Below are 134,999 nucleotides of genomic sequence, written 5' to 3'. Positions count from 1 at the left end.
TACAAAACTAAACTATCACATCTCATATAATCATTACAATTTTATTAAACTCTCACACAAAATATAATAAACAATTTAACTTTTTCAAATTTCAAAACAAAAATTATATTAAAAATTATATTTTAACAATATTTTATTCAACTTTCAACAAAATATCTCATCTCATCTCATTTGAATTGAATAACCAGATGAGGCTTTAGGGCTCGTTTGGATACAGAAACCTTCTCATCTCATCACGCCACGTCTCGTCTCATCTCATCTCATATTGTCTCATCATTATAATGTTTTTAGATTTTTTCACAAAATATAATAAACAATTCAACTTGTTCAAATCCTAAAACAATAATATTAAAAATAATATTCTAACAATATTTTATTTAATTTATCTAAAAAAATTGTATTATTTTTTATTAATTTATAAAATTAATCATTATAGCTTAAAAAAAAAAGAAAAATATATTCATCATTGTTTTTTAAGCATCATCTTTACCTTATATTTTTATATAATATCAAATTATTATTATTTATCAACCAATTATAAAAAAAAAATTAAATCATAATAATTGAAAAATATAACGGACATTTTTTATTAAAAAAATCTATCTAATTTTAAGAAATGGAATAGAAAATGAAGTGAAATGTGAAATCATCAAGTATCCCAAAAGTTTAAACCGATAAAAAAAGATATTTAAATACTTGTACTATATTATTAACATGAGATTAATTTTGTGATATCTAATAACTAATATTGTTTGATAAATTCATTCTAATCACTATAAATTTGATTGCACAATTTTATAATGAAAAATGCTTGGGTGCCCCGTGCCCTTTAAATGTGCTCTCAAAAGTGTCCCTACTCCAGTGTATTTTATTTTATTTTTTAAATATTTAAAAAAGTTATCATTAATGAATTTGTGTTGTGTTTTTTTATTTGACATAAAAAAAAAATCAAAATACATTAGGGACACTTTTAGGAGGCATATTTGAAGGGTATCCTAGCATCACCCTTTGTCTATGTCTCATGTCATATTAATATATTTTTAATTAATTATTAAATGAATTAAAATAAGTAATACATGGCGCGATCCCTTATCTAAATAGGTTATATTAGGGTTTAAAAATTTGACCAAATTGTTTGTATTCAAAACTCACATTAACTCATCTCAATTGATTATTACAATTTTTTTAAATTTTCACACAAAATATAATAAACAATTCAATTTTTTAAAATCTTAAAACAATTTTTCTAAATTTTTACATAAAATATAATAAAAAATTCAATTTTAATTCTATATTTATAAATTATTTTAATTCATCTCAATCTATTTTAATTTATGTCTAAATTTAAATTATTTTTTAATTTATTAATTAAATTTACATTAATTTATATAATCAAATATTTATGAATCGACACCGACCGACCGACCGAAAAAGTCTATATGTAACCCCTAAAGTCTCAACATACGTCCTTGTCAGCTATAGGTCCCATAGCGGCATAGCCAGCCATATTAATTAGCCGTACGTACTCGCTCGCATCATCATGTGTAAAATGTGCAAGTTTCTTAACGAACAATGCTACGCAATTTTTGTAATCTTTATATATCATATTTTTTTTAATTTTTTTCAATTTTAATTTTTTTAATTTTGTTTAAATTTATTATTTTTAAATTAATTCAATTTATTATTTATTATTTATATATTAAATATTTGGTAAAATAAAAAAATTAAAAATTAAAAAATTAAAAAAATTATAATATGTAAAAATTATATAAATAATAAAAAATTGTGTAAATTTTTTCTTTCTCAATTAGTCTAATAATGCCACGGTGCAAATAAATACATACCAGATAGAAGAAGTAGAACGCGTAAGATCATTATAAGAAAAATGAATTTTTGTGACCATTTAATTATAATGAAAAAATTATTTATGATCAAAACAGATTAATTTTAACTGTAAATAATTATTTTATTAAAATTAATTAATCACAAATAAATAATTTTTTTGTAATAAAGGGATGCAGCAAAGTTTTTGTGATGGGAGTTAGATGATGACGACGATGATCAGTACTTAGGGCAGGCAGATAACGTTATAATTGGCTCGATCTCCATGCAGCTTACGTATTGGTCACGATTACATATCTTCCTTAATCTTAAAAGCGTGTATAAGATGAAGAGCAGTGAATAGTAACATAAACAGCGTTTTCTTTTTCTCGTTGCTTCTTCCGATTCTATTCTGATATTCAGTTCAGATTTTACTCATCTTCCTCGTTCAGTTAGCATGCAAAATATCTTATACATGTAAAATATCTAATCTTCTTTACATATATAACAGATGAAATATCAGATCTACACTTAGGGCTCGTTTGTTTTCAGAGATGAGATGAGATGAGATGAGTTGAGATTAAAGTTAAAAAGTTAAATAAAATATTGTTAGAATATATTTTTTAATATTATTGTTGTTTTGGGATTTGAAAAAGTTGAATTGTTTATTTTATTTTGTGTGTGGATTTGGGAAAATTGTAATGATGAGGTGAGATGAGATGAGATGAGATGAGATGAGATGTTTTTGAAAAACAAACAAGGCCAGATCTCAAATTTACAGAACAATTCAAATTTACAGAACATTTCTCAAACTCAACTCAACGAAGAAAAAATTTTCCCGTACTCTTCAGATTTCTACCACCCGTTGGTATGCATTTCTCATCTAATCTCACCTCTAACTTCTCCATTTTGTTTTTTTTTTTCCTGTTTCTCGCATATTTTTTTCTTCTTTCTCCGTGTGCGTTTCTGTGGGGGAGACGGAGAGCTGCGCGTGGGGGACTCCGAAGGTGGGTGTGATGGTCGCCGCCTTGAAGGGGACTCGTCGGTGGTGGTCGTGAGGTTCGGTGGCCACGTACGGCGGCGTAACGTGAAACAAATGGGTGAAACCCATTTCCGTTCGGTCTCCGTGGGGGAGACCGAGGGCTGCGCGTGGCCCACTGCGAAGGCGGCTGGGATGGTCGCCGCCTTGAGAGGGACTCCTCCATCGTGGTCTTGACCGTCGGTGTCGGCGTACGGCGGCGGAAACTCAAAAAAATCAAAGAAACCCATTTCGGTTCTCCTTCCACGGAGGAGATCCATGGCTGCGCGTGGGGAAGATTGAAACTGCCAGGGATGCTCGCCGGCGTGAGGAGAACACGCCGATGTTGGCCGTGACGATAGCCGGGACTCGGCAGCGCCGGGCAGCGCTGAAGGAGAACCAGCCGTGCTCCGGACTCGCCTACGAGAGAGAGAGAGTTTAAGAAAAAATAATTGTGTCAAATACATTGAATAAGTATTTATATGTCCTACAATTTGCCATCTGAAAATGTTCAATAATAATTTTTTTTTTCTTTTTTTTACAACTATACTTTTGTTTTTACTATAATATTACATTGTTGAATTTTTTACATAGGTTGAACTCCGTGAAGTTGAAAGTGGAAACAAGATATCCCAACAACAAGCTACTCATAAAAGTATCAAAAGTATGGATCCTTTAACTTCTTAATTTCATACTGTAAATTAATAACTGAAATAATTTATTTTGCTTCATTGATTTTAGAATTTTTTAAGTCAATTATTTAATGTCATTTATTCAATATTTATTCTGCATGAACTTTGAACTGTTTCAAATTATAATTTCGAATTAGTTTAAAAATTATTTGAAGGTTTTTACATTATATATTATTTATATGACATAATTTAATTTAAAAAATAAATTTTTAAAATTTAAATCTTATGTATTCAAGATAATATAACTAGCAACAAAAATTATATTTAAAATTGTAACACAGTCAATTACATTAATAAAATGTACAAATAAAACATAAAAGTGGCTACATATAGAATTTTTATATAGGAAAACTTTATCAACAAATCTATTTCTATATGTAAATACTTATATCAATATTTATAGTTTTACCTATATAATTATACAGAATCAATTATTGAAATATTAAAAATTTTAAAAATTTAAATTTAAATTAAAGATTTTGATAAAATAGAGTACGTACTTATTAAAAATAATATTGTATATAAACTTATACTCTAAAAGATGCTTGAAAAATAAAATAAAATAATAATTTTGTGAATATTCAATGATAAATTATTTCGGCTATATACAACAATAATAAACAGTACCACAATAATAAATGAATTTTACTACACAACTTCTATCACATTTTACATTTTATATTTTTTTAAATTTTTTAAATTTTTAATATTTTTTTTAAAATTTTTTTGTGAGTTTATTCTTTTTAAATTATTTCAAATTTTCTATTTATTATACATATAATAAATATTTGATAAAAAAATAATAAAAATTAAAAATAATATGGAGTGTAGAGTGTTAGAAAGTAGTGAATATTTTTTTATAATAAATACTACTAACCAATACAAATAGTAATTAACAGTGCTATAATATGTGATACAATAATAAACAGTACCGAACATTACTCGTGAACAATAATAAACAATTACAGTAATAAACAGTTCTAAACAGTAAAATAAATGATAAAATTTTATTAAATATTTTAAAAAATTAAAATCATGTAAATAATTAGAGTTTTTAATATAATTTAAATCTCATAATATTTTTAATTAACTAAAATCATTTTATCTAAATGATTTTCTATCATTATAATATCTTTAGAATTTTCAAAATAAAAGAGATTTACTTTAATAATGAAAAATGTGAGAATAATATAAAAATAAAATATTCTGGATTTTTTCAATGCTCCTTGGGTCATTGAATATTATGGTTGAATTTTACAACTTGTATTTTAAAATATGCTTCAAGAACAAAATGAAATAAAAATTTTATGAATATTAATAATAAAGTTTGTAAATAATAGAGATGTACTTTCCAATTAAATAATTATTAGATTTTAAAAAATAAAAGTTTAGTAGTGGTATTAATGAAAGTTTTTATATATATAAACTTGAGACAAGAAATTCTACCGACAAATTTAGTTCTATATGTAAATACTTACATCAATATTTACAGTTTTACCCATATAATTATACATAATCAATTAGTAAAATATTGAAATTTTTAAAAATCAAAAATTTAATTAAATAATTTGATAAAATAGAGTACACATTCAATAAAATTAATATTGTGCATAAACTTGTATTTTAAAATATGCTTCAAGAACATAATGAAATACAAATTTTATGAATATTAATAATAAAGTTTGTTAAAATATTTTTAAATTATAATTATGTAATTATACTTCTTTTACTATTATTTTACTACTAAGCAAATTTTTTTTGTTATTTATATCTAAATTAAAAACCTCATAATTTATTCTGATTACATATTATATAATAAAACTAATTGAATTAATCAATATAATCATATAATTTAATTACATTTCGACATAATCAAATGTTATATCTTATTAGTTATATATGCATGTTTATAGAAACAATTATGTAATATTTAGTCGTTTTAAACTCTACTTTCAATAACCAAAAAAATAATTATGTAATATTTACTTTCCTGACTTGCTTAAACATATAGTCTGTCTAAATCTATTATCAGAGACTTTAAACAATTATAGTTTACTTAAACAATTAATTATGTTATCTTCATAGATCTTATCATTAAATTCTCTTATTCTACATTAGATGTTTATATTTTAGAATAACCTAATACAGGGCAAACGTGCATCGCACGTAAATACACTGCTAGTACTACTTATATATGAGTTAGGCTACGTAAGAAGCTTCCAAGATCAGTAGTAGTACTACGTGTTCGAACCTCAATTAATTAATTTACGTTTCTAGCTAATTTAGACTACTGTATAATGTCGAAATGGGAAATAATTACACGGTCTGGATTGGATATTGCTGCAATCCGGTGGAGATCTGATCAATCAAAGTCGACGTCATGAATATATGCTAATTATAATTAATTAATTGGAAAAGATAACTTTTTAAAAATAAAAATCTTTAATTTACATTATGATCACCAGTACACACCATTTACATAATTTAATTTAATTTAAAAAATAAATTAAAAATCACATTTTCTTTAAAAAAAATAAAACTTAAGAACATTCCCAATGGATTATATAAAATCTATATTTTTATAAAATTTGAAAAAAATAGTTCAATATAGCTCATCCAATAGATTATGCATTTTATAACTAATATCGAATTTGCTATAATATCATCTCTACATCTATGGAACATTATTCACTCTTGTATAAATATTTAATTATTTTTTTCTCTAATGTTTACTCTTTATTCATTTCTTTATCTACTTTTTTACTTTATTTGAAATGAATAAAATATATTAAAAAGTATAATATTTAAATAACATAAAGAAAAAATAGATAAACTGGTGTATAGTATATTGTAAAAGTTAATATGTAAAATAAAAAAAAAAAGATTTTGACGATGTATTTTAAATGATAGGATGAAGAATTCCATTAGGACTGCTTTAGATCATTAGTATTGGTTTATGCATATGCATATGCAAAATCACCTCTTTTGCATATTCATTTTGTCATTTAAGCAAAACTTTCATATTAGCTTATGTATATTTGAGACAAAATAATAAAAATAAAAATAAAAATATTTTATTATTTTATTATTATTATTATTTTTGCCTAAATACAATTTCATAGCATCTAGTACATATATTAATACAATTTCATGAATCTAAATTTAACAATTCCATATATAATAAAATACATCAAATTCTTATAAAAAAATTATCAAATTTATATACACAAAAAATGAATCCCATGTGCTCATAAACAACACATATTAACATGGAAATACAATACAAATACATTACAATATAAATTTCTCTAAGATCATTACAATACAATACAAATTTGTAAGAAAGGAAGGAGAGAGAAAAATTAATAAAATATATTTTAGAAAGTGAATAGTTGATCTCTAAATTTACATAGATCGTGATCATAATTAACTAAATATTTGGATGCATAAGTTAATATAGAAAAATTTTAACTCATATTATGTAAATATAATTTTACATATAGATACGCATAGATAAATGTGAATACTATAAGAATTCTAGTCAGCTAAGGAATACTACACGCGTAAATGATGCCATCCATGCATCGTGCGATTGCATATTCAACGCGTGGATATCGTTCGCACGTACACGTAGTCTAAATTATTTTTCATCATGTACGTGTACTTTTTCGTTTCTTCTTCCCATAGCCTACCTGCTATTATATATATATATGTAGAAACCCAGCTTGCACTATCTATTATCTTCATCATATATATAATTTCATAAATTTCATAGCTGATCTGACGTGTTTTTGTTATAAACTGCTGCTACGTGCGTACCCTTCAGATATCTACAAATACAGGTACAGAAATTGAAAATGTGTACGCTAGCTAAATGCTATTAGTTCTTCTCCAAAATTTTGTGTGTTCGGATTCTCGAGGTTGCTCCAAAATCAGAAAAAATAGTTGTAGCAGCCATTGAATTATCTTTTTTCAGTTAAATATATTCTCTCTTCATTCAAATATTAATAGCCATGCGCCCTGCTTTATTTTTTATAACCTAGCTTATTTGATCAAGTAGTACTGCAGAAAACTATGGAGTTTGACTTGGCATCCAAGTCTGCCCAGAAGATATTCGAGGGAGATGGTGGATCATACTATAGTTGGTCGAGTTCTGAATTTCCTGTGCTTCGTGAGAGCAAGGTTGGTGCTGGGAAGCTTGTTCTACAGCCTCGCGGCTTTGCTCTTCCCCACCATGCAGATTCTTCCAAAGTCGGTTATGTCCTCCAAGGTTAGTGCGCCGGCGTCGCTAGCTACATTTTCCTGGATCGAGGTTCTATAGATGGCCGGGAAGTCAAGTGGCAGTCTAAATTTGAACAAGATTAATCGATCTCTGATTTTAAGTTTATTTAGTACTCTAATTTTCTTTTGAAAAAAAAAAAAAAAAGGTTCATTTAGTACAAAATTTGAAGTATTTTAATTAGTCGTTATTATATTTCTGAAATATTTGAGTTGACCAAGTGAAATGATCCAAAACATCAAATACCTCATTTTTTACAAAATTAGTAAATAATTATATATTATATATCCATTATCTACCGGTACTCGAAGTTCACCAATCTCGTTCCATAATTCGTGGGTTTCTATTAATTTAGCTCTTATTATTATGAACAGCCAGATTTATTTGTGACCAAATTTTCTCACAAAGTTGTAACTTTGCAGGTAGTGATGGAGTGGTTGGGTTTGTATTCCCAAATACAGAAGAGGAGGTAGTCCTGAAACTAAAGAAAGGAGATGTCATCCCTGTCCCAGCGGGAGCACTCTCATGGTGGTTCAACGATGGCGATTCCGAGCTAGATATTGTATTCATTGGCGAAACTTTTGAGGCTCACATTCCTGGCGAATTCACCTACTTCTTTTTGAGCGGTGCCCAAGGAATCATGGGAGGTTTCTCGCAGGATTTTATAAGTAGAGCTTATATTACCAGTGCAGAAGATGCAAACAAGCTCGCGAAAAGCCAAACCGGGGTGCTGATAATTAAGCTGGAGGAAGGAAAAACCATGCCTAAGCCACACGAAGACACCAATACCAGAAAACTGGTGTATAACATCGATGCTGCTTTGCCTGACATTGTCGTCGAAAATGGTGGACGAGTTACGACATTGACAGAGGCCAAGTTTCCTTTCCTCGGAAAGGTTAAGGAGCTGAGTTGCAGTCGCGTTAAACTCGATCCTGAAGCAATGTATGCGCCGACATATACGGCTGATTCTGCAGTACAAGTAATCTATGTAGTTAAGGGTTGTGGGAAGATTCAAGTTGTGGGCATTAATGGGAAGCGAATCTTGGACACGGAAGTAAAGCCTGGTTACTTGCTTGTCGTGCCCAGATTCTTCGCTGCTGCCAAACTCGCAGGCGAAGATGGATTGGAGTTTTTCTCCTTGGTCACAGCTAAGAGGTAATATTCAAGCGCTCTCTCTCTCTCTCTCTCTCTCAAGTACTCTTACATCTGACATTTTTGTTTTTTGCAAAATTGCTGTTGTTCATTAACGTAATGATGTTTTGTTTTTGGTTAGGCCCGTTTTGGAAGAGTTGGCTGGTAAGACATCTGTGTGGGATGCTTTGTCTCCTGCGGTCATAGAAGCCTCCCTCAATGTTTCTGCAGAATTTGGGCAAATTTTCAGGTCGAAATTGGGAAAGACAGCAATCATCGTACCTCCACCACGGAATTAGATCATCGATCATAGCCAGTATTTAAAGACAAATACGTTTATTATATATTTACGTAGATCGATCGACCATATATAATATTGTTGTATTGAAATTGAATAAATGTATGCATGCCACGGATCAATAAATTGAGAAGTTATAGATCTTAAGATAAGATCATTTTATGTATAAATTCATGATGTTAAGTTTTAGTGTGATGTAAACTCATTTCAATTCATTATTACAGATTTTTTAATTTTTAATATAAAATATAATAAATAATTTAATTTTTTTAAATTTTAAAATAATAATAATATTAAAAAATTATATTTTAATTATATTTTATAATTTCAATTCAATTCATTTTAAAGTATTTTTTATTTATTTTACCAAGATATATACTGCTACACGCAAACGTTGCTACTGGCTAGCCAGAAGTTGCGCGAGGAACAGGCAAACGTTGCTACTGGCTAGCCAGGACTTGCGCAGTCTGCATGGAGTACGACCCATTAATTTGCATTGAAAAAATGCTAGTCCGGCCTCAAAGTTATCGCTTACCGCTGGCTGGTCGGCACTCACTGACTTTTGATTGACGATTTTTAGATTTTGTATTATATAATAAATAATTTAATTTTTTTAAATTTTAAAATAATAATAATATTAAAAAACAATATTTTAATTATATTTTATAATTTCAATTCAACTCATTTTACCGTATTTTTTATTTATTTTACCAAGATATATACTGCTACACGCAAACGTTGCTACTGGCTAGCCAGGAGTTGCGTGAGGAACAGGCAAACGTTGCTACTGGCTAGCCAGGACTTGCGCAGTCTGCATGGAGTACGACCCATTCTTTTGCATTGAAAAAAGGAAAATACTTTGGATTTGGATTCCGAATTGTGTATCCCGAATGTTTGTTTTTTTTTTTTTTTGAATGATTAAAAAAATATTTTTAATGATATTATAATTTTTTTATTTCTTTTAAAAATATTTATGATGATTAAAAAAATACATAAAATAAACAAAAACATAAACAATAAAATACCTATTCAAAATATAAAATGGATCCCGCATTCGGGACCCATAGCAGTGCCCTTAAAAAAATGCTAATCCGGCCATCAAAGTTATCGCTTACAGCTGGCCGATCGGCACGCACTGTCCTTTTGATCGACGATTTTTAAATTTTTTTTTTTTTTACGAAAAGTTCGACATATAAACCTTATCCTACATATTTTCGCCTAATTATTATATAGTTTATCATTTTTATGCTTCTATTTTAATGTTTAAATGTGTGTTTAAATATAAAAATGAAAATAATAAATTAGTGTTGATTAGGTAAATCTATATCATATATAGTTTCTTATAGCATTTTTTTTATATATCATTATCGTTCTATCGTCTTAAACGTGATATTATAAAAAAGTCTTCATTTTTGTAATTTAATATTTCAATGTCCGCTGTGGTTGCCATTGCCCATAACTATTTTTTTTTATTTTTTTATATATCATTGTCGTTCTATCGTCTTTAATGTGATATTATAAAAAAGTCGTCATTTTTGCAATTCAATATTCCAATGTCCGCTGTGGTTGCCATTGCCCACAACGAATTATAACATATTTATTAAAAAAAATAAAAGAATATTCACCGTCCCCTTAATTCCCTTTATGAATAGCTATTCATCATCTTTTTACTTGGTTTATAATGACTGGATAACAAATAACGGAAAATTATTCTATTTTTAAGTTAATGTGTATATTCTACGTATTTTTTTTAAACGAATAAATTTAAGATTTAAATAAAAAATTAATTTTTTAATGATATATCTCTATTTTTTTAAAAGAAGTTTATGAGTTTGAATATCTTATAATTATATCTAACATTATCATTTAAAACTAAATTTTTTTACCAATCAAGTCTTATAATGATGTACTGCACACGCCGACTTAATAACTCTTCCGAGAATTATGAATGATCGAGACAACTCTTTATTATTTTTCTCTGTCCTTTTGTGAGTAAGAAACGTCCGTTCGTTCGAGGTTGCGATTTTATATCTTACTAGGTCAAGAACAGCGTGCAAGGCACGTTGCCTAGTTGAATGAAACAGTTTTTTTACAAAAATAATATGGGTTTAAAAAAAATAATTTAATGAATGAAAATAAAAAGTAAATTTACGCAAATATTGTCCTTTTGGTCATGTTTAGTACAGCAGAGGACAGGCCTCAGCCACGAGCGTTGGAGATGAGTTAACAATGACTGTTTAGATTCTTCATTTTCTAAGAAAGTATGAGCTCTCTAAAAAACACAATTTAAACCATTATTGGGTACATTAATATGAAATGCACAACCCAGTTGCTGACAAATAGAGGTGTATGAAAAATCAAAATGAACTTTGGTCAAAAAACCAAAGCATCTTTGAATTGGAATCCTAGAACAATTCAATGTTCAATACAAACTGCAAAATCTTAATTTTTTCCTTCACTCAGCCACCAAAGCATTTAAGTTTGGCAATTATTCTTTAAAAAGAAAGAAATCTAATGAATGTTATTAACTCCCAATTTCTCTCTTAGTAATACTGAGTATGTTATTTGAAAACGATTTTCAATTCAATTCAAGAATAAGTAATAAATTACTCCACCACAAGCACTTACTTTCCCTGATCTTCTAACACAGCCATTGAGAGGACAGTAAAATGTCGACATCCTCACCAGTATAATGTAGACATCCTCAACAATGGAGAAGGTAAATAGATGCCAAGAGGCTAGTAAAGTATTAATTGTCTAGAATTTTGGTTTATATCTTCCTAAGGTAAGGCCATTAAGAAATTCCCAAAATGACAAAAAATAAGTGTTTACGTACACAAAAACTCCATTCTCCAGTTACTAAAAAAACTCTTAAAGTTCAAAATAAATTGGTAGTATGGCAGTGTTACTTACAGAACATAGACATCAAGTTTATGATCTTATTTGGGTATCACTTCGTTCTACAATTATGACTTTGATGAAAAATAATAATATTTTTTTTATAATACACAAGAATTTTATTATCACGAATAGGCATAGCCCATGTATAAAGGAAATTCATACTACAGAAAATAGGAAAACTAAAACAGAAACAGATTCAGTACATTCTCATCATTCCTTACAAAGATCTTAGCCTACAAATTCAAAGTAGAAAAGAAATAGTTTTAAAGATCTTCAAAAGAGCGCTTATTGTCTTCGAAACATCTCACATTTCTTTCCAGCCATAGACACCACGTTAAACACAAATAAATCATTCTCCACCCGGCAGCAACATCTTTCCTCACTTCACAACCACGCCAACATGCAAGAAGCTCCACAAGAATATTTAATTATGAGTATGCAATGTGGATTTAGTGTTCGATGACATCCATCTCATATGGGATCTTACAAAGCGCATTTCATGGCACTCCAACTCAAGGTTGCACAAAAAATACCCAAGTAGTGACATTTTTATGGCTTTGTGCCAAGAAATATGGGAACAGCTTAGTGTAGCCATCTCTCTTTTTTTTTCTTTTTAATTCTCGATTAACCTATTTGGGGTATTTTTTAGGGTCCCCCACCTCCACCGTTTGCACTACCCTCTAATTTAATGTTTCTCTTGCTCATAGAAAAAGAATTGAATATGCAAGACCCAAAACAATCATACTTGTATTTTATCTGATTTTCCAAATGATTTTCATGGAAATTTGTCAACATCAATCGCAACTCAATGCACCTAAAGCACGTCATTGTTGGAGTAGTTTTGCTATTTTCTTGATGAAGATAGTTTCTCTGTCTTGACAATGAGATAAGAAATTATACCAAATCAAATCAAATGTGGCCAAATAAAACCAAACTAAATAAGATGCAATCAACAATTGACGATACTTCTTTCAATAATAAATAGAAAGATGGGAAAGAAAATTTCGGTCACCTCCCAAACCAAGTACCTCTAAGTCAGCTTTGATGGAGTTTAGCCATGCTGCTTCCGTTTCTAAAATAGAAGCCTGAGGCATAACAGCTGAGATAGAATACTGGAATACCAATAAAGAAATGAAAGAATTTGTAAGATTTCAAAGAAGGCATACACATATCCAAGTATCTATCTTTACAAAGGGCAATCATGCATATGGACAAGGTCAATATTCAATAAAAATAATTTTAAACAATAAGTTACAGTAACCTATTCAGTAACATTTTTTTTTTGTAACTTATTCAATAACATTGATACAATAACTGCTCAAGCCAAAGCTATAGACAACATGGTCATTATGAACTCGGGAGGGAATGCTATTTGTATACCTTTTCCAAGGAGGCAAGACGATCCACTGTCAATGCATCTGCCCGAATTGCTCCACAGTAAAATAATAGAACCTGTTATGTTTGATAGAAATTACTGAGAAACATTCTTTTTTTTTCTTAAATGAAGTCTTGCACATGGAACTTTTGGCATTTGGAATATTAAAAATGATGGCAAACAAAAGCATCTTTCAAAAAACATTAGACAAAGATAAGTAAAGCCATCAAGGCCAAACATCAAAGCAAGCTTCAAAGACCCTACCTCCATAGATTGTTTACAGTTTTCTTCAAACTTCTTAGTTGTAGAAGGGTCTGCTCAACCTTTTCTTCCTCTAGGTTCCCCATTACTGAAAACAAAATCATCACAAACATAATATTTACTATCATTGTCAAATTCATAAAAGATAGGAATTTAAAAATACTGCTTATCAAAGAACAATCATAATCATAATCATGACAATAATAAAAAATCATGCAAGCCGTAAAAATCAATACTTTCATAAATCAATCCCAAGAGCAAAAATTCATTTTCCAGAGAAAGAAAAAAGCGAGGCCCAATCCCTACAGACTAAAATTCCTTTCCTCTTTTTTCAAGTATGCACTTACATGTGGTAAGTGCATGTGCACAAGATTCCCAACAATGGGCAATTGCAAAAGATTTCCCAACAACAGTAAGAAGCTCAAATGAAAAAGCAATGAACCAGAGGTTGGATCTGTTGTAGACGGTGGTTGGCAGCTTGATGGATCATCCTTACGGTGATTGCATGGCGACTGCGCATAAATCGACAGAGAGTTCCTTCAAGAAGAACTGCAAGGAAAAACAAACGGAACCCACAACGAACGAAAGAACAAAAAGCAAAAAAATTCCCAACTTGGCTTTCGGATTCACATCGTCTTGACGAGACAAATAATAATAGAATGCAAGGAAAAAATACAACAAACAAAAGAAGTGAAAACAAATTTCAAAATAGATCTTCAAATCAAGAAGCAACAAAAATTAAAAAATTTTCTCAAAAACGTTTCTTTCTCTCCCATATGTTACTCACCACCATTTCTCTACCTAACATGATTCATAGAATCATGCAAATACAAATTAAAAAATATATAATTTCTGATCTATAATAACATGCAAATAAGAAACAAAAAACTCAAAATCAGATCTTGGATCATCTTCAAGAACATGCAAAAAAAAAAAAAAAAAAGATTAGATACCACGGAAATAACAGGAAAATGCCCAAAGTTTATGGAAATTGCCAATAGATTAGATAGCACAGAACTACAAAAGGTGTCCTGCGTTCAACCAAATGAAAGGAAAAAAAACCCCAACACTAAAAAAAAACTTGAAGAGCCAAAAGAAGAGAGAAGATGCACAGAAGAGAGATGACAAATAGACAGAAAAGAGAGGATCTCAGTTGAAGGAGAACTCGAGAGGGAGAGAGAGAGAAAAAGAAGAGAGAAAAAACTTACTTTTGGTGAGAAGAAGAAACAGAAAATGAAGAGGGAAGAGAAACATGAAAGTACGAAGACAGAGAGAAAAGAAGGTAAAGCTGTCGACACGCAAAAGACATTTATATCCTCACAAAAAGGGACACAAAGAAATAAAGAAGAATGACAAAAAAGACACAATATAACACACAAAAGCATACACTGATTCAACCTACATACAAGACAAAAAGCGACCAACGAAAAAAGAAAAAGCACGACACAAAAGCATCAGCTGTAGAAGAGATAAAAAGCTGCAGAAGAGAAAAAGTAGACAGTGAAAAAGTATAAAAGTGATAGAATGATGACGACAAAAGATAAAGAAAAATAATAATAAACTCAAAACGTTTTAATACACAACAGATAAAGATGTAAAACAAAAATTTACCCACTGTCTTCAAAACTATAATGACTTAACATTGATTTAACGAAAATTTAACAAAAAACAAAAATTTTCGTTTACTGATCGTTCCATAGCCACTTATATAATAGTAAAGATGCATATGGTTTTATTGATTTTAGTGGGCCAAGCTTTAGATGGGCCGTCCCACCGACACGCGCACACATACGTACCTTATTAGAAAGTTAAAACCTGTACCCAACAAAGTTTACCTCGTATTCTATCCTATATATGCACCCATTTCCAGTTCTTGACTGCCCGATGAATCCATTCCTACACGGGCCTTGCCGTGGGCTCGGACCCAACGCCTTTCTTGCTGCCCATTCGGTCGCGTTGTATGCGGACCGACTTTACTAATTAGCTAAATGATATTTGTAATTTTAAAATACGTAAGTTTTACATTTTATTTAAAAAAAATTAAATAAATTTAAAATTCACGTAAAAAATTATATTTTAATGATGAACTCTATTATTTTTTAAAGAAAATGCATTGAATTTATACATCTTAAAACAGTATATAACATTATTTAGGTTGTGTTTGGATGTTGAAGTGAGTTGAGTTGAGATGATAAAATATTGTTAGAATATTATTTTTTAATATTATTATTATTTTAAGATTTGAAAAAATTGAATTGTTTATTATATTTTATATTGGAATTTAAAAAAATTGTAATGATGAGTTGAGATGATTTTTGAAACCAAACGAAGCCTTAATTGACTATGATTGTGAGAGTGATTTCATCTGCTTTTGAGTGCAAGGTAATATCACTTTTTTTACCCTATATTGAAATAGGCAAAGGCAAATGAAAATAATTTTTATCTACAGTTAATAGGCTTGTTTGTATGAAGCAACAGAAATAGGCAATTAATTAAAAAACATTAATTTCCCTCCATAAAAAAATATTACTTAAAAGAAATTATTTTTCCCATAAGAATTTTACAGGAAACGATGCTTTGTTGCTTTGTGTTTTCATGTAAGTTGATGTATTTTTTATGTTTTGTGTAATTTACAATTTGATTTGATGTAATTTGATGACGTTGATCTTATGCAATTCGATGTATTTTGATATTTTGAATTTTTCTGATGTATTTTGATTGTATAGGTTGCTGTTTTCTGAAAATTATAAAAAAGAAAATAGATATGATTGGATGAATTTAAATACATATTTGAAAAATAGATAAAATAAAAACAAAATACTAATAAAAATAAAAATTTATTACTATACAGAGAATTATGGCCAATATTTCAATGTATTATTGACTTCGAATAAATTAGCCAAAATATAAAAAAGTAGTATGTTTAACTATCAAATGGCTCAACCGATGCCTAAATCAATGTCAGTGCCATTATAAAACAAAAACTTTTCATCAGCCATTGTTTTGCATCAGCCACACACCATGGCAGCATTTTTGTTTTGTTTTTTGTTTCCCCTCATTCTCCCCATCGCATGTTTCTCTCTCACCCATTTGAAATTTTTTGAGCCCCATCGCCCATCCTGTCCCCCACCCTCCGCGTTGCCCATCCTTTGCAAAGTTATCTCATCGCCATCAACCCTCCCTCTGCCCAGCACCCCTGTCGCCATCGACCCTCCTCCCCTTTGTCAATTCTTCTCTTCAACTTCGTGTTTCATCCTTCCTCAGTTGGAAATCTTCATCTTTTCATTCCTCTTCTCTTCATCTGACTTCGTGCTTCATCATGTATTCGAAACCTAAGTTGTATTAACAAAAAAAGAAATAATTTAGATGCTAATTAATTAACATGTGATATGAGATTTTAAGATTGTACCCTTATAATTATGTCTGTCACCAAAGAATAATGTTTTTCTCTATGCCCTAAGCTACAATACCCCCATCTCACAAAACCCTAAAAATCATCTCTCTCAGTATACAAGAAGAACGTAATAGTATGGAATGAAAAATGATACAACATTTACCTACGAAGCTGAGCAAAGGTGGCGGCGAAATAGAGCTCCACCGGAGCAGTGTTGCTGATTTGGTCCATTCAATCAACTCGTAGGGAGTGACAGTGCTAAGTAGACGAAGGAATATGGTGAGGTGGTGCTGAACAGAGAGACGCCATTGCAAGATGACGTTAGAAAGAGAAAGACGAATTGGGTTCCTGGCGAGGGAGGAGGGTGGGTTTTGCAGGATGTATACAAAATTCAAATGGGAAGAAAAGTAAAACCAATTATGCAAAACACATGTTTTGCTTTTAAATAAAAAAAATCCACGTAAGGTGTGCAATGTCTGATGATGAACAATGATTGATCTGTAGCTAAACTCATTATAAAAATCAATTAACCATTGAGGAGTTCACTAACAAACTTCCATGAACTTTGGCCAAAGAACGTCTATATGAATACTTACAACCTAGGGGGTTAGGAGAGAAGAAAAATAAGAAATAATGTTTGCAGTCGTGAAATTGTAACGCATTTTTATAAAAAATTAGATAAATCTAAATTCCATATGAGAAATTAGTTTTTTAATGGTGATCTCAACTTTTTTTTCAAATGGAATATGCAAGAAACTGTATACTCCAAAATTGTATATAAGATTATCCAAGAAAAATAAAGAAATAAATTATAAATTTTATAGACTAACTGATAATTTTATAAGAAAAAGGAGAGTTTTTTTTAATAGAAAAAGAAAGGAGAATAGGTAAAAAAAATTATACTAATCGATCTCATACCACACATAATACATGATTTTTTATAATTTTTTTTTTTTTTTTAGTAAATAATGAGTAGAAGAATTAATTTTGCAGGAAAAAAAAAAATGATATATAGGATGTGAAATGGTGAGTAAAATAAGCCGGGGGCAAAACATCACGCGTGGACCCAACAATCGTGCAGTGTGTTGGACGACATTTTACTAAAATCCCAACAAAATCTGTTCTGTGCGCTGTAAAACCCCAAAACACACTCCCACTTCTGCTTCCTTAAATACAAAGCAAAGCAAAACTCAAAAACCCTCAAAAGCCTCGACTCGCGGCACCAGCCTCCATCGTAGGGAAAAGAAGCCAGCCAGGGCCTTTAAGAAAATTCAGAGAGAGAGAGAGAGAGAGAGAGAGAGAGAGAGAGTTGGACAGAGAAACAGAGCAATGGCGCAGTCGTTGGAGCTCTTGCTGATACAATTCTTGATGCCGGACAACGACGCGAGGCGGCAGGCGGAGGAGCAGATAAAGCGCTTGGCCAAGGACCCGCAGGTGGTGCCCGCGTTGGTGCAGCATCTCCGCACGGCCAAGACCCCCAACGTCCGCCAGCTAGCCGCCGTGCTGCTCCGCAAGAAGATCACCGGCCACTGGGCCAAGCTCTCCCCGCAGCTCAAGCAGCTTGTCAAACAGTCCCTCATTGAGAGTATTACCATGGAACACAGGTCCAAATTAACTATACAGATAAATAATAAATACTTTTTTTTCCACCTGTTAAAAGTTATGACTCAGTTATTTTTATATACGTGTTGCTTTTAATTCACGGATTATCAATTTTGTGCTGAATTTGGATATGGGTATTATTGATTTCAATTATGATTTTTGGTATATTATGAAGCTTAATCGGTTTTGTTGCTTTATCGAACTGCGGCTGAATAAGATGCATTGATCTGATGTTGATGATTCTAAAGAATTGAACTTTGAATTTTTGCGATAATTGTTTTAAGAAATTTGTTTGATTAGAAAAGTTAGGGATGTGAGAAACATTAAACTTGGAATTCTTTTTCCCTTTTTAACTGTGTAAGATACTAGTTTGGTTTGGTCGAGGTTGTGTTTGTTGTGATTGAGGTATTGATCTCATGGTTGTTGATGACTCCTACCCAGTAGGAGCTTATTTCTTTTGCCTCTGTATTGATGCACTGAAATTGAGCGTTTGAATTGCCAATATTTCTCAGTAATCCGTAAACCTGCTTTCATGTATACTGGTTCAGTTGCTGCTATATGAGATTTTATCATGATGACCCTTGCATATAATATGTTCAATTTTTATCATTTAGCCTTCTTGCATGCCTGATATTTTGCTAAATGAATTTTTGAGGCTTTGAAACTTCATGTTTGGGTGCCGTTAAGAGTTAGGAAATGTAAGTTAAAGTAATGTATCCTAGAGTGGAACTTTTTCTAGCTTCTGGAGACAAAGCAACTACTCTATAGTTCAGGCCCGCTATCCTTTTCATTGAACATTCTCACATGAGGCCTATTCTCTAAAACCAGTCCCGCCTATTCTTTTACTTAGTGGTTTGTTAAATTTGAGTTTCTCTTTCTCTACCAGCTAGTCAACTGCCCCCGATGTCAAATTAATTGTATTTGTAATTGCTTTGCTTTGGGATTTTGAAAATGATCTTATTGATTGTACTACTGCAGCCCACCAGTGAGGCGAGCAAGTGCAAATGTGGTGAGTGTCATTGCAAAGCATGCCATTCCAGCAGGAGAGTGGCCTGATTTGTTGCCCTTTTTGTTCCAATGTAGCCAGAGTGCACAAGAAGACCATAGAGAAGTAAGCTCACAACTCTTCGAAGCCATCTGGTTACCCTATTTGTGTTATTATAATGTCTTGTGCTGCCCCTCATTGATATCTTGTTGCCATATTAGATCTCTTTCAACATGCATCCACATTAACAGTTTCTTGATTCTGTAAGTGTGATCGAATTTGTTAATCTTGATGTGTTTTTCTTGTGTACACAAAATTTCAAAATTCATGGTATGTATTCCACCCTATGTTTACTGACGTTATAAGCTTACAGCTTTGGTAGGCAGTTTCAAGTATAACTATGACCTTAGAGAAGATTGTTCTGTCCAATTGGTACTATGTAGCTACTTGTATAAGAGCATGAATATGTATCAGTGATAATTGTATCACTTGTAATTTGCTTACTTCTTTAGGAACATAATTTTCATGGAATCCAAGATGTTCCGCATTTTGCCTTAGTATTATTACACTAAAACCTATCTATATCACATTTAAGGGGATGAACCATGTTCAAATCTATTTTTCTTTGTTCTTATATTACAATGAATATGTTTGCTCATCAATCTCTGATGATTCTTATTATCTATTATGTATCTTCATTAGCTCAGACAAATACTATTATCCTGATCTTTTCAGCATATGAGTTTTTCATATGGATGCTTGCTCAGGCTGGTGCTTATCTACAATGTCAAATAGGCTAACTCATACGATTTTTCTTCTTTGTGGTACAAGGTGGCCCTGATCCTTTTCAGCTCCTTAACTGAAACCATCGGGAGTAGTTTTCGACCACATTTCACGGATTTGCAAGCTCTTCTTTTGAAGTGCCTACAGGATGAGACTAGCAATCGTGTTAGAGTTGCTGCTCTCAAGTAATTTAAAATTCATTTTTTACAATTTTTTGTTCCTTTTGTAGTGAACAAGCAATATCATATGGTTGCTTACTAGATTTTTTTCCATGTGCTACCAGAGCAGTGGGGTCTTTTCTAGAGTTCACTAATGATGGGGATGAAGTGGTGAGTTTGTAATATGTTATCCAATTGTAGTTTTGCGGTGGCCATCATTTTCTAATCTGTTTTTATTAATATAGAAAAGTAAAAATTATACTTTGGAAGGAATCTCACTGTCCTGAAATATTTGAACATGTATTTGTGTTTATCTTGTATTGTAAATGATATTGAGAAACAACTATAGTTATTTTGATGACTTCGTGTGTGCATCTTTTTTATGCAGTTCATGAAATTTCTAAGATTAGATTTTCCTATTGTGATTATGCTCAACTATTCAGTGTACTTCTTGACGGGACTAATCAAGAGCGAAAAACATTGTCCTAGAAGTGACTCATGATATTTATTGATGCTAAGAGATTCATTGCATTTTAGAAATGTGATTCCTTTTACTAAATATTAAACATTAATTCCCTTGGGCTCTATCATTATATTTTAGTTCTTTCTGGCCTTGACTCATATTGATTCCATTTTTTTGTTGCATGATTATTTCATACTGATGCAGGTCAAGTTTCGTGAATTCATTCCCAGCATTTTGCATGTTTCCAGGCAGTGTCTTGCCTCTGGTGAGGAAGATGTAGCTGTAATTGCTTTTGAAATCTTTGATGAGTTGATTGAATCTCCCGCACCTCTTCTTGGGGAATCTGTTAAATCCATTGTGCAGTTCTCCCTTGAAGTGTGCTCAAGTCAAAATCTGGAATCCAACACACGTCATCAGGTAGGAAGGAGCTGCAAATATATTTTCCTGTCTTCCATACTCTAATCAGCCTAGGCGGTTGGTATAAAGCTTTGTTGGATTTTGATTTGATCCATTTAATTGCGTTTACTCCCTTCTGGGTGTTCTAGATAATTTGCTTACTTCTTATGCTTTGTTCAATTTATCAGGCTATTCAGATAATTTCATGGCTAGCAAAGTACAAGTCCAATTCCCTTAAAAAGTATAAGTTGGTTATCCCTATCCTGCAAGTTATGTGCCCTTTGCTTGCAGAATCAACTGATGGAGATGAAGATGATGATCTTGCACCAGATAGAGCCGCTGCTGAAGTTATTGACACTATGGCTTTAAACCTCCCCAAGCACGTGTTTCCCCCTGTGTTTGAATTTGCATCTCTGAGTAGTCAGAATGCAAACCCAAAGTATCGGGAAGCTTCTGTTACTGCTTTAGGTGTCATTTCAGAGGGTTGTTTGGAGTTGATGAAAAATAAGTTGGAACCTGTTCTTCATATTGTCTTGGGGGCTTTGAGGGATCCTGAACAAATGGTTAGAGGGGCTGCATCATTTGCATTGGGTCAATTTGCTGAGCATTTGCAACCTGAGATTGTATCACATTATGAAAGTGTTCTTCCCAGCATCTTAAATGCCCTTGATGATGCATCTGATGAAGTAAAGGTAAATGTGGATAGAATGTTGAGTTCTGCCATTTATTGTTATAATTATTTTCTGAGCTCAACTCAGACTTATTCTACAGGAGAAGTCATACTATGCTTTGGCTGCATTTTGTGAGGACATGGGGGAGGAAATCCTTCCTTTTCTAGATCCATTGATGGGGAGACTATTGGCAGCCCTCCACAGCAGCCCTCGGAATTTGCAGGAGACGTGCATGGTACAAAGATGTATCTTGTGTGCTTTAAAGACTTGCATCATTGGTTTAAATTTGGTGATCATTATCTGCAAAATTCATTTTCCTCTGTTTGACCATAACTTTAGGATTTCTGTTAATTTCCTTGCAGTCTGCAATTGGTTCAGTTGCAGCTGCTGCAGAGCAAGCCTTCCTTCCATATGCTGAAAGGGTTCTAGAGTTGATGAAAAATTTTATGGTACTTGCTAATGATGAGGATCTCCGTTCACGAGCAAGGGCTACTGAACTAGTTGGAATCGTTGCAATGTCTGTGGGGAGAATGAGGATGGAATCAATATTACCTCCTTTCATAGAGGCCGCAATTACAGTACTTGCTTTGGCACTTCTCTTTTACCGGATTATTATTGGTCCTTTTTAGTAATTGATTAATAATTCCATTCTCAGGGTTTTGGACTGGAGTTCAGTGAGCTTCGGGAGTATACACATGGATTCTTCAGCAATATAGCAGAAATTTTGGGTGAAGGATTTGCACAGGTGTGCATGTATTTGTATATTGTGACTTTTGCGGATTTTTCTTATCACCTATATTTATGAGTAGATATTTGTCTTGGTAAACAGTATCTTCCTCATGTTGTACCTCTGGCATTTGCTTCATGCAATCTGGATGATGGCTCTGCGGTGGACATTGTTGAGTCTGATGATGAAATTTTTAATGGATTTGGAGGAGTTTCATCTGATGATGAAGCTCGTGATGAACCAAGGGTACGGAATATTAGTATAAGAACTGGAGTTTTGGATGAAAAGGCTGCTGCAACTCAAGCTCTTGGATTATTTGCTCAACACACAAAGAGTTCTTATGCACCGTATCCTTTAACTCTATTTCTTCTAGTTTTTCCTTTTTAGTTTTTCATCTCACCTTTGCAAGAGTAAAGCACTAATTGAAGGAGAGAAGATTTTTTGGTTTCTTAATATTTTTAAGCTATTTGGAGGAGTCATTGAAAATTTTGGTAAGACACTCAGGTTATTTTCATGAAGATGTTCGGCTTCAGGCAACAATAGCTCTAAAACGTTAGTATCTATCTGCTATCTGCTTGTGTCAAAGTTGTTTTGCACCATGCATCTAACCTATTTTGTCTCCTTTTTTACTTGGTGCATCTAAACCTTAAAATAAACTCTCTGAACTTGGTTAATGGTCTCGCAATTGATGAAAAAAATGTCTGTCTTGTCATTGTCAAGACAACCTTATCTCCAACTCATTTGTTTTCACAGCTTCCAGCATTAGCTCTTTTGTTCTTTTCCATTCTTTCTTTAGCATCCCCCTCCTTCCAAAAATAGGAAAAACAGAATAGATATTTATATCAGAAACCAAGAAAAAATATATAGGCTTGGTCAAGCTCAATGAACCTGTACAAGACAAGTGAAGGTTTATTTCAGATGTGCTAACAGGTTTATATGGAGTGGTGATTGTATACATGTATAATCTTGTAAGTTGACGTGCAGTTATTTTCCGGGTTATTGTTTTCTTTAACTTGTCTCAATATTACATTCAACTGTTTGGATTTGAATTTTTATGATTAATAGTGGAAGCACTGTTAAAATTTGCAAGCAAGATAATATTCACTTCATACTGTGTTTAAAATTCACGAATGAATCTATAGAATTTTCATAGTTAATTTATTTTAATTTAATTGCAGATATCTTACTAGCAGCGCTGACAATCTTCCAGAGTCAAAATGTTAGTCTGCATCAGAACCCTCTCTCTCTCTCTCTCAAGTACTATTTTCTTGAAAGCCCTTGTTTACTTTGGGTCCAATCAAAAGCTTTAGAATAGTATTAGCATAAGTAGTTCCTTTTGTGGTTCTCATACTTGGCAATTTGAGCCTGTCTATTATTTGTACTTTGGATTTCGTGGATCTTTTTATCTGCCAATATTGGTTCCATTTTTATCTTAGTCAATAAAGAACTACCTCACTCGTCAATGTTTCTAGAAGCGACGCCTTTAGCTTTAGTTTGAAAGCTAGCTTAGTCTCGGTACTCTTATGTTGTGAAAGCACCATAGATGGCTGGATATACTAAAAAGTACTAACATTTTCACAATCCTTCTCGTTTTGTAGGAAGGAACAGCAAAAACAAAAGTAATTTTAGGTCAGAACTTTTGAGTTGGGAATAGCAAATATCTTAGCTCTGAAATTGCCTGGTCTAGCTCTTATGATTCCTTTTAATTACAGACACCGTGATGAATATCTATATCAAGACTCTGGCTGAAGATGATGACAAAGAAGTTGTTGCTCAAGCTTGTCTGAGTGTAGCTGACATCATCAAGGAATATGGATACATGGCTATTGAGCCATGTAAGTAAAAGTTTAGTTGCCTCCATTTTGCCTATTATTCAAGGAGATCTTCCGGATTTAAGCCAAACATCTTATTTTGAACTTGCTTCTATATGTGATCTGATTTCAGACATGCCTCGGCTTGTTGATGCTACTTTATTATTGCTCCGAGAGGAATCAGCTTGTCAGCAAACAGAACCTGACAGTGATATTGATGATGATGATACCCAGCATGATGAAGAGCTTATGGATGCAATTTCTGATCTTCTTCCTGCATTTGCCAAGTCCATGGGTTCTCATTTTGCACCCATATTTGCGAAGCTATATGATCCTTTAATGAAATTCGCGGTGGGTTAGCAATGATCTTGTGATGTATGTAGTTGCAATTCTATGCTATCATTTATTTTGTTGTTGTATGTCACTGTTGTAGTTGTTGACTACTGCAGAGAGCTTCACGCCCTTCGCAAGATCGAACCATGGTGGTCGCTTGCCTCGCAGAAGTAGCTCAGGATATGGGTTCTCCAATTGCAGGCTATGTTGATGTAATGCTATTGCTCTTAAATATATCATCTTATTTTTGGATAACTAATGATGTCTTCGAGAATATGCGACTTATTTGTGGAACTCACTCCATACAAATCAGAGAGTAATGCCCTTGGTACTGAAAGAGTTAACTTCATCCGAGGCCACTAATAGAAGGAATGCTGCTTTTTGTGTTGGAGAGCTGTGCAAAAATGGGGGCGAGTCCGCTTTGAAGTATCCTTCTCTATAGTAATCTGCTTCATGGTCTCCTCTTTTCCTCCCCCTTTTTCTATATCCTCTTGCCCTCTTTAATAGTTGTAAATTTTGGTTTTCCTTCCTGTTTGATTTGATGTTGTTGGGTTTTAATCGGGAGTGGGCAACATACATGCTAAGTATTCTATTGTGGGCTTGAACTTGTCTTCTCTGGAACTTGCATTTACCTTGCTGTAGCCTTTTCCTTTCATCAATGCCAGATACTATGGTGATACATTGCGTGGACTTTACCCCCTATTTGGGGAATCTGAGCCAGACAATGCCGTCAGGGATAATGCAGCTGGTGCAGTGGCAAGGATGATAATGGTGCACCCTGAGTCTGTCCCACTAAATCAGGTTTTCTTCTGGTGTCTTCTTATGTTTTTTTTAAAAAGAATTAGCATCATTACTCGTTATAGCTAATTCTTCTTTTTGGCTCTGTCTATCCTATGGTTACTCTTGGCAGGTCCTTCCTGTTTTCTTGAAAGTTCTTCCTTTGAAAGAAGATCATGAGGAGTCCATCACAGTCTATAGTTGTGTATCTACTCTTGTTTTATCGTCAAATCCACAGGTATTTGTTTCATTTCCTAACTGCAATGTAAAATTGGCCGATTAGTTGTCTAAATTCTTGCTTTTTCCAAGAAGTGATGTCTTTGCTGTTTTATTTTCCCCGTTTAATGCGAGCAGATCCTCTCTCTAGTTCCGGAGTTGGTTAATCTTTTTGCTCAAGTAGTGGTTTCCCCTGAAGAAACTTCTGAAGCTAAGGCCGAAGTAGGCAGAGCTTTCTCTCACTTGATTTCACTGTATGGTCAGCAAATGCAACCCCTTTTGAGCAACCTCTCTCCCGCACATGCTAATGCACTAGCTGCATTTGCCCCAAGAAGCTGAAATGTAGTTATCGAGTTACCATTCTTTCCCATAAGTTGTGGGCCCTGAAAGAAGATCATCATCCCTATACCAGGTATGCATCTGACTTTGGGGGAAAATAATAATGAGTAGCATTAAATAAGGAAAATAGATGTCCACAAAATTCCTGTTAGGTTGACATTTTTATACTTCCCCAATGCTTACCTTTGGATTCTGTCTGTGATTGTAAAGTTTTAGTGCTGGCATTGTACACTTGATTTGATATGTTAAACATTGAAAGCCTCCACGAAAACGTCCACCAAATTATGGCATTATTGGTTGTTGGTGACTCCCAAATGATTCTTCTGTCTCAATGCTGGAAAAATTATTAGATCTTTGCTTCGGTGAATAGGAGGTTTGAAAACAAGACCCATCACTGGGTTTCTGTCGGCAAGTCCACATCAGAGTCCATGAAATTATGCCTTGCTCTACCTTTTCCTTTAGCAATATTAAGTTTTATTCTGTTTTTTTTTTTTTTATTGGCACCGAGTGTCTGGGAATAGTGTCCCGACTAATATTCTGTCGAATTTCATCACTACATTAAAAAATAACTTATATATTCTTGCTCTATCCTGCAGGTTGTTGGTCCTGCTGCTTCCAGTGACCACCTCCATTTTTCCTCTGTGGAGACACTGCTTTTTCGTTCAAATTCACACATTGCAAAAATATATTTATTTTTTCAATACCTATGTTTTATTTGGTTTTGGCTCCCGTACGTGGTATGCTCTCTAATTTATTTGTTTGTTGACGTTTTGCTTTGAGAGTTTCTACACGTTACCAGATGGTCCCATTTTACTAGAAGATTGTGTATATTTTCCCGTTTGCTGTTGCATTTTTTTTTTACATTAATTTATAAATGGAGATGGTTTACATTGTCATTAATGAGTTTGTTATTATTAGTTCAATGAATCTTGAATTATTATTATTATTTTTTTTTTAAAATTTTATTATTACGATTTTTTAATTCCAATTCTCAAACCAAATGTAAACTACAAGAACCACGTAGTAGAGATAATGGTTTCTTTTTTTATTTATCAATTTTGGTATATCTTCAATGAATTGGACCTCAACACGTTCTAGTGATGTGAGCTTATATAGTCGTACTGCTTGCAGGTGCTTGTAAATTATTGAGAGACTTTCCGATGAAACATAGATCATTTATGCTGGCCTTATATATAATCGATGAGAAGTGATCAAGTCACGAAAATAAGCTTATAAATTAACGTGACTTAATATAGTATGTTAGATTATAAAATTATTTTTAAATTTAAAATATTATATTAAATTACGTGAGTTTATTTTTATAAATTTTTTTTGTAAATATAGTATTCTCATAATCTATCATTTGCTTTTTTAAGTTTAACTTGATTCTTAACTTTCTTAATTCTTTGTAAACAAGCTCAAATCTTTTTACTCCTTATTTTAGAACTCTTTGATTAATCACCATATTTGATTTTTCCCTTGTGACTAAATGAATATTTTTCTTAAAATGCTAGGCATCTTGCATCTCTGAACTAGTAACTTGAGTCTAGTATATTTTGGGGCCTAAGGTCTTGTTTGGATAATGAGATATTATCATATATTTTAAAAATTTCTCATAAATTGTTTTTCAAATATTAATCAAATATAAAACACTTTTTAATTTTAGATCTTCAATGTTTTTATCTAATCATTACCTAATCATTATCTAAATACAAAATTGCAATATAATTTTTTCAAACTTCCAAATAAAATATAAAAAATAATAGAATTTTTTTAAATTTCAAAACAAAAACAATATTCAAAAATTATATTCAAAATTTTTTTTAACTTAATAATATTTAACTACCCTTCATTTTAAAACATGATTATGTAATGTGTTGTGAAAAGTGACGTATGTTTATCATTTTTGATTCACAAATCATTCACTACTAGTCACAAAATTATGAGATATTTTAAGTTTACAAACGAGCCCTAAGTTTTCATTAGTAAAGAAGATGAAAATTTATTCAAAATCAAAGATTTGATAATCAAACACACTCTTGTAGTATTCTATAAGCTGCGGCTCGTTGTTCATCACCCAGATCTATAGGAAACTCGACCAAAAACTTGATTCGAAGATCGCCTCTCCTTCCTTGATCCTGAAGATGTGGCATGCCTTGGCCTGGAATAATCTTTTCGTAGCCTGGATATATGATATCATCAAATGATAATGCCATCTTCTCCCCTCCTAACAGAGGAATCGGAATCGAGCAACCTGTAAGGGCGTTCACTAGAGGGATCTCAACCCTTATTTCTAAATCATCACCTTTCCTCGTAAATAGTGGGTGTCTTCCTTCATCTATCATGAAGATTATATCAGCAGGGAGATAGCCCGGTTTTTCATCACCCTTTCCCTCAAATGTAACCTTGGTCCCTTTTCTCCATCCTGGTTTCACTTGTATCTTCAATATCTCCTCTTCTTGGATGATTATCCTGCCATGTTTCAGAATGATGGTTTACATGATATCATATTTGGATCAATGACAAAGATTCAGACATATATAAATGGCCTATACGATGATGATAATTGTGACCTGTCACACGACCAAGATAGCTAGGAAAAGATGAACAAATTTCGTACCCATTGTTGGTGATGGCATCTCTTGTAATCTTGATCATCTTGAGACATCCTTGGCACAACTCCTCGAGCGTGCAATGGAGCTTTTTCTCGACTGGTGGAGGTTTTCTCCTTGCTGTTGATTGTGAGAATATGATAGGGGTACTACTTGAGCTCCTTCGGCTCGTATTTCTTGACAAAGGAGGTGGCTTTTCCGTTTCCAAGGAGCTCATGTTTTCCAATAGAGAGGCTTCCGTTTCCGAGTTGCTCCTACTGCACGCATTTCTTGAGAAAGTAGGGAATTCGGTTTGTGAGGAGCCTCTTCTAGTACCACTCGTGCTTCTTGATTGTGGGGTGGTGCATCTTCGGCTTGAATTGTTGGTCGACGATCGTGGGCTCGGTGTCGGCGTTTTGCTTCTTCTTCTACTTCCACTCCTCGAGAATAAGGAGTTAGTCTGGTGCGTGAAGAACAAGTGATCATCGTTGTTTCGATGATGACTGGAACCTGCTGGTGTTGTTGGATCACTATTTGTAGTACTTGTTTCCTCATCCCTGATATTTCCATTGATGACCTAAAAGGATGTTACAAATACCATTATCCAACTGTTTTTTCCTTGAGGAGAGGAAAAATCTCGAAGATTATGAAAACACAAAGCGTCTTTTATCTGGTTAAATCTCAAATTGGTATGACATATCCAACTACATGAGTTGCGTAAATCATGATATCCTTTTCATCGATTAGACGTAATTCCCAAAAATTATTTGTACCAATGACTCAAACATTTAGATCTAAAGGAACGTACCATCAAGATCAAAACTCTTGCCACTTAGCCATTTGCTAGAGATTTTGTTATTACATTTGGTTGGATAAACAAAAATTGATGTCTTATTGGATTCGTTTTGCATGAAAATGTGACATAAAAGTTTGTGTTTACCTTGTAGTACTCTTCACGACCAGTGGCTTTGGATTTGGCTTTGAGTTCGATTTTGTTCTTCGGACTCTTATCGATATTCCATTTCAAGAATAGGGATTTGTATGCCTTGCATATATCTTTTGAGATTCCAAAAATGCTGTAGATATCATGAGTGGTCACTGAACGTGGAGGATCTGCCATGAAAAGGGAGAGTGAGAGAGAGATGGAGAGGATGGATCAACATAAAAAGGTTGATAATGCAAAGAGAATTTGCAGGGAGGCTAGACATGAGCAAGCGTGTTGTTAGGTGCGTTTATAAGGCAAAATCAGTTTGTTGTGAGAGGAAGAGGCCGTAGATGTCATGATTTTGTTTCTTGATAAGGATTTTCTTACACTAATGTTGCTGCTATGTTTAGAAGAAGTTAAATCCACCCATCTGTTCTGCCTACCACCCTTAAATTAATTAGTGGAGTTTGTTATGGGCCTTACCACATATATTGTCTATGAAGCAAATTTTGTTTGGCTCCAACATATAATTAAATTAGATGAGTATAGAGTCAATGTTTGAATTTATGATCTATGTTTCGATCCCATCATCACTTATTTCAAAGAGTAATATTATATATAATCCGAGTAATGCTACATACAATCGTGAAGTATACAAACGTCGTTATGCAATCGTTTTGAAAAAAAATATGATCTACTATTAAAAAATTAATTTTTTCATATGAGTCCCGTATTTATTCACTTTTTTTCAAAATGATTGCACGTCACTTACATACTCATGACTGCATCTATCATTTCTCATATATTTCTAGAGTGTGCAAAACACGTGCACTCTTTCAAAAAAAATTGGAGTTTATCATTAAAAAAAATAAAATTTTCACGCAGATCTCATATTTATCTCATTTTTTTAAAAGGTGTGCGGGAAGCTTGTACATGCTAGAATTATAAATATCATTTATCTATTTCAATAGATTAATACGATGAAAAGAAGTAAATTTAATTATTTATATATTTAAAAGTAGATGATTGAAAAATTATTTTTTATATTTTATTAATGATTTGATATCACATGAATAAGAGAGAAGTATGATCTATATTATAACATGGGTCATATGTTTCTGTGATTGGCATTGTGAACAACCTAGGAATCTCTTACAAAAATTAGCTTTTCAGCCTTTTGAGGTTTGGTGGCGGCAAAGGAAGAATATAGGATAACCAAACCAAGACTTTGTAGCAATCATGCCGTGGAGTGTTTTGTCCAAGAGTGGAGGACATGAGAGTCGAGACTCTTGACCAGTTCTTAAAAAAAAATAAAAAGCTACTATGTGCGACTTTGTCAATACCTACTCCATCTTGCATCTCTCCTCCTTTACTTTTTATTTTAAAAAAAAAACTATATTTAGTTTATATGTTAGATTATAACAAATGTGTTTGATAGATTTAAGTGGATCTATATGATTTTTTGAGTCATTGTTTTATATAAATTTATAAACCTTTTTCACTAAATAAATCTTAAAAATGGATAATCATCAAAATGTATATGTTTGGTGATGGACTAACCTAATCCTAAAAGTATAATATTCATATGCTTTTTGATTTTTATTCTTTTATTATTCTTTGAGTGCTATATTGGAAGATGATCGAGAAATAATTATTAAAATATTTCTCATATGAATAAATGACAAGTGTGACTATTGCCTCAATTATTTATTCATATAAGAAAAATAAGTTTTATGATTGCAAGTTTAAAGATGGTCGTAAAAAATAATATATAAAAAAATAAACGACCAAGTAATAAATACGAAAAATATTATTTAGATTGATAAAATTGATGGATTGTGATTTTTATTTTTTTAAAATGTTTTAAAATATATAAAAAATAGTTAAAAATAAATAAAAAATAAAAAAACACATTTGCAGATCTTTCTCAATTAGAAATGGAAAATATTACTTTATCGTTAATTTTTACCGTTATGATTTTTTATTTTTTTTATTTAATGATTAAATGAGTATTTTTTAATAATATTATGATTTTTTTATTTTTAAAAAATATCTAAAAATATTAAAAAATATATAAATAAATAAATAAAAATAAATCCTAAGGTAGCGGCGGCGCTGTAGTGCTACAGCAGCCACTCTTCTAATATCGGTCCAGTACCATTATCCAATAAATAATCTGTGCAAATCCGGCCAATTGTTGCAGCACGGTGATCGTGATACACTACCCGTTGACTCGTGTAATAGACGCGTCGAATCCTTTCAACATCATACATAGTATGACACCAGCCCGCACCCAGAAACAGAGCTAAAGGAGTGAACCAAATCCTATGCATTCTCTCAATACTATCGCAGTTGATGGCTCCAAACTTGTTCTAGTCATTCACCAAGCATTCAGGGAGCGGAGCAGCCATGAATCAGGTTGCTTTGCTGCTTTTCTCAATATGTTTTCTTCCTTTAAGTTTAACCATGGCAGCCCCCTCCCCTCCTCCCAATAACGTCTCCACGACCGCCTGCCCGATGGACCTCAACTACGTCTTGACAATCCCATGGAACACTTCACTCTGCCAAAAGTTTCAACCTTCAAACGGCTCCGACAATGAATCCCCCAAAACGTCTTGTTGTCAGGCTCTCTTATCCCTCCTTGGCATAGCTCTCGCCCAACGCCTGAAAGAAACATCTCTCTTCCAACTCCCTAGCCTCCCCGTCTCCACTTCTTGTCTCCAAGACTTCCAGTCCAAGCTCACCTCCCTCTCCCTCCCCACCAGCCTCGTTTCCTCGTGCTTTACCCCTTTACAGTTTGTCATTTCACCCAACATCTGTGCCGAAATAGAGTCCACTCAAGATTGGGTTGCCAAGGTTGGCCTCGACACTCCTCTGAACTCAGGTTGCCGGCAAGACCTCTCTGATACATCCTTCTGCGATAGCTGCGTGTTAGCTGGGTTCCAGGTTCAGCGTGAGTTGATTGCTATCGACGGTAATACCTCTCATGCTAAACCTTGCTGGTACTTTACTATTCTTTATGCTGCTGGTATTGTTAATGAGTTTGGACCTGAGAGTGTGGGTGCCGTGACTTGTATTTTCGCTTTATCGCTTGATTCACAAGTGGATTCGGGGAGTGATAGGCATTATGGTCTTGTTTTTGGGTTAACTGGAGCTGGGGTTGCGGTTTTGGTCATGACTTGTTTGTTGGGATTGTACTTTTGGTTTGATAGGAGGTGGAGGAAGAAGAAAGTTGAGGGGTCGAATTTGGGTTATGGTGACGATTTAGAGGAACAGGGCTCTAACCAACGAGTGAGGCCGAATACAGGGTCGATTTGGTTCAAAATTCAGGACCTTGAGAAGGCAACTGATCATTTTTCACAGAAGAATTTTATCGGTCGTGGTGGTTTTGGAATGGTTTATAAAGGGGTTTTACCAAATGGAACTGTGGTCGCGGTGAAGAAGATTGTGGAATCTGATCTTCATGGATATGCTGAGTTTTGCAATGAGGTTGAGATTATTAGCAATTTGAAGCACCGGAATCTTGTTCCACTTAGAGGGTGTTGTATGATTGATGGGGATGAGGATTATGATGAGAGGGGAAATCAGAGGTACCTTGTATATGATTACATGCCAAATGGCAATCTTGACGACCATCTGTTTCCATCTGCTGATGGTGGAATGGGGAACAAATCATTGACCTGGCCTCAAAGAAAAGACATAATCTTGGATGTTGCGAAGGGGCTAGCTTATTTGCACCATGGAGTCAAACCAGCAATATATCATAGAGATATCAAGGCGACAAACATACTATTGGATGTGGATATGAGAGCAAGAGTGGCGGATTTTGGGCTTGTAAAGCAGAGCAGAGAAGGTCAGTCTCATCTCACAACCAGAGTGGCTGGAACCCATGGGTACTTGGCCCCGGAATATGCTCTTTATGGTCAGCTGACAGAGAAGAGTGATGTTTATAGCTTTGGAGTGGTGGTTTTGGAGGTAATGTGCGGGAGAAAAGCTCTTGATCTGTCATCAGGATCACCGCTAGCATTTCTAGTAACAGATTGGGCTTGGTCATTGGTAAAAGATGGAAAAGTAGAAGAGGCTTTAGATGCTTCTTTGTTGAATGATAGGGATTCTGTGAACTCAAATCCAAAGAGCATAATGGAGAGATTTGTGCTGGTTGGAATTTTGTGTGCTCATGTAATGGTTGCTTTGAGGCCAACTATTTTGGATGCCTTGAAAATGTTGGAAGGAGATATCGAGGTTCCTCCAATTCCTGATCGCCCAATGCCTCTTGCACACCCTTCATTTTATGGCGACCGTAATAACTTCAGCATATCATCGGCACAAAGTGGGCCACAATTACATAGTGGGGACATGCTCAGGTAATCAAGAAAGTTATTTTTGAATACTTCTGCATCTTTGGAAAAAAAAATGTAGGAAGGTGGAAGCCTGGATATTGAAGGCTGTTCTTTGCACGGATCCATTGTGCTGCTGAGCATCTAAATGCATGTAAAGGTCATAGACTGTGTAGTATTACTTGCGCTAAGCCTATTTACTAAGCCTATTTACTTGTCAATAAAATCTCTTATTACTTGGAAAAAAAAAAGTATTACACTGGTACTTGGAGGCCATAGCTATGACCTTTTGGTGGAGGTCACGAGATTTAACGAAGTATAGAGAGTTGGCTATGTTCACGAAGTTGTATAGTTGTTAGGCCATAATGGTAGCATGTGTCCACTATGTTTGTTTTCACAATTCCTCTCATCTCATCTCATCTAATCATTATATTTTTTCTAAATTTCCGCACAAAATAAAATAAAGAATTCATCTTTTTCAAATTCTAAAATAAAAATAATATTAAATAATATATTTAAATAATATTTTATTCAACTTTTAAATTTAATCTTAACTCATCTCATCTGTAAAAACAAATGAGACCAGTATGGCTGATACCCGCATGGTGCGGGGCGGGGGGTACCCTTCCCCGCACCCCGCCCCGCACCATGCGGGGGTATCCGCCCCACCTCTCGCCAAGGCCAACACGTTGAGTTTAAAAAAACTTTCTTAGATTCAAATTATAATATAATTAAAATTATAAATTAAAATTTATAAATACAAAAATAATTTTAACTCATTAGAGTTAGATTTTGGATTGTTTTGGCCTCCTAGACCGACCTTTATATAGGAGGTCAATGCAATACAATAGTTATTATTAAGCAATATGAGACTTACTACTAAGTCTCACATTGTTTAAGGATGACTATTGTATTGCCTTGACCTCCTATATAAAGGTTAGCCTAGGAGGTTAAGGCAATCCAATGATTTGAATACAATTTCAAGTCTTTAATAAATTGTATATATATATATATAAATATTAAAAAAATAAATTTATATATGTGGAGCGGGGGGTGGGGCGGTGCTGGGGCTATCTCGCCCCCGCCCCCTCTAGGCCTTCTCCATGCGGGGCAGACAGGGGTGGGGTAGCGGGGTGCGGGGCCCCGTTACCCACCCCAAGAGGCTAGAGCACAATTGAAGAAATTGAAAATGATTGTGAGCAAATGCTGTAAAGCAAACAACCTGATTTGGATAGTGAGATGAGATGAGATGATCTATGAATAGTAGTGAAATTGTTTGAATTGAGATGTTTTATGAGATTTTAAAAAAAGAGAGAAAAAAATGTAATAAAAATATTATAAAATTAAAATATTGTTATAATATAATTTTTATTTTAAAATTTGAAAAAGTTGAATTATTTTTGTGTTTTATTTATAAATTTAAAAAAATTATAATAATTAGATAATGATTAGATGGAAATCAAAAATTTAAAATTAAAAAGTGTTTGTGTTTGTAATATTTGAATATTGAAATAAGATGAGATTGATAAGCTTTTACTATCCAAACCAGGCTAACTTGGAGGGAAAATAAAAGAGAATTGAGAATACCAAATAGCATCCATAATTAAGGATTCCTTATTTTCATTCTTTCTCCTTGTGGATGAAGATGAAGGTAAGAACTCGTTAGGAATAAAAGAGAATTGGGAATACCAAATAGCATCCATAATTAAGGATTCCTTATTTTCATTCTTTCTCCTTGTGGATGAAGATGAAGGTAAGAACTCGTTAGGATATCTTTCTGAAGGAAATTCATGATAACTTGTAATTAATATGTTATTTATTATTTTTAATTTTTTATTTAAATATATACATATTTAAGCATTAAGATATAATGATGCAAAATAACAAATTACGTGTTGACTAACATGTGATCGAGTCACTGTAGTATTCTTCAGGCAATTCTATTTAAAAGTATTTCTCTATTTTTTTTTTATTTTAAAATTTTCACCGATTCACGATCGCTAATAGGACACATATTATGTGGTTGTCTGAAATAAAAAATTAATAATAAAAAAATAGAAACTAAAATGAAAAGAGAAGTAAGAGAATAGATAGAGATTTTGGAGGCTACTTCTATTTTATATATTTTAGCATTTCTATTATATTTTCAATTGAGTTGATTACAAAATATAAATTCCTATTTATATAAAAATTATGTAGAAATAAAATAAATATCTTAATTATAATGAAAATCAATTCTCAATTTAAAAATTAAATCAAGATAATAATTAAATTACATTCTTGATTTGATATTATCTTCAAAAATTCATTTTAAGTGATTAATATATGAATTTGCTTTAAAACAAATGATATCACTTAAAACTACCATTAATATACACTGAAACTGCATTGAAACTGTCTCGTTTGTTTTCAGAAAACATCTTATTTCGTAATTACAACTTTTTCAACTTTTAATATAAAATAAAATAAAGAATTTAATTTTTTAAAATTTTAAAATAAAAATAATATTAAAAAATATATTCTAATAATATTTTATTTAAATTTTTAATTTTAATTTTAATTCATCTTATCTCATCTCATTTGTAAAAACAAACGAACCCTAAACTCTAATGGAAATCGTTAAAAGAAAATTAAAAATTTGCATGAGATTTTTTTGGGACTAATACAATGATTTTGAAATGGTTTCGTCAAGTTCGAATTGGATCCGAACATATATTCCTTTCATCTTCTACTTTCAGGGCCTTTCCTCCAACGCTGCGTCGCTGGCCAGTGCCAGCACATCGATCTTTCTTACATACAAAAATTACCCAATCACAGGCCACCACATCACATTATGACGTGGCACCCATTTATATTTACAGAAACACCCTCCAGTTTCCACAGGAGAGCATTTAGTGCCGTTAACAGACGCACTCGGCTCTCGTCCAAGTCTTCCATCTGAGTCTTCTCTTGCTTAGAATGCCCATGCCCCAGAAGCTTGGGTCTCTACTCGCTGATCCATTACCTGCTTCTTGTACTGTCAATGGTGGATCTACTTGAACCTCTATAGTCGCGAAATATCCGAACCCGGTTCGATTCTTTGGCGTCCCTTAAAAAATGGGGACTCGTTCGAGATCTGCGTTGTGGGTTCTGATCATCCTGGTTAGCCTTTTGGGACTCTGCGGTATAGGTTCGGTTTGTGCAGAAAATCGAAGACCCAAGAACGTGCAGGTAGCCGTTCGGGCCAAATGGTCCGGCACGCCGCTGCTTTTAGAAGCTGGGTACGTTGTCTTTCTCTTTTATTTCATTCTATTCTCCATTTGATTTATGTTATTTAATTTAATTTTAATAAAATTCTGTTCTTTGATGTAACTGGTTGTATATTCTTTAAATAATGATGTTATCACTTTCTTCTCCCGAGTCTGTGACTCTGTAATAACTTCCATTTCTTTGTTCGTAACTTCGTATACAGTGAACTATTTTCTATGGAACGGAAGGACCTTTTTTGGGACTTCATTAAGGTCTGGCTTCATACTGAGGATGCCTTCGATTCTCATACAGCTAAAGGCTGCCTGAAGAAAATATTAGAACATGCACGCTTTCTTTTAAGTGAGCCATTGGCGTCGTTGTTTGAGTTATCTCTTATGATGAGATCAGCATCTCCCAGATTGGTGCTTTATCGACAACTAGCAAAGGAGTCTCTTTCTTCTTTTCCTTTGGCTGATGAGGGTATCTCAAACAATGTCAGCGGGGAAACTATACACACAAATGCAGAACTGCAGATAAAAAAACCCGATCCATTGCTTGTTGGGGTAAATCCAAAGAGTCCTGGTGGAGAATGTTGCTGGGTGGATACTGGTGGGTCACTGTTCTTTGATGTTGCAGAATTGCTATTATGGCTTCGCAATCCTCCTGAAATGTAAGTTCTTCTCTGTCATTTTCTCATGGCCTACTTGTTTTATTTTTTAATGGTCTGATAATTGTCATATTTTGCAGTCTTCCTTATTTTTATTTGCTCATTTTTTGGATTCCAGTTCTGGAGATTCATTTCAGCAGCCAGAACTATTTGACTTTGATCACATCCATTTTGATTCAAGTGTTCAAAGCCCGGTTGCTGTCCTTTATGGAGCTCTTGGAACTGATTGCTTTAGGAAGTTTCATGTCTCATTAGTTGAAGCTGCCAAAGAGGTCTATCAATTGAATTAATTAAAAGTTTCAGTTACTATTTGTATATTAAAGTAATTATCTGGTCAACAACGAATGACTCCTTAAAATGGATATTAGATTACTTGAGCCAGATGAAAGGAAACTTTCACGTCTGATTTTGAAGGGGGATATCATATAGGATCCTACCCAAAATTTTCTTTTGCTAGGCCCATAGCTAAAAAACCTACTTTCTTACGATTATAAGGTTCATTTGAATTATACATAGAAAATAGATGCAAATAAAATGTGTCAACGTTTTTTCATTAGTCTAGAAATGTCTTTGTTTTGTCATACTGATCTTTTGAAGGAGGTTCTTTATCCTTTGATAACAGTTCCCCATTCATCTAGCAATACATGTTGCTTCTTTACTAAATTCGTTTCAGTGTTTGAAAACTCAAAAGTTGCTCCATCCATCCTAACATAAGTGCCTTTCTTTACTTTATGGGATGTCATCAATATAAGTTTCCACTAACCCAAGGGGTTGGCCCAAGTGGTGAAGGCCTTGGTCTTGGGGTATCACTCCCTTCAAGGTCCAAGGTTCAACACTTCATGGGTGCAAACAATCATTTGGGGCCACACCTCCGGGTGAAAAGCTAGTGATTTAACCAGTTCCGTGTAGGTAAACTTCTGAGGGTGCGGTGCACGGGACCGGGGTTTACTCTTCAGGGGTGGGTCCGAAGGGCCTTGCCTTGAAGAGGTTCCCTGATATAAAAAAAAAATAATATAAGTTTCCACTTTTATACTTATGAAAACAACCAATATAAGTTTCCACTTTCTAATTGTGGGAAGCACCCAGGACGATCCAAAATATACAGGGAGTATAAATCACATATGCCTAACTTGAGAAGGTGAAGAGGACTCATATCTTAGTTTTCGTATGTTACCTTACTTCTTCTTAAAGTTCATTAAAGGTTGTGCCTACCTCTTATATATAATATGGCGTTTTAGGAAGATTACCGCAGATATATTATATTGATAGTCATGTCATTTAGAATCAAGACACATGTTTGGATGAAGTAGAATTTTGGCTTCCCACTTCACTGCACTCACATTAAATTTTATGTTGTCTACTGTGAAGGATGTTCTCAATAAAACATCCCGATTAATAGTACGACTACTTCTAGCAGTTAATCCAATATTAGTTTTGATAAACCTGGAAAATTGTTCAACTTAAAAAAAAGGAATCATTTCTCTTTTTGTCTCTTTGCCAGCTTATTTAATGGTTATAAAAGTAGTTCCATCTTTTAGACTTTTGGATTTCATTACATATTTGAAAGATAATTGCTGATGATTTGTCTCAATTTCTTCTAGGGAAAAGTTAAGTATGTTGTTAGACCCGTATTACCTTCTGGCTGTGAAGCAAAGATTGGCCGTTGTGGTGCTGTTGGCACAAGAGATTCATTGAACTTGGGCGGTTATGGTGTAGAACTTGCTTTGAAGAACATGGAATATAAGGCCATGGATGACAGTACGATAAAGAAAGGTTAGAATAATTGATTCATTCTCTAGCCCACTTTATTTTAACTTATAGTCATGGTTAATAATCCGTAAAAAATACTCAATGAAGTTTTGATGCAATATCAAGTTTGGCATCTGCAGATATTGTAGCATCTGGTTATGTTTCTTGTCGTTTAATTAGATATTTATATGCACATATCTTTTCCTTGATACACCCCGTGGATATATCTAATGACGTCCATTTGTGGCCCTTGGACAATTATCTGGTGATGTTCTGTACAACTTTGTCATTCTATTGATTTTGTGAATTTTTGTCATTCTTTTCTTGACTTACCTTTCATGGTATGCTTTGCAATGTTTCATTATTTAGCTTATCTTAGGTTTACATAGATTAGGGAGTCACTTAAGATGTTATGTCCAGCAAAGACCGATCAATGTACCAATTAGAGAGTGATTTAATTCAAGTTGATGGGATGAAAATAAAAACAACTAAACGGTCACCTAATTTATCATGAGTGGGAATAATGGAAAAGGAAAGGTTAGATAGTTAGAATGGTGGAAAAGAATGCATGTTTGACACCTCTTAGTTGATAAAGATCCATAACCGGTCCTAAATTAATTGGGATTAAGGTTTTGTTTGAGTTTAATACTTGTTATTTTTATAGACCTAGTCATCAGGATAAGGCATCAACACATTGACTTTCCACCGGTTCGTTACCAGAGGAGGTTGCAGTGTCCACAACTTTCTTCGTCGCATAATCCCCACAATTTTTTGTTCTGAATTGAAAACACTAATTAATTAATCAACTGAGGAAAAAATCAATAAGATAATTACGAACTATGGGGGAATTCAGGGATTTTTTCTTTAGCACTATAAGTTTTTGGGTGAAGAACCTTGTAAGGGATGGGAATAGTTGTAATGTTTTGCCTTAGTTCTATTTTGCTATAGCTTGTATCTAGGTGTAGTCACTTGTATACATCCTTTGTATTTGGGCTATGCCTATTTACTTGGAATAAATTCTATTATTACCTATAAAAAAAAGTCAATAAGATAATAGGAGCAATTTGATTAATAAACAGAAGAGAAATTCACTTGCAATAATTCAAATCCCTAGCCTCCGTGTGTGCATGTATTTTTGATTTTACAATTGAGAGAGAGTGGGTGATTGTGGAAGAGATCCTCCAGATCTCCTTGACAAAGGGTGAGGTGGCTTGCGTAGAGAAGAGAGAGAGGGATAGAAAGAGAGGATGTGACTCAGAGTGAAGAGGGTTAGAGGCAAGCTGTAAGTGAATCTGTCGAGGGGGGAGGAAGAAAAGAAGAGAGAAGAAAGAAGAAAATGAGGGCCAGGGTTACAGAATGGCGCTGTTGGTTGGCATATAAAAATTGTAAAATGACATCATTTTTGAATGGTAAATTGTGTAAAAATGATAGCATGTGTAGGTGAGACTCACACGTCTGAGTTTTTATTTACTCGAAAATGCGCTTGCCATTGCGTCAATTTAATTTTTGTTCGACAAAGCAACTTATTATATATATATTTATGCAGTAATTTTTTTTAAATAAAGTCAGAGTTCGGAGTTTTTCGAGCCCTATTAGACTCTGAACTTCAGCTTTGTACTCCATACTCTTACTCCTACCACCGTGGAGTTGGAGATTCAGAGATTTTTCAGCCTATCCTGGATTACTTGATGCATAGTTTTGGCTGGTGGGTCACATATCCCAGGTTTACTCCTCAGTGTGGGGACCAAATGCCCTAGTTATAACTCATTAAAGTAGAAAAAAATTTATCTTGAAAGGAATTTCCCATCGATGAATTAATTATTATACCCACCCGTGGGAGGTCCAAGTGATAAGAGCGAACTTGTGTGCATGAGCCCCATGTCGTAGGTTTGATTCCCCTTGGGATCAAACTGCGACTTAGTTGGGAGGCCATGGCGGTGGGTTGCTATGCTAGTCTCCCTGGGGGTTTAGGTTCCATGGGTATGTTCGCTCTGCCGTGGGGTGGTTCCCCGTCATAAAAAAAAAGAATTAATTATTATACTTGATTAAAATGTTAGTCATGTATGCATGTTTATAAATACAAAGAGGTCATTAAGGATCACATTGTCAAGTTTTATGAGAAGCTATTCAATGAAGAATATGCTTGGAGGCCAAAGCTTGATGGACTGTTTTTTGACTCCATTGATCAAGCAAGTGCAGATTGGTTGGAGAGAGCTTTTGATGAGGATGGAGTTCTTGACGTGGTTAGAGGAATGGCAAGGGATAAGGCTCTGGGTCCAGATGGTTTTTCAATGGCTTTCATCTTGCTGGGATGTAGTGCGGGATGATATTATGAAGGTTTTTCTTGAATTTCATACATTTATGAAATTTGAGAAAAGTTTAAATGCTACTTTTATAGCACTTATTCCCAAAAAAGTAGGGGCTGTGGAGATGCGGGATTTACGGCCTAGAAGTTTGGTGAATGGGGTTTACAAGATAATTTCTAAAGTATTAGCAAATCACATGAGTGTGGTGTTGGGAAACATTATTTCGAATCGCAAAATGCCTTTGTAAGAGGGAGGCAAATTCTCGACTTGGTGCTAATGAATATGTGGACAGCAGAATTAAATCTAATGAATCTGGTATTTTTATTAAATTGGACATGGAAAAAGCATATGACCATGTTAGTTGCGATTTTCTCTTGTATGCTTGGGAGATATGGTTTTGGGGAGAAATGGTGTATGTGGATCAAATACTGCATGTCGACGTCAAGATTTTCCATTTTGGTGAATGGCACTCCGGTTGGGTTCTTTAATAGTTCACGTGGTTTGAGACAAAGAGATCCACTATCTCCTTTTCTTTTTGTCCTTGTGATGGATGTGTTGAGTAGAATGTTGGAAGCGGCAGTTGAAGGAAGGCACTTGTCGGGTTTTGAGTTGGGAAATGAGGAAAGGAATAGCATTAAATTGTCTCATCTTCTTTTTGCCGATGACACATTGATTTTCAGTGAGCCCAACCAAGAACATATTCGATCTTTGAAAGCATTATTGTTATGTTTTGAAGCTGTCTCGGGCCTAAGGATTAACGTAAACAAGTGTGAAATTGTTCCTCTGGGTGCTGTGGGCAATATTTCAAATTTGGCTAATACTTTGGAGTGTAAGATTGCTTCACTGCCGTCGAAGTATCTTGGTCTTCCATTGGGTGCTTCTCACAAATCTGTTTTGATATGGGATGGGGTGATTGAAAAGATCGAGAAAAGGTTGGCTGGATGGAAAAATATATATATTTGTCAAAAGGGGGAAGAATTACTTTGATAAAGAGTACATTGTCCAATCTTCCCACGCATTTTCTTTCACTTTTCTCTTTGCTGGCTGGGGTTGCTAGGAGAATTGAGAATATTTATCGTAATTTCTTATGGGGAGGAAAAGGAGAGAAAAAAAAGTTTCATTTGGTTAGTTGGAACAGTGTTTGTCAACCAGTTTTTTGTGGAGGATTGGGGGTTAGAAATTTGAGGTTGTTTAATAAAGCACTCCTTGGGAAATGGCTTTGGAGATATCATGAAGAGAGAGATGCTTTGTGGAAGAATGTTGTTGCTGTTAAATATGGGAGTGGGTGGAGGGATTGGTGTTCTAAAGAAGTTAGAGGAGCATATGGGGTGAGTTTATGGAAGTTTATTAGGAAAGGCTGGGGGGAGTTTTCTAAACATATTAAATTTAAGGTGGGGTAAGGGAAGAGGATTCTCTTTTGGCATGACATTTGGTGTGTGGAATCAGCTCTTAAATCAGATTTTCCATCTCTCTACAGGCTGGCAAGGGATCAAAATGTTGTTGTGGCAGATTATCTTCAATGTACGGATAATAATATTTTATGGAATGTGGACTTTATTAGAAATCCAAATGACTGGGAAGTTAATGTTGTTTCAGATTTTTTAGGAAGGATTTATAATTCAAAAGTAATGCAAGGAAGAGAGGATAGGCTATTGTGGGACTATGTTGGAAATTTCAAGTTTTCAGTCAGTTCTTATTCTAAGGTGTTTAATTGTCGTTCTGGCTGTATATTTCCATGGAAAAGCATTTGGAGGGTGAAGGTACGTACTAGGTGGCGTTTTTCAGTTGGGTGGTTGCTCTAGGGAAAGTATTGACTACGGATAATCTTAGAAAACGTGGTTTGTGTATAGCCGATTGGTGTGTCATGTGCAAGAAGGATGGAGAATCTGTAAATCATTTGTTTTTATATTGTGAGGTGGCAAACTCTTTGTGGTATGAGGTTATTGGTCGGACAAGTTTATTTTGGGTGATGTCTAAGGAAGTTGTGGAGCTTCTTGCATGTTGGCGTGGTTGTGAGGTGAGGAAAGATGTTTCTGCCAGGTGGAGAATGATTCCTTTGTGTTTAATGTGGTGTCTATGGCTGGAAAGAAATGGAAGATGTTTTAAAGACAAGGAGTGCTCTTTTGAAGACCTTCGAAACTTTTTTTTTTCTACATTGAGTTTGTGGGCTAAGATCTTTGTAAGGAATGATGAGAATGTACTGAATCTGTTTCTGTTTTAGTTTTCTTGAGTGTAGTGGTATTTCCTTTGTATACTTCCTGTGTACTTGGGCTATGCCTATTCGTGATAATAAAATTCTTATTAATTATAAAAAAAATGTATGCATGTTTATTATTTATAACTTGTCCAAGGGTTATTGATGATTACATTACCACGTTTGAGCACTTAGATTTTATTGGTTGGAAGTACATGTTAAAAATGTGCGGTTTGAGTTGCAGGTGTCACTCTGGAGGATCCTCGGACTGAAGATCTCAGCCAAGATGTTAGAGGGTTCATATTTTCTAAAATTCTGGTTGGTTATTCTGAGTTTACACTTTTTTCAGATTGTTTCTTACATGAAGTGTTGAGTATAGAACCCTTACTATTTATTCTGTATATAATGTGTAGGTGGGTGTGATGTAGGAATAGTTTGCTGCTAATTATGTTAATGCAATGATCTCTTTGGTTTAACTGATCCTGAACTGAAAAAGTGGCCTTTTCTATCAATAGAATATTATTTTACATATAAAAAGTGGCCTTTTGTTATCATAGTTGTTGACTTTGTTTCATTGGATTGTTTATTTTACTTCCCCCACATGATTTCAACCTCTCTCTCTCTCTCTTCCCCTCCCCGAAAAAGGTTTTTATTGTCCTGCCAACATATGCAATAGGTGCATTTAAATTAAATGATCCAGTATTAGCATTTGATGTATATAACTGTAAAAATAAAATAATTTGTTAGCTGGATCCAATGGCTGTGCCTGCTTCACAAACATAAATTTATGAGTTGTTTTATTGTAATATGCGTGCAGTTTGTCCTTTTCTTTTGAAAGAGGTGGATAAGAATTATGTGATGGAGCAATTAATGTTCCTTAGGCACCTGTGCAAAATCCTTGTTATTTTATGCATACCTATTTGACCCCCGACCTTTTACTGCTCTTTTGGTGGAGCTGAAAGAGTGCATGTTCTCGGAGAAAGTGGTATTGGTTGAACTGTTGAAAGTATAGCTCATTCTTGCACTTTGCTCATTGATTTAGCTGGTGATAAGGACTTGCATTGTTAGAACCTCTTCTAAGCATTGGATCATCGTTTTTTTTTAAAGACTAAATCTGTCAATATTTTCTTTGTTTTTTTGTTTGTTCCATAGTTCTAACAATGAAACTAGCTAGAAGAGGACCATGTTAGAATTTCCATGTACAATTGATTCAAAGGTGTAAAATGATTGAAAGACCTTGCATAGTTCTCATTGAGTTATAAAAAACATAAGATCTTCATACCATCTTGTGTACTTGGGCTATGCCTATTATTATTAATACAATCATTTACTTATAAAAAAAAAAAGCATAAGATTTTCCGGATTTCTCTTTCAATGAAAAAGATTGAAATGACTGTTCAAAATGGGAGAGTGAATTGCAGTTGAGTCCTTCAGGGGTTGATAATAATAGTTGAGGAGGGGTTGATTTTCAAAGTGGGTCAGGCCAGATATTAAGACACTCAGTGTCCTTTTATTTGTATGTGGATATGCCTTATTCTTTGATCAATAAAGTTTTGTTTACCTATTAAAAAAAAAAGTGGGTCAGGCCAGACAGTTCAAAGAGGCTTTGCAACTTTTCATGTGTCAAGCCTATCAACACCATCCAATCCAATAGCTTCAAAGGGGCTTGCAGAAATTTATGGGCCCATGGACCCAAATAATAATCTCAGGCCTAACTTAAAGATTTAGAGCCCGGGTGTCACATACTGCATGTTGGAAAAGGAAGTTTGATAGTCAGCAGGGTGAATATTTGTGCAAAATTGTTCTAGTTTACCGATGAAAAACATATTTGTGCAAAATAATTCTGCTTTGTTTAATGGGGTTTAATTGGAGAGAAGGGAATAACCATAATTTTGAAGACTATGAGAAGTCGATGGTGGATGTTAAGGCTTTTTTTTTAACACGTTACTAATGGCTGGGTGCCATCGTTTGTCTTTCTGCTTTTAGTTTTCAGGATTTTTTTTTTTTTTCAGCGTTCTCTGAGCTTATTAATAATTTTGCTTTGTGTTCTTGGCTAACGTTCTCTTAGCTTATTATCAAAAGTTGCCTGTTTGATGGGGACGCACACATTACACGGGTCTGGGGTTTTACCAGGTGAAAGACATGATGCTTTTGCACGGTCTCCAAGATTCCTCTTTATAAAAAAATAAAAATAAAAGTTGCGATATATGATTTATGTTGAAGGTGCCTTAACTATTTGGAATTAGGAATTTGGATTAAGTAAGTAGTTTTTTAGCTTTGTTTTTCACTTTTTGAGCTGGTGAGATTGCAAACTATTTCTGTTGTGCTAAAACCATGAAATATAGTTATAGTGCTAGAATTGTTGTAGGTTAGATAATTTTTGTGTTGAAAAATGTCAACCCAGTCAACTTGGGACTCAAAATGTAATTTGGTGTATACTGGCAGGAACGGAAACCTGAGCTGACAAATGAGATAATGGCTTTCAGGGATTACCTATTGTCATCAACAATATCTGATACTCTTGATGTTTGGGAACTAAAGGGTATTTATAATTTAAGGTTTTTGTTTTATAAATTTTTATAACTAAAACTACAATTACTATATTGCCTTTCTTCCCTATAGATTTGGGACATCAAACTGCCCAGAGAGTAGTTCATGCTTCTGATCCTCTACAGTCAATGCAAGAAATTAGTCAAAATTTTCCAAGCATAGTTTCTTCCTTATCTCGCATGAAGGTACGCTGTATCGTTACAGATTTCAAGATTTGATATGTAATATAGAAGTAGCTGTGTTTTACGAAATATTTGCTAAAAGGATCTACATGCTGCTATCATTTTCCTGATCAAACCGTGTAAATGTTTGGCAGCTCAATGATTCTGTTAAGGATGAAATAATTGCAAACCAGCGAATGATCCCACCTGGCAAGTCCTTAATGGCTCTCAATGGTGCCCTAGTCAATATTGAAGAAATTGACCTGTATCTGTAATGCTTTTTCTCCCCCTGATATCCTTTACTCTTTTCATTATGAGATCATGGGCCATTCCCAAGTTTTTCTTCTTTATTTAACATACAATGCATCGTGTGGTCTGCTATTACTAGTTTTAATACTATATGTTTTTTTAGGTTGACCGATGTTTTTTGAATTGAAAGAGATGGGGCTGGCTCATTAATTTCAAAACTTGATTTATACTTAAAAAAAAATTTCAAAACATGGTTTATATGTATGTATGTGTTGCAATGCTATTAGTTTATCTGGTTTAAAGCCATATATTGGGAGCATTGTACTTCTATATGATTTTTGGCAGTTTGTGCTTGTTCTTTTCAAGAAATCATGCACACATGACATGCATGAAACTTATGAGGCCACACAATATTACAATGTTTTGATTCAAGTGGAAAATGAGAAAACCTAATGTGGGAACTCAGGTTTCTTATTTTGAATTTATTTAGGATCTAGTTATTATCTTACACCTTGAAAGGCAAATATTTGAAACAAAAAAACAGTTTATATGGTGCACATGAAATCTTTTATTTCTTTCCCCGTGTCTATTATTTTTTGGCGTTGAAGTGTCATATTTTTACAGCTTACCCCACACATGGAAAAGGGTGGGGTGCTTTTGTAAAATGGCCAGAATAGAACCTCGGATCTAATCTTCATAAAAAATGGTAGCAACTTGTGTATCCTTCTTTAAGCAATTGGAATGTGGCTTAAGTGAGTTGAGTATTTTTAGCATCCTGTGGATCCTCCTGGATCATTCTTGGGAAAGCCATACCTTTATGCAGCATTGAATGTGGTTTGATCATGTTAACTGAAGATATTAGACTTAAATTACTCGTGCTTCATGACTGCTGATGATCTTTAGTTTTTATGCTATTAAACTTATGTTTTCAAAAGAGTAGACGTGTAGATCTAAATATTTTTATATCTGGCTGTGAGCTTTCCACTACCAGACATGCTCTCTGCATAAATGCAGATTGCTATGTTTCATTTGTTAAGCTTCCTAATTGTTCATATGCTTTTATTTAAACACCTACAGCTTCAATATTCAATCATTTCTGGCTGAGGTTTGGTCTCATTTTCATGTTATCCTTTCTTAGGTTGGTTGACTTGGTCCATCAGGATTTACTGTTGGCTGATCAATATTCAAAGTTGAAGGTGAAGGGTGTTTAATTTATCTTTAGTTTGCTGTAATGGCACTGTTGATGAATTAATATTGTGGTGTATTATTTATCTGATCTAAAAGTTATGGTTGGAGAAAAGTTCTCAATTGCATTTTTATACTTGATAATCCATTCTGTATATAAAAGTTTGAATAACTGCGAAGTTTGTTTTGGACAAAAACATTATTAATGATTTCTTACAATACCCATATATCCAATTTATATTTTATTCCATATGATAAATCTTTTGTTCTTTTTATCAGTGATTCCATATGATAAATCTCCAATGAATTTTGTGTGAAGTTAGGTTAGCCAATCCAATTGTGTTCTTAGCAATCTACTAGAGTTCTCACTTTGTCTCTAACAAATATTGTTATCGAGTCAGTCTTTATCCCTTGATTTTTCTTTTGTATAAATGCAAATTATGTTGAAAGTGTAGAGGGGCACAACTCAAGTAAATTGGAAGTATATGGGAGAGACACCTAACTAACAATAAGAAAAATGACCTAACTAGGTGTAATCTCATGTATACTTCCTGTGTACTTGGGCTATGCTTATTTTAATATCAATAAAATGTCTTCTTACTTATAAAAAAAAACAATAAGGAGTCGTTTGGATTCGAAGATGAGTTGAGATGGGTTGTGAATAGTAGTGAAATTATTGAGATGAGTTGAGGTGAGATGGTTTTTGGATTGGAAGTGAGTTGAGATGGTTTTAACTTTTTGGAGATGAGATAGATGTGGGTCCCACAAATTATTGCATAGTGTTTTTAATAAATTTGTTTTATTTATAAATATAATTATTCCTTAAGTAATAATAATTTATAAATTATCTACCCAATTTTTTATTTTTTATAATATATTTTATAATAATATTTTCTGGATTACAATATTTTTTTTCTAACGGAATTTGTTTGTAAAATATTAAATACAAATTGATTACAAAAAATTGTTTTAAAAATGATTTTTAAATTGTTTTCAAAATCGTTAAATAATAATTTTGACTATTATATATAAAATAAATTTTTATTTTACACCCGTGTGAAGGAGGGCTGGGTGAAGGCGTGGGTCTTCATTTGCATTCATTACACTGGTTGCATAGAAAAGTAAAAAGCAACATAAGCTATTTTGTCCTATATGAAAACAAATAAAAAGTTTGGAGAGAGTTTGCTGGGAAGAGTTTGAAATGTTCTGAAGTGATCTTCGAATCCAAACCACGCCTAAGAAAAATAGCAAAATTCCATAAAGTCTAATAGGTTGGAGAATGGGGAGCTATTGTGAGTGGTCAACCAAGGATAGAAATTGTTTCGAATTATGGCTTTTAAGTCTGTCACTGTCCTCTCGCAGTTTTCAAACTTTTGGACATAGCATTCTTGCCAAATTCACCATATTAAGCACAAGGTGACATTCTTTAAACATCTGATTATAGTAAAGAGCATAAGGGTTCCACCAACAATGTTATATTAAAGGATGCAACTTTTTAGTCACAAATTTTCGTTTCTTCAGTTTGCACTGTAAATCTTTCTTAATACTCGTCAAAACAAAAAAATGGTTTTGAAAAGTATTTAGACACCTTTAGAGAGACAAAAAAAAAAAAAAATCTTTTCAACTTGGTGAATATGTATTTTGATTGCTACTGGAGTAAATATATCGTTTTAGGTTACGAATAGCTAAACTTATATTATTGGCATTATCAATAAACACAGATTCCTCATGCCACTATTCGGAAACTCCTGTCAACTTTGTCTCCTTCAGAATCCAATATGTTCCGCATTGATTTTCGTTCAACTTCTGTTCATTATCTCAATAATTTGGAGGAAGATGCTATGTATATGCGATGGCGGAGCAATTTAAATGAGGTAGTTCAATCCTTCTTTCTCATTTTTTATACTAGGAAAGTGTTGCAAGTTCTTTTTTAATAGGTAAGCAATCATTTTAGTAATAAGGAAAAGGCATTGCCCAGGTACATTGGCCGTTTTATAAATTTAGGTTGTGGATAGCATCCTATCTTTCTTTTCTTTTTTTCTCTTTTTTATGCAGATATTGATGCCGGTATTCCCTGGACAATTGCGCTATATTCGTAAGAACCTTTTCCATGCAGTTTTTGTTCTTGATCCAGCTACCATTTGTGGCCTTGAGGTAAGTTTAGTTTCAAATGTCCTCATTTTCTTATTACGCTTTACCTTGCTGGCCAGATTTTTAATGTTTGTTTCTAACTTTTTTATTGTTACTGTGGAATCTTTCAGTCCATTGAGATGATTATGTCTCTGTATGAGAATAATTTTCCTGTGAGATTTGGGGTTTTATTGTACTCTTCAAAGTTTGTCAAGCAGATAGAAATGAACAGTGGTCAGATTTCTTCCTCTGCCAAGGAGGATGACAGTCAAAATAAGGAGGATATATCCAGTTTGGTAATTACTTTTTTCAACTTTGTATTGCCTGTTTGCAAAGATTTTAACTCAGAATGAGGTACTGCCCACTTTCATACTGTCTGTGCTATCTGCACATAGCATGGTATGCTATATATATCTTCCGGCATTACTCTTATAATTGCTGGTAAATATTGTTGAAAATGTTTTCGTTCTGCACACCATGAAAGAGTATCGTTATTGACATGTTTTTGTTTTTGGCAGATTATACGTCTCTTCATTTATATCAAGGAGAACCATGGAATTAAAACATCTTTCCAATTTTTGGGCAATGTATGGGTTCAGCTCTTTACCTATATTTTTAACATATATTCTTTAATGCAATTGAGATGTAAACTTGATCAATAAAATCTCTTATTACTTATCATAAAAAAAGAAAAAAGAAACGTTCGATGGGAGAAATTAAGGATTTTTTCTTTAGTGCTTTATGTTTGTGGGCTAAGGCTTTTGTAATGAATGGTGAAGAATTTCTGGATTACTTTAGGGCTCGTTTGTTTTCAGAGATGAGATGAGATGAGTTAAGATTAAAGTTAAAAAGTTGAATAAAATATTGTTAGAATATATTTTTTAATATTATTTTTGTTTTGGGATTTGAAAAAGTTGAATTTTTTATTTAATTTTGTGTGGGGATTTGAGAAAGTTGTAATGATGAGGTGAGATAAGATGAGATGAGATGTTTCCTGAAAACAAACGAGGCCTTAGTCTTTTCTGTCATTTTTAGTTGGTGTATGTAGGTATTTCCTCTTGTCTACCTCCTGTGTACTTGGACTATGCCTATTATTGGTAATAAATCTCTTGTTAATTACCACAAAAAAAAAAAAGATGTAAACTTGATCATTTCTCTCTCAGCTGCTTCTGGGAAACTTTGCTGCTATGCTGCTGTTGTTTTTCTCTCTGTTCATTACTAATAGTCTAATACTAACGTTAGAGAGAACACTGTGCCTGCAGTACATAAAAATCTAAATAATACGTGCCGTACAGAAAAGTAGCTGGGTCTGAATTATTTTGTTAATTTTGGACTTTGGTTCAGAATTTTCATGTGTTTTGCCTAGACTCGTCTTTCTTGCCACCCAAGTGACATAACTTTGAACCTTCTAATGTGGCTTAGTTGCACTCAGTGGCTTTGTAAAGGAAATTTTCTTCTGTTTCAGATGGTCTGTAAACTGCTTCCTGCTTGATAGCAGCATGACACTATATGTATAACAGCACCTTTCCATACTGTCTTGTACTTCAATGCTCTGGCAGTATCTTTCTGAAAAACCTTTATTTATATTTAGACGAGAATTATTTTGTACATATGTGGCAGATAAATAAACTACGGATTGAGGCAGATGATTCTGGAGATGATGCACCTGAAATGCACCATGTTGAAGGAGCATTTGTAGAAACAGTCTTGTAAGTTAAAAGAATATTTTGGTTAATTTCCATGACTTGTATGCCGATTAGTAATGATGTATTCTCATTTCAGCTTCTTTCCTTGAGCATTCTAAAAATGGTAATTATTTATATGAAATCTATGTGACCTTGCATTAAGTGACATCATTCTGTTTCTGCAGACCAAAGGCAAAATCTCCACCTCAAGATATACTCCTCAGGCTGGAGAAGGAGAGAACTTTTAAAAATGTGTCAGAGGAGAGCTCCATGTTTGTGTTTAAGCTGGGTCTTGCCAAGCTGCAGTGCCGCCTCTTGATGAATGGACTTGTCTTTGATTCTAATGAGGTATTGCTGAAGTTTTTTTTTTTTTTTTTTAATTTTTTAAAAAGAAAAAAAAAAGAGTTCAGCATGCTTGCGCTTGGCATTTTAAATGCTGTAATTACTTTGAACAGGAGGCTCTTTTAAATGCCATGAATGATGAGCTTCCCAGAATACAAGAACAAGTTTACTATGGGCATATAAATTCTCACACTGATGTGCTGGACAAATTCCTATCAGAAAATGGTATTAGTCGCTATAATCCACAGGTATAGCATTTGATAAATTGTATGAAATCTTAGGTCCATATTACCTTTTTGGGATATGTCTGAAACATTACTCAAATATTTCATTCTTGTTGATGCAGATCATTGCTAACGGCAAACCAAGATTCATATCCTTGTCTACATCTATTCTTGGAGGAGAATCTGTGCTGAATGATATTAACTACTTGCACTCTCCTGGAAGTAAGCTGTGCTCTAGTTGATATCATTAGCTTCACACTTACAATGTTTCCAAGTCAACCTCAAGTGGTGGTGTAGTGGTCTTGGGGCGAGCCGTATAAACCGGACGTCCTAGGTTTGAAACTCCGCATTCACACTCTTGGGGCATTGGGGTAATTTTCCCTTGAATTATCCAATGTGCACTTGTGGGAAACTTCATGCCGAGGGCCTGTGTACTCCCGGGATTAGTCGGGACTTTATTCTTGGATATCTAGTGCAAAAAAAAAAAAACATTGCCAAGTCATTGTCTTCCTGACATGTGCTTTCTTTATGTAGCTATTGATGATTTGAAGCCCGTGACTCATCTTCTTGCTGTTGACGTTTCATCAAAGAAAGGAATGAAGTTTCTACGTGAAGGCCTTCACTACCTGGTTATTGTTTATGACAGTGCACATTTGTTCACGATTATCTCTGCTATGACTACCATCATCATCGTCACTGACATCATCATTAGTGATGCTTTTCAATTTGTGCATTATGATGCAGATAGAAGGTTCTAGTCGTGCTCGACTAGGTGTGCTGTTTAGTGTCAATTTGGATGCTCGTTTATCTAGTCTCCTCTTTGTGAAGGTGTTTGAAATCACTGCATCATCATTTAGGTACAGAGTTTATAAAATCTTGGTTTTGTGCAAGTCAATTTTGTAAACTTTTGTTTTTTGTTTTATTTGTTTTGAATTCAAGTCTCAGTTCAATTTCCTTTTGAAATGTGTATGCCTTCCTTTTATGGGTTTTTTCAGTCATAAGAAGAACGCATTATACTTTTTGGAAAAGCTTTGCTCATTCTACGAGCAAAGGTACTTTGCATCTTCTGGAGCAGATGACAACACTAAAGCATTTTTGGATGAGGTGTATGAGCTTGCTGAGGTTAATGGGTTACCATCCAAGGCCTTCAGATCTGCTCTTCCTGAATTTTCTGTCAACCAACTAAGGAAACATGCAAATAAGGTATATGAATGTTTGTTGCCTTTTGAATTCTAGATGTTTTTATTATACTACATTGGTAACAATTTTATCTTTCCGAAGTGTTTAGCTGTTATTATTTGGACCTTCTCCTTCTGTCTTCATCAGAGTCAGTCTCCTATGGGTTGTAACAAATGTCATTTCACAATAGTTCTGTTCATAGTACTTATTCCTTTGTTCTTTTTTCACCTGTCTTGAGGATGTTAAACACTTTTGCTCTTGGAAATTTAAATATTTATGATGGAATGTAGGTTTCACAATTTTTGCAAAGACATGAATTTGGTGCTAATGCAGTCATTACTAATGGAAGGGTGAGTCTTATGGATTTTCTTCTTCCTTTTTTTCCCTTGGAAGTTGTTGGTAAATTGTATTGTAATTCCCATGTACATTATGCAACTGTCATTTTTATGGTTATAGTTTGTTATCTGGATAGGTGATGTCTCCCATTGATGAAAACAACTTTTTGAGCCATGATCTACATCTTCTAGAGTCTGTGGAGCTTAAGCAGAGAATAAAGCACATTGTCGAAATTATTGAAGAAGTGAATTGGCAGGACATAGGTCCTGACATTGTAACTAGGTTAGTTGGTTTTCTCCTCCTTGTCGATTATCTTCTCTCATAACTTTTCTTTTTTACTCCTTTTTTTTTTTGGGGAGGTGAACTTTCTGCATGTTTTTTTTTTATACATTTGGGGAGGGGGGGTTTCGAACCCAAGACCTCCATTTTTAAGTCTGGGGGTTTATGCCAATCAGACTCCTTTTTTGGAGTCTGCATGTTTTCTCATATCTGCTCCTTTTTTCATTTATGTAAATATCTGTAGCAATCTCTCTCTCTCTCTCTCTCTCTCTCTCTCTCTCTCTAACCAACTGTTGCCTGGACTCATCCTACCTCCAAGTTTCCTTGAACACTTAAAAAAAAAAAAGTTTCCTTGAACTCTCATTTTTGTGAATTTCTCCAACAATCAAAATCCATTTTTATAGTGTGGCATGACCCATGGTTTCCCTCCTTTTTGCAAGTACAACACAACACTGCTTCTGTTGCTAATAATACATGGCTAATATTTTCTCAACTGATATTGTCCGCACCTAGAAAACCACTCCTAAAGGAGCCTGCTTATCCTAACGCCTTACCAATGGAAGAGAGGGAGTGTGAGGGTTACCTATCAAAAAATAAAAAAATAAAAAAAGGGCGTGTGAAGGGATGCAAGGTAGGCTAGAAGATGGAAGGTTCTCACCTTAAAATTTATTTTCTTGGAATGGATCCACTAGACCCTATCCGCACCCCACCTCCAAACATGAACGAGTACAAGAGTTGACTGAATGAAGAAATCAACTCCACTTCTCAATCCTGCACTAAGCTTATAAAGGTGATATTCCATTGTCATGTACCATGAGAAAGCTGCCAGCAATCAGCCACCGAGGCCTCCTTACATTGAGAATTCCAGAACAATTTTGGCAAAGTTGCATATGACCTGCTCACTCTAGTAGAATAGCACAGCAATTTGCCATACTTAACTTTCACAAGCATTTATAACATTCAACACCTCTAGGAATTGTTGGGTTTGAAAGATCCAATCAGTCAGTCCACCATCAAATTTCCAAAAATCAAGTCGCAGATGTGACGTTGAATCCCTCGTTGTCCCTCAAATCAGAATTTGCATTGATGGTGTCATGGTTGGTATGTGGTGGTGGGTTTTGGGTGTGGCTGCCTTCTGGGTCAGTGTTTCGGTTTCTTTTTTTTGATAAGTAAGAGTAAATTTATTGATACGAATGAAATAGGCATAGCCCGTGTACACAGGAAGTATACAAAAGAAAACCTAAATACATTCTAAGATCATGAACTTAAAGACAAGAAGTCATGCACATTGTTTCCATTAAGAACAATGGCTGAAAACCAAAGCATTAAAGTGTGTACAAAAAAATTCTGAAGCTCCACCATTGTACGCTCCCTATCTTCAAAGCACTGCTCGTTTCTTTTTTTTTTTTTATCAGTAAGAGAAAGATATTATATATATGAATGAAATAGACATAGTCCTTGTACACAGGAAGTATACATAAGAACTCCTAGTTACATTCTAAAGACGGTAAAATAAAGACAAGAATTCCTGAACATTATCCCCATGTAATACAATAGTGGAAAACCAACACATAAGAGTATGGAGAAAAAAATTCATCAACTCGGTCCTTGAACGTTCCTTATCTTCAAAACACCGAGCATTCCTTTCCGTCCAAATATACCGCATAATGCACAACGGAATCATCTTCCATACTGCTACCACTTGATGACTGCCTAGCATGTTTGGCCAACAACCCAACAAATCCACCACCCTCATAGGCATAACCCAAGCAACATCAACCCTTAGAAAGATTTCATCCCACAGCACCTTTGTTAACTCACAGTGTAATAATAGATGATCCACAGATTCTCCATTCTTTTTGCACATGTAACACCAGTCCATCACTACACAACCTCTCTTTCTCAAATTTTCTGCGGCCAATATCTTCCCAAGAGCAGCACACCATACAAAAAAAGCCACTTTCGAAGGCACACGGGACCTCCAGATACTCTTCCAAGGAAATTGAATACTACCAAGTTGTGTTGTTAAAAAGCTGTAATATGCCTTCACTGTACATATCTTGTGGTTATTAGACCGCCACTTCGAACTATCTCGCTGAGCCATAGGAGTCTCCATCGAGTATAATAAACTGAAAAATTCTGCAACTATAGGTAATTCCCAATCATGGAAATCCCTAAGAAAAAGAACATTTCATTGTTGCATACCATGAGAGTATACACGCATATCCGCCACTGAAACTTCCCCGTTAACTGCAATACGATATAAGGCCGGAAAAACCCTCTCCAATGCATAATCTCCACACCACACATCCCGCCAAAACCTGATACAAGCACCCTCACCAACTACAAAGCGTATTTGATTTACAAAACCTGGCCATCCCTTCCTTATGTACTTCCATAAACCCACACCATACCTCTCTCTCACTTCCTTAGAGCACCAACCACCCCAATCGACCCCATGTCTAGCATCAATAGTTTCCTTCCACAATGATCCCCTCTACAAATGATATCTCCAAAGCCATTTTCCCAATAAAGCTTTATTAAAAATTCTAAGGTTACACACTCCCAACCCCCCATTCACAACTGAGGCACATACAGTTTTCCATCTAACAAGATGGAACTTCTTCTCCTCCCCCATGCCTCCCCATAAAAATGCCCTGAATAGTTTCTCCATTCTGTTTACCACCCCTACAGGCATAGGAAATAAAGATAGAAAATATGTAGGAAGGTTAGTTAGTGTACTCTTGATAAGAGTGAGGCGACCCCCTTTTGATAAATATACCCGTTTCCAACCAGCCAGCTTTTTCTCTACCTTCTCCACTACTCCATCCCATATAGCTCTATTCTTGAAAGTTGCTCCCAGTGGAAGGCCCAGATATTTCATTGGGAGCGATGACACCTTACAATCCAAAAGGCTTGCTAAACTGAGAATATTAGAGACCTCCCCCACAGGAACCATCTCAGACTTGCCCAGATTCACTTTTAACCCTGACACTGCTTCAAAGCAAAGTAGCAAAGCTCGTAAAATTTGTATCTGGCTACTAGTCGCTTCACAAAATACTAACGTGTCATCTGCAAAAAGAAGATGTGAAATGATAATGGAACCACCAGAATCATTGCCCACCTGAAATCCCGATAAAAAACCTCCCCAACAACAGCCTGCACCATCCTACTTAAAGCCTCCATAACTATAACAAATAGAAGAGGAGATAGAGGATCTCCCTGCCGCAATCCCCGCGAACTGTCAAAAAAACCAGCAGGTGTGCCATTAACCAGAACCGAGCGGTTGAAATACAATGCTGCATCCATGCAATCCACCTATCCCCAAAACCAGTTCTCTCAAGCAAATATAAGAGAAAATCCCAATTTACATGATCATATGCCTTCTCCATGTCGAGCTTGCACAGAACACCTGAACCTCCCTCCTGTAATCTGTAGTCCAAGCACTCATTTGCAATGAGTACTGAATCAAGAATTTGTCTCCCTCGAATGAAGGCGTTCTGGGACTTAGAGATCACTGCTCGTTTCTTTCCCACCAAATACACCACATGATGCACAACGAGATCATCTTCCACACTGCTGCCACTTGAGGACAACCATGACTCTTCTTCCAGCAGGCCAATAAATCCACCACCTCATTGGCATTACCCAAGCGACGTCGACTCTTCTAAAGATCTCATCCCGCAACACACTTGTTACCTCACAATGCAACAGTAAGTGGTCCATAGATTCCCCATTCTTTTTACACAAATAGCACCAATCCATCATGACGCAACCCCTCTTCCTCAACTTGTCCGTGGTCAAAATCTTCCCAAGAGCCACAGTCCAAGTGTTTCGGTTTCTATGGGTATTTGGGTCATGTTTTGAGAAAGGTTGGTACAGCTAGTGGTGAGGCTGCTGACTAGTTGTATGAGGTCTTCGAGTAAATTCTACTAATACACCTGAGCCCTCTGATCTCCAAGTTCTCATTCTTTAACTGGGAACAACTTCAGCTAATTGAGAGAAGGGGGACCCTCAGCCATAGAGAACTGAACCTGGCTTGCATGCCACTGACCCACAAGACTTTAATCTACAGTAAACTTGTTTGCTTTCAATTTTTTTTTAATCTTGTGTTTAATTTATTCTGGATATCAGTTTGAGTTCTTTACTACTGATCTTTTAAGCACATATAAGATTCCGTTGATGTTTTTCTGAATGATATTTTCAGTAAATTCATTAGTGATGTTATCTCGATCGTGTCATCATCAATGGCTCTGAGGGATCGAAGTTCTGAAAGTGCACGTTTTGAGGTTTTAAATGCACAATACAGGTAAAGGAAACTACTGCTCATTGGCATTGTCACGTTCTCACTATTTTTCCATTCTCATTACATACAAGAGCAATCATTTTATGTTCTTTAGGCAATGAAATGAGGATAAAGAGAAAAGCACAAGCGTGGTTTTAGTTGAAATAAGACTTTTTTGTTGGTTATATGCTGAAATTCTAATATTTTTTCATCCCTAAAATCTTACCATGTTCTTTATTGTGCACAGTGCCATTGTTTTTAGTAATGAAAAGGCTACAATTCATATTGATGCGGTTATTGATCCTTTGAGTCCATCCGGCCAGAAGCTCTCTTCAGTTCTTCGGGCTCTGCAGAAATACGTTCAGCCTAGCATGAGAATTGTGCTAAATCCATTGGTGAGTTAATGTTCTCTGTTTTTTCATACATTGTTAATTTCATTTTTGATAGATGAGGAAAAGTCAAAAGTAAAGGAGGGCCAAGAGGCAAGTACATTGATTATTTATCTATTGTTTAGGTAAAGTTTTCTTACATTTGTGATATTTGAAACATGTCTGCTGCAAGAAGGGATAAAAGAGAATCTTGAATCTTTTATAAAAAATGAATGCCCCCGTCTTTTACTTATTATTTTCTATCCCCATTTTACCCTATATGTTCTTGCATTTTTACTTAGATGTCACTGTTTCTTCCTGTTAGTCAATAAGATGAAGTTCTATCTATTGTGAGGGACTAACTTTTTTTTTCTCCTGCCAGAGTTCCCTTGTTGATCTTCCTCTCAAGAATTACTACAGATATGTAGTACCCACTATGGTATATCCAGGATGTTTTATTCTTACCAACTCCTATTTTGAGTAACCATACTTGGTGCTTAGTTCTGTTATGATTTTGTAGGATGATTTCAGCAGTACTGACTATACGATAAATGGCCCTCAAGCATTTTTTGCTAACATGCCATTATCCAAAACCCTCACCATGAATCTTGATGTTCCTGAGCCTTGGCTTGTTGAACCCGTAATTGCTGTGTAAGCTTCAACGCTTATATAACAATTATTTTCTCTGATAATTGCTGTGTAAGCTTTATTTCACTTATACAACAAAAGTATATCAATTGATCTTTTCATTGACATTTTCCCTTTCTTACCTTGTTGTGCATTTTCAGCCATGACCTGGATAATATTTTGCTTGAGAACCTTGGTGACACAAGGACATTGCAAGCGGTGTTTGATCTTGAAGCTTTTGTCCTTACTGGTAAGGTTTTGCTTATTAAAGATAATTGAACTTTGGTGCTTCCCATGACTGGATAATCAGTTGAGGCAATAAATTGCCAATCCTGTCATTTGTTTGCATTAATAAGCCACCTTAACCAGGTCATTGTTCTGAGAAAGATCGCGATCCACCCCGAGGCCTTCAGCTGATTCTTGGAACTAAGAGTACACCCCACTTGGTTGATACTATTGTGATGGCTAATCTGGGTTATTGGCAAATGAAAGTCTCTCCTGGGGTGTGGTACTTGCAACTTGCATCAGGACGAAGCTCCGAGCTTTATGTTTTGAGGGAAGATGGTGATGGAAGTCAGGAAAAGCCACTGTCAAAACATATTACTATCAATGATTTGAGGGGCAAGGTGGTTCGATTGGAAGTACTGAAGAAAAAGGGAAAGGAGAATGAAATATTGTTGGTTTCTGATGATAATGACGATGCACTAGACAGGAAAGTGAGTGCTTGTTAAATTGTTGTCCAGATGTCATTTTAAGGAATAAGGTTTGCTGGAGAGCTATATACTATTCTGTAGCCTTATAAATGCCTTGTGTTAAATTTTAATAGGGAAATGGCTGGAACTCCAATTTATTGAAATGGGCTTCTGGCTTTATTGGTGGCAGTGAACTAGCAAAAAAGAGTGAAAGCACCTCAGTGGTGAGAAATTTTTCTTCATCCTCCCTATCCTGCTCTCCATTTGTGTACACTCGTGCTCTTATTTGAATTGCACTGAAGTCCTCTTGTGGATTTTATGGAATCCCTATGATTCACCTTTACAGTTTTCGGATTAACTGATCTCATGGTAGGATATGTTGTGTATCTTGACAGTTGTCACTTAATCGTGCATCTGATACATGTTCCACTTGTGCTTTCACGCGGTATAATCTGTAATGGTTTTTATGACCCTAGCTTTAGTGTTCTTAATCTGGATGAATATATCCTTTTGTACATGGAATGTGCATTTTAGTGTTAGCTCTAGTGTGGAAAATGGTCCCTACATGTCTCATGTGGGTGTATCTGGAGGGAAATGAGTGATAGAAATTCTGAGAATTGGGAGTGGATGATAGAGGAGCTCTAAACTTTATTTCTCAATTCTCTCTGGACAGCCCCATAGACTTTAATGAGCTTACTCTACATGATTTTCTTGCATCTATTTCTATTTCTGGCTACTTGGACACATCTCATTGCATGTGGAATGCGCATTATATCATTCTTAATGAAATGATTGTTACTTATTAAAAGAAGAATGAATCATTTTGCTTATTTGAAGTTCTATGTTGTAGCCTCACCATTGTAATTCTCCAAGATCAATATGATTTATTTTTAAATTGAAAATATAAATCATGCACCCTTATGGGATTGAAATTTTGACCTCACCCTACACAACTTATTTATTATAAAAGGAGATGCCATTCGGTTGAAAGACTGTTGGCAATTTATCTGTTGATTACTTGCTCTTTTATTATTTTATTTAGTGATAAGCTTGACCTTTTTTTCCATTCAGGAGAAAGGAAAGGGTGGGCGTCGTGGGAAAACAATTAACATTTTTTCTATCGCTTCTGGACACCTGTAAGTGTTTATTTTCCCTTTATCTTGCACTCAAATTTTATATTCCTCTAAATAATGTCATGCTTGTTGATGTGGTCATTATCAATGGAATGAATACGCAAAAATTGAAAGCTTTTGAGAAGACATGTATGAATGTTGGCTCAGATTAGGTCTGGCTCCCCTAGTTTTTTCTTTCCTCCTTTCTAATTGGATTGTACCCCTTTCTATTGTATACACCATAATTATGGTATGAAGTGTTATGGTATGGAGTGTTTAATAGAAGTGGAATGGATTGGGTGATGCCTAGGAGGGTGGTGGGTCTCTTTTTGCTTGCTGGAGAGGTTTAAGGGGTAATTTGCAAATTGCAACTGTTTGGAATTTGATCCCTTTATGCCCTGTGTGGTGTATTTGGGTGGAGAGGAATGGTCGATGCTTTAAAGATGAGAAATGCTCTGTGGATGAACTTAGATGTTTTTTATTTAATACCTTATTTCAGTGGGCTTCGGCTATTGTGTTTAATGGAACTAGTGACCATGATTTTCTTGTCTCTTTTTCTAGTTCCTGACTTGTAACGAAGTTCTGTTTTTGTATACTTCCTGTGTACTTGGCTTTGCCTTGCTACTTGTCTCAATAAATTTTCTTATTCATAAAAAAAAAAAAATGTTTTACACTATTTCGGTTGTTTTGACATCTCTATTTTGTGGTGTATTTTTTAAATCAATTTTTTAATCTCTACAAAGAAGTAAGAAAGAGAGTTTTTTGGAATTTTTGTTCTCATTCTTGTTTCTCACTCGTCTTATTCAACTTCTCGATTTTTGTGCACAACGTGCACACACTGAGAAATCAATTTTTGTGTCATAACTGGATGCCACTTCTTTTTTTTCACCTTCGAACTTCTTCCAACACCATTCCAAATGCCACTATTTAAAATAATGCATTCAGCTAAATTTCATTTACGAGATTCAGGTTGACCAAATGCATTCTCAGGTGGCACTAGAGTGGCTCAGTATTCTAATCAATATTGGTATGTCCATGTTTGAGGACTCAATATCTCTGCTCATACTGATAGTGAATGCCTTTAGACGATTTGGCTTGTGATAATGTTCAGACCATGTGTATGTCTGTATGAGGCATGCAAATTGTTTAAAAAGGTTTACATTAGCTGAAGAAATGACAGCGACCGATTTATCCCACACAAAGCTGCATGTTGGATTTCATCCTTCATTTACTTACCAGAAAGAAAATTATACTTCGTTTATATACTAATTGTTTCATGGTTTGACCAAGTGACTCTCTCTCTCTCTCTCTCTCTCTCTCCACACGAACAATGCATTTGCTCTTGGTTAACTTTCTCATCCTATTTTTTGGCAGGTATGAACGTTTTCTGAAAATAATGATTCTGAGTGTCCTAAAGAACACACGTCGCCCAGTTAAATTCTGGTTCATAAAGAACTATCTCTCTCCTCAGTTTAAGGTTGTGCATGCCTATGATCTATTTTTTCAAAGCTTTGTTTTATTTAATCTTAACAAAAAGAAATTGAAAATTTTTCTCAGCATGTAAGCTCTGTCTGGGTCCTTGATATGTAGGGCGTGATTCCGCATATGGCACAAGAGTATGGTTTCGATTATGAGCTAATCACCTACAAATGGCCCACATGGTTGCATAAGCAGAAAGAGAAGCAGCGAATTATTTGGGCCTATAAAATCTTATTCCTTGATGTTATATTTCCCATTTCGTTGGAAAAGGTGTTAGCATTTCTTTGGATAATTTTTATTTTTTCTTCTATATCTTGTCTCTTTTCACGTATATGATATGCTTAAATATCTACCATTGTCTGCAGGTGATTTTTGTTGATGCAGATCAGATTGTCAGAGCAGACATGGGAGAACTCTATGACATGGATATAAAAGGAAGACCTCTTGCATATACTCCTTTTTGTGACAACAACAAGGATATGGATGGATATCGATTCTGGAGACAAGTAAATTATTTTTTAAAAAATAAAATTCAAATCTTATTGTTTTAGATGTTCCATCATGCACACATAATAGTCTGTCTTATTTTTCTCCCTTTATTTTCTGTGGATTAGGGTTTCTGGAAAGATCATTTACGAGGAAGACCGTACCATATCAGGTAGGTCACTGCTTTTATTCATTGTGGTACTAAATTGATGGATCCTTTGTAAGAATAGTAGTTTGAGCTTGAAATGTAACTTTGTCCAGTGCTTTATACGTTGTTGATCTGAAGAAATTTCGAGAGACTGCAGCTGGAGATAATCTAAGAGTTTTCTATGAAAGTCTTAGCAAGGACCCAAACAGTCTATCCAATCTGGATCAGGCAAGTGGTTTAAGCTCAAGTGTTAATGTTTTTTTTTTTCATCCGAGTTCATTTTTTGTGCCTTATTCCTCACCTATTATAAAAATGATAAGGTTGCATTTTGTTTCAATACCTTTGGAGTCTTCAGCTTAAGTCTAAGTAACGTCATTTTATTAAGTTCTCAAGTGTAATCAACTACATTTTGTAAGCTAGGAATGATTAATATATATTTGGGAAAAATAGAAGAAAGATCGTGAACATGCAAACAAAATAAGCCTTTAGGAATGCAAATTAACCAATTATAGAATACAGTCTTTTATGAGGTAAATTTTTATTATTAAAAAAACTGGTACACCAGTATATGGGTAGTATACAAGAGATCAAGTGGTGAAGATGCTTAGTGGGTTTAAAATGTCTACATTCTTTATTACACAACCGGAAGTAATTCCACCTTATCCAAACTTAATCTTCAGACCGCATATTGCTTCAAAGCATAGGAATAGGGAGCTCAAGTAGTGAAGATGATCGGGATCAACAAAGTTTTACTTTTACTTATAAAAAAAAGGTAGTGAAGATGATCGGGGTTTGTCTCTCAAAATATGAAAGTTTCATCTGCAAACAAAATATGAGGAATACTAAGCTTATCACTATTCATGAGTCCCATACAAAATCCAGAAACCCCCTTCATTGTAGTAGAGATCATTGTACTCAAAATCTCCATTACCATAACGAATAGCATGGGGGAATAAGAGGTCCCCCTGTTGCTTCGGAGGAAATAAAATGGGCTATGCAATTATGTCATTTCCCCGTAAAGCCACATCTTCTCAACAAATAGATAGGAAGTTCCAATTCTCACGATCAGTCCTTTTCTATGTGGAGTTTAGAGAGCACTCCTAACTCTGCTGCTCATGAGTCTGAAATGTGGTTCATATTATTTATAGTTAGAAAATGATTTGTACAATCTTAGGATGTGTAAGTCTGGGACTAACATAAAAAAACTCACTTTTTAACGATGGGCCCCACTATTTTTCATAGGGAGGGGGGGGATTTGCATACTCTAAGAAGTGGTTTGGATTCAGAGATGAGTTGAGATGGTTTGTGAATAATAGAATAAAAGTTGAATTATTTATTATATTTTGTGTGAGAATTTGGAAAAGATGTTTTGAGATTTGAAAAAGTTGAATTGTTTATTATATTTTGTGTAAGAATTTGAGAAATTTGTAATGATGAGATGAGTTGAGGTGAGTTTTGAATGCAAACAAGGCCTAAGACTGTATCTAGCATTACTCTTTATAATTTTCGAACATGGTGCCCAATTATTTAGATAGGTGCCCAACTATAGACCACTTGTTTTGAGTGGTAAGCAAAAATCGTCCTTAAAAGTAGTGATAACAAATGGGGCGGCTATACAAATTATTAATTGAACTTTGGATGGTATTATAGATTTATATTTGGTCAATAGGAAACTCGACTGAGCTGACTTAAAAATATTTTCTCTCCGTACATTTTCTCTCGACGATGGAAAACAAACACTCATTCTGTCTGTTGAGTTTGGGTGGTTTGTGACGGCGTTATACGACTGAGCTTTGGGGTATTGGTGTGCTTAGGATGGGTTTTTCAAAGGACATTGCGATAGAATAAAAAAATTTCACTTGTGAAGGAGGGGGGTCTCTTGATTATTACAAAGAGAAGCTGAAGGGTGGTGACAAAGTTAGTTCTGAGACTTTCAACGGTGCAATGGCTAGCAAAGGCCTTGGAGGTTTGCATGACGGAAGAAAAGAGAGATTTCTTCACCATAGTCAGGGAAGGCAGTCGCAACTTTATGGCACAACGTTGTTTGAATGGTCGTGGTCGCTATGTCGCGGTGGTGGAATATGGCGGTGATGGTGGGAGGAACTTTATTTTCGTTCCTGAGGAGGGCAAAGGGTGGAAAAGGATGGGGGAATCCCTGTGGGAGTTTATTCATGAAGGGAGGGTCACTTACAGTGATAGAGCACCTGGTGGCAAAGGTCCAGCCGCAACCTCACTCCTACAAGGAGGCGCTGATGGTGGAGCAACCCCGTGAATTTCGAAAAGGGGACGACGACGTGGAAGACAGAAAGGTGCTGCTACTAGGATGGGTAACGGACATGGCTCTAATAGAGATTTTCGTCCAGTATAGTGGTAGGGTGGCGGTGGCAGACCTGCAGATGGCGTGGCAGAGGGGGAAGTCCTCAGTGCATTACTGGACGTGAAGGCTCAATTGAGTACTTTACAGAATAAGATGGATTGGCTTATAAGGGAGGAGGTGGGCTTAGAAAGAAGTGGACCTTGTGTGGGCTTTAGTGTGGGAATAGGTCAGCGTAACAAGGGCCTAGGCCCGTTAGCTCAAGACCCCAATCAGTTGGGTGTTGTAAGGAAAGATCCCTTGATTGGGCCTCAGCCCGTCGGGCCCCTTCCCCGTATGGAGGATTCGCAAGGGGGGTGATTGTGAAACCATCAGGTGCACCGCGTCCAGCTGCGAGACCATCGATGGTGGTCCAGAAAGCCCCGACGATGGTGGTGGAACTGTCGGCAACTATGCGAAAAGGGGAAATAGAGGAGATACCACCATCGTCTGTTGCATTCCCAATTTATTGTGGCCAGAAAATGCCGATAAACACCTTGGAAGCACCACTTTCTCAGGCGGAGACCCCACATCAACCTGAGGAGCACCTTGAGATGCTGTCGGAAGGAGATGGCAAGGAAAGGATGGACTTCTCTTAGGCTATTGTTGAGGATGTTGTAGAGGGGCTATCTCAGATGCTCAATCCTATCGCTGGTAGTGACGTGGGAATGGTTTCTGAAACACAAATAATAACTCCAATCTCTAGCAACGATGTGATCGAATGGGAGGGTAGAAATCTGTTTGGGGGGGTGGAGGAGGACGTCATTGAATTCGTAGTGGGTTTCTAGAGAAGGGGAGCCCATTCCTCTAAATTGTATGCTACCAAACGAGTTCAATGTGTCTGATTGGGTGCTCCGAAAGGTAAAGGAAATTCAACATTGTGTGGGAATGGAGTATGGGTTTTAAAGAGCAATTTATGGCTCTTCTCAATGCCATAGAGGTGGCACTCTCAGTCTAAGAAATCTGGGACAAAGAAACAACGGGAACTTAAGAGACTCAAATGGTCGTTGAACTATAAGGGCAGCTCAAGCCATGATAGATCCAAAGGGAAGGAGATTGTATCTCCAGGAGATTGTATCTCCTTTATGAAGCCGAAAATTGTGTCCGGGAATGTTTGCGGGTTGAATGTGGCAAATAAGTGTCTTCGCATAAAAAACTTGCTTCGGGAATGGAGGGCAGACATAGTTGTTTACTAGAAACTAAGCTGAAATTGGTTTCCAGGAAATTAGTGCGAAGTGTTTGGAGTTGTCTTTATGCAGATTGGGTCTATCTTGCATCAAATGGGGCTTCTGGTGGTATTTTAATGATGTGGGATAGAAGGGTGGTGGAGAAAATGGAGGATTTTGTAAGGGAGTACACTGTGGCCTGCTCCTTTAAAAAGTGGAAGATAATTTTTTGTGAGATTTTGAAGGTTTATATGGGCTGAATGTTGGCAGTATCAGAAGACTATTATGGGAAGAACTTGCTGGAATACATAGCTGGTGGGACCTCTCTTGGTACATAGGTGACGATTTTAACGTCACAAGGTTCCCCAATGAAAGATTCGGAGACAGCTGGATGCGCCTAACCATCACAGAATTTTCAGCATGTATTTTTTACTTGAATCTGGTGGATCTTCCTCTTGTAGGGGGCCCCTTTACTCGGTCCAATAATCAGATGTGGTCTTGGCTGGACAGATTCCTAATCTTGTCGGATGGGGAAATGCATCACCCATGGGTGTGTCAGAAGAGATTGTCTCGCCTTTGCTCGGATCATTTTTCCATCTTGTTGGATGGTGGGGGTATCCAAGGCGGGCACCGATATTTTAAGAGTGAAGGTTTTGCGGACAGGATAAGACAATGGTGGTCATCTTAGTAGTTTCATGGTACCCCCCTCCTACATACTTGCAAGCAAACTCAAAGCTTTAAAGAATGATTTAAAGCTTTGGAACTCTCAGGCCTCGTTTATTCTTACAAAATTTCTCAACTCATCTTATCTAAATCATTACAATTTTTTCAAATTTTCACATAAAAGAAAATAAAAAATTCAACTTTTTCAAATCCCAAAACAAAAATAATATTAAAAAATATATTCTAACAATATTTTATTCAATTTTTAACTTTTATTTCAACTCATCTCATCTGCGAAAACAAGTAAGACCTCAATCTTTTGGAGACAAGGGAGTAAAATAAGACCATCGTGGAGGAGCTACAGGAGTTAGAGAGGAAACTTAAGGATAGAGTCCTTTCCCAGAAGAATTATCGCGAAAGGCAGAGTTGGCTTCAGAGTTGGAGAGAGTAATTTCTCTAGAGGAGATCTCTTGGCGTCAGAAGTCAAGAGCATTATGGTTGAAAGAAGGGGATTGAAGTACAAAGTTCTTCCACAGAGTAGCTAATTCTCGTAGGAGAAATAATATCATTGAGATGTTGAATATCAATGGTATAGACTGCATGGAGGCTCCTGTGATTTGGGATCATGTGGTGGATTTCTTTGAACAACTATTTACAAAACGAGGGGTGGAGGCCAAAGCTTGATGGACTCGGTTTTGACTTTATTGAGCCACAGACAGCGTCGTGGTTGGAGAGACCTTTTGAGTGAGTGGAGGTGTAGGATGTAGTAAGAAGAATGGTTAAAGACAAAGCACCAGGTCCAGACGGTTTTTCGATGGGATTTTTCCAAAGATGTTGGGAGGTAGTGAAAGAGGACATAATGAATGTGTTTCAAGAATTGTTATCGGCTGGGAAGTTCGAGAAAAGCTTAAATACTACTTTTATTGCGTTGATCCCGAAGAAGATCGGAGCATCGGAGGTGAAAGATTATAGGCCCATTAGCCTCGTTAATGGGGTGTACAAAATTATCTCCAAGGTGTTCGTAAACAGGCTAGGGGAGGCCTTGGGTAAGATAATTACGAAGTCACAAAATGCATTTTTAAGAGGTCGAAAAATCCTGGATTTAGTCTTTATAGCCAATGTTTGCCTGGATAGCAGATTAAAGGCTGGTATCGCATGGATTATATGTAAGCTAGATATAGAGAAGGCATACGATCATGTAAATTGGGAGTTCCTTCTTTATTTGTTGGAGAGATGTGGTTTTGGGGAGAGATGGCATACATGGATCATATGGTGCATCTCAACGGCAAGGTTCTCAGTTTTGGTTAATGGCAGCTCAGTTGGTTTCTTCAGCAGTTCTCGTGGCCTAAGACAAGGAGATCCGTTGTCCCCACTTATCTTTGTTATCATCATGGAAGCCCTTAGTAGGATGCTATCGGTTGAGGTTATGAACAGTTTTGTGGCTGGTTTTTCGGTAGGTGATCCCAATTGGGGCCTTATTACTTATATCTCATATATTATTTGTAGATGACACACTAATATTTTGCGAGGCAGATCAAAGCCAGCTAAGAGCATTGAAGTCACTTTTACTATGCTTCGAAGCAGCGTCAGGCTTGAGAGTGAATTTCGATAAATCAGAGTTAGTGCCAGTTGGGAACGTCAGCAATACTCGGCAATTGGCCAACACACTTGGGTGTAAAAGGATGGGGGAAGCCCTGTGGGAGTTTATTCATGAAGGGAGGGTCACTTACAGTGACAGAGCACTGAAGAGACCATTGGTGGCGAAGGTCCAGCCGCAACCTCACTCCTACAAGGAGGCGCTGATGGTGGAGCAACCCCGTGAATTTCGAAAAGGGGACGACGACATGGAAGATAGAAAGGTACTGCTATTAGGATGGGTAACGGACATGGTTCTAATGGAGATTTTTCGTTCAGCAATACTCGGCAATTGGCCAACACACTTGGGTATAAGGTCGCTTCTCTTCCCATAAAATATTTGGGATTGCTGTTGGGAGCCGCCTCATGAGCTTTATCAATTTGGGATACAGCAATCGAGAAGATAGAACAAAGTTTGGCAGGGTGGAAGAGATTGTACTTATCGAAAGGAGGCCGGATGACTCTGATCAAGAGTACTCTCTCTAACTTACCAACATATTTTCTGTCTTTATTTCCAATACCAACTTGTGTGGCGGCACGGATTGAAAAACTCCACCGTGATTTCTTATGGAGCAAGATGAGGGACGAATTCAAATTCCATCTAATCAGTTGGGACAAGATGTGCAAGCCAATCTCTTTAGGTGGGTTAGGGATAAAAAAAATATGAGAACTTTCAATCGGTCCCTACTTGGGAAATGCCTATGGAGATATAATATGAAATTGGAAGCACTATAGAAATTGGTGGTTGATTGCAAACACGGAAGCTTGTGGGGTGGTTGGTGTGCTAGAGAGGTGAACAGGGCCTATGTAGTGGGGGTTTGGAAGCATATTAGACGAGGGTGGGGGGTGTTTACTCGCCATACTAAATTTGTGTTGGGTGCGGGTACTCGGATAAAATTTTGGAGGGACATATGGTGTGGGGAGGAGGCTCTAAAGGATTCTTTTCCATCCATTTTCCAAGTGACATGTGATCAAGATGCTTCAGTGGCAAACCTCATGGTTCAATCGAGGGACCAAGTCCAGTGGAACGTCACGTTTTGTAGAGTGGCCCAAGATTGGGAAGTAGACTGCCTTGAGGCTTTTTCAGCCTAGTTTATTCCGTGAAGCTGAATGGACAACGAGCCGATAAACTATGCTGGACACCTGCAGGTAAGGGTGCATTCTCGGTTCGATCCTTCTGTAAGTCCCTTGCACATTTACCGAATACTCAATTCCCATGGAGAAGACTCTAGAGGAATAAGGCGCCGCCCAAAGTGCTCTTCTTCACTTGGACAGCTGCCCTGGGCAAGATTCTAACAGCCGATAATCTGAAGAAGCAGCGGGTCGTTATTCTAGATTGGTGTTGTATGTGCAAGAAATCTGGCGAGATAGTGGATCAGCTCTTGTTACATTGCGAGACAACTAGAGCCTTGTGGATTGAAGTGTTTAGCCGAGTAGAGTTAAATTGGGTAATGCCTGCCACAGTGGTTGAGTTTTTGGCCAGCTGGACACTTCCGCGGGAGGTGCTCCACAAATCAAAGCCATGTGGAAGATGATCACTATCTGCATTATGTGGTGATGCATATTGCGAGAGTGTAACGATCAGATATTTGAAGATGAGGAACTGACACTAGAGGAACTTCGATCTTTATTTTTCCTTACTTTATTTTTATGGGCCATAGCTATAGACTTTAATGGCCAAAATTTACATGATTTTCTTGTTTCCACTATTGCGACCTAGATAGGTCTTATATCTTGTATACCATTTTGTGTACTTGGGCTATGTTTATCCTTATTAATAATATCGTTTTCTTATAAAATAAAATACTTGGTCAATGAATCCTGTAATTTGTATTTCAGGATCTTCCAAACTATGCTCAGCATACAGTACCCATTTTTTCGCTACCTCAAGAATGGCTGTGGTGTGAGTCATGGTGTGGTAATGCCACAAAATCCAAAGCAAAAACCATCGATCTATGCAACAATCCCATGACAAAGGAACCCAAGCTTCAGGTAAATGTTTGTTTGTTTTAGTGTTTCTTTTTTCATTGTCACTTTCCTTTCTAGCCTTTACTACCATTTGTGATTTTTACAGGGTGCTAGAAGAATAGTTTCTGAGTGGCCAGATCTTGACTTTGAGGCAAGACATTTCACTGCTAAAATCTTAGGTGATGAAGTGGATCTCCAAGAGCCATCTTCTAATGAATCACAGAGTTCAACAAGGGACAAGTCATTGGAGGAAGACCTAGAATCAAAGTCCGAGTTGTGAGTAACATACACACCATTTCAGTTCAAAGTTCATAGAAGCTTTTGAAGAGATCTGAGTATCTGAGGTGAAGATGTCTAGTATGCTAGGACGCTTGAGAGACCTTCATCCCGACCTCCTGATTTTTCTTCTTCCTCCCATGACTTCTGCAGCCGAGGAACAAGAACAAAAAGTTGCACAGTTTTACCACCCGATTTACTTGAGCTCGTGATAGTGGTTCTTTTCACCAGTAAGTTATATGCTAAAAGAAGATGTTTTCCCCTTGGCTGATTCTTTTGCTTCTTTCTTTGGCAACTTTTTAGAAACCAATAGATCAGAAGATGAACTCAAAGTCATGAATTTTGTACAAGTAGTTTTAATGCTATAATCCATCCTCGAGTTTATTATAAACGAGGTGCTCTAAAAGCTTTGAAAGAAACTTTCTTGAGGTAGTTTATCTGGAGACACTTAAAAGAGGAATTAATTCGAGTGTGTTTCATCTGATTTCAGATGGTTTTGATTCTTCGTGGCCAGTTTTGCATTTCCCATCTTTGTTTTCTCTTCTATTTTGCCTCCCACAAGTGGGAATGGGAGGAAATTGAGCAGCCAGCATGGCAAATAATCTGGCTATTAATGAAGCAATCAAGTTCAATTGGATATACAATAAAATTCACATAATCACATTTATCCTTCTCTGATATTGATGGTAACCATTTCTTCCTTGTATGAGAAAATATATATAATTATGTGTATTTATTTTTTTATTTTTTTATTTTTTTAAAAAATGTGGGGTCTCCTCCATCTACCATTAAACGCAATAAATTTTCACGTGTGAGTTCGAGATTTATCTATTATTTTTTAAAAGAACATATTTCAGTTAAAAATCGAGAGCTGAAATTAATTAAAGAGTAATGTTAGAGAGAAGTCATTATAGTAGTACATATTTTATACTCATTGTGTGGTTGTTTCTAGTTAATTGTTCTCAATATTCACTTGAAAAGATGTGTAGTCTAGATGATGTCATATCATATATGTAAAATGAATATTTCTAATAGTAACTTCTATCTATATTTATTCTTAATTAAATCAGTCTAGAAATAATAAATAGGTTAGATGTGTCGGTACCGACAATATTGCAAACACATTAAACAGACACGACTAGCAGACGCCGAGTATTGGCAAAAAGCACACCTTTTCACATGCTCGTGACCAAAAAGAATAAAAAAAAAAAGGAATATGGGCCCTTTCTCATCATATCAACTTGGATGAATTGCTATTATTTTTCTGTTTTTACATATCCCCTAAATGCATGCATGCCTTGTAGTTTTTGAATAATCTGTCAAAGGCCTTGTTAGCTATTAGCTCTGGTTTAAGTTAAGACACGCTAAACATATGAGCTATTTCCATGTTTCGGCTCACCTTCCTACATATATAGTGCTGTACAACCAAATTGCCAGGAAATTAGGTCAGGAATATTCTTTAATTTGGATCCATCCAGTTATATATTAATTCTTCCATGCAACAACACGTTGGGTTTATATGTTAATTATGCTCTTAATTAAACTATTAATTAAATCAGTCTAAAATGATAAATTAAGATGTTTAATGCATGGTTAACTTAATTTGGGAGGAGACTTCGCGTCAACCCCACCAACTACTGCTTTTCTCCTTACTCTTAATGCTTTTTCTTTTTCAATACTGTACTACTACTACCAGGCAGCCCCACCAAACAAACGTGTTTGGCAATAAGTTGTGTTGAAACATGGATGGCCAGTAATCATTGAAGGGATTCTTCTACTTAAGATCATACATGCACCATATATTTAATAAGAATAAATAAATAAAAAGAAAATTGTGTGGTGTAGAAATTATGAATATAATTTTTTATTATTAAATACTGTGAAAACATAAACACCTGCATGATACTTAATTCATTCATATTAATTAAAGATATCGTGTAATTAATCTAATGAAATTTTATAATAAAATAAAAAGGTCCAATTATTCATATTTTGAAAATACTTAATAATAAGATTTCCACAAATGATTTAGGGGATGGGACCATTTAATAGGATATGGCCAATTAATTGGCCATACCAGATATTGCAGTGGGTCATATTTATCCAATACTTCAGGCTGTGACACCATATATATACTCATGGAGTCGGGCAATTTTGCCGTTAAGAGAAGTCGGTTTAATTTTATCATTTTTTTATTTTTTTAATATATTTTTAAAATATTTTTAAAAAAATATTACAATATATTTAAAATCACTTATTTAATTATTAAATAAAAAAACAGAAAAAAAACAAAATTCAGCAAGCAGTCAAATTAATCTGTAAGCTTTGAAGGACAAAATAGTTTATTCCATACTGATGTAAAATCATACAATAAAGTTGGAATTCTGTAGAGAGAGAGAGAGAGAGAGAGATGAGATATCTGGTCCATATGGTCCTTTTACACTCGACCAATGCCAAAAAAGTTGCACAACCTTTTCTGCATGTTTGGTATCTTATCGCAAGTTCGATCCTCAGACAATATGGCAGGTCTTCCAAATTAGTACACCTTTTAATTTGATCCTCATGTTCAACTCTTAGTAACTTTTTCCAGGTTCATCAGTACTACTTGTTGATCTAGCTATTACTACTACTTAATTCAGAGAATCCCCACAACTACTACTTCGATCTCTTCACATCCACCAAGCGATGGAATCTGCATCCCTCATGATCACAAAGCTCTCTTTCTTTTTAACTTTAAGCCCGCCCATGGCCTACGTACCTTTAATTTTCCCCTTACTCTTTTCAAGCTAGATGTTTCTCCAAAACTTAGCAATATTACTCCTGACCGGCCGCCGACTCTCCCTTTCTGATCTTCTAGCGCCGTTTGTGTGTGTTTCTGTTATTTTATTTGCCTTAAAAAATTCTACTAATTAAAGAGTACTAGTACTTTGTTTGGGAGAATGGATAAGGAACAGCTTGGTCCATACAATAATAGTCTTGATCATCGTGACTTAGCATCTGACATGAAGAAGGATAGCCGGAAAAAACAGCACATGAGCGGCCAGCTGCAGCTGCAGCCAGCTGAAACCCCAGTACTACATGAGCATGAAGAAAGCGAAGCGTCATCATCTCTCAGTTTGCGTCACCTTTCGAAGCTCATCATTCCGCCACTCGGTGTTTCTAGTGATCATTACACACAAAATCAAATAGAGTCAAAAGGCTGGATCATATCGCCCATGGATTCAAGATACAGGTACGTATGTATAACGTACATGTAATATATATGAACTGAAGGATCCTGCATCGATAACTGATCGATGAGAGTGAAAAAAAAAATTACATATTTTTTAAACATCTTTAAATATATTTTAAAAAAATCAATTCACTAATAAACACTTCTTTCACTATTAAGTTTCTTTTTTTTTAAGAAAAGAAAAAAAAAGTATAAATTAGTATCGGTCGATTCGGGGGTCCAATTCATCCGTACTCCTCCAGTATTTTCCATGAACTGAATTAGCAATAATGTTTTGGATGAATATTATTTCTTATTTCCTTTAATTTTTCGTTTGGACGAATAAAATTAAAAAAAATATTCGAAGATAGCTAGCCGCGATATGCTCATTTACAAAAGTTGGACGTACGTTGCGTTGATGATCATCATCATGCACCTACCGGTCATCACTTTGAATTAAACACGACCACATAATTTAGTTCATATAAATTGTTCTAAAATGTTACTTTCCACACGTATACGTACGTACCTATATATGATTGTATATAATTTACATGTGCGTGTACACGTGTGACTCCGTCCATGCACCTGTGTGTACTGCATGCTATACTTGCATATATTTTAATTTGTACAACTTGACAAATCTAAAATTTACGTAAAAAAAAAAAAAAAAAACTTTTTAATGATGGGTTTGATCTCTACTGTCTTTTAAAAGGGCTGAAATACATGTATATTCTATTATTATATCTAGCATGAATATTAATACAGACTGGGTTAATGGTGCATGTATGCAGGTGTTGGCAGGCATTTATGGTGCTTTTGGTTGCATACTCTGCATGGGTTTACCCATTTGAGGTAGCATTTCTCAGATCCTCTCCCAAGAAACTGCTATGGATAGCAGACAGCATTGTGGATCTATTCTTTGGGGTCGATATCTTCTTGACATTTTTCGTGGCTTATATTGATTCGCTAACTCAGCTTCCAGTTCGTGATTCTGAAAAGATTGCAGTGAGGTTAGCTATACTTACCCTGCATATATATATAGTTTTTTGAATTGGACCACTTTTGAAATTCTCTGTTTTTCAACCTCATGATTAAGCATGCAGTCCGGTGTATTGATCATCAATTTTATCTGATCTTCCATTCCGAAGATTTTCATGATTACATCATTTAATTATTATATATATATATATATATGTACGAGACGCATTTTATTCAGAAACAAATGATCATCGACCATCCATTTCAACTTTAAAAAATAAATACTATCTAGATTTAACATAAAATATTAGACATTTTAATCATTTCTATTTATTTGAAATTAAGGCCTAGTTTGGTATCACAAATCGATCTTTCAAATTATTTTATCTTATCTCAATATTCAAATACTATTTAAATATAAATATTTTTAAATTTAAAATTTTCATCTAATCATTATCTAATGATCATTACAACTTTTTCAAACAATTAAAACATAAAACATAATGTAATTTTTTCAAATTTTAAAACAAAAAATTATATATATTAAAAAATTATATTATAACCCTCTTTTAACATTATAATTTAAAAATCTTAACTCAGATTATTTTAAAATTATTTTACTATTATTTATAAATTTTTTATTTAATCTCATCTTATCTAATTTAATCTGTGTAACTAAACGAGACCTAAGAGGAGAAATGAATGGACGGTGAAGACATTAAATATTCAAGGCACCTCAATATGGACCCTTAGCTACTTGATCAAGCAATTACAGCCAACCGCTCAACCATGCAGCGCTTCTCATTGATCACTTTCCGAGCTGTCCCGGCGGTCCATATACATTAAAAGTTAGGATTGAAGAATTTAATAGATTATTTAATTTGCTCACCATACAGCTAGCAGTCTTAATTATAATTAAAACATGAGGCCCCACCAATCCAAATTTCTAGATCTGTGTCATTGTACGTACGTACCTGTTGAAATATACATATATATATATATATACACATAATATTCAATATTTGATGATTTGATATTAATTAACCGACTGATGCTCTTATTTAACTAATTAAAGGTACCTGTCAACGTGGTTCGTGATGGATTTGGCATCCACAATCCCATTTGAGGTGCTTGGATATTTGTTTACAGGCAAGCTACGTATGGGTCTCCCTTACACCCTCTTGGGCATGCTGAGATTTTGGAGACTCCGACGGGCCAAGCAGCTCTTCACCAGGTCGGTCAGTTTTATCCAAATTTAAGAAAAGAGTAATACTAGAGAGAAGTTATTATAGTAGTACACACTTTGTACTCACTGCGTGACTGTTTCTAATTGATTGTTCCTAATACTCACTTAGAGAGATGTATTATCGAGATGATGTCATATCATATGTATAAAATGAATATTCTCAATAGTGACTTCTATCTATATTTATTTTTTAAACTTGAAAAATGATCGAGAAAAAGATAATTGCATAAAGTATAAGATTCTTTTACGACAAAATTTAAATGTCGTTGTTCGCTTGTATTTTTTCAACTTTTTATAAGTATGTTTATCCAAAATTTGAAGCCGGCAACTGGACTCATTCAAAAATTAACTTGCATTGGGCTCCCTTATTTGGCAGGCTTGAGAAGGACATCAGATACAGTTATTTCTGGATCCGATGTGCTAGGCTGCTATCTGTAAGTAGCCCATATATCCAGTACTCCCACCAGGCCCCATGCATGCATTTTGATCATTTTGCAAGCATAATTGACACGCGAGTTTTTCTGAACCTACGTACGTACAACTTGCAATGAGGTGATGATGTAAATCAATGATCATCATGTTGGCTTTCATCAGGTGACACTTTTTACGGTGCATTGTGCTGGTTGCCTCTACTACTTGCTAGCAGAACTGAACCCTCACCATGGAAAGACATGGACTGCAGCTTTGATCCCAAATTTCAGAGAAGCAAGCCTTTCCACACGTTATATTTCTTCCATGTACTGGTCCATTACCACCATGACCACAGTCGGCTATGGAGATCTCCATGCTGTCAACACCATGGAAATGGTCTTCATTATTTTCTATATGCTTGTTAACCTTGGCCTCACTTCTTACATTATTGGTAACATGACAAATTTAGTCGTTGAAGGAACTCGTCGTACCATGGAATTTGTGAGTATTTTAGATTTTCCTTTCTTTCTTTTTTTTTCTCTCTTTGATTGTATACTTGTCGATTTGTGCCACTTAATCCGTGTCATGTTCTGATGATGAATTTGTTGGGATTGGCTGGCTTTGTTATAAATTGTTGCAGAGAAATAGCATTGAAGCAGCATCAAATTTCGTAAGCCGAAATCGCTTGCCTCCAAGGCTAAAAGAACAGATATTGGCTTACATGTGCTTGAGGTTCAAGGCTGAGAACCTAAACGAGCAGCAACTGATTGAGCAGCTACCAAAGTCTATCTGTACAAGTATCTGCCAGCGTTTATTTCTGCCTACCGTGGAGAACGTCTATCTTTTCAAGGGCATTTCCAAGGAAACTCTCTTGATCATGGTATATATGATCGATGATATTGATGCATGGTTAAAATCTGAACGAACAATGCGTACGTTTTTTAACATCAATATTAAAATATGACAATCAGAGTCAATTCCGGTAAAAAAAATCAGATTATTTTGGTCCATTTTTCTTGCCAATTAGGGAATTAATTAAATTGCTGATCTAAACATGCATACATGATCTGGTATTGGATATTACAGGTTGCCAAGATGAAGGCAGAGTACGTACCACCTAGAGAGGATGTTATCATGCAAAATGAAGCACCGGAAGATATCTACATCATTGTATCGGGCGAGGTTGAAATAATTGAGTGCGAGAAGGATCAGAAAGAAAGAGTTATAGCCACTTTGCAATCAAAGAACATATTCGGAGAAGTTGGTGCTCTTTGTTGTAGGCCTCAAAGATTTAATTATCGAACCAAGACGCTTTCACAACTCCTGAGGCTCAAAACCACTGTTCTAATCGAGTCAACACGGACCAAACTAGAAGACTACGAGAAAATGCTGAACAACTTCCTTCAGGTCGGTGTGCATGCATATATAGCATAGACTTACGATGATCATTAATCTTTTGATATCTATATATATGCTTGTTCACTTTGATTAAAGATTTAAAGGTTTGTTATAACTTGTAAATGCAGCATTACAAAAAGCTAAAGGATCTTAGTAGTGGAGAATTGCTGGAAGAGATCAATGGGGAAGATCAAGAAGATCAGGCCGGTGACCCAAATATGGCTAGCAACTTGTTGGCTGTTGCTAAGGCTGGCAATGCTGCCTTTCTGGATGAGCTTCTCAAAGCGAAGTTGGATCCTGATATTGGAGATTCTAAAGGAAGAACCCCATTGGTATTTTGATTTCTCTCTAAATAATCATCATCATCATCATTTTAGTTAGTACGTAGTAATTAATTTCTTGTAATACAACAGCACATTGCAGCATCGAAAGGGCATGAAGAGTGTGTTTTGGTACTCCTTAAGCACGCATGTAACGTACACTTAAGAGGTAATCTCTAACCTTCCACCATTTTTCTTTAAATATTTTAGTTGGTGAAATTCTTCAGCTTAATTCAACATAATTAGTATGCCCTTTGGATTTTTTATTATTATACCATGCAATATGGCTGCATGCAGATAAAAAGGGCAACACTGCGTTGTGGGATGCTATAGAATCAAAACATCATTCCATATTCTGGACTCTCTACAACTCTGCCGCTATTTCTGATCCACATATTGCTGGCAATCTCTTCTGCACTGCTGCAAATAGGGACGATCTGACGGTGATGCAGGAACTGTTGAAACAAGGACTAAACGTCGATTCAAAGGATCGACACGGGTTAACAGCAATCGAGATTGCCATGTCCAAAAACAATGTGGAAATGGTCAAATTTCTTCTTATGAATGGTGCAGATATAACTTCCGACACCAAAACATACGAGTTTCCTCAGACAACTTTGAATGAAATGTTGCAAAAGCGAGAGGTTGGACACCAGATTAGAGTCCCCGATACAAATCAAGTTCTTTTGGGGAGTCATGGTAAAGGGGAGCAGGGTTGCAATCTGAGAGAGTACTACTCCAGTACAGGATCAATTTGTCCAAGGGTAAGCATTTATAGAGGCAATCCACTTTTGAGGAGAGAGACTGGCTGCATGGAAGCTGGAAGGCTAATTAGGTTACCGGGTTCACTTGAGGAGCTCAGAAATATTGCAGGTACTTGAGACATATATATCTTCGTTGCTGCTAAATATTAATTATGAGTAATGCTGGGTATAAATTTTGTACTGACTTTCTGTAAAACAGTGGATCCTAATGATAAAAAATAAATTTTTTAACACTTTTTAATTATGGGATCCACTTTTTTTACGAAGTAACTGTATAAAATTTATCTATTTAGAATTTATATAAATTATTTCTCTAACTATATATATTAAAAAAAATTATTATCATCAGTCACTATTCACTATCTCATATTTTATAAAAAATATTTCTGTTCTTTATGAAAAATAACTTCATATTTTATATAAAAATTATAAATATAGAATGTGAAAGGGAATAGTAATTGATGAATAATAAATTTTATATATTAATGTTCCCTGTGACCACATTTTTTCCTGCAAAATTAAGCTTTATCTCTGTCAGATATCATTTAGAATCGCCAGCTAACAGCTCAATCATTATGTTGTTTTGAGACTGGGTGACAACTGACAAGGTTTTAATCTGATATATATCACCTTCCTTTGTATATTTGTGTTTCTTCTAATAGGTCAGAAATTTGGGTTCGACGCGAGAAATGCCACGGTAACAGATGAAGAAGGATCAGAGATCGACTCTGTTGACGTAATTAGAGATAAAGATAAACTTTTCATAGTTGAAAATCCAAATTCCTCTATGTAATTGGGAAAAAAAAAAAAAAGCCACGGCTGTCACGTATATTTTACATCCTTTCACTTCCAGAACGGAAGCTCTCACTTGAAGAAAGGTCTATATTTTTGTAAGGGATCTCACACATTACTGCAAATATATGTTAATTTTCTCACTCGAGTGGAAATACAAAGGATGCCCCCTTTCCCCCAAATTATATCGAACTGATGTAATTTCATTTAATTTATTAGATCTATTTTATAATAAAAGTAATTTTATAATCTGACGAATCACATCAAGCTATATCAATTTGTAGGATTATTTTTATATAATCATTTTGTGGTTAGAGTATTTTTCTGATAACAAATAAAATAGAGAATTGATAGTATATATTATTGCTCTAATTGCGTTTAATTACTAAATTATAGTTCATGTGTTCTTAGATTCCATGGCCAAAAAAGTTGCCTAGAAAAAGTACTTGGGCTGGTCTTGGACCACTGTGGTGGAGGTTTGGGGTACTTGTACCAGAAGTGACCCATCATCGATATTACTAGGATCAATGGGTACAATACTCACATTCCATCAATATCAAAAACTGTAGATTTAATGCCTAGAAAAAGGATGTTGGGTCCTGAAAAGGATAAAGAAGAATCGGTATTTGGAACATAAATTAATCCATATATATACACAGAGAGAGAACCCTCACCATCCAATTCCTTTTAAATGAACCAAATCACAATAAAATAGAGCCTGTCTGGGAAAACAAGACAGAATTTTGCAGTATGAGAGTTGTAGAAACATGGGAAGGAAGAGAAAATAAAGTTGAGGGCAAGTCAAAGATCAGCAATTAGTTCAAAAGGGAACCAAATCAAACTAGAAGAATGAGAAGAAAATATCAGTCAAAGTAGTCAGACCTTTACAGCTCGGGAAACATAATCTAACATATCAAATGATAAAGAGCTTTTAAGATTCTTGATTTACTTTCTAACATATATTCCTATATTTACTTTATGCTATGTGCACTATCATCCCCTTTGGGAATGGAAAAAACACACAGAAATCAAAGAAGCAAAACAAATAAAGGGTATAATAATATTGGAAGAAGAATATTTTGAGAGAACTCATGAAGTTTTCATATATCATTTTTTTTATAACTTTTTATTTTTTTAATTTTCATTAACTGCCCATATAACAATGCAACAGCAGATTCTCAATCATCCCCTCCACTCTTGAAGGAAACAGCCATGATTGCACCCAGCAATACTTTTCAATATGGAAACCTAAGCTCTTGAGCTTCCCACCTTCTTTCGTTTTTGCTTGCTTTCCCCATGATCTTCTAGTATATATCTGTCAGTCCCATCATCTTTATTTTCACCCCCACCATATCATCCTTTTTTTTTCTTTTTCTTTTTTCTTATTTTCCATGATGGATCCCTCATGCACCACCTCTTCTGTCAATGGCTTCTACAACTTTCTCAACCAAGGACTCGACGATCTTGATCATTCCTTGCTCTCTCACGACTTCATGTCAATCCAATACCTTCAAAAGGTGCTATCCTCACTAAGATCCTTTAATTCCCAGCTAACCATTTTGGTTCAAAAGCTTCACTTGCCAATAGGTGAAAAATGGCTCGATGAATACATGGATGAAAGTTCTAGGCTTTGGGAAGCATGTCAAGTGCTTAAATCTGGTGCCTCCGGGATGGAAAATTACTATTCGACTGCTGCCAACATAGAAACCTCGATGGATGGTTATCGCCTTTTGAGCCCTCAGCTCTCTCGTCAGGTCAGTAAACTTGACTCACCAACATCACTAAAATCGTTTTTTCAAGTTAATTTTCCAAAATATGATTATATTTCGATGTGTTATTATTTTGATCTTCCAATATTTATGCAAAAGGTGATTCGGGCTATAAGCGGTTGCCAGAGGGAAATTGTAGCATTGGAAGAGGATCACAAGAGCTTGATGGAAACAAGAATTCAACCACTCTCATTATGTTTCGATGAGAACATTTCGACAACATCAAATTTCAACGGGTTCTATGGTTTTCGAGGTGTTCTTTATGCAATGAGGAACATTAGCTCATTGCTTTTGATGATCTTGCTTTGTGGACTTGTGTATTGTTGGCCTGCATCGAGCTTTTGCCAAGGAGGATCAGGGTTCGAGGGGAATAATATTGCTGTATTTGGCTCAGGCTTGATGGTATCAATCAAAAGATTGCAGCAAAGAGTTACAAATGAGATAGAACAAATTGATCAAGGGCAGCCTGGGATTTTGCTGCACGAGCTCCGGGAAGCGAAGACAGCAATGGAAGAGTTGAAAGTTGAAATGGAGAGATTTTTGGAGTATGAAGTTGAGATTGATGTCCAAGACAGGGCCGAGAGGTTGAAGAGTTGCTTTGGGTCGTTGAGATGTGGGGTGGAGGCTATCATTGGACAGATTGATGATTTTTTCGATGAAATAGTTGAATGGAGGAAGAAGCTTTTGGACATGTGCACTCATAGGTAGCAAGAAACTCTGGACATGTGCAGCCCTGAGTTCAAAAAGAAAAGGATCAAAGTAAGTGAAAAAAAAAAACATGTTGCTGAGCTGGCACTAGTGTCAGCCATCTCTCTTCAATTTTTTGCTCTTTTTTTTTTTTTTTTTTTGTTTCTCCTTTTCTCTCTACTGTCTTGAAGTCACTTTGTTTTGAAGCCACAACAGTGTTGAAGCTTTAAGATATAGCTTTCCAGAGGAAACCCAAAAAGGAAAAATATGGAGTAAAGAGAATGTGATTCTTCCTTGCAAGAAAAGTAACATTATTATCCAAACATAAGAAACAGGGAAGAATATTAAGATAGCCAATGGCTTGAATGGAAAGCAAGATTTTCCTACCGAAAGGTCAGATTCTTCTCTTAGTGAAATGAGAAGATAATATAAATGAGGTAAAAAAAAATGCCTCTTGTTTGTCCCAGAGGACCAGGAATCTTTGATGATGAAATATTCAACATGTATGACAGTATGATGTTCATGAGATTTCTGTTAAACAGATTGAAAGATAACATAAATCCCTTTTCATTTTGTAGTACTATTTGAGTGGTACGTAGTTCTCTCTCTCTCCTCTTTTTTTTTTTTTTAAATATTTCCATGAGATAGGTATCTATTACCAATTTATATTCGAATTAATAGTGCTGAATTGAGGTAAATTTGGTCAAAACCTTCATCTTGGGGTATCTAATGACAATTTACCAATTCTGATCTTAGGATGCTATTTATTCACAAGAAGAATAACACCAATTGGAGATATTTATGTTTTATTGGAACAGTTGAATATCACTTAATAAATATTAACCTTTTATATAGACCACACTACCTTTTTTACCCAAATTTTTTCGAAAGAAAAGAAAAAAAAAATCTGATCTAGAGCTAGCCTTCAACCTTGAATCAGCCAACATAACATTGTACCACCAGCTTGGAATTCCTTGATCTGTCTCAATACAAAAAATATTAGTAAAACCATCGGCGCATGTGGCGAACATGTTGTCGTCACCGGCCACCAAGAAGATGAAGATATGAGTCTCTCCATCAATCAATCCAACACAATGAGTTACACCACATCTCATTCTATTGTGGTTGCCACCATGGTATCTAAGTTCGCCAACCACACTAGTAAAATCGTCAAGTAAGGCAACTCCTCCATTGGTTTGATGAAAATAAGAGGGGATGAGACATTTTTTTAGGTGTTTTATTATTAGTAATTGGGTGTTTGTCGAGGAACCCTACCCCTCTTTATGTACCTATTAATAATGTTATGGTTGGTTATAACTAAAAAAAAAAAAACTAATTTATTAATAGACATTCAAAATCCAAAAGCACATAGCAATTAGCCAATAGGACATTGGCCTAATGGCTCCTCACACCGTCCCTTGGAATATAAACATTATGAAGTCGAGAAGGGAATTTGGCCTTGGATCATTCAGCCAAAGTAGGAGGAGCATAGCATGCATTACTCAATGCCACTAGTAACTTTGCTGCTGCATGCATTTATTTATAAGCGCTAGACCAAAAGGCTAGACTCCATTTCTTGATCAACATAGTATAAAAACAAGAATTAAAATCCCATCAACCCTTTCCACAAAAACAGGAAACAGCAGTACCGCAGACAAGTTTAAGACAGTGAATATCATGAAGAATCAGCTACCTACAGAGGATTTACCCTCTTTTTCTTTTTTCTTTTTTGATTCAATGATGTTTTGGGTTGTTGGGCAGATGGGAGGGATGATGGGGAGTCATCTTTCAAAGGATGGTTAATTGCCTTGAAGAAACAACGAATACCTCTCCCCCACCAAGCTAATTAAAAGATAATTATACCCACAAAAGGATTATTTTTTTTCTTGGTGAAAAATAAAATAAGGGATCATGATATGCCCACAAGACAATCAGAAGATCACATCTACATGAAACAATGATTTTTCTTAATTAATAATGGAAGTTGGGTGTTCTTGTTTTATTTGGGGGCTCAGCTTCTAACCTTCTTTGTATTTGCTTTTAAATTCCCTTTGTACTCATAATGTGAAGCGTGGTGGTGGAAAAAGCAAGCTAGCTAGCACACGGGAGTGCAAGCAGCACTACTCTACATAAATTTGAAGTCATTGTCAACGTGAGCCAAACAGTTTAAAGTTCAGTGGCACTCTAGTGGGAAAAGAAAATGAAAAAGGAATATTAAAGATTCTTAATTCTCTCCTCTTGCTCCGGGTTTTCCTTCTCTAAGTCAAGAAAGAAAGATGCCCTTGTAAATGAATGGTACAGCAGTTTTTTCTCCAACATATCTTTTGCATTTTCATAGAGATTCTCCAGAGTTGTGATAGTAAATTGACTAATCATTTTAGTGTGCAGCAATATGGAAAAAGAGGGTTGATAGGACAAAAAAACAGAGAGAGAGAGAGAGAGAGAGAGAGAGAGATTCCTCCAAGGTTTTCTTTATTAAAAGTTGGAAAGGCAAGTTTTTCTATCTCAATGGAGATGCTGTCCGATTCTGGTTAGAAATGAAAGCAATGGTGTCGAGTGTTTGCTGTAGTTTATGGTGGAAACTGAAAGTCTTCTCGATCATGAGTCCTCTTTTAATCAATCTTCTTTTTCCATCGCTCTCCTCTTCATAATAATGGCTTCGTCCTTTCCTCAATGAAATGAAATTATGGTAGTATGTGCTCAGAACTCAAAACGTATAGCATATATAGTTCAATAATATCCCTGATGCAGACACAGATGCTATTTTCAGTGTACAAGGTTATTGCAAAATTTAAAATATATATATATATATATATATATATATATATATATAAATGCAAACAATTAGCCAGATTACTTGGTCCCCATAAAATCGTCTCTTGCACTAGTTCTCTTGTGTGAAGGATATGAAAAGAGACCCTGCACTTGCAACTAATATCACCTATGAAAGTAAACCCCTTTCGGGTAAGGGGCTCCCTGCCATATGTCTTCAGATGCATAGGAAGTTTTAACTTCGAAGTATTGAGCATCCCAATTTGTTTGCATACATAAGGAATAATAGTTTTAGTAATTGGTTCAAAGCTACAGAAACAAAATCGTCTTGAACTATCCAGGAAAACATTCTTGAGGTGGTAAAGGCTTTTACAGCTTTATTTTTTTTCTTCAGAATAGATTCAACAAGCTCCAATAAGTGTGAAAAAAAAAAAACTGACCAACCCCAAGATTCCGACGTAAGCTCTGCAATTGCACTAATTCACTGAATACGACAAACAGAAAATTAAATTAAATTCAGGATGCTGCAAATCAACGACCTTATTCGGCAAAAACAATGACTGTTATGTGGGTCAAAGCATCATTGACCCAACATTGCGCTAGCTGAATCAAATGTGATGAAAAAGATTTCAAGGCTTCAATGCATGTACATCAGAATCAATCAATGTATTTTGCTGGCTCCACATAAATTAGGAAGGTTGAACTCGGGATTGGCTGATCAAGATTTGATCTTCTGTTTAGTCAGCTGAATCACAAAATGCTCCAAGCACCACACTCATTCCTTGTTCACCTGTCCGCAGCCACCATTCTATCAAAACAGCAGGACGCATTAACTATGAAAACATACCTCACTAAATAATGGCCATGTACAGTGTCACACTTGGCTGGCATAAGGCCCACTCTGCAGGACGAGGATCCATAAGATGGGCAATTCGATGATCCATGACACAAGTAGATGCTGGATGAGGATCCATAAGACGGGCAATCCAATGATCCATGTCACAACTAGCTGCAGGATGAGGATCCATAAGACAGACGATCCGATGATCCATGGCACCAGTACTATCCGAGGATGTGAATCGGACATCCTCGGATAGTTGCCATTGGCAGCAGAAATCTGTCAGGTATAAGAGGAGGAAGGTGGTGATCCTTTCCTAATAATCTCTTCAAATGTTGGACCATAACTCTTCTTTGCTGTAACACCAGAACCCGTTCAAATTTCAAATCCTGGCATTGCAAATTGTGTTGCAAAAGTTTCAACTTGTGTTCGGAGCTCCACAATGTCCTTGTTACTTTGGAGATCCTACAGAAAAACATTTTACAACTTCCCATGCTCTCTGCGCAATCCACTAGCAATCTGTGCAGCTCTGAGGAGGAATTCTGCAATTGTCTCAAAATCAGTCTCTAAACAACCCCTGGATGTCATAGCAGGGGTACCTGCAAACATTAACAATATAAGCATTATAAAGCACCGTCCCACAAAGTAGACACGTCAAGCTTCAAAAAACTTGCAAACTGAAATCTAACAAAACATTCACATACCAATCCTTACTCCTCCGGGGGTGATGGTTCCATTGTCATCGAAAATAGCAATTTTATTGAGAGTTATGTGAACACATCTCACAGACTTTCTCATAATTCTTACCTATAAAAATATGAATGCAATACGAGAATTAGGGATGCTGAGACAACGGAATCAAAAAAAAAAAAAGTCCAAAGAGACACCAAAGAGGACTACTGTCCCTGATAGCGGAAAGCAACAACCACAAAAGAAGACAAAATGCACTAAATTCTACGGTTAGTTATTTGATGCCTGGTGAAAAATATAAATTCCATCCTACTACAACAGCAAGGACAGATCATGCTCTAATTTAAGTGATAAAGAAAAAGAGAGAAGGCATTGAATGAAAAGAGTCAAAAAGTTTATTTTTAATTATGAATACTTAGCGACTGATAAGCTAGGAAACATAGATAATTCAAACTTAAATCTCATTCATGAACACCTCAAAGAAAGTCCCTAGAAATCATTTGAAGCCTTTGAGCAGCCATGCATCACAACATATAAAAATTTAACTAGCAATAAATTGAATATAAGTTTGTGCCAGCATTTTACAAAAAAACTGCCTGCCAAAATGAACCGTGCCAGCTTGAATCAGAACATAGAATATAACTATACCTGTTAATCCCAGAGGCCTCAGATCCCAAAGTAACAAATGATTGTCTGTGCCTCCAGTAACCAACCGACATTTTCTTCTCAATAAAGCAGATGCCAGAGCCTGAGCATTTTTCTTCACCTGTTGCATATATGCATTGTACTCAAGTGTAGCCACTTGCTTCAAGACTATGGCAAGAGCAGCAATATGATTATTGTGTGGTCCACCTTGCAATGATGGAAACACAGCAAAGTTTATCTTTTCCTCAAAATCACACTGGTCGCTTTCATCTCCTTGATTCAAACACATGCCTCTCTTCCTAGGCTTCATACCCCTTCTATAGAAAATTATACCTCCCCGGGACCTCGAAGACTTTCATGAGTTGTTGAGGTGATAATGTCACAGTAGTCAAAAGGATTAACACATTCCTGTATTAAAAACATGCAAGAGGCACTTATAAAAATAAAAATATATAAAAATAAATGTAATTATTGTGGTCATAACTAAGATATATTAGTTTTCCATACAAAAACCAAAGTGACTTTAAAATTCATGAAATAGTAGTCTTAAAAATAGAGCTCTTGAATTTAATTATATTACAAGCAATTTATACCAAAAGTTTAAGAATGTCATCATTGATTCATTCGCAAAAAAGTATGGTCTCCTCATCACATCATTACAGTAACCAAACATAACATTTCATTCAGACTTCATAAAGCATAGGTGATGCTCTAGTACACATCCCGTGTACTTGGGCTATTGTCTATCCCTATTATCAATAAGATTTTGTTTACCAATTAAAAAAACATTTCATTCTGGCTGGTTGAGATGCAGGGTTGCTCCCCACAAGCCACCCCACCCATAAAAGCCCAGCACAAGCACCCAAGCAAACAAGCAAGGAGATGTTCAACAACAAACAAAATTCCAATCCTCTGAAAGGCAGCACATAAAACTAACAAAGTGAAAGCCCATTGGTAACGGAACACAAAAGCCGAGTAAAGTGTAGGGTGAACCATATAATTATCATTTGAACCCAAAATAGGATAGCATTCCATGATATTAAGATCTACATTATCTGGCATATGTTCTCAACTATGTTGCAATCTAAGATGCATGCGGGAAGCCATAATACATTTTTCTCTTTGACAACATTTGTTGCTCGATAAAAAGAATACATAGGAGTTGACTTCATCCAGTCAACTTGAAGAAGTTATTCAAAATCTATATTTTGAACCATGACTACACATCCAAAATCTAGTGGACTTCCTAGTGGATGCAGCATTAGGACTTGCGTCAAACAAAAGGTACATTGCTTCTATAGACATGTTGTCCTATAATTCAGATTGAATATCCCCTCCTTTTCTGTAAATTACCGCCAATGAAGTGTAATTTCCTGCCTTGTAAAAAGCTTTTAGATGATTGCCTCGTATCTTAGTAAAATTCTCATAAACATATTTCACACGATAACTACCAATTCCACACTAAGCAGACTTTTAATAAATAAATAATAACAATGCGAAAAAGGAAGCAATGAAATTGACTCCACCTTAGCCGCCACAAGCCCGCTTATTTGCGCCATATCACACATTAGCACGGCTCCGCACTTATCCGCAATCTGCCTAAACCTGGCATAATCCCATTCCTGAGGATAGGAGCTCCCCCCACAAATCAATATCTTGGGACGGAAATCAAGCGCCCTCTCCTCAAGCTTATCAAAATCAATATACCCCGTTTGAGGTCTCACCTTATACGGCAGACTCTCAAAGAAAATAGACGCCCCCGAAACTTCTTACCATTCGGAGTATAGTACCCATGGCTAGTATTCCCTCCGGACGGAGTATCCAACACCATTATCCGATCCCCAGGGAGTAGCAATCCTGTGTAGACCACGAAATTTGAAGATGTGCACGAATAAGGCTGCACATTCACTCCCCAGTTCTCCGAATCGAGACCGAACGCCAATAGTGCGCGGTCGCAACACAGCGTTTCAATCTCATCGATGTATTGATTCCCAACGTAATATCGCGCCCCGGGCATTCCTTCCGAGTATTTATTGGTTAAATGGCTACCAAGCACTTCCATTACTGCCCTGCACGCGAAATTCTCCGATGCAATCAATTCAATTCCTTTGTACTGCCGCTGCTTCTCCTACTCCATTATCTCGAAAATATCGGGGTCCGCCACGTGCAGTGGCGCATCACCCCACGAGAGAACGGCACTCCGCCGCGCCTCGAGATCCATCTCGACGAAAACCCTCTTCAAAGAACTAGACATTGAAATTGACGACGACGAGCTCTCACGGCGGCGCTTGAGGCACATGGATTGGCCAAGAATCCGGATTTCCTTTTCACCGTATTCGGCGAATTTGGTGTCCAGAGTCGTGCCGGTTTCGGTGTCTTCTTTGCGGGGGTTCTCAGTGGTTTGGGGTTCGAGCAATCGGAATGGGATGGGCGAAACCTGTGGGCGGGTTGGCGTGGGGTCACGGAGGCTGGAGAGAGATGGAATCGTCGGCCATTTTGGTCTGACGGGGTGGTGATACATGGGATGAAAATCCTAGTGAAAGGTTCGATTGTGGATGGGTTAAGTCCATCAGAGCCAAATCTTAAAACCCTAATCAAAATAGAAATAGAAATATAGATAGATAGACAGACGGACGGACGGATAAAGTAACGTAGATGTGTTTATGTGTGTGATTCAGTTACAGTAGGAACAGCTAGGAAGAAAATAGGTTGAGGATGAACATGGTCCTACTTCCATGGCTCTGTAAATTGCATGGAGAGAGGAACGGGGAGAGAGAGAGATGTATGGATGAGTGGGCCTGACGGGGACGCGTACATTCCAATGGAATGGAATGCAATGCACCTGGACGTTGATAAGCTCGGCTAAGGATGTTCTGGTGACAGGCTGGGCTAATCTATTTTTGACCCATAGTATGTATTTTTTATCTTGTTTAATGGGCCGGACCTTTTATCTATCTGTTATGTTTATACAGGAAAATGATAGGATTTCTACTCTCTTACTACTTATTTACTATTTTTTTTATATTTGATTTTTTTTATAATTTTTTATTTTATTTAATAGTTAAGGAAGTGATAATTAGTAAATTTATATATTTTTTTAATTTTTTCTTAATAATTAAGGATGTTAAAAAAATGCTTAAAATAAAATAATAAAAAAATAATAACACTATAAGTAGTAGATGGGTAGTAGATAGGTTGTAAGCCTATCACTACCCGTTTATATAACCATACACTACATTTATTTTTATTATTTTATTATTTTATTATTTTATTTTTATTTTATTCTTCCTAAGATAATTAAGTTCTTCTATTTATTATCCATACATCAAACATTTGATAAGAGAAAAAAATAAAAAAATAAAAAATAAATAAATTATGTGTGTTATATGGTATGAGAAGGATGAGCCCAATTCTAATTTAGGATTTCCCACCACATCCAAGTATCATGACATTTAAATTTTGAATAAGAAGTTTTATTTATAAGTCGGTTCAATAATACACCTATATGGTATAATTTGATTTGCAAGATAAGTTTTAAAATTTAAATCTTATGAATTAAATATTACCATTTAAGTTATGTGGATTATAGGTGGTAATATGTGATACGACCCGTAAATTTAGTGCGAACACGATACGAAATCAAAACGGGTTGATCTGTTTAGACACAATTAATAAAATGAGTCAATAATAGGTCAAATTGTTTGACCCGAAATCAACTCGTAATAATCCGTTTAAATTTTATTTCAAAGTTACAATTTTATTATTGATAAATTGTAATATTGGTGTTTCTCTATATGTTTATATTTTATTGTTGGGATTATAATTCTGTACATATGCTCATATTTATTATTGTTGGGTTCCTAATATTTATTTTATTATAAGTTAAAATCTAAAAAATACTAATATTTTTTGTTAGTAGGTAATCTTATTATTTTGTTTAGATATTGTGGCTATTAATAAATTTAGAATTTAGCTTTCATGTGAAATTATATTAATTGGGTCCAAGTGGGTTACACAGATTAATTCAACCCATTTATATGAAATTGGTAGGAATGAGTTGTGTTGCATTATATAATTTATAATTAATTATTAAACGTGTTTAAATAAATAACACGATACAACTCATTATTTAAATAAGACATGTTAGGATTTGAATGTCTGACCCATTTGGCTTAACAAGTCATGTAGTTAAATATCCATATAGTTAAATATCCATAACTTGACACAACCCGCAAGCCGCGAATACAAATTGTCACCCTAAACATGGATGGTGTACTCTACACATCAGTTTAATAATAGATAACTTAATTTTTTATTATTGTGTTCTCTCTCATACGAGGGTCATAAACTTTAAAAAATGAAAACATAACTCACAAACTTTTGAGGTGATAGGAAGATCTTAAAAGTATCTAAATCTACATGGTCATGGGATTTGTTAATAAGTATTATTACTTTTTTTTATTTTTGATTTTAATCTTCAGTTATATCGACAGACTGGTGTGCCAAATTTTTAAATGAATCTATATATTAACTAACAACTTGGTGGAATTAGAATAGTCGTGTCGACGACTCTCGAGTGCTTTGTATGAGCTATATTTCTTTGTAGGAGCTGTTACTTTTTCACTCAATTTGGCCTGATTATCTGCCCATTTTTTTCCCTCAATACTTCTCTGAAAACTTACTATCTCTCATTAAATTTAACGAAACTATGGCAAATGGCAGCAGAATATTCGGGGCAGAGAAGAAAAAGAAATGTATGGAGACTTCATTCTCCATCGGAGACTTTTAATGGTTAATCACTTTATTCACAATCTGGTTACCAAATCTTTTTACTTATTTTATAAAGAGGAGAGGGAAAGAAGGGAATAAAGAGACCAGGATGAAGAAAACTTAAGATCAAGGATCAAATCAGGCATCGATATGTTTTGTGGAATGCAAGATTCTGGTATGCAAAGTCCACCACAGGAGATGAGCAAAAAAAAAAACAGACTATTTTATTGGCATAGCCCTTTAATCAGGCCAACCTTCCGTATATACAACCTTAAGGGAGTGAAAACATCTTACAAGAATTCCATGTTCTCTGCTAGAACCCCTAGACCATCCAAACCCTTAACAACCTTACTACTACACAACCCATTTTCCCTCCATACCCTCAAGAGGAGGGTTTGCAATCCTCAAAGGTATTTAGCAATCCTAATGTTGTTTCCAAGATAATAGTTCTTGGACAGAGTAACATTCAGTTCCTGGTTGTGCAGAGACTGACCACGACACTGTAAATTTACAAACATTTATAGAAGAGCATGTCCCAAGCAGAAAAAACTGACTTTCATACAAACAAGAAACCATACTGCAATTGAGAGAGACTCGACAACCAAAATTCTTTCCTAAAATAATTAAGAAGTAATAGATTAGCCTTAACTGAAATGAACTTCTTCCTCCTCATCATTGACATCTTCTTCCTTGCTGTCACCATCTTCTTCTCCTCCACAACCAAAGCCTCCGATTGATCCATAAGATGGGGGAGGAACTTTGGCTTCATTGACAATTTTCATTATATCTTCCACGCTTTGGAGGGAAAAGCAGGGGTTCTCTTCCTTGTAGTATATGGCTTGAGCAGCCTCTGTTAGTTCCCTTGGCAAGTTCTTCAAAAACCATGGGTGGCTCTTGATTTCGTTAATGGTGATCCTCTGCCGGAAGGGAAAAAGGAAAAAAAGAAAGAATGCAAACATTATATAACCTGCAATTTCCCAATCTATTTATTGTAGATGATAAAAGCTATCAACATCAAAGAGTGGGCACTTCATTATTAACAATAAACAACACCTTCCCAACACCCTTCAGAGGCATGTCCTACACACAATACTGTGACTGCCAACTATACTACTGCACATCACATACTAGTTATGTGCCTGCACATCAAATACTAACCCTTAATTAACCAAAATATGAACCATACAATGCTTATTAAAAAAGTATTCCCCCAGTTTCGGCCAGAGAATGAAATTATGAAAGCACCCTCTAAAGCACAAAAATCAACAAACCACAGATACAACTTTTGGAAGGAGCTTATCAAAATTCTTAGAAGAGATCAGCAACTTAGTTTCACACATACCTTTAGAGGATTTGCAACAAAAATGCGAGAAATAAGTTGTTTGCAATCTTGAGATATGTGAACATAGTCTGGAATCTTGTACTGAACAGCTATTGTTCGCTGCATAAGAATGGTAGAGGAAGATACTTATAAAAACTAATGACAGAGGAAGATATTAAACTGTTCAAATAAGGAACTTATTGATTTTAAGGCCAGCCAAATGAAGGTAAATTACATTGAAAGTTTTCCTGAGATTCTTTGGGTCTTGCGGATCTTCAAATGGATATACTCCCGCTAGCATAACATAAAGAGTCACTCCACATGACCATACATCCGCCAACTGAACATACACAAAGCAAAATTAAATAGAACTGCAAAGAAAAGGGTATTTATATCCTTCGCACAAATAAGAAACTTGTCAAACAAGAGGTAGTTTACCAAGTTTTTTATCTTTCCAGGCCATATCAGTGTTCAATTGTTTCCCAAGCAAGTATCTTCTTACAAAAAAAGATAGTCTCAATTGATCACATTATGGTAATGTGGGTATGTTTAGTTAAAATAAATAAATATAACTGGCATTTGCTTTATCATATTGACGGGAAAAATATAAGGACAGTAACAAAATGAACAAGACAGACAAAGGATCACAAACAACAGAAATGGCACAAATGTTGTAACACAATACCAGGGGAGGCAGGGGTCTAACCCTCATTTTAAAAACATACAAACTTTGGGATCATAGTCCTTTATGCTGATTATTGATTGGTTTATACGTTCAGTGACCACATGTACCTTGTATAGTTTGCTAATTAATCAATTGACATAAGAAAACACATTCCAAAATAACTGTTACTCGAACATAGCTGTGAAAACAATAGGTGATTTATAATTTATTGAGACAAGAACACTGGCAGGTGGAAAATCAATGGTGAAGATGTTCAGCACAATGGCTCATGCATCAAGTCTTCAAATCAGAAATAAGTTTTCAAGAGAAATGGTTCATCTGAGAAGTTTATGGGAAACAGGATCTAGGCATTATAAATACATGAAAATCTGGTCATTAAATCAGCTCCAGCAAATCTTGAACAGATAAACTTAATAGAAAATGTGAGGTTCGGCAACATACGATATCAAAATTACCTTGCCATCATACTCTTTCCGTGAAAGAACCTCAGGTGCAATATATGCTGGAGTTCCAACGGTTGATTTGGGGCTCGAATGTAGCAGAGATGACTACACAAATATTGCTAGTCAGAGGATGTAAATTCACAACTACCTCATAGAAAGGCTTAGCATACTAAATTGAATCTAAAACCAAACCTTTGAATAACCAAAATCACAAATCTTCAGGCGAGGAGCAGGGTTTCCATCCAGCAAGGTATTTTCCAGCTTCAAATCTCTATGGCATATTTGCTTCAGGACAAGGAAAATTAAAGGGAAAATTCAACTTCAAGTAGAGAAAGGAACTAGATACGTTTACATATATTAACATCTCTTACCATATAATGGCAGTAGCACACTCCAGAGATGAGCTGTTGGAAAAAATATCTCGCCTGAAAAGAAGCAAAGGAAAAGACAAAAGAATCGGATTCATAATATTTCACCCTCTGTTTGGTTGCTTATTGAAAAGAATGGGAGACGTAATTCAGAGCTTTATCTTCGTTTCTTTTCCCTTCTTATATTGCTAATTTTTTGTTTCATAAGTAAAAACAATACAACTAAGCTGACTAGCAACACAGAACTGGAATGAAGGGAGATTGTTTTAATCATAAACATCGTGAGATCCAAATCCTACTCTTCCGTTCTTTTCCTACATATTTTCAGGAAACAGAAACGAAAGTCTAAATCTATCGGTAGACCTGTAGAGAACCAGAAACATATGAAATTGGAGCTCGCTATCAGTCAAGAACAATGATCAAACCTCATCTTCGCTAAACCTTCCGGCAGCACAAATTCGCTCAAATAGCTCTCCACCCGCGGCGTACTCCATGACGATAGCCAGATGGGTAGGAGTCAAAACCACCTATGAATCCAAATCCCAAAAACCCAAATCAGACAATTGAAAACGATAGAAGTAATATTTATGTCTAAACTCAAACGAAACCATGCATGCATGTGTGTTGAAAGTTAAAAAGAGAAAAGAGACGAAAAAAACATATACTCGCGCGTCACACAAGCACACACCTCCTTGAACCGAATAATGTTTGGATGGCAAAGCGATCTGTGGTTTATGATTTCTCTCGCCACATTCTGACCAATCTGCCACCAAAAGTGCAAATAAACAGGTGATCGGAAGCCGCCCACGCAGACGAAAAGAAATTCTAAAACTTTCAGAGGGTTTATGCGTTCTCTGAACTACCCAAATAAATTTCTGTCCTTTTTTATCTTAGCAATGGAGTTCGACGAAGTTAATCCTAAAAAGTAGCAATTTCCTCAAACAGCATGCAATAGATACTCGAGGATATGGAAAGAGAGTTATAGGAACGGATACCTTGTGTCCCCGCTCGATGTATTTCATGGCGACGAGCTTTTTCGTTTGTTTGTCCCGCATTAGCCTGGCCACTCCGAACTTCCCAGACCCTATGTCTTTCACTAGCTCGTAATTCTCCATCGATATTATCTCTTAACTTTCGCCTCTCGTTATGTGCTAAACCCCGGTTTCAGTGTTATACTCATCAATCGAAATCAATAGCGGAGCCCTCAATTCATGCCCTCATGCTCGAGAAGAAGGAGAAGCACAAAACTCGACCGCAATGGTTTCAAACTCTATACCCCTATTCAAATGGGAATCGGATTCGGAGAGGGGGGGAGGATTTCGGAGACTTGGAGATTTAAGGAAAGCAAAGAATCTGAAACAGTCATTCCACATTGAGAGAGAGAGAGAGAGAGAGAGAGAGAGTAACGTATCAGCTCTCAGCAGCCAGTAGGGTAGAATAAAAAGCGAGACTGCGAGAGCGAGAGCGAGAGAAGGAGGGAAACATAATTACAAGAGTCGCAAAAGATGTCGTTTACCAGGACTTCATATTGTCAAGGCTGAAAATTCGGTGCACGTGGAAGTGTGGTTCACGCCATACGAGCCAGTGATCCAACATGTACAGATTTTAATCCTCTACGGTAGGTACGATTTGGAGTAATTTCGGATAAGAAGCTACACTGATAACAAAATTTTAGAAAAATAAATAATTTCAAATAATACATATCACGTTAATTTATAAATTTAATTTTATCTGATCTAGTTAAAGTTTTTCTAATTTTAAATTACATGATTTTGAATATAAATTACGGACGACTTGACCACGATCACTCAAAATCTTAGATTTTAAATTTTATTTATTAAATTTTATTCCAAATCACTTCATCGAAAATCCATCAAAACAAAAAAAAATTTAAAATAAGATATTTGAAATAATAATTCTATTTGAAAGTCAATATATAAAATACACTATCTATTTTATTGACACGATAAGACTTGATTTATAAAAAATTCTAACAAGTCATATTTTATCACGTCAATAAAATGGAACGTATATTTTACAGACTTTTAAATATAATTTTTACATTTAAAATAGAAATATAAGATATTGTAAATCTCTTAATTTAAAAATTCAAATTCAAATTTATTTATCCAAACGCAATCTTAAAATATTTTGTTCGAGGATTCGGCCTCCCTCCAATGATTCACGACTTCTCCTGTTCTGGTAATTAGGCATTGACACGTGATTTTTTTTCCAAAAAATAAAAAATAAGTGAAGATTCAAAAGCATGGGTTATAGGGTTATAAAACTCTATATTACTAGCATCTATCATCAGACACTAACAACTAAGACGGTTCAACAACCCATTATACAACCCATCATATCATATTATATCAACAACCCATTATACACACACATATGTATGTATGGCATATGTAATAGTTATAATGTTACTAAAATTATAGCTTTTCTGAATGCTCGAAACACAACTTGAATAAGACATTTTTATGTTCAAGCTTCACTTGAGACTACTAAAAATACTTTACTCAACTTGACTCATTTATTATCTTTTTTTTTTAACTTTAATTTAAAAATTAAAAAATAAAAAATAATTGTGATTGACAATCACAATTATTTAAAAATACAATTAAGTGACTGCAAGATTAATGTATGATTATTTGGATCTTCTCCAAATAATAATCAGTTATACTAATATAAAATATCGTAATATTTATAACATTTTAATAATTATACTCATAAAATAGTGAACTATATATACACACACATGTATATTTCTTTTAACTACTACATATGCCATATATATATATATATATATATATGAACTATACAGAGGGGTCGTTGATCTATAAAAATTCATTCGAGCGATCATAAATACTATGTAATCCACTTTATATATACATCTCAATTTCATTCTAAATGTTAAAATTTGAATAAAAAAACTCTAAAATATTCAAATATAACATCCACAAAGAATGTATGTTAATCCGTTGAGATAACATTCAGGAGAGGTTTGGATTCAAAACTCACCTGAATTCATTTCAACTCTTATCATCTTATCATTACAACTTTTTCAAATTCTCACATAAAATATAATAAATAATTCAACTTTTTCAAATTCTCACACCAAATATAATAAATAATTCAACTTTTTTTCTACTATTCATAAACCATTTCAATCCATCTCAACTCATCTCTGAATCCAACCCTCAGTTTTTTAGTAAAAAAATATATTTTATGCACATGACTCGTTTGTTTTATGAGATGAGTTGAGATTAGAATTAAAAAATTGAATAAAAAAATTGTTAGAATATATTTTTTAATATTATTTTTATTTTGAAATTTGAAAAAGTTTAATTGTTTATTTTATTTTGTATGTGAATTTAGAAAAATTGTAATGATGAGATGAAAAATTTTCAAAGTTTTAAGTTTTATTACTAAAAGCAAACGAGGTTATCTGATAGCAGTGTTGAAGAAAATTGTTGGCAGTGTATTTGGCAGTCCAATGTACCTCCAATGGTGAAGAACTTTATGTGGAAAGCATACCGCAATTAAGGGTGCTACCTACACCATATGGTGCAGGGTAGCCCCCTCCTTGCCCCCCGCCCTGCATGGGTCAGGGGGTGGGGTTTTCACCCCCGCCCCGATTCTGGGGTTGAGGGCGAACTCCTAATCCGTCTTGCCTGCCCCCATTTTAATAATAGACTACAGTCTACTAAACTAAAAAATTATTCATAAATTCAAAAGTGATCAAAAACATATTATTTTATCTAATTTGTAAATTTAAATTTATAAAAATATGACTATAATTTAAAAACTATGTAGTTTTACTAGTGTACTTTTTGTGTAAGTTGTAATGTAGTAAGATGACTATTCTATATATTACCTTCACAATATAAGTTTCACATTTAAATAATTTGAGACTTTTATATTGCCTTGATAATCTTTAAAAGTGTCACCCTATCACATTATAACTTACACAATTGGGTTTGGAATTGGGTTTGAATAGAATTGTTTTCGAAGGTGATGCCAAGAATGTGGTGGAGTTGATTCAGGGTGCAGATGGATATCCTTCTGTTTAATAATGAATTGAAGTCTCTTTTGTTCAATAAAAAAATAATAATGAAATTGCTCTTTATTATTGGGTTTGGGTGAAAATATTTGGTCGAGAAGCCCAACTATTATGCGTGGAACCTAGTTGGGACTATAAGAAACGGAAAAGCCCGTGTCCCGAGACATGGGCCTGGGCCGAACAAAATCCTGATTAACCAAGAAAATAATAAATAATAAATAATTCAGTTATAAAAAATAATAATAATAAATAATTACGAATGTAATCGTCAATCGTCAGCCAACTCCCTTTCTCCTACTCTCTCTTAAAAGGAAGAGCTCAAGAATTAAATCGAAGAAAGTCTCAGATCAGAGCGACCTTGGGAAAGTCTGGACCGTCCATATCCAACGCTCGCCGGCGATCTCCATGTCCTCCACCGTCCGATCTCTCTCACTTGTCACCCTCCTCTTTCTCCTCCTCTGCTCCTCGTTCGCCTCCGAGTCAGATCACAAGGTGAACCTGCTCTCTCTGTTTATCTATCTCCCTCTTCAAGCCCTAGCAATGACTTTGTTATCCTGTCGTGGCCCTCCGAATCAACTCGTAGATCTTTTAAATGCTTCTTGTTTGTTGTTTAATTGGCTTCAGATCTGCCAATTTCTTGATTGGTAGACTCTGTGATTTGACTTCCTCTGGTCAATTCCTGAGCATTTGAAAGTCGATTTGGGGGTTTCATTGGTTTTCTTGGTCATGAATACCTCCTTTCAACTCAGTTTTTTCTGAAGTGCAAGAACCAAATGCGTACATTCTGTGTATATCTGTGTGTATAAGCTTTTATGTTCGTGTCTATGTATGCATGTGTGTTTATTGGAGATTTGGAAATGACGTAGTGTTTGTGTCGTTGTGTGTTGGGACCTTGGAAATTAGGTATTCGTAACATTTTACCTGTATTATATTTGTCGATCTGATCTACAGAGGCTTGCAATAGACATTTTGTGGCAGGATAGTTGACCTGCTAGTGATGCGTGTAGCATAGTTAGGTGTGGGGGTTGCTGGGATCGTGGGAGTGCTGATGGTTTTAAACGTGATAGGGAATGGTGATTTCCCGTATGCACATGTGCACCTATCATTGTAAGACAAGATGCGTTTCCATGCTTTTTAAGTACCTCGAATTTTGACCACTAGCGAATTAATCCATGACAAGATAATTCCTGTGACGTAATGCTATAAGTTGGATCTGGTTATTGTCTTTGATGCAAAATAAGTTGGATCTGGTTCTGATGGATGTTCACCGAGATATTTTCCATTTGGAAGGATAGAGCTGTAATTGTGGAGGTGCAGATATGGAAATGATTTTGACTGACATTTTAAATAGTTATAGAAAATTTTGGGATTGGTTATCTGACTCATAATTGTTAAGAACAAACGTTAGTTTGAGCTCTAGTTGGCGGTGACTCATTTTTTATTTAGTTTATTTAATCATGATTTGAAAGAGAGCCACCCACCAGTGCACTAAAAAATGAATTGCAAGTGCCTATCCAATCTGCACCTCATACCCTTATTCATGAAGTTCTAGGACATGCCATTATTGAGCCTCCATGTGAAGTATTTTTACCCTAGAAAAAGATAGTAAATGTAGAAAGTTGCTGAACCTCTTCAGTGGTTATCATATGCAATTTCTGCTTTTTGTTCCTTCTTTTGTGTTTTGCACAATAACACATTAATTTTGAATGTTGTTTTAACCTTAAGGGTTGGCTCAAGTGATAAGGGTCTTAGTATTGGTAGTATGCTCCTTCCAGGTCTAAGGATTGAACCCTTGGGTGCAAAAATTTTCTAGGGGCCACGTCCCATCAGTGAAAAATCAATGATGTGCCTGATCCGTGTGATGGGGATGCGTCATATGGGTCTGGGGTTTATTTAGGTTAAAGACATGTTGCTTTTGCAGTCTCCAGGATTCCTCATCATAAGAAAAAAAACTCAAACAGTGTTCAAATCAAAACAAGCATTTCCTCCTCCCTTAACCAAGGGGCAGTGGGTAAAATAACAAGCTTGATATGGGTGCATGAGTCTTGTTTGCAGTAGAGAAAGGCACACTAATCTGATAAGAAAATTATGTTATCAACGCTTCTCTCTCTCTCTTTTTTGAAGTTTTTATGGATGTAACTAGCATTACTTATTTTCTTAAAAAAGTATTTTATAAGATGAGCTGGCCTTCATATATTCCAAATTATTTCTGTGTATACATTGTTGTGAAATATGTCTTGGATGAACTCAACTTGTAGTGTGTATAAATAGCTTGAGATGAACTGAACTGCCACTGAAATTAATTGATACCTTTTTCACCCCCTTCATTTCTTCTTCAGTATCAGCAAGATGACCCAGTTACCCTTTGGGTAAATAAAGTTGGCCCCTATAATAATCCACAAGAAACCTACAATTATTACAGCCTTCCGTTTTGTCGTCCTTCGGGCAGTGCAGCTCACAAATGGGGTGGTCTCGGCGAGGTCCTTGGTGGAAATGAACTGATTGATAGCCAGATCCAAATAAAGTTTGGAAGTAAGAAAAACTTCTATCATAACCCTTAATTTTTATTTTGAGGTAGAATGTTTGAGCCAACCCTAACAAGGTTGTGACCAAGGCTTATATTTGTTGATTTTAGTTGCATATTTTGACTTTTTTCTTGCACAGAAAATGTGGAGAAGGCTGTCATTTGTCCTCTGGATCTTGATGAAGCAAAGGTTAAACAGTTCAAGGATGCAATTGAGAATAATTACTGGCTTGAATTTTTCATGGGTATGTTCTTCTCTGTATCCATCAGTTTTTTGCTAATGCAATGTGAAGATTATTTCAGTGTGAATTATTCAAATGCTGATGGGTACGAGATTTCTGTAGAAATTTCATAAATGTGGGGAGTGTGTACAGTCATAAATTAGAATTTTTATTTCAAATTATAGTGGTACACGAGCTTCTGAGAGGAGGGGGGGGGCAAAGTCAGAAGCAAGTAGGCTGAATTTTCCATGGGAAAAGCAATGCCTTGATCCGTACCAAAATGATGAGAAATATCTTCCTTCACAGTGACAGCAAATTAATTCATGTTTATGAGAAGATAATTGTAGATTTAATAGCCAGATAGAATGGATTTGTATCTCAGTGTAAAATATGTAACACTTAGGTGCCGTTTGGATAGTGAGATGAGATGGTTTTAGATGAAAGTTGAATAAAATATTGTTAGAATATTATTTTTTAATATTATTATTGTTTTGAGATTTGAAAAAGTTGAATTGTTTACTATATTTTGTGTGGGAATTTGGGAAAGTTGTAATAATGAGATGAGATTAAACACTTTCACTATCCAAAAGGGCCTTAAAGATAATTTTTGTTAATGCAACTATTTCATTTGTTCACACTACATACTGCTATAGGTGTAACCAGGTGAGAGTTCCAAGCAAACCTCATCACCAAATTTCCAGCAAGCTTCATTGTTGAAACCTTGACTTTGACTCGTGCAAATTTGAGTTTGCCAGAGGCACTGATTTTCCCTCCCTCCCTCCCTCCCTCCCTCCCTCTCTGGGTGGGTTGGAAGGATTGGGACTTTGTAAATCATAACTGAAGCAATTTCGAGTCTTTTATATGCACAGTTTTCTTTTTATAAGTAAAGTAATAATAAGTTTTTTTTCCTTTTATGCACAGTTTACGACTAATTATTGTTGCAAATTTCTACATGGGTCTAGATATGTTAATCTTTTTTTTTATATAAGTAATAAAATATTTTATTGATATAGAATAGGGCATAGCCCAAGTACACAAGAAGTATACATGTGATTACACCTAGTTAGGAAGGGGTTTAGATATGTTAATCTCATAACCACATTACCTTACCTTATACTAGAGATATCTAAAAAATGCATATATGGGCTGCTGTATATGTTTCTTATGTGTTATTTTGGTTTGCTTTGGGGTCTTTTTTTCCCTTTATTTACTATGTTGGAGAACTCACTCTTAACTTCTTGCCTGTTTTCTAATGTTGGTCTCGACATGCTGGATACAAGTTCAGATGATCTGCCTTTATGGGGTATGCATTTAGCTCACTTTTGTTTTTTGTACTTGAGTTTGCACATAATTGGATAATTAATTTTTTTTCCAACATTTAGGTTTTGTCGGTACAATGCATCTAGATAAGAATGGTGAGAAGCATGCCCTTTTCACACATAAGAAAATTGTCATCCACTATAACAAAGATCAGGTTTGCAGTTTTCCAAATTGCATATGAATTCTATGATGGGGTTTAGGATTCACCCTGGCATCATAATTAAGCTTCTATCTTGTAGATCATTCATGTGAATCTCACTCAAGAGATCCCAAAGCCGTTGGCAGTTGGAAAAAAATTGGATATGACGTACTCGGTCAAATGGAGTTCAACAAATGTAACTTTTGCACGTCGCTTTGATGTCTATTTGGATTACCCTTTCTTTGAGCACCAGGTAACCCATTGTTTTTTTTTTTCCCTATTTCCACCACTTTATGCATTATTATGAGTATCAAAAAAATATTTCTGACTAATATGTGGTCATTGGCTGCCTGATTTTCCACTCATTGCCGTACTCATCTGTTATTGAGAGTTGCATATGCATTATTAATGTGCAGATCCATTGGTTCTCCATTTTTAATTCGTTCATGATGGTTATCTTCCTTACTGGTTTGGTGTCAATGATATTAATGCGGACCCTTAGGAATGACTATGCAAAATATGCTCGTGAAGATGATGACTTGGAGACTCTGGTATTGTGCCATTTACTTGTATTTCTATTGTCATTTTTTATATTAATGCTTTATTGATTTTTTTTAATTGAAGAAACTGTAATTGCTGCTCCCTATAAAGTCCTTGATTGCTGTTTTGGTGCTTGTTCTTTAGGAAAGAGATGTTAGTGAAGAGTCTGGTTGGAAACTCGTGCATGGGGATGTTTTTCGGCCTCCTCGCAATTTAGTTCTTCTTTCGGCTGTTGTTGGGACAGGTGCCCAGCTTGCATTGCTTGTTCTCCTCGTCATCTTATTGGCAATTGTTGGCATGTTGTATGTTGGGTAAGTTGAGAACTCATGGTTGATCCTGAACAACATACATGCATTTTATGGTAGCACAATCACTGCATATGTTTTCCTTTCATCTTCTCATAGCTGCTATAATGTCCTTTTGATTGTTATTGATATGGCTCAGGCGAGGAGCAATTGTCACAACTTTCATTGTGTGTTATGCTCTTACATCGTTCATTTCTGGTTATGTGAGTGGTGGGATGTACTCACGCCATGGGGGTAAGTAAGGGTTTTGTTTCATCATCTTAATGCTTTTCTTTATTCTTTTTGATAAGTAAAATAAACATCTCAATGCTTTTCTTAGATAATTATTATTACAGTTTTGCATAACTCCATTTTGTTTTGCCAGGTAAAACTTGGATAAAGTCTATGATTCTCACCGCTTCTCTATTTCCATTTATGTGCTTCGGTATTGGGTTCATCTTGAACACAATTGCTATCTTCTACGGGTCTTTAGCAGCTATTCCCTTTGGCACAATGGTTGTTGTCTTTGTCATCTGGGCTTTCATCTCTTTCCCTTTGGCTCTTCTTGGTACGGTTGTTGGAAGAAACTGGAGTGGTGCTCCAAACAATCCTTGTCGTGTGAAGACCATTCCCCGTCCAATCCCTGAGAAGAAATGGTATCTCACACCATCTGTAGTCTCAATGATGGGTGGGTTGCTACCCTTTGGCAGCATATTCATTGAGATGTATTTTGTCTTCACATCCTTCTGGAATTACAAGGTGGGTTTTACCATTCTATGGGTTTTTTGGGTACATAATGAATCCAATATGGCGTTACAGAAGATGGTGGAATCGCTACGATATTTTGTTTGAGTCACTCTCATGTTCAGCTGGGTAATATTAAAAACATGTCATTTAATAACATTGTAAAATGGTTTTAACAATATGGAGGCAGGGTTTCCAAGTACTGACTTGCATCTCTCTCAAATACAATGAACGGTGACATCTTTATGTTGATAGTTACTAGCATCTTGAATCTTCTGTTTACCTATTTTTTAGGCGTGCCTGAGAACCTGAGTCAGTTTTTTTATGTTATGGTGCGAGTATTAATATTTCCTGATGGTTTTCCTTTTAATTAATATCTCATGATAGTTTTTCAGACTGATGGATGTTTTTTTTTCCAACACTAATAATCAGAAAGTGTGCACAATATGGTTAAAGGTGTATCGAAGCTGAGTAACTCTTCTTGCTCTGTGTGCAACAGGTGTACTATGTGTATGGGTTTATGCTGCTGGTTTTCTTGATTCTCATTATTGTCACTGTTTGTGTGACCATTGTGGGGACATACTTCTTGTTAAATGCTGAAAACTATCATTGGCAGTGGACTTCCTTCTTCTCTGCTGCCTCGACAGCTGTCTATGTGTATCTGTACTCAGTATACTACTATTATGTGAAGACCAAGATGTTCGGCTTCTTTCAGACCAGCTTCTATTTTGGATACACTTTGATGTTTTGTCTCGGTTTAGGAATCCTTTGCGGTGAGTTTCCAGAGTCATCTTTTTGGGAACCAAAGGCTCCCTTCTTGAGACTCGATAGTTATTTTATCTTATTTTCATTCTAATGCTCGTGCTCTCTCTCAGGGATCTAAAACTTAATACATTTACTGAAGTTTCATGCTTGAAAGCTTCGCAAGATTTAACGGAAATTTTAATTTTCTATTTGTAACTTCAGCCAAAGTAAATTGTAGTGGATTACTTATTTTAAGGAAAAAAAAAAAAAAAAAGGTGTTAAGGAGCCCAATAAACTTGGTTTGAATTTTGAGCTAACATAGAATTGAAATTCAGTTTATACTGCCTGTGTATGGCTATGCCTTTTGCGTTTTTGATACTGACTTGACACTGAAAACGTCCACTTGATAGCTCCTTTTTACTTGAGCATTGATTTTTTATTTATTTATTTTTTTTCCTTTTATATGTGTAGGGGCTGTTGGTTACCTGGGCTCGAATTTGTTCGTGAGGAGGATCTACAGAAACATCAAGTGTGACTAGCATTCTTCTGAAGAGGAAAGAGACCGAATGACTTCCCTGCGCTCTTTGGTTGACAATAAATTTTGAGAGGAAGCTTGTGGGTCATGTACAAGGGACTTGGCATTGTCTACAGATCAAAATCACAGGGTTTGAGGATGGGGATGTATTCTTCTTCTCTCTCTAGACTGGGGATGCCCTGAGATTATTATTTCTTCTTCTTCTTCTTCTTCTTCTTGTGCTTTCCCCGGCTGTAAGTGAAAGCCTTAATTTAGGATGCAGAAATTGTTTCCATAGTCTGGAAGTTTAGCAAAATATCGAATCCGCCTATCATTTGAATTATTTCTTCTTTGCCCCCTTACAGATAGGTGCCTTTGTAAGGATCGATGTCTAATTTACCCCACCTTTTTTTATTTATTTATTATTATTATTTTGTTATGCTACTCGGACGTCTCTGGGACAAAGGAACTTTTGAAGGCGAGAGGACTTTTAAGTAATGAATTTTGTGCTTCTGAATATGTGAGAATGAATAGGGTTGTACTTGTCTCTCTATTTTGTGTTCAAAATTTTTTGGGTCGGGAGCAAAAGTAATGGATAACTAAGACGTGTGTGGTTGCCATGCCTGCCTGCTTTAGACATTTAGGTGTTTTCTGTTCTTTTGTTTTTTGTTTTGGTTTCCTTTATTTGTTTCACAATCTCCTTGTATGGAAGATACCAGATCAATCTAGAAACCATATTATTAGGAAAGAAATAATTGCAGGAAATAAATCCCAAATAGGAAATTCACTTGTAAATATAGGAAATTTAGAACCAAGAAAATAAAACCCCTTTCGCCCATCCAAGAAATGCTAAGGGAAAAAAAAAAAAAAAAAAAAAAAAGGAAGAAGAACTAAGAGGATTGTGTCAAACCAGAGTCACCAATAAATCTGAGGTGATAATAAAAAGATAAAGTGAGCCTCAAAAGGTTGCCACGTGGCAGATAGGGGGTGATGGACACCTAATAATAATAGGCCACGCTTCTTCCACAAGCCCTCCTCCCTGTTATCAACATTAGTACTAGTAGTCTCTCATCTCTCTTTAGCTACCATATCCCCCAACTCTCTTCACCCACTCCAACCACAAAACAAAAGAAAGAAAATGGCAACCACAGCTGCTCTCTCTGGCACCATGGTTAGCACTTCCTTCCTTCGCCGACAGCCGGTGACAAGCCTACGTTCACTTCCTAGTGTTGGCCAGGCTCTTTTCGGCATAAAGTCCGGGCGTGGAGGGCGCATTACAGCCATGGCTGTTCACAAGGTCAAGCTCCTTACGCCTGATGGGCCAGTAGAGTTTGATTGCCCGGATGATGTTTACATCCTGGACCAGGCTGAGGAGGTTGGTATTGATCTCCCTTACTCATGCAGAGCAGGTTCTTGCTCTTCATGTGCAGGGAAAGTTGTGGAAGGATCTCTGGACCAGTCTGATGGTAGCTTCCTTGATGATGACCAGCTTGGTGATGGGTGGGTTCTTACTTGTGTTGCTTATCCTCAGTCTAATGTTGTCATTGAGACCCACAAGGAGGAGGAGCTTACTGCTTAAGAAATGTGATTTCATCTTCACTTTGTTGTTGTTGCTCTCTCTCCCTCTGTCACTTCATGAATGTATTGTTGGTTGGTTTGGTGGGCTTAGTCTTGTTCCAGGGACATGGTGTTTTATGCTTTAAATGAGCGACTTTTTATGTTTTTGTTTCCTTCATTTGTAGTCTCAAATGGACTGTAGTAGCTTAATAATCTTCCAATGGTTTTGCTTATAAGATCTCTCTCTCTCTCTCTCTGAGTGTTTGTGCTTGTCTTGAATAATTACTGGATGTCATAAATGCTTGCAGTGGACACAAAAAGGAAGTGTGTTTGGATTTTTGGCAGTGGTTGAATGGGGAATTGCACTTTGTTTGAACTAAATTAAGCCACGAGTCTATTACAACGAATTTGCAATGAAAAAAAGGGGATGGAAAGATCACTCAAATTGCAGCCAAAAGGAAGCAGAATACCTGGGATAGACATACAGTAAATCACAAACATGGCCAAATCACCCATTATCAATCATAATGCATACTATCATTCATACAGTTATCCATTAGTCATTAGGGACTTTATTTTTCACATACAAAGGAATTCAAGCAACAAACCGAGCATTAATTACAACTATTGGAGCCCTTTTTGGAGAGCCAGACCAGCTGCAATATTAACCTTCTCTCTGAGAACAAATTTCTGTATCTTACCAGTTGAATTGACTGGTAAATCCCCAAAAACAACACCCTGAGGAGCCATATACTTGGGCAATCGATCCCCACAAAACTTAATAATCTCTTCCGCCGTACACACATCACACTCTTTCTTCAACTTCACAAACGCATAAGGAGCCTGATCCCCCAGCGGGTGGCCATCACATGCTCTCCCAACAACAGCAGCATTCAACACCTTTGGATGACTTAGCAACACTGCCTCCACCTCGAGTGTGCTTATTGCCTCTCCCCCGGAAGAAATTATGATATCCTTTGCACGGTCTTTTATTTGTACAAAGCCATCTGGATGTCTGATTGCTAGGTCCCCAGAATGATACCATCCACCCCTAAAAGCCTCTTGAGCTACTTTTGGATTTTTAATGTACCCTAACATCAAAGCATTGCCCTTAAGCATTACCTCCCCGATGGTTTTCCCATCACAAGGTATGCTCTTCATGGTTTTCGGATCTTTCACATCTACACCATCCATTATAAGGTTGTGAAGCCCTTCACGACCCTTTATTCTTTCTGTTTGTTCATCCATTATAAATTTTGAAGAATTCTGCAATCTGCTTTCCCATGGTCCTAGAATGGCTGCAGGGCCAAGGGCTTCTGTCATACCATAGCCATGGCTGATGTTAAATCCTAGTTCGGTAACCTTCATGAGGATTTGGGGTGGTGGTAATGCACCAGCAACAGTAATGTTCACCCTGGATGGGAGTGGCCTCTGATGATCAGTAGCCGGAGCATCTGCAATTATGTTCAAAAGGGTGGGTGCACCACACAAGTGAGTAACTCTGTGAATATTAATTGCATCAAATATGGATTTTGAGGAGAGTTCAGTTCTAAGGAAGATATTGGTGCCGCCAAGTGCAGCCATTGCCCAAGTGAAGCACCACCCATTGCAGCGAAACATGTCAACAGTCCAAAGAAACACTGGCATTTGTCTCATGTCACTGCGAAAAACTGCTGCAAGTGAATTGAGGTAGGCAGCTCTATGGCTGTATATTGCTCCTTTAGGAATCCCAGTTGAGCCTGAAGTATAATTCACCGAGATGGGATCACACTCATTTTTTGGTGGTACAATCTCAAAATCTGCTCGTCCCCTTGCAAGAAGAGCATTGTAATATACCAGGCTACAGCCTGCTGGGGTTTCTTTAGTAAGTATTGAGGGTGCTGTTATTTGATCACTCTCTTCTATTAGAACAAGTACTTGTACTGGGGGCTTGCCTTCTCTGCCGGAGAGTATGTCTACTGCCTTGAAAACTACCTCGACGAACTCGTAGTAGATAAAAATGATTTTGGCCTCTAACTGTTCTAATAACAAAGCTAACATGCTTGCATCCAACTTGGTGTTGAGTGCAGACAGAACTGCTCCAGCCATCGGAACGCCAAAATGCAGCTCATAGAGTGCTGGAACATTTGGTGCTATAGCAGCAACCTGCTCATCATAGAAGAAAATGATAGATGTCTTGTATTTTTTTTTTTAATTATATTCAGACTTTCTCATGAACTCTTGGAAAATTAATCATCCATTTTTAAATTTTTTTTTTTTTTTTTATTCTTCATCCTTTTAATTATTATTCTCACTAAACCATTAACTTGCCATAACAATATATAATGACTATTTTTACAATAATTGTAAAAGAGTTATAAGTTGATCATCATCTTCCATATATAATTTGGCCTCTTTTTGAAAAGTTTTTCATGACTCCATTACCTATGTTATGCTTCTAGAACCATTAAGAACAAGAATCAAACATTTATCCGGAATGAGTTGATCCTATTAAATGCAATATAAATTGGTGCCAACATCTAGATGTGTGTGTGTGTGTGAGAGATCCATATATCAAGCATTAATACCCCATATGATAAGGATAATTAGGATAGGTAGTATATATGATCTCACATTGTTCAGGAATGTGAAGTTTTTACTTTTTATAAGGTTCTAACGGAGTTCCAATTATATCATTGACTAGTTCTTTTAAAATATAAGTCATGTTGTTTGAGTTTTCTATTGGAGCGTTGTATATTAGACTTCAAAGTTAATTTCTATTCCAAGTAATCTACAATCTAAATAGGAGATAAATAGATCCATAAATTCAGTCTGACCATATTTATTAAACATTTAATAATATTTAAAAGATTCCGGCCGTGAACAATGTACAATAAAATTTATGGATGAAACTAGTCTACTGTCCACCATCCTCTCACAAAAGTCTACAAATCAGACAAAATTTACGAGAACTGCTACACTCACAGAAGATTTCCACCGAAATCTTCTACCGAAAGGCAAATGTTTTTTTTTTTTTTTTTTTGCTTTTTTTTCAATCATTTTTTTAAACACTTTAAATATTTTTAAAAAATATAAAAAAATCATAAATTCATTTAAAAACATTCCTTAATCACTAAGTAAAAATAAAAAAATAAAAAATATATTTTCGATAGAAATTTTCGGTGAAAATCTTCTGGAGGAATAGCATTTCCGTGTACCGCATGCGAAGTTAATTAGGTGAAACCCATGCAGGACCACACAGGGCAACTTTAACAAGTAAACGAGTCCACGAGGAGACCAAAAAAGTCAATGCTCTTCCTCCTCCTCCTCCTCCTGATCGGCTTGTACATATTTCATCATCAGATCAGTTGAAGAAATTTGAGGAGATCATAGGCTGGTATATATAGATTTAGTCATCAAAGCAAAGGAATTATCGATTTTTTCAATGTTTTCAATGTATTGTATTCTACTTAAATTTTTTGAAAAAAAAAATCAAAAATCAAAAGAGATCTCAATACAATACCATTACATGATGATCACATGATATATGTAGAATGCTTTTCATTGATTAAGATGCTGCGTTCGAGTTTAATTGACATTACTTCAAAGATCAGTACTGGTAACCCAAAAAAAAAAGGCGAAAATAAAACTTACAGTATCACCACGAGAAATTCCAAAGTACTGGACCAAAGAAGAAGCAAGCTTGATACAGCGTTCATGTGTTTCTTTCCAAGAAGTTTTCTCAGTACCATAAACCATGGAAACCTTATCTCCATACACAATGGCTGCTCTCTCTAAGAAGCTTATTGGGGAAAGAGGAGTGTAGTTTGCTGAGCATTGGACAACACCCTCCATATTGATATTATTTTACTTGTAACCCATGCCCAGCAGCTTACTTACCTTGCTATCTATCTATATATCTATAGGCTCCCAAAACAAATTAATGTATATATAGTCTATATATATATATATATATACACTCTACGCACATACAGACACATTTATACAATATATTAATATAATATTATATACATGAATGCGTGATGGGTTTCACTTCTTATGTCTATTTTTTTATAGTATTTATTCATATATATATATATATATATATTAGAGATAATATTGTTATCACTGATTATTGAGATAATTAATGACAGAAGTTGTTGACCAATTAATGGATTCATTCATCAATCAGCAATAATAATAATACATTCTTTTATACAGTACTTATGATCATTTTCGCCATAAATATGTATTCATTCCTTCATTCATCAATCAGAGCCGCTGTTTTATTAGTATGGCCCACGGCTTACCGAATTAGGACGGTTGTATAATATATATTTATTTGTAATTTATACTTTATATAAACAAAAGGTTTTTTTTTTCCGTAAATAAGCAAATTAAGGTTTGTTTGCCCTACTGCAAATTATGAGGTCGTGTAACTATTGCTGTGTTTAGTTTAATTATTCCTACCTCTTTTATGTTCCTCTTTTTGTCGATGTTGCCAATTCCCAAAATAAATTCTAAGGGGATTTCACCGTCACTCATAAGCCCATTAGGCACTCGGCCGAGAGTAATGTATTTTGCCCCGATATTCGACCCCAGGACCCAAACTTGCCGATGAAACAACCCACCTACAAAGGAAAGTAAGCAATGATGGTTGATGGGACAGACAAGCTTCACGCCGCTCGACCGCATCCTGCTCATGGGGACTCATACAAGGCAGGACGTGAAAGATTGAGAACTTTTGATCTTCTGACAAGGGAATATCGATGGACGTCCAACAGGACCTACAGAATAAAGCGGTCATAAAGCCACGCTATATTAATGACACCACTACTTGAGCAACACGCCATATTAATAAAGCCGTCGCAGAGGCACGCCACATTAAAAGACCCTGATAAAGGCAACAATAAAAAAGGACATAAGCTCCATAGTGGTAGACACAATCTATCCCCTCAAACTCCCTGTATAAATAGTAATTTTCAGGTACGAAAAAGCACTCTAGACTTTCTCATTATTTACAAATTTCTAAAATACTCTATTGACTTTGGCATCGGAAACTCCTTGGCCCTAATACCACCCTCTCCCAACTTCTTTCTTTTTCGTTTTTGCAGACCTAACTTTGAAGATCCGAGTTACTAAAACCTAATGTAAAAGCATACGAAACATGACGTTAACACTAATAATATTGTACCCTCCTGCTGTAATCAGTTTCCCAACTACTTTATTCATCCACCTTTTGAAAAAGCTTTGGATGATGAGGGGAATCACTAGCAATAGTCCACAATCGATGGCAATCAGTAATTAATTAAGGAAAATACTTAACCACAAAGAGATTATATAAAAGTAAACCGATAAATTGATGTGATTTGATATGGTAAGTCATATTATTAAATTACTTTTATTATAAAGTTAATTCTAATGAATTTCATAAAGTCACATCAGTTTATGAATTTACTTTATATAATCTTTTTGTGTCGATAATAGTTCTCATTAATAAATATGAGTAGACAAATAAAAAATCTTCATGATCATAGGTAAGGCAAAGCGCAATTGGTCTTCTTCCTATGCTTGGTAGGAGAATCCCTAAGATTTGGAATAGGAATTGAAGCTAAGGAATTAAGCAGCCCAAGAAAGAAGCAGTTGCAGAGTTTTTTTTTAATTAATTAATTATTATTATTATGGAAACAAATTTCATTTTTTTTAATAAACTGAAATTTCAAATATAATTTATCAATACAGAAAAATTCAGACTATAAATTAAATTATGCATCTGCTCTTAGGCATCTCCGCACATATTGTGGCGGATGCTTAAATATGGCATACTTAAATATGTTGTAAATGGCCGGGCTTTAACTAGGGGAGTCGGATTTAATTGAGTGATGATGACCAAATAAGTGCGAGTCATGACGCACGACACACATGGACTCGAAGTGGATCGTCATGATCATTCTAAAAAATATATTTGTAAGTTACTTTAAAGACTTTAGAGTACATACTCTAAGCACATCCAACACGACATGAGTATTTACACAATAATTATAGATATAAAATGAAGGTTTTTCTATAAATTTATTTTTAGTCAGAGTACTGCATATCTGCGCCTCAAGAGGCGCCTATACTTAAAAAAGTGGCTATGGATGTACTGTTTATTACTGTTGATATCACTGTTCATCAACAGTAATAAACAGTGTAGAGGTTTTTGCAATTATTTATATTACCTTCATTACCATTCATCAACAGTAATAAACAGTGTAAAGTTTTTTTTTTTTTTTGCATGTTTTTTTTCGCAAGTGTTTATATTACCTCTTTCTCTTTAAATAGACTTTTTTTTGTATTCATCTAAAGAGTAAAATAAATTATTACTTCTGTCAAATGCTTTCTTTATAGTCGGATTGTTATGTAATTCTTATTTATAATTCTTGAATTTTTAGTGATTGTATTAGAATTTGTAAAAGCAAGTATATATAATTGAATTGATTGGATCAAATTTGTGTGATAAGTATTTTTTAGATTTTTATTTAAGTTATTTAGACTTTTATAGAGTAATACTAAAAGTGATATATCATTTTTAATTTTCAGATTTAATTTAACGGTAGAAGTTTAAATATTGATTTAAACTAACATAAAATAGATAATTAAAATATAAATATTCTATCATACACTTAAAATTAACTTCAATTTATGTATATATCTGTCTATATCTTAAAAGAGGCTATCATATTACTGTTAATCAACAGTAATGAACAGTAAAATCAATGTGCGACGTAATACCACAATCGTGCGTGGGGAATGAGAGAGAGAGAGAAATGAAAGGTGGGGAAAAATATTGGTTTATAGGTTTTAAATTACAACTCTTCATCTTTATTTTTCAGATTTAATCTAACGATAGAAGTTTAAATATTGATTTAAACTAACATAAAATAGATAATTAAAATACTAATTTTTTATCATTAAATAAATAATAAAATTTTACTATACATTTTTAAGAAAAAAAATTATCTAATTAATTTGAATTTTTAATATAATTTAAATTTCATAATAAATGATGAACATAAATAAATAATAATTTTATTTTTATACATTAGATTATTTTAATATTCAAAGTTATATTTTATTTTTTTCTTTAATTTGATAGATGTGGCAAACGTGCTTTGCACGTTTATCACCACTATATATATATATATTTAAAAAAAAAACACTCAAATGATAACTTTGAACGGTATGTACAGAGTAGAGAGCCCATTGACAAAATATTCGTTGATCTTTCTATTTTGTTGGTGGACAACTGAGGAGAAGGAAATAGAAATGAAATAGCTTAAAACCCATCTGTTCTTTTATTTTTCGTCTTAATTGAAGACTTATATATAAATATATCTGCCAATTACTTAAAAGAGCATTTATTACTGTTCATCATGAACAGTAAATCTAAATTAGCCGTTTTTTTATATATTTTATTACTGTTCATCTACAGTATGATGAACAGTAAAGATTTTTTTTTCGTGTGAATGCCAATGTGTGACGTAATACCACAATCGTGCGTAGGGAATGAGAGAGAGGAAGAAAGAAAAAGTGGAAAAAATATTGATTTTTGAGTTTTAAATGATCAATAAAGAAGCTTTTTTTTTTCTTCGCATATTTTTTTCGCATATCCTATTACTGTTTATTATATCATACACTAAAAATCAACTTTAATTTATAAAATACTAATTTTTTATCATTAAATAAATGATGAAATTTTACTGTACATTTTTAAGAGAAAAAAACTATCTAATTAATTTGAATTTTTAATATAATTTAAATTTCATAATAAATTATGAACATAAATAAATAATAATTTTATTCTTATACATTAGACTATTTTAATATTTGAAATTACATTTATTTTTTTCTTCAATTTGACAGATGTGGCAAATGTACTTTTTTTTATCAATTAGAAAATCTTACGACATACAGGATTTTACACAAGTACTACTAATTTCAAAATAATCAAGCTATTTATAAAATATTAATATTTCATCATTAAATAAATAATGAAATTTTGTTAAATATTTTTAAAAAAGTATAACTATATAAATAATTAGAGTTTTAACATAATTTAAATATGATAATATTCTTAATTAACTAAAGAGAACTGCTACAACTAATAAAAAAGTAACCTGAAAATATGTCATGAATATGTATTTCATTTTTTTATTTTTATTTTCTTTTTTTCATGTATTTTTTTAATCATCATAAATATTTTTAAAAAAATAAAAAATTTACAACATCATTGGGTCATGAGGGAATTGACAATCTATCTCTTCCCAAACAAAATTATTGAGTTCGAGGAAGAGATTAATAGATTCTTAAGTTTTCATAAACTTTTATATATTTTTTAAAATATTATTTAAATATAAAATATTTTTTAATTTGTTAATCTAATCATTACAATTTTCTTAAATATAAAATTTTTAAATTTTAAAACAAAAACTACATTAAAAAATTATTTTCCAATAATATTTTAACTTTTATAATATTTTTATTTTAACTTTTTTTCTCTCATTTTCTAAAATCAAATAAAACATCTTAATCCAAATAATTTTATATATTACTATTCACAAACCATGTCACTACTATTAATACATCGATCCAAATCATATCTAAGGATATGATGTCTACATGTGTTGTTTTTTGAAGGATGAGACTGCTGCTAGTACATTAAAATTTTTAAGATTTAAATCCAACCCTTCATTTTACCACTTCTCATTTTTTTTTCTTCGGTTGGATTGCTTCGATTTATGCAGTGAAGTACTATCACTATCACAAAAATTCTCCATATCTCTTTTCACTTGTTAGGTGCAGAAATTGAGTTCATAAAAAATTCTCTATATATTACTTATTTTACTTATGATTACGTTTTTTTTTTTTAACCTAAAACATATTTATATTTTACAAAATAAGTTATTTTTCAACTGGGCAAATGTGCCTCGCACATTGCCCAACCGCTAGTATATATATATATATATATCTCTTATACTTAAAAGTGGCTATAAACAGATGAATATGAATGAACAGTAAACTTGTTTTATACTTTTCTTCTTCCCCTTACGTCCCTCTCTACATCCTCATTCCTCTCTATATTTTCACAGTAAAATCACCACAAAATCACTACACAAATAACGAAATTACCACACAAATCACAAATCATGGATCGTCGGCTGGAGGAAAGGAGGAAGTGGAGGGATCGTCGACGAAGAACGAGGCTGGTGGTGGTGGTGCGGTGCCATAGGGGTGGCTAATGGTTGTACTACGGGGAGAAACTCGTGCGTGTAGAGGGGCTGTGTACATGGGGCTGGGGAGGAGCTACATGTAGTGGGTTCCATGGAAGTGCTCCACGGCGTGAGAGGAACTCGGTGGTGATGCTTGTTGGAGTTGGGGCTGAGCTGCAGTGGCGCAAGGGTGGAGAACCCATGTGTCGAGACCCATTTCGGGTTGCTCGCGTGCAGCTGATAAACGAGCTGCCAAGGGGCTTCGATGGTGGAGTTTGCTTGCCGGCGTGAGGGGAAGCCGGTGAGATGGTCGGTTAAGCTGCAAGGTGGCGCACGGTGGCGTTGGACTGCTTGAGGGAGGAGATTGAGTGAGAGAGAGGAAAGACGTGCGTGGGGAAGGAGATAGAGGGAAAAATGAAAAGTAAGGGGAACATGTTAGATTTGCGGTTTTAAATCCCAATCATTCATATTAAATCTTTAGATTTAATCTAACGGTAAAAGTTTAAATATTGATTTAAACTAACATAAAATAGATAATTAAAATATAAATATTATATCATATACTTAAAAATCAATTTTAATTTATAAAATATTAATTTATTATTATTAAATAAATGATGAAATTTTACTGAATATTTTTAAAATAATAAAACTATCTAATTAATTTGAATTTTTAATATAATTTAAATTCTATAATTAATGATGAACATAAATAAATAGTAATTTTACTCTGATGTATTAGACTATTTTAATATTTAAAGTCACTTTATTTTTTTCTTCAATTAGACAGATGTGACAAACGTGTTACACGTTTAGTTACTGTTAGTATATATATTTGACTTGCTTTTCTCCATTGGTGTGGAATTGATTCCGCACGCATAAGGTTCGATATTCCACTATGCACATGAATCAGGCCGCCAGCTTGTTAATATATTGTTATATTATATATATTTATTTATTACAATTTTTATATCATTTCAAACCAACGGCCATTAATGCTTCATTTTTATTTTTTTTTTGTCATTTTCCCCCTGCCCTCGTTTTAGCGGTGCATGTACATACTGCACTTTGTTTAAAATATATCTTATCTTTGTTATTGTCGGCATTGTTCTTTTTGGTAGCTCATGTCATGTAACGCCTGACATGGCTATTTAGTCGTATATGACGTAATATTTTTTATTTGGTTTGACATGGAATTACTCATATAATACTTTTTAATATATTATTTTTTGAAAAATAAAGAGCAACGTCAGGAATCAGGATTGATAATTAGTGACATGATGTATTGATAGTGAGATTAAGATATAATATATAACGTAATTCTTTAAAAAAATATAATAAAAATCCAACACTTATAATGTTTTTTATTTATTAATATTGGATGTCTGATAACAAAGTCTCAACTAATTTCAATGGAGACAAGTTTTCTCATATAATTTTAGAAATTATTTGTACTCAATAAAGTTCGAAACATTAAGAAAACGTTTGGATTCGAAGATGAGCTGAGATGATTTGAAATGAGCTGAGATGGATTGTGAATAGTAATGAGATGAGTTGTGAATAGTAATGAGATTTATGAGTTAAAGTTGTTGAATAGTAGTGAGATGAGTTGAGATGAGCTGAGATGAGTTGAGATGAGCTGAGATCACTTACGAATCCAAACGAGTCCTAATCTAGCGGAAGCATACCTTTAAGACCAAAATAATAAAAGAGTAAAGGTGTATATTGTGATCATAGAAACTTCATCTAAATTTTGATATTTTTAATTATAATTTACGCCTTTAAATTACCATACTTTTTTTTTTTAACTCTTACCATTTGAGATCCTGAAAATGATAATTTAGTAGCCGTTTGTTCTTCCACGTGAACAAAATGAAAGCGGCAGTGCCTGAAAAGATATGTTCCGTCCCAAATACCCGCAAATTTTCAACCAAAAAGTGGGCCCAGATCGTACGTGCATGGGCCTGGACGATTAAATCAAGCCCAGCCCCAACACCCAATGGCGATATTAGTAGCATCTCGTCTGTTTTCGACCAACTGGCGGCCCGTGGGCAAATGCACTAGCCGGTCCATAAGCCAGGGCCCATGGGGATATTTTGCTTTATTACGGAAAGAAACAAATGAGACTATCGTACGTCCCGCACGGCCGTCAATGGCCTCCAGGAAAATAGTACTATATATGGCCAGGAATGTGGTTTGATAAATGACACAGCCATTTAAAAATTATACACATATTTTATTTCGAACTTTTTTTAAAATAAAAAATTACTTAATAGTTAAGGAAATACTTTTTAATTTTTTTTAAATATTTAAAAGGGTTTAAAAAATGGATAAAAAAATAATTTAGACTAATCGAGTAGCCATACTCATATGGTTTTGGATTTACAAACTACAATATTCAAAACAAGCCATCCATCCATTTGACAATGAGTTTAGCTATGTACAATCGGGATGTACAAAACGGGAGGTAATCGGGCTGTATGTGACAGTTTATGTGGAATAAAAAATAATAAAAATGACAAAAATAAAAAAAATGAAACAAATACAGAAAGAAAGATCATCATAAAGCAAACATCTATCTTTCTCTTTCTTCTTCCACTTCTTCTTCTCTCATCTCTCTTTTTTCGTTATTCTTTTCCTGGCATATGGGTTTCCTAAAATATATATATATATATTTCCCGTACATTAGCTCGTGCTTTTATCGTAAGCAACTCTCTCTCTCTTTCTCTTACAACTTTTTTTTTTTTTTGAATCTAAGTTGTTAAACCATGGGAGCAAAAGATGAGTGCGACTGTTGCAGCTGTAGCTTTGTCATGTGATACACTCTCAACTTATTACAGAATGTTATATCATTAAAATCAATTATATAAACATTAATTTTTAATATTACCTTATTCTATATGTAATGTGATATAAGTATAAAGTACCATGCATATATCTATCTAATAATTATTTATTATAGAAAGATTGGTGAATAATAAATATAGGAATTTTCCCTATAGCCTAAGAATTGGAATAAGAGTGCTGGTGCATGTGCCAGCTACTTTAAGCTAAATGGTGCATGTACGTGGACCCTATATCAATTAATTACGAGCCATCACGTACTTATGTATATTAATTGAAAGAATAATGTTATTATATTTTTTTAATTTGTTTCTTTATTTTAACTGTTTATGTTTTTATTTTTTATTTTAATAATTTAAAAAATAATTATTAATGTATTTCTATTTTTTTATTTTAAAAAAATGTTTAAATATATTAAAAAACATTTAAAATAAAAAGTAAATTACGACACTATCTCTTTTAAAAAATTATAACCTTCTTTTAATTTTATAATTTTTTAAAATTATGTAAAAATTTTAACTTAAATTATTTTATTATTATTTATAAATAATCTTACTATTATTTACATATTTTTTTATATGATCTTGTAATCAAACCAACCCTATTAGGCCCTATGTAGTATACAGATCATACTTACCATTCTCTTCCAACAACCCTGCATATCGCCTCATATATGGGATTAAAAATAAAAAGGGTAGTACTAGTGTGCTGGGAAGCTTTGATCACGTCAATTAGTACAAATTTTATTTTATTTTTATATTTTTTTAATACTTTTAAAAAATAAAAAAATACATCAATAAATTAATAATTACTTTCTTAATCAATAAATAAAAAAAATTAAAAACTTAAATTAATCAGCAGTCAAAATAAAGGCACAAAATAAAGCAATATAGTAGAATTATTCAAATAAAAATAAAGCATTTTTCTTTGATTCTCCTTTTAGCTTTCCTGCTTGGAGCCTCGGCACATTAGAGCATCCCCATCCGGATGTCTAAAACACTATTATCTCTAAAATTTAGAGATGAAATTTAGGGAAACTTCATTTGGCGCCTCCCATCCCATTCCCTAAATTAGGGATTAGTTTTCGGGGATCTACAGTCGTTCCCCATATTTGGGGAACCACTGTACATCCCCAAATCGCCCGAACCCCAAATTTATTGCCCTTAGTCTCGCGTGTTCCTCTCTTCCCTCTCGATTGCCCTCGTTCGTGAAGGAGGCCCTCTCTCGCCCTGTCTGCCACCATTTACGGTGTCTTCTCTTCATCGACTCCACAGGAATGTAAGTTTTCTCTTCTCTGTGAAACTCGCGCCCTCTTCTTCTCTCCATGGATGGACTATGTCCTCTCTCGCAGAAATTGAACAAACTGAGCCTCTTTCCATGGTGAATCTGATATATTTTCGAGTTTTATTGACAAAAATTATTGTATTTGTCAGTTTTGCCACTTGAAATCCGAGAACCCTAGATTTCAATTACTCTAGGGTATGAATATTCATGGATCTGTGACCCATATTCACTGGATTTAGAATGCATGTATCTACCATGGTTTGATTTTGTTCTTGGATTTATCGACTTCTTAGTGCTATTTCATCAATCCACTTGCTGCTATATACAAACACTGCATTTTATTGGGTGCTCTGCGGTTTGAATGAACAATTTTTGCTACGTATCATTCACGGCACAGTCACTTTATTGTCTGCCATGGATAAATCTCAGACATTGCTCTGCTTTGTGGAGCTTGTGTGGAGTGTTGTGCATCATTTGGCCATTAATTCCTGAAGCTCAGTGCGTATGAAAACTCCCCATTTTTGTATGGCCCGACTCTTTTTCCCTTTGAATCATTTACCATAATCCAATTGGTTGTCATCAAAGCTAGTCATGTTGTCCAATGAGACCTGATCAAATGGTGTTATTTTTTTTATTACTATTACTATCATTTTGTCATTACCAGCTTTGAGCTCCCTTGTTGGTTTGTAGTATTTTTGTTAAATAATTTTTTATGAAAAATATTACTTGTATGTGTTTAGGAATTTATAATTCAACATGATACATTATTAGTTTAGGTCAAATTACCTGACTATAATGAATATTTCTTGTTATATAATTTGTATTTTGTCAATGACCATATATGTTTGGGTACATATGGCTATATATGTTTGGTTTGTGCTGTTTTTGCCCCCCATAATCCATATAATGGAGACAAACATGTTGTGTATTATTAAACTTTAATGGTTTAATAACACATACGAAGGTTTTATGTCCATACAAAGCCACCCGAATGATATCTGTCCTCCTCTGATCACCACACATACAAAGCCATTTTTAATGACATTAACTGATTATTGATTGTGCTTTGTGCATCAATTTTTCATAAAAAATTTTAATCCTATACTCTCTTCAATTTTCTGTTATTCAATCCTATACTCCCTTTTTCTTTTAGCTTATACTCTCTTCAATTTTTAATCCTACCTCATACCAGTTATTTAATATTTGTTTGTGGCATGTGTTTGCTGGTTTGAGCTACTGTTATATCTTTAATTATTGTTCCCATGGACTAAGCTCTGTTGGTTTGACAAAGATAAAATCTGTTTTTATGTTCTTATGCACTTTGCATGCTGTTTAGTATTGGATTTTCCTTCTCTAACCACTGGCTGTGAATTTGTCTGTGCTATTGGGACCTTTGTAGTGTTTAGTACTGATGAATAATTATTACTTGTGGGGGAGGGAGGGGGCTGCATGTCTACTGTTAGGCTATGATGATGGGGTTTAGTGAGATAATTCATAAGTGTTAATGGGCCCCATTGAGATGGCGGGGTAATCTTCACTCGAATGATCATACTGTAGTTTGTAATAGTTTTCACAAAAGGCACGTGGGGTTTTCACAAAAGAAGATAGAAAACGTGATCGTCAAATTTAAATCATCCATGGATAGATATTTCTTGATTACAACTCGACATTACAAATTCTTAAACTATTACAGATAATGAAAATATTACAATAACTTAAACCGCATTTTCTTGAACCAAACATGTTTTTTGGAATGAAAATTCTAGAAACTTGAAATACACCGTCGCTACTACTGATAAAATAGAGACTCCAACACAACCTTCTCTTCTATTGTTGGGAATGGAATTGCTAGTGATGTTCAATTAAATCTACTTGTAGTTGATGATGTGCCGAGCTATCCCTAATTTTATGATGGCGCTGAATGAAGTTCATAAACTCATTTGTTGGATTGCGCGACAATTCTGGAATATCATCATCAAGTTGATCGTACTCCATGTTCAGACCCTGACTATCATCACGCTCGTCCTCAATGATCATGTTATGTAGAATAACACATGTTTTCATTATATTTGTTAGGTCATTGACTTTGAATAATCGGGAAGGTCCACGAACAATTGTAAATCGTTGTTGAAGTACCCCGAAGGCACGCTCGACATCTTTTCTTGCAGATTCTTGTGCTGTGGCAAAGTTTTTCTTCTTATTCCCTTGGGGTGATGGAATCGTCTTCACAAACGTTGGCCACTTAGGATAAATACCATCGGCAAAGTAGTACCCCATAGTGTAGTCGTTGCCATTGATTGTGTAATTGACTGGTGGAGCACGCTCTTGAGCAAGTTCCGTGAAAATAAAAGATCTCTCTAGCACATTAATATCGTTATGTGAACCGGGCATACCAAAAAATGCATGCCATATCCAGAGATCATATGAAGCAACTGCTTCTAAAATAATAGTTGATTCACGGATGTGGCCAGAGTACATACCTTTCCAGGCAGCAGGACAATTTTTCCACTTCCAATGCATGCAATCAATGCTTCCTAGCATTCCTGGGAATCTCCGTTGTTCACCAACAACAAGCAATCGAGCAATATCATTGGCATTTGGAGACCACAAATATTCATCCGAAAAAACAGTTACGATTGTCTTGCAAAATTTTTTGAGACTCTCCATTGCGGTGCTTTCTCCAATATGTATGTATTCATCCATAAAATCTCCAATAACCCCATAGCCAGCATTCTAAGTGTTGCGGTTATCTTTTGCATAGAAGATAAACCAAGTCTTCCGGCATTATCTCTTCTCTGGACGAAGTAGGGCTCGTAAGCCTCTACCTCATTTAGTATACGGAGAAATAAGGGACGACTCATCCGAAATCTCCTTCGAAATAGATTGGAGGGATATACTGGATTTTCTGAGAAATAGTCACGAAAAAGGCACTCATGCCCTTGAATATGATCACGCCGAATAAACTTACGACGTTGGCGATTGCCATGATGTCTCGATGACTCTCCATCAGCCTCGGCATTAATAACAGCATCCAGCTCATCATTAGATGACAAGTATGTAAGTAATTTGCGAAAGAAAGAACGAGCCATTTAATGAAGGGAGTAGAGATGAGACTTGGATTTTTGAAAATGTGAATGCAAGCAAAATGCGTATTTATAGAGAAAAAAGTTACCGTTACATATAAGACACAAAATGTTAACGTTGAAGAAAAGATAAAAAAAAGTTACCGTTAGAGAAAAGACAAAAAAAATTACCGTTAGAGAAAAGACAAAAAAAGTTACCGTTGGAGAAGAGACAAAAAATGTTACCGTTGGATAAATGACAAAGCGTGTGTACTAATCATAACGAATTAAAAATGTTACCATTATACTATTCTGCAAAATATTTACCATCAATAAGCGAAAAATGCACATATTTAAAAAAATTATTATTTTTAATATCGATATTGAATTGAAAAATAATACTGTATCTGTCAAAAAAATCGTATAAGTATTTATAAAATGTGATATTTGAAAATAAGAGAATAAGACAAAATAGTTAGTAGTTAAAAATGGAAATGGAAGTGAGAGAAAAAAGTAATAAAAAAAGAATAGAAGAATATTATTTTAATAGAATAGAAAAAGGATAAGGAATGGGATGTAGAAGGTTTTATGAAAATGAGTAAAATTTAGGATAAAATTATAGGGAGTGTCATTTTTAGCTAAAATTTAGAGAAAATTTTAAGGAACCGGATGGGGATGCTCTTAGTGTTGTAGACAGTTGCCTTATAAGCCTTGTTCTTCAGATCCTTTTTGCCATGCTAGTCATCGCTCGTCATCGTAGCCCTCGCGGGCTTCATCTTCTGGCTCATCCAGATCAAGTTTTGGGTCACTGGCTCTTGGCTCATCCAGTTCAACTTTACAGCCAACGACAACACTCTCCACTACAATCTGGCTCTCAATGTCCCCATCAGGAATCCCAACTTCACTCAGTTGCAGCAAATCTTATCTCGTCGAGGCATTGATTTTTGTTTTTCTCATGTAATTTTATTCTTTAATTGTTTTTGTTTTGTTAAGCATCATTAATAATATCTAGCCGTTTGTGACATTTTTGTAGCATGTTTTAAACTAGCAATTCAATTCATGCTCGTACATAAATAAATACTTGGGCTTGATTAGAAAAAGAGAGAATGAGTACAACGGATAAAATTGATAGAGAGAGAAGAAACGAAATGGAGAGAGAGAGAGAGAGAAACAAATGAAAATTTTTATTAAATGGGATGCCGATTGCAACAAGTAATTTTGTTTGAGAATTGGTACCTTATACCTCAACAAGACAAGTCCTAAGCCTGTGATAAACGTGGGATCGAATGGGAGCTTCATAAGAGAAGTATTATAGTCATAAAGATATTATATAAAAATAATCTCATAAATATATATGACTTCACCTAATATATTAGATCTATTTTATAATAAAAATAATTTTATAATTTAAAAAACTACATTAAATCATGTTAATATTTAGAATTACTTTTACGTTGGGTAGAATATTTCCCTTCTAGTAATAGTGTCTAAGCTAGGATAGTGTTCTATAAGATCAAGTACGCGGTACTGCGATGTACCTTAACCCGTGGAAGTTGTGGATGAAGAACACCACCGGCCGGCGGCCACTGACCAAAAAAAAAAAAAAAAAAAAAGAGTTTTCTGAATTTCTCCCTTATCTCTACGTACCTCTCTCTATCATCTCACTTGATTAAGTAAGGTGGTGTCGTGAAATACCATCCTAAGTGAATGATTATATATGCCCCTTGGGTATATGCAAGGGATAAGTTTGAAGGACTAGAATAGATAGTTTCGGATGTCCTTAATTGCCAACGTGATCATGTCCTGTACTATTCAACCGATTGCTAGCTCCACGTGAAGATGTACTACTCGATCAGGGGACCATGGGTGAAAACCATTTGTATTAGGCCGTAGAGATAAGGGACAATGTAATATCATTAAAATTAATTGTATAAACATTAATTTTTAATAATACCTTATTCTATATGTAATGTGATAAAGTATAAAGTACCATGCATATATCTATCTAATAATTATTTATTATAGAAAGATTAGTGAATAATAAATCTAAGAATTTTCCCTATAGCCTAAGATTTGGAATAAGAGTGCTGGTGCATGTGCCAGCTACTTTAAGCTAAATGGTGCATGTACGTGGACCCTATATCAATTACTTCCAAGCCATCACGTACGGTGGTGGACGTGCTCAATTTCCCTCCGTCTCTAGCTACGTATGTACACTAATTGAAAGAATAATGTTACTATATTTTTTTAATTTGTTTTTTTATTTTGATCCTTCATGTTTTTATTTATTTTTTATTTTTTTAATAGTTAAAAAAATGACTATTAATATATATATTTTTTTAAAAATGTTTAAAAATATTTAAAAAATATTTGAAATAAAAAGTAAAATTCGTGGACCCTATATCAATTACTTCCAAGCCATCACGTACGGTGGTGGACGTGCTCAATTTCCCTCCGTCTCTAGCTACGTATGTACACTAATTGAAAGAATAATGTTACTATATTTTTTTAATTTGTTTTTTTATTTTGATCCTTCATGTTTTTATTTATTTTTTATTTTTTTAATAGTTAAAAAAATGACTATTAATATATATTTTTTTAAAAAATGTTTAAAAATATTTAAAAAATATTTGAAATAAAAAGTAAAATTGCCAACGTGATCATGTCCTTAATTGCCAACGTGATCATGTCCTGTACCATTCAACCGATTGCTAGCTCCACGTGAAGATGTATATATATATATATATATATGGGACAACTCGATCCGGGGACCATGGGTGAAAACCAGAGACAAGTATATCATTAAAATTAATTATACAAACGTTAATTTTCAATATATTTTTTTTAATTTATTTATAAAAATTTTAACTCAAACTATTTTATTATTATTTATAAATTATTTTATTATAATTTATAAATTCATTATTTGATATGTCTAACCAAACCAACCCTATTAGGCCCAATGTAGTGTACAAATACTCACCATTCTCTTCCAACCACCCTGCATATCACCCCATATATGGGATTAAAAATAAGAAAAAATCTTCGCAGAAACCACTGTTTGGCTGCATCTGAAACACACATGACGTGTAGACCGGATTCACTAACACCATTGAATCGAACCGATTTGTTCCGTCTCTTAGCCCTCAGAGTCATTCCCCTCTCATTCAGTCATTTCCTCCCCAACCCTAAGCCCTCAAAGCCCTCCCGAACCTCAGCCATTGAAGCCAAGCACAACCACATACCTCAGCCAAGCACGACCTCAGCCCTCCCCACCACGGCCTCAGCCCTCCTGAAGAGATCAGTCCCCAAGCCCTCGGTCCCTCAGTCCGCCAAATCCCTCGGTCTCATTTCAGTCCACCGATGCGAAGCCGCCCTCAGTCCACCGACCTGAAGCCGCCCTTAGTCCACCGAAGCCCTCAGATCTGCATATGAGGTTTAGCATACATTTCTTTCTTTTTTTTCTCTGTTTACTCCACCTATTTTTTCTCTCTATATTTGCTAGAAACTAATGTTACCCTCCTGCAGATGTTACTTGTCATGGCTTTGCACAAACCTCTCTCTCGGCAACTCTAAACCAACCCCATTGGTTTCTTGCTTGTACATGCTTAAAGACTAAGCCCTCCCTCTCGGGAAGTATAAGGTATCAAGAGCTTAACAGTTCCTAGCCTTTTAAGGGTATAGTTTTGGAAGTTTAGGTTGCAGAGTGTAAAACCCTTGGTAGTTTTGGGATTAAAAGTGTATTTAACCCTTGTTTTAATTTTTATTTTCCTTTTTCTCCTCTAATTAATTGAATTTTGATTTGTCTAGTGGTTTCATTTCATTGGAGAATCTGTTGTTCTTTGCCAAGAATTTTCTGGTATAGCCTGTCATCTTTGAATTATTATAGTTCTGCTTCTTTTGAATTATTTTCTTTAATGCTCTAAGATTATATCTCGTTTCCTGCTTCTCATATTTCTTTTTTTGTCTTGTGGGCTTGAATTGTTGATTGTCTTTTTCTTTTTAATAATTTTATTATCGGTTAATAGTTATATGAGGATTATGGTTGCATGATAAATCATAAATGTGTTTTATTTAGTTTTGATGAACTTGCAAATTGACTGCCCAGATTTTACTAAATGATAGGTGTCCTGAGTGGCATGTGTGAGTTCCATGAATTTTATGTTAAGCAGGCGATATATGCATGCGAGTTAACCTAAGAAGTTGTTACCATTGTATTCATCTGTCATATATGAGTTTTTTTAAAGAAATATGCGGATTGAGATCAGTTCCATAAATTTTTTGTTAAGCAGACGATATATACATGCGAGTTAACCCAAAATTATATAGGACTCATGTACGAATAAGGAACATTTATACATTTCCAACAATTGGATTTTCTTTATTTCCAATTATTGGTTGATGACCAGAATAATTTCCTTGTTCACATTCTCCATTGCCAATCTCGCCACCTACGGTTTCTTAAATATAGATAGCAGTCGTTGTTTAGAAGCAACAATTTTACACATATAATGTGGTATTATCTAGATCATATATTTCCTTAAATCTAATTTACCATCCGACTGAGAGAGAGACAATGAGAGAGAAAGAGATGAGAGAGAGATACCGAGAATGTGTTTTGCAGAGGAAAAAAAAAAGAGACCACATACATCTATATAATAATGTATGTATTATATACACCACTATAATAGATGTTCTATAAAAGGACTCTTTCTTTGATTCTCCTTTTCGCTTTCCTGCGGCATAACAGTGTTGTAGACAGGCCGGGGTGCTGTCTGTATTCTGTAATGGCCACAAGTTCAACCGAAATGTATTTAACATTATTTATTTTAAAATGTTATTGGAAAGAGAAAAGTCTAGTGCATTTAAAAAAACCTTTCTTTTTTCCTCTTGGCCATTTAAAAAGCATTTAAAGAAAATAAAACTTTTATTTTTTCCGATCCCGATCATGATTGATATACAAATACGGAATTAATTCCTGTACATATAGAAAAAAGATTACTTTTAGATTTATAGTAGTTTTATTTATAAAAAAATTTTACCCACCAACCATTATTCAATCTCACACTTACACTTATAATTTTTTTTTCATAGATTGTGGATGTATTTTTTATAGAGTGTGAATTATAGCATAATGAATAGTAATTAATAAGAAAAAATTTTCTTATTTATATATTAAGTTTTACTATTCATCATCTTCACACGTCACCTTTTTTTAATTTTAATTTAATTTTATTCTTTTTTAATTTATTAAATTTTTCTACTCATCATCTAAATATTATATATTTAATCAGAAAAAAATATGATGTGTAGTGTGTGAAATATAATTTTTTTATATATATTTAATTTTGTCTTTTTGTTTGTACTAGTCTGGCTAGTCCCCTCTTAAATATCTTTCACTCTCATATTTGATTTTCAAATTCAAATAAGATATCTTTATCTAATTCAAAACCATGCATTAATTATTGTTGATTTAGGTGTGGTTCGAATGATGAGTTAAAATGAGATGATTTTAGATGAAAATTAAAAGTTAAATAAAATATTATAAGAATATTATTTTTTAATATTATTATTTTTTTAAAAATTTAAAAAAATTGAATTATTTATTATATTTTATATAAAAATTTAAAAAATTTGTAATGATAAGATTAGATAAATGAAACGATTTCACTATCTAAACAGGCCAGGATGAAGATAAATTATTCAAACATTACGAGATGGTTGAATAGGAAGCTAGCTAGGTGCACCAAATGGCCCGAAAATATGAGTATATGAGTTCGAGTCCTAACTCTATATCTCACCCAAATGATTAACTATCAACGTGATGAAGTAACTTATTAAGACATATAATTAAAATATTTCTTGTGATATTAGAACAGAGTTCTTAAATTCAAAATTTGAATTTACACTCCATCACATTTAAATATTCTACATATTTGGCTCACACATTAAGAGAATCTTGATCTACACGTGAAGGGAGAATGTTAAGAATATAATTAAATATACATATTCTTATCAGTTTAAACTTTTAATGTAAGTGATATTTTACATAATTTACCTCTTTAAATTACCACAATTTTTTTAAACGCTTACCGTTTGAGGCCCTGAAAATGATAATTTAACCATTGTACAATCATCTGGTGGGCAACTGCACTAGCCAGCAGATGGTCCACATGATGCATGGGAAAGAAACAAATGAGACCATTGTACGTCCAGCACTAATGCTTGCAGCTTGGTCATGGGCTCCAGGCAAAGTGGCAAACGGTACTATATGGCCAGGAATATCGTTTTAGATGACAGAGCAGGGAAAAAAGCATCCAGCCACGATGTTATCGTTGGAAAATTGGTACTTTCTACTGAGGACACGTCAGCAGGTCTTGTTCCAAGCCTGTGACGAATGTGACGCGATAGTAATGATACAAGGCACTATTAAAGTCACCGAAAAAGTGGTCTTCAATCAATTTACCGAATAGTATATTTTAGTTTTTAAATTTTTTTCATGTATTTTTTTAATTATCATAAATATTTTTTTAAAAAAATTAAAATTTACAACATGATTAAAAAAATACTTTCCTAATTATTACGTAAGAAAAAAAAAACTCATTCGGAACACAATTCCAGACTCGAACTATTTCTGATGATATAAACAATTTTAAAAGATAAGTTTCACGCATTTTCTTTACAAAAATTGAAAGTCTATTATTAAAAAATAAGTTTTTTATATAAATACTTAATTAATTAATTTTGTTAAAATATACAATGTTTATATATTTTAACATAATAAATATAATTTATAACAGTATGCTAATGGTACTTAACCCGTGGAAGTTGTGGATCGAGAACACCACCGACCGCCGAAAGAATGAAAATAAAAAACTGTAAGGTGTCGTAAAATTCAATCTTAATCGAATAATTTTGATTTTTGAGTATATATCCGAGGGATAAATATGCTAGCTATTCTAGCTAGCAATCGATTGCTAGGTAGAGCTAGCTGCATAAGAAGAGGTGTTGTGATTTATTAAGAAGTGGCTTGAATTTAGTTGAAATAACGTCTCTGATGTATATTCGCTCGAGTGGTGGTTCTTCAGCTCAAGCAAAATGCAAGTCTGAGACTTCGCTCGACATTCAACTGGAGCGAAATGCAAGTTTGAGACTTCGCTCGACACCGATCGACAGTCAGCTCAAGTGGAATGCCAAAATCCTACGATCGCTTTACACCCGCTCGACAGTTCACTTGAGCCAATATTCTTAGACTAGGGTCCGCACTGTTTTCTATAAATAGGAAATGGTGCATTCTTATTTTTTTCACCCCCTTCAATCATTTTGAGTGTTTTTACAGATGAGTGATATTTGTGAGAGTTGATAGCTTAGAGAGTTAACTTCTTTGTGAAAGAAGTTTTGTATCAATTCTCTTGTACTTCATCCTTGTTTATAGTGAAAGCTTTGATACTGACCCTGCTAGTGGACGTATGCTCACATTAAGCTGAACCACTTAAATCTTGGTGTACCGTGTGTGATTGTCATTATTTTTCTTGTGTTTATTTCTACTGCTATACTTCAAATTAGTCTTCGATATCTGATTATTCCCAACAAACTGGTATCAGAGGCTTTGTGTGAGATCTGGTGGGATGGCTATGGCTAAGTTTGAAGTAGAGAAATTTGACGGTCAGTACAATTTTAGTTTATGGCGCATCAAGATGAAGGTTTTACTGTGACAAGAGAGCTTGTCAAAAGTATTAGAAGAGAATGTGTCAGATGATTCTCTGCCTTGTTCAAAAGAAGAAAAAAATGTACATAGTACTATTCTTTTGTCATTATCAGATGGAGTTTTAAGGGAGGTTACTGAAGAGGAGATTGCAACTGGTCTTTGGTTTGCACTTGAGAATCTGTATATGAAGAAATCTCTCACCAACCGTTTGTATTTGAAACAACGGCTATACACTCTCAAAATTAAGGAAGGTACTCCTATCTCTGAACACTTAGATGAATTTAATAAAATTATTATGGATCTGAGGAATATAGACATTAAGCTTGAAGAAGAGGATCAAGCATTAATTATTTTGTGTTCATTACCCATGTCATTTGAGAATTTTGTGAATTCCATGTTGTATGGTAGATATACAATTTCCTTGGCAAATGTGAAATCTACTTTGAATTCTAAGAAATTGAGGAATAAATTGAGTGTGAATGGCACTAATGAACAAGCCAGTGGTTTGTTTGTTAAGGGTTCCACAAGCAGGGGTAGATCTAGTGACAGGGGTTTAGAGAAGTATAGAGGTAAATCCAGAGGTAGTTCACAGTCGAAGTTTAACAAGAAAAATGTTAAATGTCATTACTGTCATAAGTTTAGTCATTACAAAAATGAGTGTCCTAAACTGAAAAATAAAGAGAAAAGCATTAGTTCCTATAATGTCGTTAGCATTGATGATGAAAAGTCTAACGGCTTAGATATTATTTTAGCAATTAGCGACTCCAGTAGTCGTTTCAGTGACAAGTGGGTCATGGACTTAGCTTGTACATTTCACATGTGTCCCAAGAGGGACTGGTTCATTAATTATGAACTAGTCAACGGTGGTTCCGTTCTGTTAGGGAATGATATGGCTTATAAAATTATTGGGATTGGTTCAGTCAGGATAAAAATATTTGATAGGATTGTCAAGACATTGTCTAACGTCCGACACATCCCAGATTTGAAGAAGAATCATATTTCTTTGGGCACTCTTGATTATTTGGATTTTAAGTACACTGGTGAAGGTGGAGCTATCAGAGTCAGTAAGGGCTCAATAGTTGTGATGAGAGGAGATAAGACAAATGGTCTTTATTTCCTTCAGGGCATTACAGTGACAAGTGCAGCTGCAGTGTCTGTTTCAGACGATCCAGACTCAGATGTCACCCGTTTGTGACACATGCGTTTGGGTCATATGAGTGAAAATGAGATGTCTATTCTGAGTAAGCAATGTTTGTTATGTGACCAGAAGATATGAAAACTTGATTTTTGTGAACATTGTGTGTTTGGAAAACAGTGCAGGGTTCAATTTTCTACAGGGGTTCACAGAACTAAAAGTTATGTGGACTATATTCATTTTGATCTTTGGGATCCATCTTCTGTTCCATCAAAATGTGGAGTTCAGTATTTGCTTACATTCATTGATGATTTCTCACGAAAAGTTTGGGTTTATTTTTTGAAGCAGAAAAGTGATGTATTTGTTAACTTTAAACAGTGGAAGGCTTTGATTGAAAATCAGACAGGCAAGAAAATGAAGCGACTTCGAACTTATAATGGTATGAAATTTTGCGGAGGTGAGTTTGATAAATTCTACAAAAATGAAGGTGTTGCCAGGCACCACACAGTTAGACATACTCCACAGCAAAATGGGATAGTTGAACGGATGAAAATGACTCTCTTGGAGATAGCCCGTAGTATGCTTTCTAATGCAGGCTTGTCTAAGGATTTTTGGACTTAAACAATCAACACAACTTGCTTCTTGGTCAATCGTTCTCCAGCCACAGCTGTTGGTTTGAAAACTCCAAATGAGGTATGGTCTGATACTCCTGCCGATTATTCAAATTTAAAAAATTTTTGTTGTCCTGCACATTTTCATGTTAATGATGGAAAACTTTAGTCAATGGCAAAGAAAAACATATTCATTAGATATGCCAGTGGGGTGAAGGGATTTAGGTTGTGGTGTACTGATCCTAAATCACCTAGGTTTGTAATCAGCAGAGATGTTGTATTTGATGAAAAATCTATACTTAATCCGAGAAATAAGTTTACTGTGTCTACAGGTAAAGAACAAGATATTGAC

At 34.9% G+C, this 134,999-nt stretch overlaps 13 protein-coding genes and 1 pseudogene across 15 annotated transcripts; 8 read left to right on the top strand and 6 right to left on the bottom strand.

Moving 5' to 3' along the window:
- The first annotated feature begins 7,263 nt into the window (after positions 1-7,263).
- Positions 7,264-9,407, top strand: LOC109002291 (cocosin 1-like). Of its 2 annotated transcripts, none has more exons than XM_018979969.2 (4): positions 7,264-7,373; positions 7,600-7,801; positions 8,233-8,965; positions 9,084-9,407. In XM_018979969.2, exons 2-4 carry the CDS (start codon positions 7,606-7,608, stop codon positions 9,238-9,240), a joined length of 1,086 nt encoding a protein of 361 aa, XP_018835514.1. In that variant the 5' UTR covers positions 7,264-7,373; positions 7,600-7,605; the 3' UTR covers positions 9,241-9,407. The 2 variants fall into 2 exon arrangements, with proteins under 2 accessions (XP_018835514.1, XP_018835515.1); XM_018979970.2 differs by having other exon boundaries at positions 7,592-7,801.
- Positions 9,408-12,280: 2,873 nt separating this feature from the next.
- On the bottom strand, positions 12,281-14,478 carry LOC109002267. Of its 2 annotated transcripts, none has more exons than XM_018979933.2 (5): positions 14,124-14,478; positions 13,780-13,864; positions 13,521-13,592; positions 13,169-13,252; positions 12,281-13,010 (listed from the first exon to the last, which is right to left on the bottom strand). In XM_018979933.2, exons 2-5 carry the CDS (start codon positions 13,783-13,785, stop codon positions 12,786-12,788), a joined length of 387 nt encoding a protein of 128 aa, XP_018835478.1. In that variant the 5' UTR covers positions 13,786-13,864; positions 14,124-14,478; the 3' UTR covers positions 12,281-12,785. The 2 variants fall into 2 exon arrangements, with proteins under 2 accessions (XP_018835478.1, XP_018835479.1); XM_018979934.2 differs by having other exon boundaries at positions 14,219-14,478.
- Positions 14,479-18,325: 3,847 nt separating this feature from the next.
- On the top strand, positions 18,326-27,327 carry LOC109002293 (importin-4). Its single transcript, XM_018979972.2, has 21 exons — positions 18,326-18,774; positions 19,751-19,883; positions 20,589-20,725; positions 20,824-20,869; positions 21,366-21,578; positions 21,746-22,249; positions 22,329-22,463; positions 22,591-22,806; positions 22,884-22,973; positions 23,058-23,302; positions 23,419-23,507; positions 24,134-24,174; positions 24,554-24,584; positions 24,668-24,790; positions 24,900-25,117; positions 25,216-25,311; positions 25,413-25,525; positions 25,765-25,900; positions 26,010-26,114; positions 26,231-26,504; positions 27,028-27,327. Exons 1-20 carry the CDS (start codon positions 18,500-18,502, stop codon positions 26,429-26,431), a joined length of 3,147 nt encoding a protein of 1,048 aa, XP_018835517.1. The 5' UTR covers positions 18,326-18,499; the 3' UTR covers positions 26,432-26,504; positions 27,028-27,327.
- Positions 27,328-28,360: 1,033 nt separating this feature from the next.
- On the bottom strand, positions 28,361-30,230 carry LOC109002268 (dnaJ homolog subfamily B member 1-like). The gene is made up of 3 exons (XM_018979936.2): positions 29,963-30,230; positions 29,052-29,599; positions 28,361-28,903 (listed from the first exon to the last, which is right to left on the bottom strand). Exons 1-3 carry the CDS (start codon positions 30,140-30,142, stop codon positions 28,459-28,461), a joined length of 1,173 nt encoding a protein of 390 aa, XP_018835481.1. The 5' UTR covers positions 30,143-30,230; the 3' UTR covers positions 28,361-28,458.
- A 1,900-nt stretch (positions 30,231-32,130) lies between these two features.
- Positions 32,131-34,688, top strand: LOC109002295 (probable receptor-like protein kinase At1g11050). Its single transcript, XM_018979974.2, has one exon. The coding sequence runs from the start codon at positions 32,357-32,359 to the stop codon at positions 34,313-34,315; it is 1,959 nt and encodes a 652-aa protein (XP_018835519.1). The 5' UTR covers positions 32,131-32,356; the 3' UTR covers positions 34,316-34,688.
- Positions 34,689-37,191: 2,503 nt separating this feature from the next.
- Positions 37,192-72,511, top strand: LOC109002294 (UDP-glucose:glycoprotein glucosyltransferase). The gene is made up of 37 exons (XM_018979973.2): positions 37,192-37,544; positions 37,736-38,182; positions 38,298-38,451; positions 39,781-39,952; positions 44,673-44,746; positions 46,874-46,970; positions 47,051-47,163; positions 47,295-47,410; positions 48,527-48,584; positions 50,295-50,447; positions 50,629-50,727; positions 50,835-50,999; positions 51,222-51,290; positions 52,324-52,412; positions 52,574-52,736; positions 52,844-52,978; positions 53,077-53,176; positions 53,489-53,583; positions 53,699-53,811; positions 53,950-54,157; positions 54,424-54,483; positions 54,606-54,751; positions 58,956-59,057; positions 59,281-59,428; positions 59,784-59,840; positions 59,922-60,052; positions 60,190-60,278; positions 60,398-60,744; positions 60,855-60,944; positions 61,792-61,856; positions 63,207-63,309; positions 63,423-63,581; positions 63,677-63,817; positions 63,926-63,969; positions 64,059-64,173; positions 71,602-71,754; positions 71,837-72,511. Exons 1-37 carry the CDS (start codon positions 37,381-37,383, stop codon positions 72,008-72,010), a joined length of 4,908 nt encoding a protein of 1,635 aa, XP_018835518.1. The 5' UTR covers positions 37,192-37,380; the 3' UTR covers positions 72,011-72,511.
- Positions 72,512-74,466: 1,955 nt separating this feature from the next.
- LOC109002296 (potassium channel AKT2/3-like) lies at positions 74,467-81,314 on the top strand. Its single transcript, XM_018979977.2, has 11 exons — positions 74,467-75,238; positions 76,012-76,230; positions 77,274-77,432; positions 77,821-77,878; positions 78,039-78,356; positions 78,496-78,735; positions 78,942-79,262; positions 79,382-79,585; positions 79,667-79,742; positions 79,871-80,446; positions 81,000-81,314. The coding sequence occupies exons 1-11, from the start codon at positions 74,946-74,948 to the stop codon at positions 81,128-81,130; spliced, it is 2,595 nt and encodes an 864-aa protein (XP_018835522.1). The 5' UTR covers positions 74,467-74,945; the 3' UTR covers positions 81,131-81,314.
- A 1,019-nt stretch (positions 81,315-82,333) lies between these two features.
- LOC109002269 lies at positions 82,334-84,077 on the top strand. The gene is made up of 2 exons (XM_018979937.2): positions 82,334-82,883; positions 82,998-84,077. The coding sequence occupies exons 1-2, from the start codon at positions 82,521-82,523 to the stop codon at positions 83,604-83,606; spliced, it is 972 nt and encodes a 323-aa protein (XP_018835482.1). The 5' UTR covers positions 82,334-82,520; the 3' UTR covers positions 83,607-84,077.
- Positions 84,078-86,808: 2,731 nt separating this feature from the next.
- Positions 86,809-91,392, bottom strand: LOC109002297 (annotated as a pseudogene).
- Positions 91,393-93,499: 2,107 nt separating this feature from the next.
- LOC109002298 (serine/threonine-protein kinase SRK2A-like) lies at positions 93,500-97,606 on the bottom strand. The gene is made up of 9 exons (XM_018979978.2): positions 97,113-97,606; positions 96,806-96,880; positions 96,543-96,644; positions 96,121-96,174; positions 95,942-96,034; positions 95,762-95,854; positions 94,857-94,961; positions 94,643-94,741; positions 93,500-94,217 (listed from the first exon to the last, which is right to left on the bottom strand). Exons 1-9 carry the CDS (start codon positions 97,230-97,232, stop codon positions 93,945-93,947), a joined length of 1,014 nt encoding a protein of 337 aa, XP_018835523.1. The 5' UTR covers positions 97,233-97,606; the 3' UTR covers positions 93,500-93,944.
- Positions 97,607-100,468: 2,862 nt separating this feature from the next.
- LOC109002300 (transmembrane 9 superfamily member 1) lies at positions 100,469-107,735 on the top strand. The gene is made up of 12 exons (XM_018979981.2): positions 100,469-100,678; positions 102,526-102,718; positions 102,851-102,955; positions 104,217-104,234; positions 104,314-104,405; positions 104,491-104,643; positions 104,807-104,941; positions 105,075-105,241; positions 105,375-105,469; positions 105,600-105,973; positions 106,458-106,731; positions 107,174-107,735. The coding sequence occupies exons 1-12, from the start codon at positions 100,592-100,594 to the stop codon at positions 107,239-107,241; spliced, it is 1,761 nt and encodes a 586-aa protein (XP_018835526.1). The 5' UTR covers positions 100,469-100,591; the 3' UTR covers positions 107,242-107,735.
- A 513-nt stretch (positions 107,736-108,248) lies between these two features.
- Positions 108,249-109,027, top strand: LOC109002301 (ferredoxin-like). Its single transcript, XM_018979982.2, has one exon. The coding sequence runs from the start codon at positions 108,355-108,357 to the stop codon at positions 108,793-108,795; it is 441 nt and encodes a 146-aa protein (XP_018835527.1). The 5' UTR covers positions 108,249-108,354; the 3' UTR covers positions 108,796-109,027.
- A 237-nt stretch (positions 109,028-109,264) lies between these two features.
- On the bottom strand, positions 109,265-112,697 carry LOC109002299 (probable acyl-activating enzyme 1, peroxisomal). The gene is made up of 2 exons (XM_018979980.2): positions 112,407-112,697; positions 109,265-110,918 (listed from the first exon to the last, which is right to left on the bottom strand). Exons 1-2 carry the CDS (start codon positions 112,605-112,607, stop codon positions 109,398-109,400), a joined length of 1,722 nt encoding a protein of 573 aa, XP_018835525.1. The 5' UTR covers positions 112,608-112,697; the 3' UTR covers positions 109,265-109,397.
- Positions 112,698-123,979: 11,282 nt separating this feature from the next.
- LOC109002266 lies at positions 123,980-124,798 on the bottom strand. The gene is made up of 2 exons (XM_018979931.1): positions 124,612-124,798; positions 123,980-124,488 (listed from the first exon to the last, which is right to left on the bottom strand). The coding sequence occupies exons 1-2, from the start codon at positions 124,796-124,798 to the stop codon at positions 123,980-123,982; spliced, it is 696 nt and encodes a 231-aa protein (XP_018835476.1).
- Between the last annotated feature and the right edge of the window lie 10,201 nt (positions 124,799-134,999).

This window comes from Juglans regia, chromosome 16 (assembly GCF_001411555.2).
Source record: "Juglans regia cultivar Chandler chromosome 16, Walnut 2.0, whole genome shotgun sequence".
NCBI lineage: Eukaryota > Viridiplantae > Streptophyta > Magnoliopsida > Fagales > Juglandaceae > Juglans > Juglans regia.
Note: the sequence above shows the minus strand (reverse complement) of the source record. Positions and strands in the feature narration are given on the sequence as shown.

What these genes read in the sequence shown, in the direction of transcription:
- LOC109002269 (XM_018979937.2), top strand. Translation starts at nt 82,521, where the DNA reads ATGATGGATCCCTCATGCACCACCTCTTCTGTCAATGGCTTCTACAAC. An exon ending in GCCCTCAGCTCTCTCGTCAG is followed by an intron (nt 82,884 to 82,997) that starts GTCAGTAAACTT and finishes TTTATGCAAAAG; the next exon opens with GTGATTCGGGCTATAAGCGG.
- LOC109002293 (XM_018979972.2), top strand. Translation starts at nt 18,500, where the DNA reads ATGGCGCAGTCGTTGGAGCTCTTGCTGATACAATTCTTGATGCCGGAC. An exon ending in AGTATTACCATGGAACACAG is followed by an intron (nt 18,775 to 19,750) that starts GTCCAAATTAAC and finishes GTACTACTGCAG; the next exon opens with CCCACCAGTGAGGCGAGCAA. An exon ending in GTTAGAGTTGCTGCTCTCAA is followed by an intron (nt 20,726 to 20,823) that starts GTAATTTAAAAT and finishes ATGTGCTACCAG; the next exon opens with AGCAGTGGGGTCTTTTCTAG.
- LOC109002301 (XM_018979982.2), top strand. Translation starts at nt 108,355, where the DNA reads ATGGCAACCACAGCTGCTCTCTCTGGCACCATGGTTAGCACTTCCTTC.
- LOC109002294 (XM_018979973.2), top strand. Translation starts at nt 37,381, where the DNA reads ATGGGGACTCGTTCGAGATCTGCGTTGTGGGTTCTGATCATCCTGGTT. An exon ending in TAAGGAAACATGCAAATAAG is followed by an intron (nt 54,158 to 54,423) that starts GTATATGAATGT and finishes GATGGAATGTAG; the next exon opens with GTTTCACAATTTTTGCAAAG. An exon ending in TGAAGCTTTTGTCCTTACTG is followed by an intron (nt 60,279 to 60,397) that starts GTAAGGTTTTGC and finishes CACCTTAACCAG; the next exon opens with GTCATTGTTCTGAGAAAGAT.
- LOC109002298 (XM_018979978.2), bottom strand. Translation starts at nt 97,232, where the DNA reads ATGGAGAATTACGAGCTAGTGAAAGACATAGGGTCTGGGAAGTTCGGA. An exon ending in GAAGGTTTAGCGAAGATGAG is followed by an intron (nt 96,175 to 96,542) that starts GTTTGATCATTG and finishes GCTTCTTTTCAG; the next exon opens with GCGAGATATTTTTTCCAACA. An exon ending in ATCTCAGGAAAACTTTCAAT is followed by an intron (nt 94,742 to 94,856) that starts GTAATTTACCTT and finishes ATTCTTATGCAG; the next exon opens with CGAACAATAGCTGTTCAGTA.
- LOC109002296 (XM_018979977.2), top strand. Translation starts at nt 74,946, where the DNA reads ATGGATAAGGAACAGCTTGGTCCATACAATAATAGTCTTGATCATCGT. An exon ending in GCCAAGCAGCTCTTCACCAG is followed by an intron (nt 77,433 to 77,820) that starts GTCGGTCAGTTT and finishes CTTATTTGGCAG; the next exon opens with GCTTGAGAAGGACATCAGAT. An exon ending in CTCGTCGTACCATGGAATTT is followed by an intron (nt 78,357 to 78,495) that starts GTGAGTATTTTA and finishes AAATTGTTGCAG; the next exon opens with AGAAATAGCATTGAAGCAGC.
- LOC109002267 (XM_018979933.2), bottom strand. An exon ending in GTCTTGCCTCCTTGGAAAAG is followed by an intron (nt 13,253 to 13,520) that starts GTATACAAATAG and finishes TTGGTATTCCAG; the next exon opens with TATTCTATCTCAGCTGTTAT. An exon ending in CCATCAAAGCTGACTTAGAG is followed by an intron (nt 13,011 to 13,168) that starts GTACTTGGTTTG and finishes TTGTCAAGACAG; the next exon opens with AGAAACTATCTTCATCAAGA.
- LOC109002268 (XM_018979936.2), bottom strand. Translation starts at nt 30,142, where the DNA reads ATGGCAGATCCTCCACGTTCAGTGACCACTCATGATATCTACAGCATT. An exon ending in GTCGTGAAGAGTACTACAAG is followed by an intron (nt 29,600 to 29,962) that starts GTAAACACAAAC and finishes ACATCCTTTTAG; the next exon opens with GTCATCAATGGAAATATCAG. An exon ending in GATGCCATCACCAACAATGG is followed by an intron (nt 28,904 to 29,051) that starts GTACGAAATTTG and finishes GAAACATGGCAG; the next exon opens with GATAATCATCCAAGAAGAGG.
- LOC109002266 (XM_018979931.1), bottom strand. Translation starts at nt 124,798, where the DNA reads ATGGAGAGTCTCAAAAAATTTTGCAAGACAATCGTAACTGTTTTTTCG. An exon ending in TTGTCCTGCTGCCTGGAAAG is followed by an intron (nt 124,489 to 124,611) that starts GTATGTACTCTG and finishes TTAATGTGCTAG; the next exon opens with AGAGATCTTTTATTTTCACG.
- LOC109002299 (XM_018979980.2), bottom strand. Translation starts at nt 112,607, where the DNA reads ATGGAGGGTGTTGTCCAATGCTCAGCAAACTACACTCCTCTTTCCCCA. An exon ending in GAATTTCTCGTGGTGATACT is followed by an intron (nt 110,919 to 112,406) that starts GTAAGTTTTATT and finishes TATGATGAGCAG; the next exon opens with GTTGCTGCTATAGCACCAAA.
- LOC109002295 (XM_018979974.2), top strand. Translation starts at nt 32,357, where the DNA reads ATGAATCAGGTTGCTTTGCTGCTTTTCTCAATATGTTTTCTTCCTTTA.
- LOC109002291 (XM_018979969.2), top strand. Translation starts at nt 7,606, where the DNA reads ATGGAGTTTGACTTGGCATCCAAGTCTGCCCAGAAGATATTCGAGGGA. An exon ending in AGTCGGTTATGTCCTCCAAG is followed by an intron (nt 7,802 to 8,232) that starts GTTAGTGCGCCG and finishes GTAACTTTGCAG; the next exon opens with GTAGTGATGGAGTGGTTGGG. An exon ending in TCCTTGGTCACAGCTAAGAG is followed by an intron (nt 8,966 to 9,083) that starts GTAATATTCAAG and finishes GTTTTTGGTTAG; the next exon opens with GCCCGTTTTGGAAGAGTTGG.
- LOC109002300 (XM_018979981.2), top strand. Translation starts at nt 100,592, where the DNA reads ATGTCCTCCACCGTCCGATCTCTCTCACTTGTCACCCTCCTCTTTCTC. An exon ending in GTTGGCATGTTGTATGTTGG is followed by an intron (nt 105,242 to 105,374) that starts GTAAGTTGAGAA and finishes GATATGGCTCAG; the next exon opens with GCGAGGAGCAATTGTCACAA. An exon ending in GATGTACTCACGCCATGGGG is followed by an intron (nt 105,470 to 105,599) that starts GTAAGTAAGGGT and finishes TTGTTTTGCCAG; the next exon opens with GTAAAACTTGGATAAAGTCT.